General features: G+C 44.8%; 6 protein-coding genes, 1 non-coding gene and 1 pseudogene across 8 annotated transcripts in view; 4 read left to right on the top strand and 4 right to left on the bottom strand.

Annotated features, from left to right (window-relative positions):
• The window catches only part of LOC140217242 (acid-sensing ion channel 3-like), a 25,983-nt gene extending 17,630 nt beyond the window's left edge, over window positions 1-8,353 (bottom strand). The window contains exons 1-2 of the mRNA XM_072287633.1: window positions 8,331-8,353; window positions 3,304-3,652 (exon numbers count right to left, since the gene is read on the bottom strand). Of these exons, the coding sequence (XP_072143734.1) occupies window positions 3,304-3,652; window positions 8,331-8,353 (372 nt within the window). The remainder of the gene's footprint in view (window positions 1-3,303; window positions 3,653-8,330) is intronic.
• Window positions 8,354-15,731: 7,378 nt separating this feature from the next.
• On the bottom strand, window positions 15,732-22,559 carry LOC126536582 (calcineurin-binding protein cabin-1-like). Its single transcript, XM_050183604.3, has one exon. It carries the CDS (start codon window positions 22,246-22,248, stop codon window positions 16,762-16,764), a length of 5,487 nt encoding a protein of 1,828 aa, XP_050039561.2. The 5' UTR covers window positions 22,249-22,559; the 3' UTR covers window positions 15,732-16,761.
• Window positions 22,560-22,715: 156 nt separating this feature from the next.
• On the top strand, window positions 22,716-25,901 carry LOC126536586 (uncharacterized). Its single transcript, XM_050183609.3, has 4 exons — window positions 22,716-22,947; window positions 23,071-23,141; window positions 23,727-23,799; window positions 24,044-25,901. The coding sequence occupies exons 1-4, from the start codon at window positions 22,807-22,809 to the stop codon at window positions 24,155-24,157; spliced, it is 399 nt and encodes a 132-aa protein (XP_050039566.1). The 5' UTR covers window positions 22,716-22,806; the 3' UTR covers window positions 24,158-25,901.
• A 502-nt stretch (window positions 25,902-26,403) lies between these two features.
• Tango11 (transport and golgi organization 11) lies at window positions 26,404-47,683 on the top strand. Of its 2 annotated transcripts, none has more exons than XM_050183602.3 (4): window positions 26,404-26,511; window positions 31,507-31,734; window positions 36,046-36,295; window positions 41,941-47,683. In XM_050183602.3, the coding sequence occupies exons 2-4, from the start codon at window positions 31,509-31,511 to the stop codon at window positions 42,143-42,145; spliced, it is 681 nt and encodes a 226-aa protein (XP_050039559.2). In that variant the 5' UTR covers window positions 26,404-26,511; window positions 31,507-31,508; the 3' UTR covers window positions 42,146-47,683. The 2 variants fall into 2 exon arrangements, with proteins under 2 accessions (XP_050039559.2, XP_054930081.2); XM_055074106.2 differs by lacking the exon at window positions 26,404-26,511 and adding an exon at window positions 27,061-27,225.
• Window positions 47,684-59,219: 11,536 nt separating this feature from the next.
• TRNAT-GGU (transfer RNA threonine (anticodon GGU)) lies at window positions 59,220-59,294 on the top strand. Its single transcript has one exon. It is a non-coding gene; the product is annotated as a tRNA-Thr (tRNA).
• Window positions 59,295-59,382: 88 nt separating this feature from the next.
• Window positions 59,383-64,406, bottom strand: LOC126536580 (retinoic acid receptor RXR-alpha-B pseudogene; annotated as a pseudogene).
• Window positions 64,407-64,497: 91 nt separating this feature from the next.
• On the bottom strand, window positions 64,498-94,542 carry bys (Bystin). The gene is made up of 10 exons (XM_050183600.3): window positions 94,337-94,542; window positions 90,287-90,375; window positions 88,999-89,122; window positions 88,215-88,347; window positions 83,883-84,025; window positions 77,342-77,439; window positions 77,148-77,226; window positions 73,670-73,735; window positions 70,796-71,004; window positions 64,498-64,859 (listed from the first exon to the last, which is right to left on the bottom strand). The coding sequence occupies exons 1-10, from the start codon at window positions 94,466-94,468 to the stop codon at window positions 64,574-64,576; spliced, it is 1,359 nt and encodes a 452-aa protein (XP_050039557.2). The 5' UTR covers window positions 94,469-94,542; the 3' UTR covers window positions 64,498-64,573.
• Window positions 94,543-95,191: 649 nt separating this feature from the next.
• On the top strand, window positions 95,192-122,450 carry LOC126536577 (short-chain dehydrogenase/reductase family 16C member 6-like). Its single transcript, XM_050183599.3, has 6 exons — window positions 95,192-96,107; window positions 102,212-102,451; window positions 104,217-104,323; window positions 106,766-106,918; window positions 111,760-111,885; window positions 114,960-122,450. Exons 1-6 carry the CDS (start codon window positions 95,796-95,798, stop codon window positions 115,045-115,047), a joined length of 1,026 nt encoding a protein of 341 aa, XP_050039556.2. The 5' UTR covers window positions 95,192-95,795; the 3' UTR covers window positions 115,048-122,450.
• Window positions 122,451-137,259: the final 14,809 nt, after the last annotated feature.

Raw genomic sequence — 137,259 nt, 5'->3', positions numbered from 1 at the left:
CGACGTGAGTTCCCCAGGCAGCTTTGAACAAGAAGGTTAGTAATGAAGCAGAATCTCTTCCACTCCGCCTTTTGGCATCTCAGGCCTCGCTGACGCAGCTATTAAGGCTGCGCCAGACTCCGCAGGCACGGCGCTTCTCCGGCGGCCAAGAGCAAGAACTCGCTCCCATTTCCATGCGGCGCTGAAGACTTTCTGATTTTTAAGATCGGAAGGGCCTAAACGGAGCAGCCTCGACCAGCTATGGTCCTCTTCGGACGTCACCTGAAGCCTCAGTGTACCCCACCTACCGGCGAAACGCACCATTTCAACTGCCGAAGCAAAGTTTCTTGTGCTGGGCCATTTGAGTACAGCGTTTCAAAGCCACCTACTAATGTACACATACGGGTCGGTGTGCGTACAAACCGACAGCCAGGCAGCGGCGTTCTGCAAATCCTCCCTCGATGTGTCATGGTCTGGCCGGCTGGATCGCGTAGTTTCGTCTTAAGCAGTAGAAAGCACCGCAATTACAGCGGCTTTGCAATAACCGCGCGCCTATTCTGCACGAGACGTCGTGGTGCTGACGGACTCAAAGTCAGCGTTACAACGATTACACCGTGGTCTACCTCGAGAGAAGGTTACAAGGCAATCTCTGGCACTGATTAAAAATCTAATGAGCAAGGGATTTAACGTAAACTTTTAGTAAATCCCGTCCCGCATGGGAATTGAAGGAAATGAGAAAGTTTACGCTCTTGCACGCCTTAGCGCTTACATGCGTCCCAAAAGTGAGAGCGCCAAACATCTTTCAGAACCCTAAGGATGCAATCCGCATTCACTTTAGGGCAATCCACAAGACTTCACTCTAAGCCTGTGTGACCCATGACCTTGCTCGCGAAGAAGCAACGCTGTTGCAACGCATCAGAACTGACACCCCGGCTTGGTTATTCAAGCCGGGGTTATTCAGAACTGTTATTCAGAACTGACACCCCGACAACGTACACCCCGGCTTGGTTATTCAAGACTGAACGATGTGCTTCCCCGCTCTGTTCCTTCTGTGGTGCTATCGGCGACATCGAATGTTTCATTTGGCCAAGCCCGCAGTTCGACACAGAAAGAAACGCGATGGTCGACAGCCTGCAAAATAATGGTCCTTCGCACAGGACTTCTGATGGCGTCGTTTTCTCCAGAGGGCCCACTGCAATCGGGAAAAGAGAAAAGTACTTTGTAGGACACTTGCTTTATACGGTACTCACCTGCACGCGCCTGCAAGCCCAATCTCAGCATACAAGCTCAGTATACATGTCTAGGTGTGGCACGCCAGGGTTTCAAGTATAGAAGCACTGTTATACTGAGGCTCGCGTCTTGTACAATATTCATTTCTCGCTCATGCGATCATTCACGAGTGGACCTCAATCAGTCCAGGGAAATCATTCGCGCTCGCTTCGACCGTCGGCCACGATGATGGCGGTGATGTCCATCGACCACAATAGGACAACAAAACGACGAATATGTGACAGCCGGACGTCAATTCCGAACACGGCACATGGATCACACGTCGCAGACTAAATATCTTAACGTGGGTGAGGATAAAGGAAACATGTTTCCTTGATAGACGCCACGAAATTCGGTTGAAGTACCCTCTAACCGAAGGAAGTTGTGAAATGAACGGAGTTGTAGCGCACAAAGTGTGCGACAGTAATTATGGCGCACCCTTTAACAATAACACCTAACTACTTTCGTAGTTCATGTCTGTGTGCTGTACATAGAAAATAAAAATGAATAGCAAAAGGATGCAACTGAGCTCCTTTCATTTCCCTATTGGGCTGTTCGCTGTGGTTTCATCGGCGCTATTTTGGAGGTGCGTTGATGTTTCATTAGCGTACGCCAAGCCACTTGCGTTCTTTACGTGGCTCAGTGAATATATTATGTTCTCCTGCTGAAAACGAAGTACCGGGTTCGATTCCCAGCCGCGATGGCCGTATTCTGGTTGAGAAGGAATAAATAATAATAATAATAATAAGTCGCAATTTCGCCCGAGAGGTACAGCATTGATAGCGATATCGAAATATTACACTACACGAAGTAAGCCTAGTAGTTTTATTTACAGCATAAATTGTAGCAAGCAATTGCTTACTAACTAGGTTAACAAGCGTGGTACGTCTCACGCGCGCAGAAGCCAACAGGAGCAGATATCACCGGACGTCCGCGAACACTCGTCGTCACAAAGCTGGCGCGATGAGAGAGCGCAGGCAAGACGGGAGCGACCGCTTCGTGCTGCCTCTCGCTTCCACGCGCGTCTCCGAAATTCGGGACTACGCGATCTCCAAACACTAGCCGCGCCGGACAACAGAGCACGTGAGGCCACCAGCCACCTCAGCTAGCCCTCGTCTTTGCACTGGCCGCAGATTATCCCCAATGTAAGGCGCGCGGGCCGCGTATGTGCTCAGCCGCCGAGCGGACAGCCTGTGCAGAATTATACCGCCAGGCTGCGGTAGGATGCAACTTAAGAAAAACAGCAGTTGGCAACCAAGGCACATGGACCGCGCGGGGTTGTGTTACTCCGCCTGCCAGTCACTGAAGCAAACAACATCGTCGTCATGCATGTCTTCATGCGACGTTTTCAAAATGGCGTCGTACTTGACCTCTCCGGAGCGTCTGCTGTTCTTGAAGGGTCTTTTCATCGGCGGAAGCGATGAGGTGTGCAGCAGACATGGACAAAGCGTATGGAGTCCGACCATTTCACTCTTCAAACGTCCGCGGTACAGTTCATTTCACTGCTGACCCCGTTTTACTCGTGACACTCAAAAGCCAACTGAAGTGAAACTTGGCAATAAATGGTTGCAGCGAAGCAAGCGTTTTATTTCAGTTTAACAAAGAATCAGGCTTTTACCGTTCTGCTGGAAAAGATTAGTGAAGAGGTACAAAATTACGCGCTTATAATTTTATTTTTCTGGTTACCGCCTTATTTAGGTAACAGGGAAAGTTTGAATTACGAACTATTTGCAGCCTCGGGGAGGAAGTGTCTGGCGGTTATGAGGGCGTGGGCGGGGCTTCACTGCAGACTTGAGTAGTATCCGACTGTAGAAAAGATGCGCCCCCCACCTTTCGTTCGAAATTGATCATATGACCTCGGCGCGCCACCATCCTTCTTGGCTCGCCTTCGCGTGCCTTCCCTCTCACCCACAGGATACGGCGCGTGGGACGCGATAAGATCTTATCGCACGTGGATTTTATACAGAACTTCACAACGACGGCAAAAAAAACCACCCGGAGTACACAGGCGTTTTGCGCGTTTCGCCACCACGAATTAAATTCCTGCCCACTCACGTCGTCGTAAGTGCTGTTGTCAGCGCAGTTTCGTTCCAAGACCTTAACGGGCGCGCCCTTGCTTCCGCGAAGCGAGGCCTGCGCCGCGCAGAGACGGGACCTCCGCAGCGGGTTGGCGTTGCAGACGGTGACGGCCGGGAAGGCCACGGCGAGGCCCTGCTCGGAGCTGTAGCTCGTGGCCACGGGGAAGCCGGCGTACTCGCTGAACACCATCAGGCACTCGTGGGCGCACTGACCCACCAGCAGGGTGACGACCACCAGCCAGCACAGCTTGCGCAGCAGGCCGCCTCGCCTGCCGCACAGCACGTCACAGCCGGGGCCTCCGGATTCGGCCACCAGGTCGCGAAACCTAGGACGAAGGGCGCAACGCGAGAGGGACAGGCGGTCTATATACCAGACGAACGCTCAGGCTTATCAGTGGATTCACTGTAAAAGATATTTGCGCCCTTTGGAGTGATCAACAGTGCAGTGATGTGGGTAAATAAATAAATAAATAAATAAATAAATAAATATTCTGCAGAGACGCCCAAGACTGCTTACGTGTGGAAATGCGAAAGCATTATAGTCCCTTTGGTCAAATGTTTCTTTTCACAAGTCCTTTGTTCGCGCGAGCTCTCGCCTACGTTCTAACTGCGCCTCGATAAGGACGAATCAAAACGCGCTTGCTTGCCCGGGAGGAGTTCATAACCGGAAGGACCGCTCAGCGACGTTCAATCGGACATCACTGCTTTTATTTTACACACCCATTTTATACACTCATGACGTGGCGCCACCTCCTCCCCATTGGCTGCATGCGCTGTCACGTGCCCAATGTCGCACGAACTAGGCCGCACCTTTAGTCAGCCAGATGGCTGCGGCGTGACTTCTGCAATGACGCACGCACTATAGGCTCACCGTTGGTCGACCACAATTGGAACCGCCGTGGCGTCGGGGAAGCCTGCACTCGTAACCCGGAGGTCCGGGTTCGATTGCCACCCAGATCGAAATTTACCAAATTTTCTTTTCAAAGCCATTAATTTACTTTGTTGGCAGGAACCTCCCTGAGAAATTTGATGTCAATCCGAGCATCTATTGGCCTGTTTTTACTGTTTGCACCGTCGGCCATTTTTGGTACCATAATTCGCTCATACCACCGACTACGACGGATTTTCGCGTAATATACAGTGCTAACTATGCAGGGTTTCAACTAACTTGGGTCAAGTATTTAAAAAAGAAACATAGGTGCTACGCATGTCGAATTGCCGCACAATTGTTCAGAGCCATATGTAGCACTTCATGGTATTTTTTTTTTTGATCGGCCAAGCTGGATAATTAACAAAGATTGCTTAACTAACTTTTAAATTTTTTTCGCCTGGGGAAGAAGAGCGGCGGGCCTGCAGAGAACGAGACCGACGACTTAGAGAAACAGACGTCGGTCGTTTACACAAGCCAAGTCCCACGGCAGGCGCTAACTGGGCGGCACGAGAAGATGGAAAGCCAACATGTGCCTACGTTTGCTGTCGTACTGTACATGTGGGCGCAGCGTTTCTGACCCCCCTCCTCCATCCCCCTTCGTGTTCTCTATGACGCCGAAACAAAACCCAGATAAGACGTGCCTCCGTCGCACACCTGAAAGGGATTACACTTACATTGTTTCTCGAAAGCCGTTATCGGGACTCGTCTGCAACGGCCATGAGCATCACGTGAAGGATGCTAAGCGCGTGAGAAACAGACGCCAGTCGTTTGCACGAGCCAAGTCACACAGCAGGCGATAACTGCGCCGCACGAGAAGATGGAAAGCTAACAAGCGCCGGGCACAAGTTTCCCGTGTTTTTACAGACCACCGCACGCATCTCTGGGAAAGGGGGCCGCTTCGACTCGCGCACACTCAGGTTTTCCCAAGCTCCCCTTTCTGCGCGTCTAAACATTCAGAGCTGTCGACCACGCCTGGACAGAAGGGCGTCGGTGTCACTGTGCTCTAGCGATATGTGAAAAAAGAAACTGCAGAATGGCTCGACGAGGGGCAGCTATAAGTATACAAACAAGGACTAGAGCTTTTGTTCGCGCCGGATATAAATGTTTTATGAAAGATTTCAAAACTACCGTGCAGGAGACCGCAGTCAGCCGGCAGCTTAAATTCGGGAGCAGATTTTTGTATTTATGCTTTTTAGTTTGCATAATTAATTCGGTCGATCCAAACTGCTTGGGTCCGCCTCCAAAAGGCAGCTAGTTCGCCCACGCCCACGTCGACACGTCTAAGTAAAGCGACATTCCTTTTTCTACTTATTTCCATCGTTCAAACTTCGAGACTGTGAGACAAATACCGAAAGTTCCAAACTTGGAGGAAGGCGCGCATTACAGGCACTGTTTTTGCAACTATCGACATCACGTACGTCGTGAAGCCGACAAATAAAATTAATATGAAAGACTGGAAATGCACGTCGGGTGAACATATTGACGCTATACAGAGCATGAAAACTTTAGAGGATTTCACCCTCCCGGCGAAGGCATGTTTAACGCTTGAATTAAGGCTCCAGGAGCACAGTATAGGTGTTTGTAGGGTAGTCAAGTTCCGCTCATTCCGACGATTAGCGATACTTAAACGCCTAGCGGCTCTTCGTGTAAAACTTCGACTAAAAGGATTTCCGATAGCAAACTCAAGTGAGTCTCTTGCACACCGTGCCGTTGACTTTCGTTCATAGATTGCAGCGGCAAAAGCACGTTGAGAAACTCGCGCTAGCAATGCGCAAATACTGCGGCATGCGTTGGTGAATCATCTGTATTTGCTGCTATGTGGTAATGCGGCGTCACCTAGGATGTACTCGGCGAAAGACTCCTACAACCTCTAAGATCTTGGTGCACACATTAGTGTATTTGTTGGTCTTTCTTTGCATGATTACATACAATATACTTCTGAAAAGATGACACGAACCAGTACAAAAAATACGTATACAATTCTCTCTCTCAAGAAAGATGTTTGCGTGATCGCGAATTTTGGAGGCACATATGAGACACAAGAGGCTTCAGATACGAGGCTTAATGAGGCAGTGCAATCACTATAGCGTGCCATCGCAAGTAAGATATACGTGGCCACCTGAAGGCATTGCTCACTTTTGCTCTGTCCGGGCAACGAGTTCCCGTATTGCCGCGGGAAGAACAAGCAGTAAAAGGGAGACGAAGAACAACCTATGTACCGGCTTGCGTGCCGGCTTCCTTGTCGAGTTTTAGTGGAAGTTTGCGGCGTCGTATATCAGTTTTAGCCTGTCTGTAAGCATAAAACACTTTGAACACCGGACAAACACGTGCGCTGCAGCGGTGGTACCACCACCTTGGGACGCTGACGTAACCTAGAGCACGTGTTAAGAAGATCATCTGTTCTGCCTTTGCTGATGCAAAAGCAATACTGATTAGCACATGGTGGACTTTCACTGCCCCTTCTATGATAACAATTTGTAACTCAGCATAGAATAGTTTCTAAGTTCCAGTGTTGCCATTTTTTGGCACATGTCGCTACACTGAAACAGACAAGTCGCTAAATTTCCGCTAAATCTTGTATCAAGGTCGCATAATCTGTTGAATGAATTTTAAATAAAGTAAGCATTTTGGAAAACAATAACTTAGGCTGACGGGGCGTAAATCATCGACCGAAGCGTTTCATATTTGTCTAATGTCCATGCATGTGATATATAAACAGTATATATAACGTCAGGGTGTATAACACTTTTAATTTACCATTATCTGCATAACAACGCATGAAGCGAGCTGAAATATCGCTTTTACCTTCAGATTGTAAGGTTAGAAATCCGGGACAATTAAATAAACATGAATAACCTGATTTTATTAGCACGAAAATTAAGGCACTTGGGCTACTTCCCTGCAAATGTTATAATTCTCGGCGTTTGTGAAAGGAGAACATTCTTTAACACGCGCCTGGTTGCATGCCGTTAACGTGGCGATGACAACTGCGTGATCTTTATGGAGCTCAACGGTATATAGGTCCGGCGCGCATATCTCCTGTTCCAAACAACCCCACGTGCTCCAGACCGGCCATGTGAGGTCAAATTACTTTTCTGCCCCTTAATTCACCTGGAAGCTTCATGGTGTGTTGATTTGTCCGAAAGGAGTGAGAAACGAGAGCGACACGTTCAGAACCACAGGAACGAGCCCAGCCACTTCAAATTTAATCTTTATTAGAGTCTGATTCGGCGCCTACAACCTCCTAAATCTCAACATACACTCTGCTGCAATTAGTTCATACTGTTAAACTTACCAACGTTCACCAGTTGAACTTATACAGTGAAGTTGCAGAACATGCAGCGTTAAGCTCCATTAAAATCGGTTCTTTTTTCTGAAAAAGAAAACATGCGTTTCCGACCGCTCATTCGACAGCTTAATACAAGTTGTTTATTTTTTTAATTATGACATGCGTCCTAGAACGTCATTTCTAAAGTAACTTTTCTAACTTGGGTTCTAAGTCATTAAAATGTCGCCAATTGTTCTGTCATGTCGTTAACGTATCACCGGTCGCTAAACATAAAATTTTGTCGCTAGGTCTAGCGACAAGATCGCTAAAATGGCAGCACTGCTTATAACAAGTCGTTAAAGTCTCATAACGTAGCGCTACCAGCGCTGTTGCTGCGTCAATGGCTCTGGTATTCCGGTACGCCGTAAACTGTAGCAGATTTGCGGTCAGACTAATACTCTCGTATAATGCACTCCATAAGTTCGGACCCGCAAATTGCCCGTTATTCGAGTTCTCCGTACGTTGAGGCACGACCGTATGAGTACCTTATGGCGGGTAGAAGCGTGCAAAAGTTTTACCCACCGAGCTGTCGTTTGATTGCAATGCAGAGTATAATATTTTTGTTGTTGTTGTTCTTACGATCATTAGCGTTTTAGCGTGTCCGGTATACTGGGCCTAGGAGGGCCCACGAAGGTGCCGTGAAGGAACCCATCCTCCTATCAAGAACTGACGCAGCAGCAAAGCTTCGCATACTAGCGCGTGATGCCACGCGATTCATGTGGAACACGCTAGCTTTCTGACACACTCGACTGCACCGCCTGGAACCATCCCTCCAACTACGCATTCCATCTGGGCTATCCCGAATCGAGACCACTGTTCTCTACAGCCTACTATGGCTAGGAGTGTCTTTCACAAATGCGCCTGCTTGCCACATCGGAATGACTGACAGTGCTAACTGTGGTAGTTGCGGCTGCAAGGAAACAATCGAACATATCCTCTGTCGTTGTCCTCGCTACAGCTCCCAGAGACAGTCGCTCGTGACGGCGTTGGCACGCCTCGATGACCGGCCGTTTTCTGAGCACACAATCTTGGAGTGCCGGCTGAAGCGACCTTCATACCAGAAGGCGGTGAAGGCGCTACTGAGGTTTCTACGGTCAAGCGACCTGCTTGAATGACTGTGACGCTCCTGCGTTCCTGCGTTCCTATGTGCGCGCGCGCGCGCGTGTGTGTGTGTGTGTGTGTGTGTGTGTGTGTGTGTGTGTGTGTGTGTGTGTGTGTGTGTGTGTGTGCGCGCGCGCGTGTGTGCGTGTGTGTGTGTGCGTGTGTGTGTGTGTGTGTGTGTGTGCGTGTGTGTGTGTGCGTGCGTGCGTGTTTGTGTGTGTGTGTTCATGAATGATTTCTTAAAAAGATGTTTCTGTCTCTCCTTCCCCCTTCCCCAGTGCAGGGTAGCAAACTGGATACTGCATTTCTCATCTCTTTTCTCTCTCTCTCTCTCTCTCTCTCTCTCTCTCTCTCTCTCTCTCTCTCTCTCTCTCTCTCTCTCTCCGATATTCTGGCAAACACGTGACCACTCCCGTCGCTTGCACTCCATCAGCCGATCTGCCGGTCGGTACCGATCCGCCGGGTGATCGGGCGGATACCAGGCGCGCGATGAGTTAGGACCGGGGGCACCTTCATGCGGCGGCGCCACGAATTTAATGACATGTGAGAGCTGGGCCGGGCTCAGCAGGCGCTACCGCCAGCTACGTTGATTTAATACGTTCCGTCGTTTTCTCTATTTTACATTGCCTAAGTACCACGGGGACTGCAGCGATGGCGTAAAGGTAGAGCATCCGCCTCGCATGCAAGAAAGGACCGTGGTTCATATCCCGGTGCTGCGCAATTTTCCATCGGATTAAAAAAAAACACGTGTTGATAAAATTGTATAAACAGGCTTCGAGTGCGGCCTGACCCCGGTAAAAAGAACCGGTAACACACTCCCACACCAGAGCAGGATTGGCCACTCTGGTGCAGTACTTGGCCACGACCTCCTATATGAATACAACAATCGAACCCCGGCCCTTAGTCCCCAGCCGCTGCGAAGCAACTTACCACGGCAGCGGTCAGACCTGTGACGCAGCAGAGGGTGCTAAGAATACCTGGCTCCGGACAGGCCGCCATTGGAATCTGAACCTGGCAACGTTTAACGCTAGAACGTTACCTAGTGAGGCAAGTCTAGCAGTGCTATTGGAGGAATTACCGGGCATTAAATGGGATATAATAGGGCTCAGTGATGTTAGGAGAACAAATGAAGCATATACAGTGCTAAAAAGCGGTCACGTCCTGTGCTACTGGGGCTTAGCGGAGAGACAACTAGGAGTCGGATTCCTGATTAATAAGGATATAGCTGGTAACATACAGGAACTATATAGCATTAACGAGAGGGTGGCAGGTCTTGTTTTGAAACTTAATAAGAGGTACAAATTGAAGGTCGTACAGGTCTACGCGCCTACATCCAGTCATGATGACCAGCAAGTCGAAAGCTTCTATGAAGACGTGGAATCGGCGATAGGTAAAGTTAAAACAAAATACACTATGCTGATGGGCGACTTCAATGCCAGGGTAGGCAAGAAGCAGGCTGCAGACAAGTCACTGAGTGAATATGGGATAGGTTCTAGGAATAGCAGGGGAGAGTTGCTAGTAGAGTTCGCAGATCAGAATAATTTGCGGATAATGAATACCTTCTTCCGCAAGCGGGAAAACCGAAAGTGGACGTGGAGGAGCCCGAATGGCGAGACTAAAAATGAAATAGACCTCATACTCTGCGCTAACCCTGGCATCACACAATATGTGGACGTGCTCGGCAAGGTGCGTTGCAGTGACCATAGGATGATAAGATGTCGAATTAGCCTAGACTTGAGGAGGGAACCGGAGAAACTGGTACATAAGAAGCCGATCAATGAGTTAGCGGTAAGAGAGAAAATAGAGGAATTCCGGATCAAGCTACAGAACAGGTATTCGGCTTTAACTCAGCAAGAGGACTTTAGCGTTGAAGCTATGAACGACAATCTTATGGGCATCATTAAGGAGTGTGCAACAGAAGTTGGTGGTAACTTCGTTATACACAATACCGGTAAGCTATCGCAGGAGACGATAGACCTGATTAAGAAACGCCAATGTATGAAAGAATCTAACTCTACAGCTAGAACAGAACTGGCAGAACTTTCCAAGTTAATCAACAAGTCCAAGATAGCTGACATAAGGAGGTATAATATGGATAGAATTGAGCATGCTCTCAGGAACGGAGGAAGCCTAAAAGCAGTGAAGAAGAAACTAGGAATTAGCAAGAATCAGATGTATGCTTTAAGAGACAAAGCCGGCAATGTCATTACTAATATGGATAGATAGTTCAAGTGGCTGAGGAGTTCTATAGAGATTTATACAGTACCAGTGGCACCCACGACGATAATGGAAGAGGGAACAGTCTAGAGGAATTTGACATCCCAGAAGTAACGCTGGAAGAAGTAAAGAAAGCCTTGGGAGCTATGCAAAGGGGGAAGGCAGCTGGGGAGGATCAGGTAACAGCAGATTTGTTGAAGGATGGTGTGCAGATTGTTCTAGAAAAACTGGCCACCCTGTGTACGCAATACCTCATGACCTCAAGCGTACCGGAATCTTGGAAGAACGCCAACATAATCTTTATCCATAAGAAAGGGGATGGTATAGACTTGAAAAATTATAGACCGATCAGCTTACTGTCCGTTGCCTACAAAGTATTTACTAAGGTAATCGCAAATAGAATCGGGAACACCTTAGACTTCTGTCAACCAAAGGACCAGGCAGGATTTCGTAAAGGCTACTCAACAATAGACCATATTCACACTATCAGTCAGGTGATAGAGAAATGTGCGGAATATAACCAACCCTTATATATAGCTTTCATTGATTACGAGAAAGCGTTTGATTCAGTCGAAACCTCAGCAGCCAAGCAGGCATTACGGAATCAGGGTGTAGACGAGCCGTATGTAAAACTACTGAAAGATATCTGTAGCGGCTCCACAGCCACCGTAGTCCACCATAAAGAAAGCGACAAAATCCCCAATAAAGAAGGGCTTCAGGCAGGGAGATACAATCTCTCCAATGCTATTCACAGCGTGTTTACAGGTGGTATTCGGAGTCCTGGATTGGAAAGAATTGGGGACAAATGTTAATGGAAAGTACCCTTAGTTACTTGCGATTCGCTGATGATATTGCCTTGCTTAGTAACTCAGGGGACAAATTGCAATGTATGCTCACTGACCTGGACAGGCAAAGCAGAAGGCTGGGTCTAAAAATTAATTTGCAGAAAACTAATGTTTAACAGTCTCAGAAGAGAACAGCAGTTTACCATAGGTAGCGAGGCACTGGAAGTGGTAAGGGAATACATCTACTTAGGGCAGATAGTGACCGCGGATCCCGATCATGAGACTGAAATAATCAGAAGAATAAGAATGGGCTGGGGTGCGTTTGGCAGGCATTCTTAGATCATGAACAGCAGGTTGCCATTATCCCTCAAGAGAAAAGTGTATGACAGTTGTGTCTTACCAGTACTCACCTACGAGGCAGAAACATGGAGGCTTACGAAAAGGGTTCTACTTAAATTGAGGGCGACACAACAAGCTATGGAAAGAATGATGGGTGTAACGTTAAGGGGATAACAAGAGAGCAGATTGGGTGAGGGAACAAACGCGAGTTAATGACATCTTAGTTCAAATCAAGAAAAAGAAATGGGCATGGGCAGGGCATGTAATGACGAGGCAAGATAATCGATGGTTATTAATGGTTACGGACTGGATTCCAAGAGAAAGGAAGCGTAGCAGAGGGCGGCAGAAAGTTAGGTAGGCGGATGAGATAAAGAAGTTTGCAGGGACAACATGGCCACAATTAGCACATGACCGGGGTAGTTGGAGAAGTATGGGAGAGGCCTTTGCCCTGCAGTGGGCGTAGCCAGGCTGATTATTATTATTATTATTATTATTATTATTATTATTATTATTATTATTATTATTATTATTATTATTATTATTATTATTATTATTATTATTATTATTATTATTGAGTACTACGTGACATGTTGCGTTTTTGGGTGCATGAACAGTTACTGAAACATGACTGTAGCTACTTAGGCCATTCACTTCAATCCTTTTTCATCGCGGCCTCACCAGATGGAACGGATGAAGCACTGGATACGCGCGTTCTGTAGGCAACAGTACGTACAGCGCTCAGCAATTGAAACGCGATACTCGAAGGGCACGGTCGCCGGCTCTTTTTGTACCGACTGTAAGCGCTGGGGAAACCGAGCTGATGCGTCGTCGTATACAGCGAAGCGAAGTCACATTGTGACGCATTGTGATTGTATTTGGTCCCACGGCGATCATGTAGAGCTCACCTGTGGAGCAAAAAGAAAGAAAACGGCGGTGGCATCCACGCGTTCCGAGTATTGCATTTTAATCGCTGAGCACTGTACATTTCTGACGCTGCTTTGCTATGGTCTAGTAGTTCTAACATTAATAATAAAGGAGCCGTTCATGCGGAAGAGCTTCGTGTCTCATAGGAATTACCTGTCTTCGTCTACGCTGCTGCAACGGCTCCGAGGCTCGGGCTACGAAGCGAAAACTCAGATTTGTATTCGCCATTTTGCCGTCCTAGCAGTTCATCAGTCTTCCTTTTAGGGTATATTTTCCTTCCTCGCGCTTCCCGCTCTGGTTGCGTCCGCCACATGACTGTTTGTTGTGCATCGATGGCGAACGCAAACGCACCGACATATTCACATTTGCCCCCGCCGACGGCTCTCGTCACACTAAGCTGTGTGAAATGGACTATGACTGAATATTTGGCTAGTTTCTAGAACATTAAGAATGACGAGGCATTGAAAATATAACAGTAATTACGACGAACACAGAACGGGAACTTACCGACACATGTGCGATCGCCGAAACAGCTTAAGAAAGAAAAGAAAGGGAGACGTGCGTCTCGTTTCTTTGTCCATACCTTCAATGCGCAGCTCTTATAGGCGCCCGTTCCTGCGTTGAGCGTCGGCGTAACCGAGCGAACGAGCACAGCGAAAGATGAAAGAGCAAACGCGAAGAGCAGCGGATAATGAAGGACGGCGATAGCGCAGAGAGAGCGAGGAGGAAAGCGGAGGAGGAGGGTATGGCGAAAGCGTGAGAAGAAAGGCGTAGTGCCGCACAAGACGGGCTCTGCGGCGACGACCGCTACGAGATGGCGCCAGAGTAGCTCGCCGTCGTATGTTCACCAATGGCATGCGTAGAGCGCGTCCAACGATACCATATATGGAAACAAAGCGCTGCATGAGCGGAGGCCTGTCTGCGGCTGCTGCTGTGAATCGCGCCTACGCGTCACCCACGCGCTACCTCTCGCGATCTCACGATTACCGAGGTAGTCGCGCTAATCGCCAGTCTCGCCTCGTGACAGCTAACGCGTTAGCTACCACGAGGCGAGAATGGGACAACCTGACATGCTCCCGCTCGTGACACAAGGAAGGAAGTGAATCATTATAGTGGCCGAATGGAAGCTAGAGCGCACACAAGTGCTCTAGCTCGTGCTATGTGGGACGAGACGTATACGTACCAGTCAGGTCAAAGTGTAATGCAGTAGAACGCTTTTATAACGGAGCGCTCGGAGCCTCCGGAATGATTCGTCATACAGGTCACTTCACTGCAAAGTCGGGGAGTGCACAGCTCACAGAAGAGGGACAGAGTTACTCTTTCGTTATACAGGCCATTCGTTATACAGCTCAACTGTAGTTAGCGTCGGCATAAGAGAAGCATGCGTACGGTTAACAAGAAAATCAGAACATTCTAAACCGCTTCGGTGGCAGCGAAAGCCTCTTAGCTCAATATCTCCTACGCAAAGCCCTTAAAGAGCACAAACGCGATGTTGAAGGTCATATTTGGCAAGAACGCGCTTTTTGAGAGCCGGAAAAAAAGAAACGCTCAACGTCAAGACTGACCCTCATTTGGAAGAAAAATCGCATTACGTGAATGTCACTGTGTAGGTGTTATGATGTTGTGATACTTGCAGCGACCCAAGTTGACGTCAAAAAAGGTTTATTGAAGAGTGCCAGATGCCCGTTGGCCCCTGGGGTACACACCCAGTGGCACACACCCAGCGGCCCCGTGGATACATACCGAGTGGAATGTGGTATAAAGGTTATAAACAGGGATAAGGTGCCTCAGAAAGGCTGGCCAACGTTTCGATAGGAGGACCTATATTCGTTAAAGGCGGCCTCGTCATCCTCGGCATGTTAGTTTTAAAGGGTTAGTAGAGTGACGTCACGTGCGGTTGTCGGTGGCGGCTGGACCGGAAACGCCCAAATTCTATTGCGGCCTGGCGCTGGATCAATGACATTTTGGGAGGCTGGTGCAGCAATGTCAATGCAACCTCACCACCCTCTTCAAACTTTAGTGCTCCCTTTATTCACTGTACCTATCTTGCGTTGTTAGCAGACATCAGCGATTTAGTAGAATTGAGATAGCTTGACCATCTTCTTACACGTCATTTCATTAAACACCGCAACTCTTCTCTTTCTGCACTGTCCGGCCAGAGACAGCAAAAGAAGTGCAGCGCGATTGGCAACACTTGCTTGGCCTGAACGTCGCGTAACATGGCTGTGAAGATAGGAGCGATCACTGCAGCATCAGAATTTTTCTCAATTCCGACAAGACGGTGGGACAATCTCACCGTGTTCGCATCTAATTAAAACTACGCGCCATGTTGTAGTACTACAGTTAGCATCTACCAATCCAGCACATTACGTGCATTACATACTGCACCTGGGGGTCATTACTTTTATTTTAATGGTGTGCCAGATGCGATCATATGTCAGTTCATTTACAAGCTCCTCAGATGACCGGACGTCGAGTTTTGAAAGCCGTTATTTGTTTGAAACGATGTGAACAACCTCCCCGATTAATTTTCAAGCAGAACGGCTGCGCAAAAGCCTTTATATTTCGCTTATTTAGAAACTGAAAAATACTCGATATTCGATTCGACATCCTAAGGTCGCTATTCTCGAATGTTCGTATTCGATAAGGGCCGGAAATATTGCTATTCGAACACCCCTAACAAAACACTTATAAAATTCTACCACGATTATACCGTACATGTCATACGAACAGGTAGCTAAAGCAGCAGCGGCATCACAGAAAAAAGAGAAACTATAGAATCAGCTGTGTAAAATATTGTACTTTATTGCGACCTAGGCATAAAACAGAGGCGTATATATACACAGAAATAAAAAAGAAACTGCCTCCGAAGAAATTATGTCGCGCACAATTTCGACGATCACGACTTGCGTCACGCAATCAAGACAAAGCAGAGCATAGCCGCTTAGCCGATACGCCATATAGCTGAGCGATGCAGGCTAAATGGCGATGCCCTGCTTGCTTCAAATTCTTTATACACTATTTACATTTTTGTGCCTTGTGCACGAGCACTGTACTAGCCGTCACACACGCCGAAACGCGCACTCCTCCAAGACCGCGGTACAACGCAAGCGAGACGCAAAGCGCAAGCGCGACTCGCGCGAACACTCCACAGCGCACAGATAGCGTTCCAAAGGAAGTCCTTCTGCCATTCTTTTAAAAAAAAAAAAAAAAAAAACGGGGGCCCATGTACTCGTCAAGTCACACTGATACGTGCACGATATTCAACTCTAAGCCATTAGTTTATATACCACAAGAATGGAACGAACGCCTTCAGCCGGCCTAACGCGCGCCTCTGCGAATTAAACGCTGGTAAATTACTGCACTACTGCGTTGTTCTGACTCGCCAAACGTTTTAAAAGTAAATGCAGAGCCTGCAGAACAGAATCAGTAAGAATGGCGGTTATTCTTGCGCGTGCGAAACTAAATTAGAACGTTATCTACATAGATGCGGATGCTGTATTCAGCATTGCGTTGTGCCTCGCAGAGAACTAACGGGGGAAGCGTTGGCATGTGCGAGTCGTATGCCTCAATAACGCGCCTCAGCCTACCCAGACTACTCAGAGCGACACATTAAAGACTACTTCCAGGTTATAGCGCTTCTTCGTGCATCCCACAAGCTGCAAGGAAACGCCGAGAAACGTGACACTCGACGCGTGATGTCGGACTTCTGGGCACTGCTCGGCTTCGGCAATTTGCGCGACGACCTAGGAGCACAGCACGTGAAATACACCAAGCGTCACCGCCACACATGCACGCATCACCCACGTCTCAGAGCGAGTCCGAATAGCTCCCGGCAGTTCCGTCCACTTCGTAGAGCGGTTGCTGATCGAAGCCGTGTGCCGCCGCCTCTAAGGCGCGCAGGGATTCCCTGTGCTGCCGCCGAGCGCAGAACATGACGGCTTGCTCGGCAATGGGCGGCGACGAGTCGACCTCGCCCAGCTTGTAGAGGCGGTACGACTCGGCCAGCGCCGAGCCGGCCTCGTCAACGAACACGCCCTGCTTCTGGAACACCAGGAACACTCGGTAGACGTCCAGCAGGGCCGACACCAGCACGTCGTCTTCCGGAGGCGGTTCCTCGTTCATCAGCACGTCGAGCCGCCGGCTGGCCAGGATCACGGCGGTCTCGAACGCCTTCCGGGCCAAATACGTGCGGTCCACGTCGCGCAGGTATTTCTTCTCCGGCTCCGGCTCGCGGTTCAGCTGGACCGCCAGCTGCGCCAGCATGTCCACGTCGCCGCACCGCTCGAGTATCTCCAGCAGCAGCACGATGGAGCGGTGCATGTGCGTCGCGAAGCTGCCCGCGCGGTCTATCTCGTCACCCGGCGTGTGCCAGATGCCCGTGAAGAAGTTGGTGGTCTTCCGTTCGGCGAACAGGCCGGGCACGGCTGGCGCCGAATCCGGCCCCGTTGCAGTCGGTCGGCTCATCCCCGAGTCCAGCAAGTACTCGCGCGCCAGCTGCAGATTGCATGAGCGCTTGGAGTGGCAGTAGAAGCGCGCCAGGTAGTAGACGCTCTTGAAGTGCTGCGGGAAGCGACTCACGCACTCCTTCATGGCGTGCACGCACGTCTTCAGCAGGACCTGCTTCATTTCGGCCTCTTCGAGTTTCAAGAACGGGTCGCTGTTCGGCGCCGAGGTGACCTGCTTGGACGCTTTCGCTGCTTCTGACGCATCAGAGGACTGACCAGGCGCGGTCTTTTTCTTGACGCTGTCGGCGTCTTTCTTGAGTTGTTCGTCTCGTTGAGCTACTGCGCTCTGCTCCTTTGCAAGACTTTGGCATGGGGCATCGGCACGCTTGTCTTGTTTCACTTCCACAGGGTCTTTTGCGGGACACGAGTCAGTAGCAGAGGCGACGCCTTGACCGTCCGTTCTAGCCTTCGCCGTGGATTCATCGGCTCCCGCCGTGGACACAGATGCACGGTTCGACGGAGCCTGTCTTTCTTCGGCCGCCAGCTTGTCGCTGACAACAGACAAAAGACAGTCTAGAATGTCCTTTACAGCCGACAATTCCTGCTCATCTGCTCGAGAAAGAGAGTCGCCAGTTGAAGGCTTCGCACCTTCGCGTTTCTGCTCCAGATGCGGCTTCTTAGCATGGTAGTAGTCGTGGTCAGTCTCCAGGCTCCTCTTCTTGGCCTGCCTGCTCGTCTCGCCGGCTTTTCCTTCTCCGCCAGTTTCGTCGCTTTCGTCTTCCTCGTCCTCCGACGACGAGTAATACTCCATGAGATCAGCCTTCTCCTGGAACTTTGCAAACGGGCTGCTTCCTGCCTTCTGAATAAACTTCCAGATTGCACGCAGCTCGTCCTTGGGTGCCGGTGTATCCTCGTACGTGAGCAGGTATTTCATGGAAAGCGCGTGTATCTTGTAGTACAGCTCTAGCGATTCTATCGAAAGCGGAGGTGGTGAGTGGTACAAGATCCGCCGCGGATACTTGGCGTTCATTTCGTACAGATGCTGTAGCGACTGGTACAAGTGGTCGAGGTATACGGCCGGCGAGTAACCCAGCTTGTGCGTGATCTTTCCCAACAGGTAGTGGTTGAGCCACATCTCATCAGCGCCCCTGCAGTCCTCCTCGCAGCGGCTCGCCGACTCGTAGCAGTTCTTGGCTGTATCCAAAAGTTCCTTCTTCCGCTTAGCAAGAGCCTCGACGGCTTCATCGCTCAATGCAAATTGGCTGCTTTGCTTCAGTTGTCGAGAGACGTTCGACTGCAACATGTAGACACATGATCCGTATTCGATCCACAACGCCGAGTTACTGGCATCAATCTGAAGTGCGCGCTTAAAGCACCTAAGTGATGATGCTGCCCTCTTCTGAATGGTCACTTCATTCTTTGGCTCGCAGGAGTTAATCCGCTGCTCTATCTGGGTGCTTCGTGAAAGCGCAAGGCCTGCCCATGAGTCAAGTCGGTTAGGGTTCAGGCAGACATCAAGTGTGTAGTAACGTATGGCCTTGGCAAATTCCTTGTTCTTGAAGTAGTAGTCACCAAGCAGATAGTACAGTTCAAGCACCACAGGGCTAAAATTACTTGTATCAGGAAGGGTTGGAAAAGCAGTAACACTACCATCAATGTACGCAGCTATTGTCGTTTCCATATTGCTAGGATCCTGCTCTGGAGGAACCAGTGCTGTGATGCGCTTCAGCAGTACTTCAAGCTCCGATGAAACAGTGCTAGCTTTATAGCTATCGAAGCCAGGCAGATACTGTGGCTTGAAGAAGTCAAAGACATGTTTGCAGCCATCCCAGGTGAGACTCACTGGCTTTGCATTGTGCTCTTGAAGGTGTTTAACCTTCCCACGACGATTTGGGTGCCCATAAAGACAGTAGAAGCACTGTTCAATGCCGTTGTTAAGATCTTCATGGAAAGCATTTGCAGCTGCGGACTTCTTAGAAAGCTCTTGAGTCACAACATCCACAAACAGGAACAAAAGAACACCATCAGATATCGTACACCATGACCGCCTACCCAAGTGCTCATGGGCTGTGAAGAAGAGCATCAAAGATGAAGGCATGGCACCAGTCAACCCAGCATTCTTTCCAGTCGCGCCAAAGCTAGGTACACCTGACTGACCCTCAGATCGTGCTGCCAAAAGTTGTATCTTGTCTTCCTCGTATTTGAGTATATAGTACAGTATGTTCCATGATATAACAGTGGGCACTGCCATCTCATTACTAGACTCACTGACATCCATCTGGACATTGATCAGCTTAATGATGTTATGTGCCATTCTAGTGAGTTTTGGACTCTCAAGACAACCAAGTAGTCCCATGTCTTGCTTGATGCAACGATGAATATCTGAGAGAACTATGACAATTGTGTTCGACCAGTCACACTTGAGTGCTGCACTTGCCACTGAAAGATACTGGTTCAGAGCTTCATTTAGTGAAGCCTCACCCCAAATCAGACAGCCTGAGTAGTCCTTTAAATTCCACAGTGATTCTTGCAAAAGTATGAGTTGAGCATGCCGTTCAGGGATGTTTGCTTTAGCATGTAGTTTGCGACCTCTAGATGCTGGCTTTTTAAACGTCTGAATCAACAGGTCAGCCACCACTTTATACCTACCAAGCTCATAAAGACGATGCACCTCTTCAAGAGACTGGCATCTCTGCAACGATTCAAGCTGCTCCTGAACAACCTCTCGCGAAATAACATCATTCATTTTACAATTTGTTATCCGCACTTTCACAGGTTGCGTGTCAGGGGGACTTTCATAATCTATTCGACAAAGAACATTTTCTAGCACCTGCACAGCAGATTCCATTTCACCGCTAAGCATCAAAAACCGTGCCTCTGCCCAGAATGAACGAAGAACAAATGGGATCCATTTCTCTTCAAATACACCTTCCCTCACCGACATCTGAGCAAGAAACTCTAAGTCACTCCCAAATTGGCTGCTAGGAAACTCTGGTCCTAACTGGTTGCCAGGACTTCTTGGCGATACTGACACGGATGGCTGAGCTTGTGCTTTTGCCACAACAACCTTGTCCATCATAAACTCACAGTACAGCAAAGTTGACATAGCATGTCGCAAAATGTTTGAGGCTTCATCATGCCCTGCAAAGATAGATGGTCTTTCTATATGAGGTCTTAAGCTCTTGTACACATCAACAAAGATATCACACAAACGAGGAGGCCAAAGAAGATCTTCTCGACTGCTCAGCTCCCACAGGTAGTCTTCCATAAGGTCCATCAGGGTGTGCCTGTCCCTATGGTCATTAATAAACTTCTGCACATCTTCTGATTCAGTTTTTTCTATGCCTTCAATGTCAGAGACTACCTTGTCAACATCTTCCTGCAGACTGCTGTTTGGGGTCAAGCCATAGGTGTGGTCGCTGTTCAGGTCAGAGAAGTTTGGGATGCTGTCTTCCCTATCGTCCTTGCCCTCGTATGCGAGACTGGATGGTAGGAATTGTGTCAAGAGCTCCTGGTAGTTGATGCTCTCCTGTGTCTTACGCAGTGTGTTTCGAACCCTTGCTGACCGCCTCTTCAATGAGGGATCCAAGTGCTCTAGTGACAGCCGCTTACGCTTCCCGCCCCTCCTGCCTCCACCAAGTGTTGTCCTCGATGCCCCGTTTTCATCAGGCGTAGCTAATTCTTGAGTCACAACAGTCAGCTGCTCGGCCAGTGATCCCAAGTCCGCAGGCTGTGCTAACTGCGGTTCCCCAGGTTCTACCTGTGGCTGAGCCTCAGGTAACTCGGCCTGCGACGTCGGATCGCTCGGAGGGTTGATGCAAATGACGAGGTCGCCCGACGAGTTCCCGCTGCCTTGCTGCAGGCTGTCTGAAGGGGATTCTTTCTTCAAGTCGGTGGCTTCGGCGACGGGCTTGTCATCGGTCTCGCTCCTCAGCAGGTCCACTTTACAAGCAAGCGACACGTCACTGTCGTGCTTTGCTGTGGCTATGAACTCGTACAGTTCCAACATTGCCTGACCGAGGGCGACCCAGGACACCTCGCCGAGTTTCTTGCGCAGCGGTAGCCTGGGCAACTTTCCGGGCGTGTACAACTCGCGGCGCTTCTCCCTCAGCTGCCTCGCTTCGGAGAGCACAGCTTCCGTGTCTTCCTTGCTCACGGTTCGCGTGAATACCGACGGGTCGCAGCCCCTGAACACGCCGTCTTGACAGCTCTTCAGAGCCGGATTCTCTCGGTACACGGCCTCTCTCAATGCCAGTGCCTTCACGTAACCGGGGTCGAGCCGCAACGCCCGAGCCGCGCATTCGAGGCAGCCTAAATGGTCGTTGAGGACGTACAGAACCGTCATCAGGCTGCTGAGGCAGGGCCAGTGTTGCGCGCTGCAACGCAGCCCTTCCTCGAAGGCGATCCTCGCGAGCGGATACAGGTACAGCCCGAGAGCGAGTCGACCGATCTTGTACCAGAGCGTGACATCTGTAGAGTCGATCTCTGCAGCGTCCAGGTAGGCGGCGACCGCGCCGCGAGTGTCTCCCAGCCGCACGTGGATAGCGCCGAGGTTTTTGAGAGCCACGTACTTGAGCATAAGCGCCGGAGGCAGCGTTCCACCTCCGCTTCTTGGGTCGCTGTTGTCATCTTGAGGCGGCGCGCTGCACCGGCTGATGAACGGCAGCGCAAGCAGCTCGCGGAACGAAGCTAGGGCCTCGTCGTGGCTCTCCTGCTGCAGTTGACCAAGCGCCTTGCGGTACAATCCAAAGGCCTCTTCCTCTTGGGCCTCCCTGGTAACCACCGGCGAGCCGTTGTCATCCTGAGGTGACGATGTGTCGTTCGAGTTGAGCGCGGAGAACTTGATCATCGCCGCGGCTGCCACGGATTAGAGATCGCGACGCCGTCGGTAGCCGATGCCGGAGCATGCCACGGACCAGCCAAGAGCCACCCAGTCAGTGCACAGTATCCTCGCTTCTTCCAGCACTCAAGCAGGCAAACGTTCACGATTGAATGATTTACACGATAGCGCTGCAGGCACCTTACAGAAACTTTTGCGGCCAATACCCGTGGAAAACGTCGCTCGAAAACAAAACAAAAGATCCGCCTGCTTGAAAGCGCTCAGGCTTGCTCGTCGCAACAAACGCGGTTGCGGCAAGTGGCCGCAAGAAAGCGCGACAAACGTAATAACACAAAATACCAAAGCTTTAACTTAAACTGGCGTAAAATAAAAATACGTATAAAAACAATCTTAGAGTGTCTTTATAGTTTTTTAGATGCCCGTAGAATTTTACAGCAAATTATCTAAACTAAGCGAACAGCAGACGACAAACTTTGCACGATACGAACCAGCCTGACGACATGGCGGCTTGTCGTCAATCGGCGACAGCGCGCAGCTAGATATTTGGGATGTGACATTCGCAGTGCGATGGATAACGGGGAATCGACGTCGACGTCAAATGGAAATGCGAGCGAAGCTAGCACGGCTACACCGAAGACAAATGCGAACGCCGAACCATACTGCGAAAAGTATTACTCCCTGCTCAAGCGATACAACGCCATCCAAAAGGTATGTAGTACGTCTGTTGCTGCCTAGTGAAGCGCGACGTCGCAGCTGGAATGCGTATTTAATTTTGTGAAGGAAGTACTGCGTTTACTTATTGCTTGCATATTATGCTTTGTTTGAACTTAGCAAAACTACCATCTCATGTATCGGATACAGCGGGTCAAGAAGCTTACGACAAGACTGACAAAGGAAAAAAGGTGAGGTCGATTGTCGATCGATCAAACGTAGATGTTTTGTTTTATCGCAGCTTGTGCGATGAAACAGGAATGCTAAATCTATTTGCGGCTATGTATACGAGCTTTGATTTGACTGGCCTGCGTTTTTGGTGGTTTCCACATTATTGGGCAGGCTCTAGACAGGAGCGAGCACTATTGTAGCTGCAGCGTTTACTTGGTCATACTTCATTATTTTAGCGTCGCGCGTGGAATTTTCATGCAGCAATGATTCGCTGATGTTTATATATGCCCTAGCGGATGAGTGTAAGCAAACTCTCGCGCTTGTGTTGCCTAATGTGTCGAACAGTCTTAAAACAAGCTTTGTCTTCTGTGAAGTCTCCCGGCAAAATTACACACGTTCACGCTCATGCATGAGAATTAATGTCCTGCTCGTGACGTGGCATAATGTTTTATTACTTAGTTTAGGGGATAAACACATTTGCATGATTTGTTTATTAAATAAATAATTTTACAGTGACCATGCACCCCCTTGCAGTTGGGTTTTTATTGTATGTTAATTTGGTATACATGCTGACTGTCATTTTCCCTTGTGTTCAACTGCTCCAGGTTTCTTACACAACGTCTCAACAACTACAAACAAGAAAAACAAGCAGCCATGTCCATGACGCAGTATGCTATGGTAAGCTTATGGGCCCTTTGCAAGTTTGACGACGGTGCATTGTGTTCTTTTCATGTGCGCACTCATGTACTCGCTGTTTCAAAGTGTATCTAAGTGAGCTAGCTATTAGAAAGTACCTTCACAGCTTGCTCGTTCTTGTCGCACTGTGAATTTGAAACCATAACCACAGTCTAAGAGAAATGAGCAAGCTGTGATTACAAGTTTCTGGCTGACCTCGACGACTGACGCGGTGTGTGCATTGCAGGATGACCGGCAGTTCAGAAGGATCAAGCAAGAGCCCATGGATCCACAGGCACACCACGTGGTTAACGAATACCTGTGCCGAAAACGAAAGGAGAAGTGCATCAAGACCAGTTGACACCAGCATCTGAAGAGTTCTTTCCCTGCCTGCAGCATTACCACTCCAAACATTTTGTGCACTTGAACTGCCTGCTGTGCATCCAATTCTCGACACCCGCCCTGTGCTTCGACATCTTCAGGGAATGGTGGAAAGATGTGTGCTTGTGACATTCTGTTTGTTGACGGCTCGTGTGACATTTTCGACCATCATTCACCCCTTTCTTCTTCTTAGTCATATTTTTTTTTCCTGACAAGGAGACATCGCTGTTGTGCAGTGCTCAAGAATACTGTGTGTTACGCTAATGATCTACTGAGTTGGATCAGGATTGTGATTTCATTTATCTGCTGCACTGAAGAACTTTTCTGGCCTGTTCAGTGTTCTCTTAATGCTTTGTCATTACGCTTGTGCAAATGTGGCACAAGTTAAAACAAATTGTGATTTAAAATATGTATGTCAATGTGTCAATGTGTGTTCAGTTTCTGTGCGCTGGTGTAATATAATTTTGTGTTCATCTGATGCGCAGAGAGCACTACTGTGCGTGTTAGATTGTATTATACATAGAAATTCTAGTTCTTGTGTTGTCATCTGAAGTGCTTGTACTGTGGTCACTGCAACGTGGTTCACACCAGCACGCATACTGGTGCTGATGTAACATCACAAAGTACGTATTATGCGACTACAAAGTCCATGAACTCATTAATTCCTCCAAAAGCATTGCAGTCCTCTGCATAAGTAGACAAGGCATTAGCACATCAACTGTTATTGTCTCTCTGCAGTTACATTCTTTTGCTCATTATCAATGTCAGCGTTTGTTTCAATCAGCTTGCCACACCCCTACCAAACAAGGTGTAGTTTGAGCATGTTATGTCACATGGACTGGTTTCATGTGATTGCATTTCAAGATTACGCAATACCATCCTGGCACTATGGCAGCTTAATGAGAATGGCAATACCACTAGCATACACATGAAATGTATAATGTAATTGTTTTTTAGTAAGGAGTCTAGATATTTAAAACCATCATGCAACCACAATATAGCCATGTGGGGCATAGGCATCTGTTACCAAGCATCGTTCTGCACTGTATTATTTTTGAAGCTTAAATAGCTGAGGACTGAAGAAAATCACTGTCAGCTTTCCTCTATGGTCATTATCACAGTAACCTTTATAAAATGCACATTTTCACATTTAAATGTGACAGCCACACAGTTGATTTGAATAATAGTATTAACAGTGCTGTTTTTAGTGTCCTGGTTGTATTTTTTGTCAGGTTTAAAGGCAACATTCAACAGTGTAAAATCCACTGAAGCAATTTGTAGGTATAACTTCAGTGTAGGATATCATCCTATAGCATGTGTAACACAACACTTGGCGTTGTAGTTATGTGTTAATAACTTCTGTAAAATATTATTATATAAATGTGAATTTCAAGCCTGATGAAAAACCAGGACATCAAATCCAACCTGGCTGTTACTTCTGAATGTCAGAATGTACACCTTTCATGAAGATCACCGGGATAAGCCGAAACAAGCATTAACATTAATGCTTGTGCATTTTGAATTCGTGTGTTAACCTATAATTAGTTTTTCTTTTGCTGCGACTGCTGCGTGCGATGACAAGGTACTACGTGCGTTCTAGTACCTGCAGTACAACGTAAACGTGTCATTCAGTGTATGTCAAATAAAATTACTGCGATGTTAGTCTCGTTTGACCAATGCTAACTGTGATCGCTCTCGGCAAATAAAATCAAGCGTCTGCTTCAGTTGTGCTATTATTCTTGGTAATTACATTAATCGGAGCTCGCTACCTTTTTTTTCTCTTTTTTTTCCTCTTTTTTTTTTTTTTTTGCCTCTTGTCTAATTAACGACCTCGAAAAAACGAACTGAACCTAATGTTCACGCATACATGAAACAGTGCGCACAACTTTCGTAAACGTAAAATTAGTACAACACAACGCCAGCTCTGAGCTCATAAAGTCCCTTCTGCAGAATAATAATCATCCAGGCTGATAACATTTCAAGCAGCGAATATTATAATCGATGAAAGAGTTGCGCTTTGCATCTGACGCTTGTGCATTACTCGTTGATTCTCCAAGAATAAACCAAATAGGACTCCTATCATACCAATCATAACCTACAAATTGCTCACGTAAATGTGGGAGTCATTCTGCAGATTTTGACCGCACTGTTCTTTATGTCATGTATATTTCACGGACGAAGGAGGAAAAAAAGAAACTGTGACTAGGGCTTATGTTGGCTGTAAATCATAGAAGCCATACCAAAGCCAATCCAGTGAACTTTTTTCTTGCTTTTTGCCGTATTTTTTTTTCCTTTTTATCGTGTGCGGATGTGATCAAACGCACCGGCCACAAGGTGAGGCACTCTTTACGTTAAAATGAGTTCCTTACAGATAATTAAAATGCTGTGCATTCTTTGAGGGCGACTACGCGTCAGATCGTGCTGTCTAAGCAGTCGCATCGTAGCGAGGCCCGTTTGCAGGCGTCTCACCCTTTCGAACTTGAAACCCGTCTCCCAGTGCTTTTCATTGATTACGCGCGAAATCTTTTACCTGTTGTGAAAGGCTGTCTAGCCGTCGTATTTTAAAAATTATTTTGTTGATGTGGTCTTGAAGTAAGAGCGTATTAAGGAACATGGTAAATTCTACTAGTTTGGCCCATTCATCTGCATTTCGATGCCCGCCTGCCGAGCAAGAGCTCTGCACCGACGTTCCGACATCAACAAAAATGATCAACTTCAACTTTGGTTTCATGCCGCGTGTGCTGTTTCCTTAGAAAGTACAATTCTTCAGCACCAATTCACTGAGAAACTACTCGCGTATTTCCTTTTAGCAAGCAATAGCGTGCAGTCTTATCGGTCGCTATGCGTCAGCTGAGAGCAAGGAACGGCATGACCTTTGATGCTTCATTGTGAACAGCGCGCAAAAGCTTCCTGTATGTCGGCTTAGTAGCTTTCCAGGCTTAAGCTGCATGCCTTTTCCGAACTAACAGTGGAGTGCATATAAAAATATAGAAAGGAAAACATTTTTGTTGCCAAGAAAGCTGGCAGCGCAGCACCAACATCGACTTTGTGAGTAACCGAATAGTGAATAACACGTTTTGCATGCACATGTTCAAGCCAGGGGCATGCGTAACGCGCGGGATAATTAATCTGAATAAGTTTAGCATTTGCTATGTGTGTTTCATTATCAGCAGCTAAGTGAAACAGTTGTCACGTTTACTTCCACATATTCATTCGGATAAGGGCTGAGGCGATATAACGAGACATCGTGCGTGACGTACCAAAGCAAACTGAGCACCTTGTGGCGACGTCCATTTTTGTGTTCTTCAAAGACACTGATTATCTAAGACTTTATAGCTTCCTCGGCGGCTTTTATGTTGCAGAAGTACTGTATGTCATCATATGTCACTTTGCAGGTGTCTTCTAATGTTTGTTGGCTGATAGTAACACAAGTAACTGCTGCAGCCATTGAGGCACTGTGCAGCAGTGATTCATAATCATCCTGATCACTGCATAGAAAAACAGCAGAGTGCTTGCTTTCACATTTTGCGTTGATATCACATGTTGCGTGAGATCAGTGGTCTACAATGAATTATAGCTGTAGTCTACACCAATCCTACAGCCGTAATTAACGCATGTGCTTTTTAGGAAGGGCGAAACCACATAGCAGTCAGTAGCAAAATACATATGTATATTATTCAATCTGTATGTGGAAGTGTCGCTTCCACAATAATTCTTTAAGTTATTTGATGCAAAGCACGAAGTAGTGTAAGTACTGCTGTCATTCTGGGTTGCCAAGAAAATTAATATTTAAAGAGAGTTATACTTTCCGAGTGAAATTTGCAGTGTTGAGCATATGTTTGATGTTAAGTGATACTAAATGGACCTCACCCTTCCATCCTGTGAAAATTAAATTCCTTTTTGTTGGACTATTGAGCTCAACTAAATTGGCGAAGCAACCACAAAACAGCACAGCTGCAATAGCAGCTGCACATTTGTAACGTGGAGGGAAGGGGGGATGTGCAACAATGTCTGTCAGCACTCCAGTTTCACTGCCTGCCCGGCAGGCATAGTCTTTAGTGTTGCTCTCCCAAGTCCTCGTGCGACACGCTAGACACACGTAGTTGCTGCCCGCCTCAATTTTTATAAATGCTTGAGTGGCCAGACAATGTTGGTGGCCATATGGCACCATTATAAATGCTATTTTACTGTAAGCCTTTCTCTGCAACTGCCTTCACAGTACACTTGTGTTCCTTCCCGCTTTTTGTTCCCAAAGACAGCAAATGTGGTGACATTTGATTTATCAGTCATTCTTTATCACTGTGTTGCTTTACCACCTGCTTGACTCTGCCACCACTTCTAGAGGCGAGTTCTGCATAGTCTCTTACATTTGGTGTCCTTTGTACTTTATTAAAACTTCTTTCTGGACGAGTTGGTGCATACTTGATTTGAAAATTATAACAGCGCTAACACACACAAACACAAATGAACAAGGACGAGACACAAGCGCTGTGTCTCGTTCTTGCTCCTTTGTGGTTGCATGTGTTAGCGCTGTTATAATTTTCAAATCAAGTCCTTTGTACAATAGAACAAATCAGGTAGGATTCAGGCTTTTCTTCTTTCCCCCCCCCCTCATAAATGTGTCTGAAGCTCAGGTCGGCATCATGGGTGATTCCAGCTACATTATTTTTCCTAGGCAAGAAGTACATAGCAGAAATAGTGCAGTACAAGAATTCTGCTTTAGTTTATCAACAATCTTTATCACATTTCTGCCAAATTATCCATGGGAGGCTTGCAGAATAAATAAACTGCCAGTTGGACAAATACACTGCCAACTGACTTTTGGTGCCTTAATATTTTGATGCATTAATATAGTATTGAATAACATATTTCGTCAAATTTATCTAGGCATGCCTTCGCTCCTGCACAGAGCTAAACAAGCATGAGCATGCTAAAAGTAAAATTGTTCTGCAAATATCAGTGACCTAAATCAGTTTCAGAATAACTCTGTACTCCTTCTCAGCTAGGAAGCATTCAAAACAATGTTATGCCTGCATAGCAAGCAAAGTTCCAGGGTATGTGTCTATCTGTCTGTGTGTTTATGTGCCTGCAAGTTTTAGGGTGCTTGTTCATTGCAAAGCTACAGTTTGTCCTATACTCTGTTTAGTTTTGCCAGCATTGCCATTGTAATGAGTTTGTCATTAGTAGAGACCGAAATTTTTAAGCACTAAATGTGTATGTTTTAGGCACATAAATCATGCACCTAGCTTGATAGGGGCAAAATAGCTACTATAATTTGCTTGCCAACCCCCATCTGTTTTATCTATTGAATGTGTGTAACCCATTTTCATGGTAAGGAAGCTGTCTTGGCATTCACTTGTGAGGTATGTAAGGCAGCAACTAATTATGCTAGCCATCACTTCACAGGGCATTGAACACAAAAATACGCCAGGAAAGCTGTTACGTGGTTCACCGAAGCTGAAAGCCGTGCCTAACGGATTAAATTCAGCAAAGTTCCCAATGGGAAAAGAAGCGTGCTACAATGTATGTTTACAAATCTTTGTAAAATTTGAAAACAGTGATCTAGGGTTTGGAGTTCAATATTGTGCCTCTTCGCACACAGAATAAGCTTGTAGGCTGAACACAAGCGCTCAACATTGGCTGAGGTGAATGGGGCATTTTTGTATTTCCATATATTTCACGGCTTCATGCACTCTGGGATCTTTCAGTGTTCTCCTGTAAGAACCTCCTAGATTTCTTTGAGCGGAAAAGAAATCCATGTCTCGTGTCTAAGACAGACTGTACCTTTGCACAAATTTTTTTCGACAGCTGCTGCCACACACGAGATACATTAAACTTGTGTGTTATGGTGCAATAGCTGTGTCACAACTCATGAACTATTCATAGAAACTCTTCCTTAAGCGCTTTTTGTATATCTCTATGGCTTGGTGCTTCACAAAGTGTTTTGCTTTTGATCACATGTTGGAGCAAATGAGTATGTATCCTCTACGTACACTTAATTAAGTAAAAAGAGCAGGGGAGGGGGTAGTGATGGAAGCACTTAATGCAGATGGGCATAGTTGGTTGCTCATTTATTTCGGAGTTTAGATGAGACACCGTCGGCTGCAGTGTCTGCACAACCTCAAAAGGAGCAAAGCCTGCGAAAAAGCGGACCGCATAACTGCAATCGAGGGTACCTCCAGCAGACCTTGCCCTGCTTCTGCCTAACACATGCAACGCAATAATCTTCAGTCAGCAGTCTTTCCAAGCTACGGTCTATAGTACACCATTCTCAAAGCGTTGCGCCTTTCTCTCTCTTGAATTCCTGCCTCCATTGAGTTTCCATTGCCAAGGAGGGAAACTTTTGGTGGCCTTTTCCTCTGGCATCGCTAAACAGTGTCAGGCAGATTGTTCTGATGTTGAACGTGAACAGTGCTAAATTACAAACTGTTGTTAACATGTAGTTGTGCAATTGATGTGATCACACAAGTTCAGCACGTAGGCTTGCTGGTTGTGTGCCAGCCAAGCCAAACCAACCAAATTTTAGATTTATTTCCCTATATTTCATTATTTGTTATATCCATGTTCATTATATAGAGGTGCAACTGTACTGATCATATGTGTTTCTTTATTGTGATCTCAGTGCATAGGCATTCTTTACATTCCCTTCCCCATTGTAACGCCTCTAAAATTAGGCGCACAACATCATGGCAGCCAAAATTTGTAGTCCTAGCAAGCTATATGTTTGGGCAAGTTAATAACGCATGGCATTTTGTAACCGAATAGGGTTAGATTAAGCTGGTGATTCATGGCACTGCATACTGCTGCAGTCCTGAGCCACTACAGTGAGTAGTTCCCCGTTTAGGAACATTTGAAGGACACGTTTGTCTACTGAGTACTTTGAGCATTTTTCGCACCTACCATGCACAGATATTTAAGGGGACACTGAAGAGAAAGAAAAGCTCAGTTGAGCTGTAATGATAAATTGCCCTTTAATATAAGCCACTCTTACTGCGACAGGGTGCTTGATAAGCCATAAAAGACGGAAATGTGAAATACTGGTGGCAACAGCTGCCTTGAAGATCCCGCACCAGCTTGCTGTGACATCATGGGTTTTGACAGCATCTGCTCTGGCCTAATTAATTCCTAATCGCTAAAAATGAACTCCATTGTATTCCGAAGGAGCCATAGGCTGAACTTAGCTCCTTCATTTTCACTTCTAATAATCTACCTGTTACCATGAAATTAATGGAAAGCATATCTTTAAAGAATGCTTTGTCAGTCTAAATTGGCGTAGCTTTACATTGTGGTTCGTAGTTTAACATTTTGTCATCACTCTTGCCTTGACAGTCATGTCGAGCAACCCGAGCCCAGCCCACCATCGGTTCTCAGGGGACTATGACGCCTTCTATGATCCGGACTTTACAGCAGAAATTAGTAACAAGATGCGTGTTCCACATCACATTAGTGTCGTCGACCGGGATGACTACGAGAAGGACATCGACACGCTGCTCGGCAGGGACAAGATAAACGAGCAGGCACTGGCCATGCATGTGCCCGACCGGATCCTTGTGCGAGGTGGGTGGTGTTAACTCCACGGACAGTTTCACACAGAGGGCGCTGGAGGTTTATGTTAGCTTAGGCTTTGCTGCTAGATTACGCTTATGAAATCGCAAGTGCTTGCATTTACTGAACGAGGTTCATGGTGTTGACAAGCAAGGAAAAATAACTGGTTGAAAATGCAATTTTTTTTCGCAATGGAGAACTCAAATTTTGGAAAGCTGGGAATGCATTGGGGTCACAGGTTCTGTGGCTTTGTGAAAAAGAAACGGAAAAATAAATTTAGCCTCTACTAATGGGTTCTTCTTCTTGTGGCAGTTTACTTTCTAAAATGGAAGTACCAAAAGAAAAATACCCATAAGGAAAAACTTGCATGTGAGTTTTAGCACACATACCACCTGGTGTTCGAATGTGAGAAAATTAGAATTGATATCGTAGCAAAGTTCTTAAAGGGGCGATGACCTAGTCACCCAACTACTATTCTCAGTTTATTGTTCTAACTGAGACTAGAGGAGCCGGTATAGTTATACACACACAAAAAAACTGCTCTGAATGCATATTTTAGCCCAAAATTTTAATTTGAAATCACTGCCTCTAAGTCTCTCCCACCAACAGTGACTGCCATTTTGGCATGGCTTGTGTAATGTTGAGATGTGGGGTGCCCCTGTTGTGTTGTCTGCTCTGTAACATCCCGAAAATATGTGTGCATCTTGCCGTACTCTCCTTGTTGCACATGCTCTGGCACCCAACAGCGTAGCAAGAGCATTGCTGTTGCCATGGAGGACAGAAGAACCTGGGATGGAGAGTCACTAGAAGATCTTGGGAGCCTAGTTGCAAAAGAAAAAAAAAAGAAACAGAGATCATGGAAGAAGCTCCGAAGCATGTGATGGCAAGCAGTAATTTCTAGTCGCCTTGATGGATGGATGGAAAAACTTTATTTTCGTCAGAACGCATGTGCGGACGATTCCGTGCTAGATGGCCATCAGCTCATGGCTGACGGCGACCTGGGTGGCCCACTCTACGGCCCTGGTCTGGACGACCGGGTCTGAGCTGGCCAACACGGCCTCCCACTGCTCGAGAGAAGGATCACGCATAATATCCGCCGGTGGCGGCGCTATGCTACAGCTCCATAATATGTGGTCTTGAGTGGCTGCGCTATATCTGTTGTATGCTTGTCTTCTGCATCTCACAGAAGTTGTCTGACATGGCTAGTCGTGTGAATGCTCTGGAACTATTATTGCTGTTGTCGGCTCATACTGGTAGACCTTGCAGGTTCACATGGGTAGAATGCATGTCCACTGCTCCTAAAGTGCGGACAGCACTGCAAGATGGCACATAACTGCTGCAACACTTCAATCACCCTGTTTATTTTAATGCATTAGCATTGTTAAGGTATTTCGGGCACTTTCTGGGGCTATCTGTCCGTCTGCCCATCTGTCCATCCGTCTATCTTTATTTGTTTGTTTGTTTCAAAACATTCTCCCATCACCTGGGTCACTGGGTAGCCCATGATCAAATGGGTAGTGCATCAGGCTGCTGTGCTGAGCGAACGGAGTTCAAAACCAACCAGTGGACCAACTTGGGTCATTGAATATGTGGCAATGTGTGCATACATGGCTCTCTTCAACGAAGCTCTTTAACGCTGACATGGGTCACTGTAGATGTGGGACTAGGTAGGCACTGCTGTTCGAAGAAACTCTTTGACGGCGACATGAAGCACTGGGTATTTGCCACTTGGTCTGTACTTGCCTTCAATGGGCCTCTCTGATACCAGCTTGGGCCAGTAGGTGTAAACCACTCTTCAATGAACGTCTTTGATGCCTACTTGGGTAACTAGGTATGCGCCACTCCACAATGATGGAACAGATCCCTTAAGTTTATGCAATACTGAGCAGAATCAAACCCACATCAAAAATGTCCCTCAAGGACACTAACCTGACGCATTAGCAGGCTGCTTAACAAATAGGGTATGTGCGACTTTTCAATGAACGTCTTTCATGCCGACCCTTTAGTGAGCTGCGCCATAAATGCACTGGGTTTGTGCTCCTCTTCAATGTACGTCTTGCCAACTGGGGTCACTAAGTATGCACCACTAAGTGTGCGGCAAGCAAGGCAATAGTTCTCAGCATTTGCAGGCACCTCTGCACCCCACTTCTAGTCTCAGAGGCATTGCATGAACTTCTCGGCAGTGCTACTATAGTCGGGTGCAACTTTAGAAAAAAAGGGGTGTTTACTCCTCCACGGCGGTTGCACATGAGCCTTCACCAATGGGCGCACACTCTAGACTGATGTCACGAGCCGGACGGCCGGTGACCCCGCCGATGGAGAAGATGGCCGCCCATGCTCCAAACTGGGCAAGAGTGCGCGAGTCACGTGCGTCTGCCCCTCATCACAGTTAATTCCCAAACTGTTTGCGGTCATGTATCATGCTGGAAATATTATTGCGAGCTTACGATGCACCATTTGTGCCACATGCATTTATTCTGAGCCGTGGTCCGTTAATGAAAGATTGCAGCGAGCATCGCTGACGCTACGCAAACTGGCGAGACTGCAGGCTTGAAAAAAAAATAGAAGAAAGGAAAAAAAAAAAACACCTACTACATTCTTGAAAATAAGTTTTTGAAAACACTAAGATAAAAGAGATATGTTACTCTTATGCTATTTAAAACGAAGACTATTTATTTAATATAATGAGTGAAGAATTTTTGTACTTTTTCTGCCTCTATCGTCTTTTTGCCCCAGGTTTGCAATGGTTTCAATAAATGCATTTTTTTTTTCAAGTACTTTGCAAATAGCAACCAATTCATTTTGAGCTCGGAAAAGGAGCATTAAAGGTTCCGTGTACATGTAAACCAGCGCAAAAGTCATTATTCAAAGCTGCTTTCTTTTTTTTGTCCCTTGCAATGAAGCTAAAAAGCAGACAACACACAGCATTGTAGAAGGCACGGCAGTTTTCTTTCGCAATCCGGCATGTGCTGTAGCATTCCAATCACCAAGAGCTGTCAAAATACAAACGTCTTTATTTATACCAAGAATTATGCATTTTAGAAGCATGGTCTTTTGAGTGGGACTCTTTTAGTCGCGGAGGCAATGAGCTGTCACGCTTCAGCCGTTTGGGTGGGGCCTCCCTATTTTTCTAAAGTTGTACCCGACTATAGGTAGATGGCACAGTGTGTCGAGAAAGAAGCGCTAGAGAGGAAGCCAGTTGCTGTATAATTTGTTTCTCGGCGTTCACATGCACCGGCGCACCATGCATTTTGGAGGCCATGCGCAGGCTTTGTGGCAGCGGCACTAGATGGCGCTGAGTGTTCGTAGAGAAGCGCAAAAGAGCAATTCCACTGCAGTACGCACCTCATACATAACTTGTTTCAATGGTGGCAATACGTTGGTTTGCTAACTGGTTCAGTGTTAATGCATTACTATCGACTGTCATCATGCGATGGGTTCTGCCGCAATATCTTTAAACTTCAAAAAGTTTACAGCAGGCTCCTATGAATAACTGGATACAATCAATTAGGCCAGGGCTGTATGGTCAGTTGACATAAATATAAACGCTGCTTTGAGGGGTTTTGCTCAATGCATGCTGGAAATAAGATGGCAAAGTTGCATGGCGTGCAAGCAATATACGTAAGTAAAAAATCGGCTTACGGCGAGAAAATCAGCATCCTGTATAATATAAATTTTGAGGCATCTATAAGCATTTATTCTTTAACAGCAGATTACAAATGCGGCATTACTCCAGTACAAATTTGAGCTGTATAGTTAAGGCCACTTATAAAGTTGTGGTAGTTGGTATGGGACCTTATAAAGTTCTGGTAGTTGGTATGGGACCCTTTGAACATACAGTAGTAGCAAAACAGAATGCAGCATGCAGAGGAGAGAACACTCATCCTATGTGTTTTCTCTTCTGCCTGTTGCATCGCGTTACACTGTTAAGTTACAATGGTTCTTATAAGGTACCTGTTTCCATGCAGGCCTTCTTCTCTTAAATGTTTGTTATACACACTATGTAGCCAATTTTCGGTTCAGCAATTTCATGCCAATTTGAAGGGAAAGATGAAAAAGTGCTTCTTTGTCAAGAATCAGTTTTGGTACCAGCTTGGAACTTTCAGAGCATCAGAATATGATATACCAAACTGCGAAGACCTGGGGTCGTCCTCAGTGTTACAGCGAATATTTGTGTTGAGCTGAGTACATCCACAGCATGTGAGACATTTACTGCACTACAGTGCAAGCACACATTGTCCCTTGCAGAAATCACGAATGACATTATGTCAAAACACGATACCATGTGTATTAATTGGTCAACCACTCTTGCTGTCCCACCAGGCGGCAACCAGCACATTGAGGGCAGGGACCCGGTGCCAGAGATGCGGCTTGAGAAGTCAATGGAGCCAGAACCGGAGCCCATTCTGATGTCAACACCGCCGCGCACCCTGACCCTCGATATGCACGCCTACCCAGCTGTCGACGCAGAGGATGAGGCAGGGGACAACGCCAAGTCCTCGCTCAGGGTTCGCCGCAAGACGACCCTGAGCAAGCTGCACAATGGTGACGTCAGTCTCTTCAACAACAGTGGGTAAGCAAGCACAACACAAACAACTGTCACATCTGTGCCACTACATTCAATTGCCATGCACAGGAGTTCCCAAGATTGTACACTAAGAATAATATTCAAAGCATAGTGGAGGTGCTGTGCCCAGTAAAGGATGCAACACATGCACTGACCCACAGCTGAAAGTCTTATTTATTAAAGATACGTGAATAGCTTTTTGTTACATACTGGTTGTTTTGCTGGCAACTGTCTGCTGTTATTAAAAAGGGAGTATTCGAGGCAAAATAACCATTCTTAGTGCCTTTCAAGATTTATAGCAGTGGCAGGCGTCAGAGACTGCAATAATTGCCAATAATTAATTAACTTATCCCAAATTGCCTTTCTATTTACGAACTTTAGCACATATGTTGCATAAAAGTTGGTTAGTGCTCAAGGCATGTCCTGTTACCAAGTGGGTATCCCGAGACTAGCTCGAGCTTCAGGATAATTATTATCCTCATCAGCCTGTCTTATGTCTACTGTAGGGCAAAGGCCTCTCCCAGAGATTTCTGTGTACCCCAGTGTTGTGCCAGCCAACTCCATCCACTGCCTGACAAATTCTCTAATCTCGTCACGTTACATAATTCTCTGCCATTTTTTACTATGCTTCCCTTCTCTCGGCACTCCTTTTGTTATTCTAATTGACCACTGAGTATGTGCTATATGCATTGCATGATCTGCTAAGCACCACTTCATCACAACCACAGGTCGACAGAATAAGTGAACATTCACTCATACTCATTCACCAATATTTCTAATGGCTCCGTGCTCACTCACGTACACTCACACTCGTGAGCCCATCACACTCATGAGCCTTTCTCACTGCGGGTCAGGAAACTTTGCGAAGAAATGGGTGTCCCAATCTTCGAACATTGTCCAGTGGCTCCGGCGAAGCTGTTACCACCATGGCAGTTGCAACTTGTATAATGTGACACGTCCTTTGCAGAAGTCGCAATGCATGCTCCTGAGATGCACATTCATATACACTTCCGAAGACTTCAGGCAAAATACTATTGTCTTAAATATGATACCGATTCATCAGAGTCGCGTATCCATGTTTCTTATGCTGCACTCAGTCCACTGATGTTTTGCACCAAGAAACAAGCACCTTCACGGCTGTGGCCTATGCCCTGTTGTCGGCTCCAAAACACATTAAGCAATCAAAACTAAAAAATCTGATCTCTGCTCAGTTTGTGTAGTATGTATGCATCTCATCAATGCATCATAACATGTTGGGTGCCTGACCATAAAAGCATCAAGGGTAAAATTCTTGCTGAACATATCGCCACATCTACAACAACAAAACCTAGCAATTGTTCTGTGCCAGACCCTGCCATAGATTTGAAGTCTTTCGTATGCTAGAAACTGGGGTGCTATTGTCAGTGCATATGGGACAATGAAACTCCTAATAAGCTCCACGTTGCCAAGCTGCAGTTAGCATTTTATCCCTCCACAACAAAAACACAATGAACTGATCTCCTATTATGTCAACTCGCGATAGGGCATACATATGGAACACATGATTTTTTGCTGACTGGTGGTGAACCTCCAACATTTGGCACATGTGGTGAAAGACTGACAGTCCTCCATGTTTTGGTCGAATTTCAGGAAGCAGAACCTCTGTGTAAAATACTTAAAGTACGTTGCTTTAACCTACAGAAATCACATTCCTCTTCAACTAGCGGTGTTCCATAGTACAGACCTGTTAGGGCGAAGCTCTTAGGCGCTCGTTCCTGCATTGAGCGTCGGCGTGCCTCGTCCTCCCTTGACATAACCGAGCAAATGAGCACAGTGAACAATGAAAGAGCGACCATGGAGCGCGGAAGCGGATGAAAGATGGCGAGAACAAATAAGTGCGAGGACGAAAGCAGAGGAGGAAACTGCAGCAGAAGCGTGAGGAGGAAAGTGGAGGAAGCTACCTTGAATTGGGACCAGATGGCACTCACGTTCACGCATCCGTGGCAGTGGCAGTACTGGTTGTGTGGGAGGGGGAAAAAAAGAACCAGAAAGCTCAGCTTCGCACATAGCGTTCGCTGCAAGCATATCCCGGTAAATATTGCTGTTGCATAATCCGCAGTTGCTGGGAAACAGTAACTGTGTGGCCGGTCTATATATATAGCAACATTCATCGCGGCTCTGCCAGTCAGTGCAGTGATTGGTGCAATGCCCCAAACACGCGTAGAGCTGCGCTCAAATTTTGCATTAGGGAGTATCGTAATCGTCTGTGATTTCTTTTAGATGAGTTGTAAGCTTTTTACATATTAATACATTGCAGGTCATCAGCCCAGGAGATCGTAGCACGTGCCTCCCAGCCCTTGCAGTTAAGGGTTGTGGTTAGGCAGTAATTTTACTAGCACCAACATCTTTTAGTGTATCACCCTCCATAGCTTATCCTTTATGTTCATAGCACACCTCGCGTGTCATTGTCATAGCTTTAATACATATACAGTATATTTTACGCATTTCATAGCTAATATTTTTTTAGGCCACTATACAGCCATTTTGTGTCTACCATTTGTCATAGAGCCCACCTTCAACTACATTATACGATTTCTTGGTGCTCTTTGGCCGTCATTAGCCTTTGCGCCACAAAACCACATAACATCACTGCCTTCAGCGAAGTGGTCATCTGTAGCATTGCAGAGCACATTGGAAGTTAAATCAGCACACATTGAGCATGCAGGGAATTAAATTTACCTGAAGCGCAGTGTCTGCTGCTTTTTCTTAGCCACCACGCGGCAGAACGAGCAAAAGCATGTTACGTCCACAAGTGTGGATGCATAGCCTTGAAGGAATAATATACTTGGTTTTGTGAACTAGTTTCGGTTTTAGTATGAGGAGTTGGAAGCTTCATGACTAGATATTGGAACTCCAGGCAAAATGCCTATATTGTGCTTACATCCTTGTGGCTATTTAATATATAAGCACATACTATGGGTTTAGAAACATTTCAGTGGCACTTTTATTCTGCCTATAAAAGAGGCCTATAAATGTCTATTTCAATGTTAGTGCTTATATCGGATTTTCAGAGCATAAAAGTTTATTTTTCCCTGTTTTGTCCTCACTTTGTTTTGTTTATAATGTTCTTTGGAACTTGGCTGAAGGCAGCTGATTATTACCACTAGCACTTTGCTAGTGTAAAGGCTGTTATTGAAAGCTTTGCAGCAGATGAAAGCATCACTGTAAGAAGGGCTCAAACGGTGCTTTGCTACACTACACTTGAAGGTGACTTGGCGTACTTGTGCGTTCACGTCACGTTTTCAGCCGACATCGTCGAGAAAGTTTATTACTTGGGTGCCACTGTGACCAGGAATGTGGGGCTCATTTTGTATGTTCATGAGACGTTTGCCATCATCCCCGATGGACCTGTTAGGTACTCATAGAATTAGTTTGAAACTTCAATCTATCTCAGACAAAAATCCCAGGTTTTCGGTACTCAAAGAACTCTCAAAGGTGCTGACTGGAGAAGATTCAGCAATTCCAGAGGGCATCGAATCATCAAACATTCCCAAGTACAGATATGTGCCGCTAACTTTGGTGTATGTTGAGCATTTCTTTTCTGCATACAAGCATTTCTTTTCTGCATACAGAAAAGAAAAAGTTAGGAAATTGGAGCACGTTTTAAACATACAGCCGGCGCCATAAATATACGGCATCGACCATTTTTGCACTTGTTTGCGGCGCCATATATTTACGTCATTGACCCTCAAAGGGTTAAGAAAATAAAATTAATTTTACAAGCAGGGGTATAGTGGGCAGTGTTCCTTAGAAAATCGTAATTTCTCCTCGGATGCACAGTGGAAGTTATTAATTGAGCCTACACATGCCTAAAGGACTGTATTTTCCGTCTGTTATATGCGTCTATTATATGCGTGGTATATAGGTGTGGCATTTTAGGAATCAACCTTCACACTTGCTAAGTGTCATCCTTCTACGTGCGGGAAGCATGTGGCAAAGTTTCTGCAACTTTGAATATATGTGTCAGTACTCCTTTTACGACGAGCAAAATGAGAACAAGGTGAAAGCAGGGGCTAACGTTTCAACAAGTGGACTTGTCTTTTTCAGTACGCTGAAAAAAACAAGTGCACTTGTCGAAATGCTGGCTCCTGCTTTCACCTTGTTCTCGTTTTACTCGTCATCTTGAATTTCCATCTCTCACACTCCCGTGTTTTCATAGTACTCCTCTTAATAACATTTCCTGTATATCTTCTAAAGGGTTATTTCAAAAGCTCTTGAACTGTTCCTAAAAGACGGAGAAATAGAAATTTTTCTTTCTTATGGATAAAAAGTGACCAAAATATGACCGTATCACTAAGGGCGACTCGCAGAGATTGCACGACTGAGTTGGTCGCAAAGCCACCGCTTGCAAGTGGTTGAAAAGCAGCTGTTTGGGGTCAATCACTCGCTGCTCGATTTTTCAGTCACACAACTCAAGCTGCAAAGCTACTGAACCAATTGGCAGTGAAGGAGCAGGACATCTGTATACGTGGCAGTGGCGGTGCGAGCAGACGTGAGCGGCACCAGTTGAGAGATTTCGGTGCAGCGACAGGCAGGTCCGCACGAAATCTGTCAATCGCCCGTGTGAATGAGCCCCAGCAGTCGTGACCCGCCACTTAAGCGCAGGAAGGGGAAACAATTCAGTATTGATTTAGTTGAACAAGCAAACCCTGCAATGAAGTAGAATTTTGGCATCTTTGATTTTGCATCTTGATTGGGCATTTTGGCATCTTGATCAGTGAAAACCTAAGAATATAGGGTCATATACACTATTGCTTAACTTGATGAGAATTTTTTATATTTGCACCAGTAAATTAAGTTCACTCATCTTCCCAACTTCGGGGCAATGCAAGCAGCTTTCAATATCGTGGGAACTAGAGAACAGTTTCAGTTGGGTTTTATGGGAGGAGCTTGTAGTGAATTCTTTTGACACTGAGTATAGTGCATCATATGCACATAACTGAAAAACTAAATGAAATCTGCCATTTTCAAGTCTGCGAATGTTTCAGGTGAGGCGCAATGACGATAACAGTCGTTTTCATTTACCTTGGTTCGTTGCACAGCCTAATGTGTAAGGAAGAAGCATACAATGTTTCATTGACAAACATTGATTCATAATGAGATTATCGGGCTTTGCATAACAGGTCATTGCAGAAAATTGAGGTTCGAGGAAAACAAAATAAATAAAGCGTTGAGATACCATGCAGAAATGTTCAGTTCGAACATTCTGTTCTGATGAGCAATACACAGCTGGCAGTTCAAAAATTGCCATAGCGGTTGAACAAAAGCAGGTAGTAGTTCCGTTGTTTTTGGTACATGTTTTTTTTTTTAACTCTAAAGAAAAAAATAAGTTTGTGAGATGTCAGAGGCATCAAATGAACTTTTAAAGAAACAGACTTCCAGAATTGATGATATGCCTTAATGGTGTTGACAGCTTTGACATCAGGTCCTGTTACATTTGCAAGCTCTCAGCTGTATTCTTAACATGCTTAGGCCTCCCTGGACAGTGTTCTCTCCATGCCTCGCACATCATGTCAGGATTCGCATTGTCATGTCATGTCATGCATTTCGCATGTGCGGCAGCCACAGTGTTTTTCGTGAAGGGCTGCATTTGAAATGGTGTATGTCCGCAGGTCGGTGCCAACGACCCCACCGGGCCCGCTGTGCGTGGAAGATGAGATGTTGATGTTGAAGAAGCAGATTCGCAACGTAAGCCGGCGTCTCATCATCATCGAGCAGGAGAACCAACAACGACAGCAGCGCGAGATTGTCCTCTATTCAGTCGGCGTTCTCTACTTCCTCCTCAAGGGACTCATGTGGCTGGGTCGGCATTGGTGAAGAATGTACGCCAGCCATGACTGACAGCATGGAGCTGTGCACCCAGTGCCAGCTCTCCAGTGCAAAATGCAAAAAAATTCATTTTGAGCCAAGACCAGTGGCGAAATCTTCGAGCAAGACAGTAGCTTGAGGCACACTCTCCACAGCACGAAAAATTAGCTGCTGCCACAGGTTCTGCGAACCACCATGTGGAACTTTCAATGGAAAGAGTGCAGCCATGTTGCCCTTCACCAACCTCTTTACCACAGGGTGGTGTGAAAATCTAAGCTACTGCGTATGGCACACCACGTTCTCTTGATGGAAAGTTTGTCAAGCAATGAAATTCTAATATACGCTTCTTCCCGAACTTAAGAAGTGAGAAACTGGCTTCGTACGCTGTTGGATGTCTTGCTTTGAATGTTAGCTTTGTTGGTTACTGCGTTGCCGTGGACCTTTTGCTGGTACATGCTATCCTTTTGTTCTCATTACACACCATGTTTCTAGTAGGAAAGATGTTAATGTGACTTCAGAGACCGAAAGTAGCAGTGGCATGTTACCTAGTCAGCTTCCGTTATTTGCTGTTTGTTTTGTTGCACTCCCCTTCGGATTCTTGATTCCACGCCCTAATGCATTGATATGACACATTTTGATTTAAAGCGGGCAAGAAAGAAATATTACAACAGTCTTTTTATTGTTTTGTTAGTTACTCTGTTAAAAACTTCTTTTACTTGTTTGTAGATTGTAGCCGAGATTGTAGCTCAGTACTTTTGGTCTCACTGTTATTTGCTGACCGTTACAGGTCAACACGACAGCTGCACATGTTGAGCAGTATTTTCTGTTTAGTCATGAATTTGTCACTATTGTTGAAATTCTTTTAAATCATGCTCAAGGAATGGGGAAGCCACTTATGGCTTTCACTTTACATGCATTCTGCACAATCCAATGGTTAGGCTTGGTGGCGGTGCATAACAGGTGCGCTACAAGCCAGACATTCAGGTACCTGTATAGCTCTGCCATGCCACTAGCTGTGCTATACATTTGTCAGGTCAGGCTGGCACGATGGGGTCCTTGTATATAACACACATTTAACTGTTTCCCATCAGATAGCTTGGCAAGCATTATGGTATGCAATAGAGTGTTTACACCACGAGAAGAACACAATTGTTTCTATGTTTTCTTAGCCTCCTTCGCACATTGGATGTCTTGCAACATGCTAGTGGCAAGCCACTCCATCAAGCATGAGCATTTTGTCTCTAGAAGTGACCACACATTTCACAGCTGTTGTCTGAGCAAATTTACTAAGCTGTGTGCCTCTAGAGCTTGAACGAAGCTCATAATTTTGATTAAGGAGCCAGTTTCGGAGTTGTAACTGGCCATAATGTGACGTATTAAACAGTCAGCCAAATATCCTTGGACCCATAGTGTAAGAATTGACTATGATGTGCAGAGAATGGTTTGTTAAAAATGACTTTGTTTCAAGCCCATGACTTACCATTGTGTGGTATTGCCCAGGGCCTGTGCATATGTCGTCCACACTGTTGTGGCTCACATTCATATTGAGAAAATGTCGACTGCACGCCCTCTTTTCTTCTGCTCTCTCTCTCCTATCCTAAAGCTGAAAGCTGTGCTAGCTGTCTTTAAGGGAAACAGCAAATGGCCTTCAAATCCACCTTCTATATGCAGTAGCTACTTGAATCGTCACACAAGGACTTTGAAGCTGAAAATTATTGTATTAAAAGGACAGTGGTGAAGGCACGTTAAAATGGTGCACGAGTTGCCGACAGCTTCATTTCATTTTGCTGCATGCCTGGCTTCATTGCAGCTTTCATACTTCATTATGATGAGCACATTGACCATGAATGAACTCACTCAGCCTCCTTGATTGCCTAACTAGCTTCAGCCAGTGTTAGTAGTGTGTTATCATTGAGAGGTGCTGGTTCTGATTTAGTGCAAGATGTGCACTTTCCCTTTCCCCCTCCCCCAACCGCTTGTGACCTTCCAGAAACAAAAGTGTGGGTCATTGCAACGCGCCCATGAATTTTTGTTAGTGCATAATGGTTGAGTACTGTTGTACATTACTTCCCTCCCCACACACGAAGCCTGCTGGACAGATGCATTTGTCTCTTGTTTAAGAAGGTGTGGTGACCAATAAAGCTAGTGTATATTGCTGCACTGAATTTGGTGCTTCATCTCTTAAAATACTTTTGTTACTGCCTTTATTAACAGCAGTAGCTGTTGTGGATTCTTCCAGCTTTTGTATCCTCATGCTACTCACAGGCTGTGCCACCTCACATAATCTCCAATGTTGCTTCAGGTACCTGCATGGAGGTTGTCCAAATGTTTCCTCAACTCTCGCAACAGTCACGATGCACTAATAGTAGCGGTAAAAAAGTCTAGTGCAAGCAGCATGCATTTTAGCCTAATAATGTTGTCACAGCATAGCCTGATTCTACATTTAATTCCTTAAGCAGTATCATGGCAGTAGTATTAACCCTTTGGGGTCCCACAGTCACCCAATTTGTGCTCATTTCGGTTGGCAGTCATTTCGCGCATTCGGATGCCACACAGACAAAGTGCTCAGGTAAACAAACACAGGCTAAGTGATGTTTTCCAGAAAATTTACTTATTCCTGAGGCTCTCAACAGTACTTGCGCATTGTGTGGTAGCGTTGGAAGCACTTCCCTGGGTGGAGACCAGGATTTGCACTGCAGGTCTGTAGGGTCCTCATAGCTTCCGTCTTCTAAAGTGCTCTCATTCAAAGACGTTTGCTGACCACCTGAAGGCAATATATATTCATCCACAGCACTAAATCATTTTCTGATTCGCTCAACTTACTTGAATTTCATCCATAAACGCACACGCAGAAAACGCCATCACCATGTCCGCGTTACATGCCACAAATCGTGCGAAAATCCTTTCAAGCATAAAGGAAGAAAGAAGTGCTGCCCGCATAGGGAGACATTGCAAAGTGCAGTTATTACTTGAAACAAAGTTTCCAAAAGCTGGTGCTTCCAACCAAAAAATTACTGGCAAATGCAAGCATGCACGTGTCAGGCGCTCCTCAACAACTGACCGGAACGAATATTATTGCGTGTCGGTTGGAGCTCAACGCACGACAACGGAGGGTTAATTCTAGAGGGGCACCAACGGGTGACATAGCTAATGGTATGCAAAAGTAATTGTAACGGAATGTCCACCTTGTAAACGGTGATTATCCTGCAGGGAACCAGAAGAGCATACCAACTATAAGGCACGTGACATCACAGATGCAGATTCTCACTATGCTAGTACCCAAGCATGGCAGCCGCAATGCCATCAGTGAAGCATATCATTAAGCATACATCATTTCACTTTTTGACAGTAACCGTGTTTCAGTGAACTATCACTGTTACCGATTTGTTGCATGTTGTGCTGTGGTGCTGTCACATTTTCTTGTTTATGCAGCTTCTCGACATGCTAGTGCACTAGGATGACGGCATAATAATGTCACTGCAAATCATCTATGCTGCATATGCACACTGTTTCAAGTCTGCTCAGAAAAGAAGTCGCAGACTTCTCGCAATACCAACTCGAATGCTGCACCATACAACCCACCTCTCAGGGCTGCACTTCAAGCACTTACTTTTGCACTCACAAGTTTCCCTGAAACAAAATGCCTCACTTCAGTGTTGTTTAGCACTGGTAAGTCTAGAAATAGTCTCAGCTTCATCGCGCCCCGCCAAGTTCCACCTCTTAAACAGTGGCACCACTGTTGTTACTACGCTAGTGCACAAGCTGGACAAGTAGAGCCGAAATTTAATGCGAACGCGCGTTCAGTAAGAGTTTTACTACATCCCATTTGGCACCGACGTCAGTCAGCACTGCCATCTGCAAACGCCTTCGTGCTAGCGCTCCCTTCTAGCCTGGCTTCTTCTCTGCCGTCATGACGTGAACACCTATGAGCATAAAAGGCTTACCAAATAAGAGACGGTGACCCTATTTTCTGCCTCACAACTGCTGGACACAGTAAGGAATAATAGCCATTGAAGCCGAAGCTTGGGCTCCCACCCCTTCTCGGTGCACCATCGGCATACATTGAACGGTGGACTGGAAATAACTCATCAGAATGGCTGTGACATGTAAATAAGCAAAAATGTGGTGTCAATCGTTCTGTAGCCTGCTTCTAAGCGTCGAGTGGTCCCAAGTATACTATTTCAGGTGGACATGGAACAGAACACATTTGAGTAGACTCAGAATTGTTTGCATTTTGATTTGTGCTGATGGTACCTGCGCTTATGTATGATATTGTGTATTTGAGGCAGCGTGATTGGCCCAGTACTTATTTATTTTAACAACATAGTTCACGTAATAGATGCCCCCATTAAAATTCACCTTTTTGCCAACGATTGTATCATTTTAAAGGACATTAATATGACTAATGATCAACTAGCACTTAATTTAGCCTTGAGCAATATTCTTTGAGTGGAGCAACAAATGGGTATCAAACTCGACTCTGAAGAAAAAATACCTCTCAAGTTTCCTTACTTCACTAGTCCGGACCCCTTGGCTGAAGTAAAGGAATACAGGTATCTCGGAATTACACACTAACAACCTGAACTGTTATAGCCATTCATTATGAAACCGCAGCACAACTGTGTCCTCGTTTGTTGCGTGTGTTCTGCAGTTTCATAATGAACAGCTACCAACTTGCCCAACTTTTAGTACTTTTACAGTGTAATAGCCAGTTACCAACACCGCCTCTTCTGCTTTTAGAAAACTATGTCTACTATACCGTAAGCTTAAAGATGCATCCCTTGAAGTCATTAGCCTATACCACCTTTATTCGGTACAAACTGGAACATTCTTGCGTTATCTGGGATCCATTCAAACTAATACAAATGACCTTGAGAGAATACAGAGACAAACTGTTCGTTTTATTTTTCAAAATATGGCCGTGAAGTGTCTGTAACCCGAGTTATTGTGCACTAATAGATTTCACATGCTTAAAACAAGGTAAAAAATACTGCAACTGAAATTCCTTCACTCATGAATAAGCCGTAAACTTTCTCTAGGTCCTAGCCCATACCTCACTGTTCCTGCATCCAGAAAAACCCATCATTCTTACCATCTTACTTTCTCTCCTTGCCGTGCAAGGTAAGTTTGCTTCATTTACTTTTCTTTTTTTCCCAGAATGTTAATATAATGGAATGCCATACCCTTTCATAATCACTTTGTAGAATCGCTTGAAACTTGTGTTCTCAATAGTTCATTCTAGGTAAAATTGTTGCTTTGTGCTGCTTTTGTTTTCTTAAGGTATCGTTTTCTTTCTTGCAATGTTATATTAGTGTTCCAGCCTTTTCTATTGCATATTTATCAGTGTGCCTTACCCCCTCCTGCTTGGACCACAAGGCCTGCAGTATGATATGAATGAATAAATTATTACTTGGGGCAATTGTCTGCATAAAAATTAACTTCAGTCTGTGTGCAACAAAATCACTTTGTTCAAACTTGTCATCTAATGTTGCTGCGGCTATTTGTAACATTCCTGCTTTTATAATAAACTTGCCACTTGTCTCGAAAGTGTTCAACTTATTGCACTTGCTTTCTTGTAGCAGCAGCTCATTTCATGGCGCCAGAGCAAGCAAAGTCAGCCATGCTTTCGACCAGTTTATTGGCAGCCACTTGAACAGTCCACAATCGCTACCGTCAGCAACACACTACAGCTGCTTGGAACACGCAATCCAACAGTTTTACAAACAGTATTTCATGTATATCCACATTTCACAGCACTTGCTAAAATAGAAGTGTCAGTCCTCAAAACAGGCTTACTTCTAGAGACAAAAAATGGTGGCTGAAAGATCCAAAAAGAATCTTGCTCTCGCCAACAACGAACAAAGCACTTTTGTAACTCTTCTGAAGAAAGCTCAGCATCACTATTTTAGATGACAGTTATGGTAAGAACAGTCAGCAGCAGGGTAAAAATTCAAGTGAGCTTCCTCTTGCAAACATCTACTTCCCCTACTCTTTGACCCTTTATGATCCCAAAAATCAGTTACCTTAGGGATCGTTCAGGCATGAAAAGAACCCCGGCAGCTCAACAACATAGCTAATTTAGACAGTGTGAACATACAAGAACAAAGAAGGACAGAACCGATAGGACATGCTCATTGGAGGCAGCACATTATTCTGTCTGTCCTCCCCTCCTCTGTCCTTGTTGTGTCGTACTACTTAAATTAGCCATGAATCCACAACTCTCTCATGCATCTGTCCTTTAATTAACAGAGTTACTGCTGTCACGCTCCGCACACATGAACAGTAACAATCCGCAGGTGTGCAGATGGAAAAGGCAGCCCACAACACAGACGCACACACAGGGGACATTAAAAAGGGATTAGGAGAAGGATTACGCTGACCTTGCATCAATCCTCATTGAACCTCTCCCTCTGAAAGCAAGTACATCAAGGTGTGCACTGAAGCAAACGCATAAGCATAGAGATGCACCATGAAAGACAGAGTTAATCACTCCACAGACATGGGTATCCTTCATATGTCAAGAACAGACAGTCTCCGCTTCTCTATTCCCAGTACGAGAAAGCGCAGATAACTGCAGTACTTGAGCAAGACGGGGAGAGGGACAGAAAGGAGCAGGAGAATCGGCCAGTTGAGTAAAGCCTATAATGTTTCCTGGAAAGTTTCCAATGTGTGCTGCATAAATATTTCAGACAGCTTTTATGTAGGGTGTCTCAGCTAATGTTAGCCAAGCTCTTCAACGAAAATGTTTTAAAAACATGATGCAAGATACAATCTTAAGACCCGCGGTGTTCGGTCATCAGAGGCCTGACAACCGAACACATTAGGTTTTATGATTTTATCTTCAACCACCCTTTTTTTTCTTCTTTTTTCGTTGGAATGGCTTGGTTAACGTTAGCTGGGACACACGGTATGTATGCAACTAGGTATTAGCTGGCACGATCAATGTTGTGCTGCCCAGCAAAGATGCAGCATACATCTCAATACTCATCGACTGTGAAATTGTGAGTACAGGAAATGCTTATACAAGTTTCCTGGCTGCCTCAGCTTGATGGCCTCATAGCAGCAACAGCAGCAGCAACCATGTTTCACAGTGGCGAACTTGTGAACAGCATTGATTTTCGCAAGGCTCTTTCCAAGCAAAAACAATGGTTTTGTGGTAACACCGTTAGCACCATGCACGTGCTAAGAGTTCGCTTTCTCACCTGAAATTCACTTCTAAGCAGAAAGTGCAGTCTCTAGTAACTAAACAAGAGCAGAACATCATCGCTGACAGCACATCTGTCTACACAATTCCATGAGCGAACAGTTCAATTTATGCAAATACCTCACATTGACAATAAGTTCAATAAGTCACTGCTTAGTTTATCCAGCAGAAGGGACTTAACTCATGTTTTTACTTAAACAACCTCATGTGTTGCAAGGCAAAATGCTTGAATTAAAAAGAATGGATGTTGAGAACCTGCAGTCTTTCTCTTCGGCTGCTGGAAAAGAAACGGGCAGGATATTCACCTGGGGCGCGATCGGGGATAGTTGCTTGAAGCGCGCATTCGGTTAGGCCACAAGCAATTCGCTTAGGCCGCGCCGAATTCGGCAGCCAAAGTCGGCATGGCCTAGACCAATTGCGTGAAGTTGGCGCAGCTTAGGCCAATTGCACACAGTGCAACCAAACACGTGCTCCGAACAACAGTCCCCAATCGCACCCCTGCTTACACAGTTTCAAGCTCGGCATTGCAAAATAGTGTTTCAATACAGACTGACATAACGTCTCACACACTACATCAGCACAAACAGTTACAAGAATATAATGCAAGAAACATATGGCAAGAAAAAAAATGAGAATTTTAACATTAGGCTATATCTGTGGCACAAACTAAGCAGGAAAATAAGTAACAATGTTTTAGGCATATTTCCAAGAGACTGAAACATCCATCACAAGCCAGGACTACTGGCAGCATGGAATGCTTTGAGGCACAGCCAGAAATTGTGCTTGCTAACCAGTTCAGATCTCGTAGATTTCTTGAGCTGATGCAATGCTTTTACTAGAAACTCTTGTAAACCAGTGCCTTCCTTTGTTCTCTTCTTCCTCTTTCTTATTCTATTGATTACTCTGACCTAAGGAGGTGTTGTACAAGGACTAGGTCCAACCACGAGTTAGCATCAAAGAGTTGCTTAGTTCAATACAGAGCTTCGCATGTGAAGCTTTGCCATCATTTAAATATATTATTCCGTGTCCCTTTCTCTTTTCTCTGCCATTTTAATAGCCTACCTTTCAACAATGGTGGGCACCTGTAGGCAGTTGAAAGCCTGTCTGACTTGTACATTTTTTGCTTTAAATAATAAAGATGATTAAACTAGGCACATATGACAAAAGCGGACTGATGCCTGTCCCTTACTTCAGATCCCACTCATAAGGCAGGGGCTCCAGAAGACAGAGGTGGGGGGGTCAAGCGCCCTTGTAGGTTTCATTGCAGGGGGGCACTGCCCCCAAGACCTAAGGGCCGATCCCCCTCTAATACAGTAAATTAGGCTTTGGTTTCACAATAACAAAAAAATAGTTTGTGTAGGTTAAATGAGCCTCGGCTCCTGCCCCCACATTCAAGATGCAGTTCCTGGGCCCAATGTCATAAGGTAACTATGATTTGCCTATTGATCATCTACTCTCCTTTCCTAAATATTTGCTGCATGTGAAAGTAGGGAACTGTGCTTGCTTCTGTAACGTACGTGATGGCTAAAAAGAATTTTATGGAGACAAAATCCAATTTACACACAATCGAACAACTGGGCATTGTTTCTTGGTCCAGCACCACAGAAGAATAGAAAACCTTCTATAAGAATTTGCGGAATTTTTTTTCAAGGTTATGCACAGGGAGGCAAGAAATACCGTAATGGAAGCCTCGTTGTCTAATTTAACCGCGCTATGTTCTTTTGCATGCCCCTAAAGCTACGTATGCAAGCATTTTTGTATTCCACCCTCTCTGGAATGCAGCCACCATGGCAGGGAATCAAACCCACAACCTTGTACTCGGCAGCAGAATGCCATAACTGCCATAATCCTGAGGCCACTCATAGCAGCAAATTTGTGCAATGCTAAGGTGAAAAAGCAGACCATTAAACTGCAGCACTATGAAAAGCCGGCCACCGTTTCCCCCCCTTCTTTTTGTGTTTGTTTTCTGGCTATCAATGCATGTCTGCTGTAAGACTGGTGTGCCTAATCACACAACTTGGGGGCATCTCAAACAAGCACAGTGCTAGCCAGCCACATTGCAATAGGCAACATCATGCTATCCAGTGCACTGAAACGCGAGCAGTTGCATCAGCTCCGCACACTTCCAGTGCTGCTCCGGCCCCTTGACGATGGGTGACCTTTCTCTACAGAAAGGTCATGGCACAATCGATCATCGCAGTCTACTGTAACATTGCCTGGAGACTGCCCATCAGAGCAAGGGCCACTCAGCTGTTTCTTTCTTCAAGCTACGTCACTACCGACAGGCGCATCTACAATGTGCCACAGCTTAAGCAGTCCTGCCTGACGGCAAGGCCATCAAAATGACAAAAGGGAGGCTTGCAAAAGTACACCTGGCGTTTGACTCAAATGTCAATGAAGACGGAAGTAAAGCTCACAATAAAAACAGCTGACATTCAGCCTCAAATGCTAATCAGCCACAGGCATAAGTGCACCAAGGAAAGCCGATGAACCACAGCTGTCAGCAGATGTCACGGCTTGTGTAGGCGAGCAAGTAGGGAATTTCAAATGATAAGCACACACACAAGGGAAGCAGCAATTCTGCAGTGGATAGCTGTAGCTGAGCAGGTGAAGCGCAGAACAATAGGAATGCGTGGGTCACGTTTGAAGAGGGTGCTGGTTCGAGCAAGTTGGTGAAACACGCTAAATAAAGATTTGCCAGACAAATTAGGAAAAACAGGTGTATAGCCACGACACAACAAGCCCAATTTTATGGACAACATTATGTCTGAAAATAGCCCGCGACAGGCAGAATATTTTGTCTTAACAGTTTGCTTTTAAAATACTGCTTGATTGAAGTAAGCTGGTCTGCTCTACCTGGAATACCCCTGTATATTTAAAGAACACTATAATAAATAGTCAGAAAATGGGTGGCATTATCGATTAGAACACCACCTTGTATGAAGCAACAATAGTTATAGCCTTTAGTTCTCTCTTTTGCGTACTAAATAAAGTTAGTAAGTGATGGCTGATGCCTGTGCTAATGCTGGTCATGTGGGTATTCTAAGAAGCAATAAAGCTTCTGAAGCAGGAATAAGCATCCAATTAATACACTTTATAAATGAAAGAGCACAACGAAGAACAAACATGAAATTGAGACAAGCTGCCAAAAAATTCTACAGTTGACTTGCCAAAAATGACAAGTTCAATATAGCAAGTGGGAATAGTCTCCCTGCTTGTACAGCAACGACAAACGCAAGACACGAAAAGCATGTACAAGGTCTAACCTCCAAATTTTACTTTTGAAGTAAGATTTTGAAAACAAGAATAAGTGAATGCGACAATAAAAACAGTTGGAAGTTGGAACACGCTTGTGTATATCTCAGCTGTTACCACATTGTAAATTTGTCCACATCTCAAAGCTTCACTTGTCACATATTATCTCAAGTTATGTTGACGGTGTTTCTTTTTTTAATGTTGTAAACAAAGCATTCATTTGATATTCTCATTTAAATCTTGATCCGCTATGATGAAGGATTACGCATATGTTTCATGCAACCACAGAATTTGATTGCATAAGCTCACGTGAGCAATCTGAACAAACTGGCACACAATATTTCTCACTTCTAACTTTAAAAACAAAAAAAACTAAATGCGCACCATTTTATAGGTCTACATTCATATCCTGCATACAGAGTCACATCGACCTCCAAACTGAAAACCAACTGCAATGTTTCACATCAAAAAGAAGAGATGCAACACAAACTGTCGACAGCCTGTTATGTCCCAGGCGACTGTGAATGGTGGGAGCAGAAGGCACCCACCATTGCACAAGAACTGAGTTGACTAAAATGCAACAGCTACAGCCTAGCAGCCATGCATTCACATCACCATACCTACCAACTCTCCCAAATTTTTTGTAATGCTTACGAATCTGGGCTGCTCCAACAACTTTGCGAATGTTGTGTCAAGCCATGCAAAAAAAAATTGGAGGAAGCTTAAGCTTCACCTTTACCAGTGGAATGTGAGTGTTCAAAGACCATTACTGCTTTTAATGCTTTCCGGCAACTGCAGCTTATGTAACTGTAACGTTTACCGGGAAATGCTGGCTGCGAACACTGTGCATGAAGGTGAGCTTTCTGGTAGAAACAAGGCCTCTTGCGTGGGTTGATCCCCTGCTATTGTTTCGCACTTTTAATATTTCAGTCTGTGAAGAGCTAACATAAAGGTCATGCGCTGTCGGTGTTTTTTTCCACTACATCTGTTTGTGGGCTGCCGTTCTCAAAATTCTGAGGAATAACACTGTAAAGAATGAAAGACGAGTTATGAGCAACTTTGGTGGTAGAGAAGTGGTTGGGTATGCGTAGTTCGGAATTGGGTTCGAAATTCTTTTTGCCGAGGCAACGTCCGACGCGGGACACCGGATTTTCTGGCACACGGGCTCCTTAACGCTCTCGCATTAAAAGTTTCACTTGTCAATATCTGACAATACCCTAAATAGGCAGTGAAATGACATTAGAGGGATACTTGCTTTAAAGCAAGTTTGTTCAGACAGGTTCCTGAACCAGGTAAAACCAGCAAAAGCAAAGACAGTGAAAAAGACACCGTAGTCTAGGAACAATGTGTTGTTCTTCAGTCGCTGCTTTTTGAATTTTTCTACTGCTTGTGTGCTGTGTCTAAAAGTAAATCATTGTTAATGAAGTGCATATGTATCCCAGATAAGGTGTGTGAGTGTTCAGGGCAAAGTCAGGCCGACCTTTCTGCATTTCGTATCATTAAACCTTTCCCTCTCTCAGGGCAAACATTTAAAAAATTTATTATTCCCTCCTTCCGCCTCCCTTTAGTGTTGTGTCTATCGGATTTTAGCAAATTGGCAGGTATGCATCCTGCACTATTGGGGCCAAAAGGTTGTGGACCATGAAAACCTATCCATAGTGCCTAAAATTAGGAACAGCAATCTGCTCCCGTGTGTGCTTGTCACAATAGGGGCGGCCCCATCGCAATGTGCAATTCCATGCTAAATGCAATGGCACTTGTGATGTCCGAATTCCTGCAGTGACGTAGCAACCCCAGGCTGCACGCTTAGCCACAAGACGACTTTGAGTGTATTTTTCTTCCTCATTTCCTGCTGTTTGTAAACTTCACTCTTGAAACTTGCAGAGCAAGCTTTCTTAGCTACCAATAAATGAAATTTTTCATCCTGTACACGAAGGTCTACAAAATAATTTTTGGACTGTGGTAACTGCAAAGGGTGCTCAAATGCTTTGCGCCCGAGCACAAGTCTAGACGTGAGAAGCACATTCTGCATTTGCGTGCAGGGCCTATGCAGTGCACCTAGCTTCCTAAACACAGGCTGCACCTAAGCCTCCTTAGCACTTAGGTGACAAAGCGTTTGAGCTTTTTCATAGTCTCAGCATTCCAAAGACCTTTATGGACATGTTTGCGTACACTTTATAGAATGAAGAGCAATTCATGAGCCTAATTTGTAAAATTGTTCTCCATCGATCTTATTCTTTTCAATGCGAATGAATGAATTCTGGGGTTTTACATGCCAGAACCATAATTTGATTACGAGGCAAGCTGTAGTGAGGGACTCTGGATTAATTTTGACCAGCAGGGGATCTTTAATGGACCCCAAACATGCAGGACACCGGCGTCTTTACATTTTGCCCCCACCAAAATGCGGCTGCCACGGCCGGGTATATTCAATGTGTTGTGTTGAGAAGCTGACTTCAGTGATAACATCCACATGGTCAAGTAGGAGCCGGTGACAAAGTCAGAAAAGAATTAAACAAGGAAAAAATGCTACAAAATACAAGCCTAGACAGTCAATGTACTCTGCAGCCCCAAGCTAGAAACAGCATTTCCTATGCACAGACGCCAACAATGTCGACTAATAAATGCTGTAGACTATAGCACAATCATCATGGAGGACACCAGAGAGGAGAGAACTTGCATGAACTTTCACCACGCACTAGATTTCCAAAGCAGACCGCAATTCCTCCATCAGAGCACTTTTGCATTTCAAACTCATGAAAGACAGGCCACCTTTATCTAAGTAGCACACGTACTGGACTAAAAGCACAGTTGTAGCCAAATTTATATCTGTTGGGCAGGGCGGGAGGGGTGCTACAGTTGCATCTAACTCTTAAAGGAGTACCAATACACAAACTTCATCCCGCATTTTCTTGCTTTTTTAGCTAGCTGTCAACGCCATAATTAGGGTACAAAACCTCAATTCCTCAAGAGTGCCACATATAATTAATGACAGGACCGTTTATACAACCCGTTCAAGATGTGCACCAAGCACAGTGCAGCTTTGGATGGAAAAGGAGACTCATCACATCCCAAAAAAGCACAAGTGGTGGTTACCTGGTATCAGAAATTTAAGAGCCTGCCAGTCAACCTAGTGCAGTGGTTGAAAGTGATACAATGACCGTGTTGCTGAAAGCTGTCAAATTGGCCTGTCTAATTGTTCACTTCTCTTAGAAACACATGGTGAAATGCCCTCCCTTCCCAGTTGTCCCATCGAGTGGTGAGTGAACTCGCTTATTGGCAGCATGGACTTGGTTCGTGTGTGTGTACATGTCACTTGTATCTGGTACAATAAGACCACCACGACAAGTTTTGATAATGTTACAAGTCTCTCTTTTTCATGTCCGAGGCATTGCACTTGGCGCACGTATTGAGCTGGTCATATCTGTGGCGTTAGCCGGCAAATGAGCGAGATGGGCCACAAATAATGTGCACGTCGGCCAAGAAATGGCCAATGTCTGGCTTCAGCAGTCTGCACTGCATCTCTAGAGAGCTCAGCCACGACGGTGGCACGTCCTCGGCCCTGGTTCCTTGCCTTGAACCGGGGTGTGCAACCCGTGGCGCATGGCCACGAGAAGAGGAGGCACTTTGTCTTTATCGAAAGCTTGCGTCATATTCTGCATGTTTGGCAGCTGCTAGACATTAAAAGGCAGCGTAATTATTTGTCGAGCTCTCGGGAAATTCAGGCTCCATAGCCTAATTACTGCATTGGCAGCTATGCAACAAAGCAATGAAAACGAGACAAAATATTTCTGTCAGTACTCCGCTAAAAGAGAGGCAGCAAGAGGAAAGAGGAGGCTGGGCCTGCTACATTAGTTCAGCCACATTTAAAGTCAAGGACGGAGACAAAGCATTAGACCGACCTAGCACAGCCTATATACTAAACATGGTCTATACATACTCAATAAACACCTACATTCATGCCAGCAGTATCTCCACTTATTCCAACCGAAAAGCCTTTTTGAGCTTACCGAAGAAAGTAAGAGGCACAGCCACAGTAAATTACCAAATGCCTAAAGAAACTCTACCAAAAGTACACAACTTCTTATTGTCACAGCAATACAGTCGTGTTGCGAGACACCTTCAATGGAAAAGGGCCCTACCCATCATCACTCCAATGCTAATAGGTGCGGGCCCCATACGAAATGCAGTTATACCTGCATATCAACAAACTGTTAGCTGATGACCACTAGTCAACGCCTGGCAGGCATCGTATTATGGCTGTGAACACTGGCAGTAAATTGGGTATACAGAGGGGAGAGAAAAGATAACATGGTGGATGAGATGTTGTTCATTCTCATACACATTTTATTAGCATATCAGCCTCCTTTATTTCCATTAGATTCACGTGACTGGGACTTGAGTGTGCTGAAATTGTGGTGCTTTGGGACAACATAAAAACATTTAAAATTTTCCTCACCTGCACAATATTGCCATACAAGGGAGAACGTGAAGCGCACTAAATAGTGTGATGGCTCACCATCACAATAACACTAAACAGTTCTTTTTAATGTACAGCAAGTAAAGGAAATCTTGTGATGCTCTACGATCACTACAACAATGAATGATGCAGTGCTGCTCAAATGTGAAGTGTTGTCAATGAAGTGCATCTCCACATCTCCACCACTTCTTTTAGGCTACACACTGATTCATCCCAAAAGAGCAAAACCAAGAATGCAAACAAAGATGCCATAAGCACACATGCTTGGTGATCATTTAGGGGGAAGCAGAAAATTTGCTTACAGAAGACAACTGTGTTGCCAAACCGCACACTGCTCATAATTTTTAAATAATATCTCTGTCTACTTTTACATGTCCTATTAAAATAAAACACAGGAAACAACATACCTCCTTAAGGTACACTACTGGTGCTCTCAAATTGGTGACATTTCATAAGTACAGCCTCATGAAAGGGAAAAATTGCCATCCACCCAGCAGTAGAACAAAGTTACAAAGCAAACCACAGAACTGCTTTGCCATTACTGGCCCTGTGCTTCGAGCTGTCAATGAATTCAGCCTCGCTCTGCAATCTACTAGCCTCCTTATCACCCCAGAGGAGCACTGGTCGTGGGCTCCATCACAATTCCAGGATGAATTATTCAACTGCAAAACTTTCTTTCTTGAGAAAACAATGTCGGTTTCCTATGCAGCTTCATGCTACCCTCGCATGGATGACACTTTTTCCATTTCATGAAACTTCGTCCACGTTGCCAATTTTTACAGAACTGAATTGTCAAACTCAGCTTTAGCGTTGAACAGACAAGATGTGGTGACACCGATGCATACAAAATTATTGTGGTCACAATTTTTTTTTGCTTCAACCACCTATTACAAGAGCTGTAGCATATATAAGTGCACAGCTCTCATGCAAATCCATCTTCAACGATTATAAAAACAACGGCAAAACCTGTACCTAATAGGGTGCCATGTCAGCACGGCAAAAATATGCGTTCATAACTATCAGACCGCTAGACACAGCCCAAGTACAATTGCTAAAACTTCCGCAAACATTATAAAACAGTGTTTTGTACACAAACAAAGCATGAACATGTTTACACTGTTCACTGCAAGGAATCTTATACTTCTTATTACAACTGTTTTTCGTACCTCACATACGTATACTTGACTCATCTGCAGTTTGAAAGTGTACCATTAATGCAAATACTGCACGAATGCCAATGAGTCCCATCTAAATCACAGGATATGAAATTTACATCTACAGAACACTTCATTGGTGAAACACACACTTTGCATTTGACAGAATGAAATGCCGAGTTAAAAATCACAAAACGGGCAAAACAATATTTTTCTTCACCACTAATATGCTTTCCTAAAGCTAAAGCAACTTTTTTTAAAGAAATGGGCCAGCTAAAAGTACACAGGTCTATTACGAAAGCTATCATGCAGTGCAGGATTAACGCTTGATGTGTGGCATGCCAATGATAAAAGTTCTCAAGTGTCAAAGCTTAAATGATAAGAGCCAAATACAACTTTGAAATCAGCAGCTTAAATGAAACAAAGCTATCTGTCCTTAGGCCACTCAACATTCGAAAGTGATTAAGCTAGTTATATCACCATAAAATGTTGTGTGCTTTTAGCAGCACTTGGCTGTGGATGATGCCACTTAGGATTCTGCAGCAGCAGCAGCCTGCCATTTTTGTGCATGCACTAGCACAAACACACAAGTGAAGTTTCAGCACCAAAAATGTGTGTTAATGTGATTCTTTACTGTGTTCTGAAAGTCAGCTAGCCACTCTTGTGTTTGGCTATAGTAAGGAATAAATTTAGTGTTTTTGTTTCAGCAAGAAGCAAACACCCATAGGTTTTCAAAGTATCAGAATCACTATATGGCACATTGGTTCAAGTACACTGCAATGCTGAAAGACCATAGACACCTGGCTATTCTGCAAGCACAATTCTGTTAATCAAGCTAATTAGAACAGGATGCGCAACAATAAATTTTTTCAACATGGCAAATTGTAGGGCTATGGAGAAGGAAGGCACCACAAATGTCAAACTATGTCAAACTCTTGCCTTTGCTTCGTGTTGTCGACAAATTCGACTTCGCCCTGCCATCTGCTAGCCGCCTGGTTAGCTCAGATGGTAGAGCGGCTGCCCCGGTAAGGCGGTGGTCCCGGGTTCGAGTCCCGGACCAGGACGAATTTTTCTTCAACTATGAGGCTTTTCTTTCGAGGAACCCGTATGGGTTTCCTTTGTAGCAATTGCTACGAACGGGTGGATGTCTGACTTTCCCTTTATTCAAATCTTAGCAACATTCAATATCCTACTCTCACACATTATCATGAAACATACAAGTGCTCCGTAATGAACCAGCACATTAAATATGTTCAAACAGTAACCACCAACATGGAACAAACAATAATGGCAAAGGATCCGGAACACAGTTCTTGGCAAGATGGCAAAAAATCCTTCCTCCTCAGTGAGGGTGGTGAAAGGTATGTGGCAGAGGTACCGGGAAACGTTTCCAAGGTGCTGCTGTCATAAGCTTATAGTACAGTAACTGCCACGTCACTTAGCTCAGAAAACAGCAAAAGAGGCGCTTCGCCATGCAAGCTTCCACTCAGATGTGCCTCACGTATTTAAAAGAAACCTTGAACAAACTACAGTACGAGCTAAAGCATGGATACACAATGATTGTTGTCCACTCGCCTCCCAGAACGGCATTCAAAATCACACGGCATCTATTTACCAGCACAATGCTGTGCGCGGAGCAACAAATGTATCCTGGCGCACTGAGGTCGAAAGCATCACACAAAACATTTCCCAGTGACTCGAGTCTGCAAGCATGACAACTGCAACAGCCGTGGCACTGCAGACATTACGGGTACGTTCGATTTGCCTGCACCACTTGAACCAGTTCGCGAGGTGCTGCACCCTGCCATTCATTTCAGCGGTGCAGCAATGGTGCCCGCAGAACCAAGTCGTTCGTTTCAAAAGGTGCAGGAAAGGTGCAAGGCTGGTTCATCATTTTGCTGCACCCGCTCCACTGTCGGTGCCGACTTGGTGCAGGCGTACAGGTGCAAAGCAGCGGCGCAGCAGACGACGCAGCACACGGGAGCGAACACCGTTGAAACCCCGCTTACACGCATCTGATGTGTCGCAACTGTGGTGGGTATTTACGCCCCAAAAACCGATCACACCTGCAGTTCAGGACCTCTCAAACTTACGCACTCCGTGCACATTAGTCTGACATAGCATAATGCCTACACCGCGTCTGCACCTTTACATTCGTTTTGAGTGTTTCGCTGCGCCTGCACCTCCGGAATCGAGCTGCAGTTTCTGAACTTCTCGTGAACCTCTGTGAACTGGTTCACAGTGGTGCAGGCGAATCGAACAGACCCTATGTATTCTATTGATGGCGATGTTGCAGTCGCGAACCATGTGACGGCAACAACCCTTTCGGCTAGGGATCGGCCGGTGCCTCGAGCATGTTGAGCAGAAAGCTGTCGATGGGAGTGTCTCCGATGAGCTTGAAGAAAAAGAGGTGCTCGAGGCACTTGAGGCCGATGCTGCGCAGCGCGGGCAGCCGCAGGAGCAGCTTACCAAAGCGGCCCGGCTGGTCCGGATGGTGGCGCCGGCAGTGTTCCTCGAGGGCAGCGTACACCTTCTCGCGGAGCGCCTCGACTCTGGCGATGTTGCGGAGTCCCTTGGCGTCTGGATTGAAGAGCACAACGGCGCGCAGGCAGCCGAGTTCAGTCTTGTCCATCTTCATATCGCGCATCTTGGCCACCAGCTCGGCCAGCACGCGGTCGAAGATGTCGCCGACGCCTGCGCTGTGCGCACTGTGCCGCTGCACCACCAGGCCCGTGGCAAGAACGATGCCGTCTCGCGCGCCCACTGAGCGGTGAGAGAAGGCGGCGATAAGCAGCTCGTTCCAGCCGGCTTTTAGCAGAGCCGTGCGATCCTCGATGGGTAGTTCTTCGAAGTGCGGAATCCGCCGGGCCCACTGCACGAGCTCGTGAAGCTGCCGGTCGGCGGCCTGACACATGCTGTTGACGGGATCGCGGCCCGACGCGGCCGCGTCCGCGGCCAGCACGGACGGCGCCGGCTGCTCGACGCGCATCTCAGCTTCGAGGATACGGTCCAGCGGCATATCCGGGGAGCCGGGTCCTCCGACGCCGACGCAAACGCCGCCGCTTGTGCTCTCTACCTCGTTGTCGTTGCGGTCCTTGGCCCGCTGGCGCTCCTCCTGGACGGCCTCGCGCTTCATGCCGCACGCAAGGCATTTCTGGTAGCGGCAGTACTGGCAGCGGTTCCGCTGCCGCTTGTCGACCACGCAGCGCCGTTCCTCTCGACAAGCGTACGTAAGGTCCTTGCGCACGGTGCGCTTGAAGAAGCCCTTGCAGCCTTCACAGCTGTAGACGCCGTAGTGTTTGCCAGACGCTCGATCGCCGCAGATGGAGCAGAGGTGCTTGGAGCCGCTCAGCGGATGGGTGGCTGGGAAGCGCGAATCTCCTGCCACAGGCGCCGCGGACGACGGCCCGTTGCTGAGCGGCGGCGGCTGACTATCGACGGGAGTGCGGTTCACTGACAGCGTTCCCCCGCCGCCGTAGCCGCCCGACAGGTAGGACGACGGCTGCGGGAGCAGGCTACTCGACACACCGTTGGACGCACCGCCATTGAGGTTCCGCGTCGTCGGTTCTTGGTAGGCCATGGTCTCCGGCGGGCTTCAGGCCCCGCGCATGCGGCCCGACCTTGCGTGTGGCAGATCGGACGCGCGATCACAAACAGGCTGTCCTCGAGCGGCAGGTGAACGTTCAGTGGGGCAACGGCACCCAAGCTAAGCCAGGGCAAGCGACCTGACGCGCTGCCGACGCTTGCCAAGGCGGCAACGCAGCCAGTGTTGCTGGACGCGCTGCACAGGCAGCTGGTGCAGCCGTGCGGCGGCGCGATCCCGCAACCGATGAGCGCGGCGGATCAGCGACGCGCAGCAGCTCTGATGGGGGCGCTATGCGGGCGGGACTGCGCCACTTACTATTCGAGAGCAACGTCGCGGTGCGTTGTTTACTCGGCAAGGTGCACGGCGCAATATAAATCTTCCCATGTTTGTTTGTTGAGTCCATTTCTATGTTGTTCGCTTGACCTTGAAAACAAATCAAGCGGGCTTGCGCCGAAAAGGCTATTCTGCGACATGCGACTGCCATTTCATGTAAATTAAAGCGCTGTTTATTTGCCGTGGCTTATATCTTTACATTCTTTCACCCGATTTACACGTTACATGCGACTATTGTGGGTTACTGTCAAGATAAATATGCTTCGCGGGCTGTATTCTGTGAGCATTACAAAATCGCACTTCTGTGTTGTCAGTGTATCAATATCCTATGTTTGTGTGTTGTGTATACAAACCTGCATGCAGATTTGTTGCCATAAATATAAACTTCATCAACAACACCATTGCATTCTGTTGTCACAAGGCCATCTGCTTCGTATACATTGTGTGCAAAAATCAATAGCAAACATGCAAAGAGAGAGAATTAACCCAGAATAGGCATATGTTGACTAGAGCTAGTCAACATATTTATTCTGAGTTGCAAGCTATGGAAAACGAAAGTTACACATGACGAGCTACTATGTTTGGACAAAACTGCAGCAAGTATACGAGGTAAGCAATAATATAAACAAAATATAGAAAAATACATGAAATGTTTCTGTCCAAGCTTGTAGCAGATTCTGTCATGTGTTACAAAAATTTCGGGAATGCAATTTCTTTGCATCTACCAAATGCAGGGCTTTGTCTGAGCAAGATACACATGACCTACACCACTGCTCCTTTTTGAAGAATTGTCAGGCCATGGTTATTACACGTACAGTGCTCATGGAATGAAGTGCATCAGTTTAGGGCTAACTAATGCACACACTTTAGTTTCCACCGACTGCGGTTGGTGTCACGTCAACGTAATTTTGCCGCGTACATTTAGATCAGAGTCCGCGTAACCTCTGGTGACCAGGCTCCTAGCGACATGGTACTCCCAAGTACACTGCACATATGTAGGGTTCTACTCTACTAAATGCTCGCCGTCGCATTTCATTCCGTGAGCACTGTACCTATACTATGCAAGATTGGTCAAGAATCAGGAAGTAGAAATAAATATTATTTAAAAATAAAATTATTAAATGAAATTAAAATTTTAATTTCTGAAGAGAAATAAGCACCCGAGTAGACACAGCAGGAATATGCAAGGCGTTTCACTTATCTTGAGCCAAGGTCTAAAAATATGCAGATGTTTCGTAGCTGGACAGAACCAAGGTAATGTTGTTCACAGTCTCTTGGAGATAAGATTTTTTTTTTTTGCATTCTGCTTAATTACATACTTGGTCTTAATTAGTCAACTTCTCAAATATTATTAGATGAAAGGTGTCAATGAGAAAATTGTAGAGTAACATGAGAAACTCCTGATACAGCTTTCTGTTGCTCAATACGTGCTACAAAGAAGTGTTTTTCAGAGCATGAAGGAAGCTCGCAAACACACGCAAAGTGCCTCGAGCGACCAGTCGCACAGAAATTTTACATGTATTCGCAGGCTTCTTTCACGCTCGGCACAGGTACCAGAAATATTAAACTGGGACACTAGAAATATATTCCGCGTGGTGGTTCTGGATAAGTTTACTGCTTACCTTCATGGAGAGGTGCAATCAAAACTACACTCAGTCTCAATCGAGAGCTTTAATGGAATAGGCATATTACTATTAGCATAGGCTTGTACAATACCAAAAAGTATATATGTAGGCAGCGGCATTAACAGTAGCATTTAGTGACACTGCATTCAACGGAAGCATGATGAACAGTTATTGCAATGACCAAGATACCTTATTTCAGCAGCAACATTGCCATCGCAAGCATACTTAAAATTTTCTTTTGGCCGAAGATTAGAGCAGCACAAGAACATTATCAGCATACTGTATGTTGCCACCAGTGCTCCTATGTTTCTTGTCATTATTGTACAGTCGAACGTCAGTACCACATTGATATTTTCATATTCATAGGGCTCAAAGGCATTAAAGAACAGTGTAACTACAAAATCACAAACAGCATTTAAAAAATGCTGTTTGTGAAACTATTTGAATTATCCGTTACTGATATTTCAATACGTATTAATATTTGTTACCACACAGCAAATTATCAGATATAACAGTAAATATGAAAATTTTCTCACCAATATAGGCACGTAATAAATATATTCTTATATTGGATATTGGATATAATGAATGTACTTTTGTGTCAGATGCGACTTGGTCATAATGGGATTCAACTGTAGGATACATCGCCACTGACATGGCTAACACTACGCAAATGCTCTTTTTTTTTTACAGTTTTTGCATACAGGACTAATACAGTCATAACTTGCGTCAAACAAGCTTTATTGTACACCACATCATGGGCAGGCTATCTTAGATTATCCTAAACCCACTGCCCCGTATCACGTGACCATGTCGGATGCAGGTTCTTCTTCTGGGCCTCCCTCTCCGCTGGCCATGGTGGTAGCAGAATCCCCCTCCTGCGGCATGGGCACCTCGACGTCCCTGCAGGTGGCATGCTGCAGTTCCCAGCGTATCTCGGGCGTGATGGTGTGGTGGGGCTGGGCACGCAGCAGCGCCAACAGGGCCTCTCTCTGCTCCGATGAGATGTCGCCCTTGTAGCGCTGGCAGAAGTTCAGCAGGCACTGATGCCACAGCACTGGCAGCTCCCGCTGCTCCCGCTCGAACCTGGTGACGACCAATTTAGTTGACTGTTTATTAATGCAGACAAAAAAAGAGGCAAGAAAGAAGAAAGACACAGTAGAAGTGAAGAAGAGAAAAGTGTGTAGCCCACAGCCCTCGTAACTGCCTCACTGCCTTGCAGGCGTCTGAACTATTTCGAGGCCGAAGTATGGCAATAAATGTACACTGTGAATAAGAGGTAGGAACTGCAAGTGGAGGGCATTAGGTATGAAATAATTAAAGGAGCTTGGAAGATGGACAGGAAAAACGGAGGGTTTTCTGGGGACTTGGTGGCCCCGTTTCCTTCGCAGACATCCTGCGCTGTCACACAATCATGCAATGCAGAACGTTATGATGGTCGACAGCAGAAACGTGAAAATGAGCAGAGGCACTACGAAAGGGAAGCTGCACTTAAGGGTTCCCTAAAAGGGCTGTTGTCATATGCCTAGACACAAGCCATGTTGATATGGATACGGTAGAAGCGTATTGTATTAGTAGTTTATCACACTGCACATATACTAATAAGCCTCCATTTACATGAATGCGCATTTTCCTGTCCAGCAAGCTAACGCCACCTAGTCTCATATCTGAGGGTTAGCACTCTCACTTCCGATAAGTCTGCTTTTGCTGCCTCATTGTGAAATGCACCGAAAGTACTTGCAGGGTGTCGGCTACGTTCTGCCAAGTTGCCCTTTATTTGTCTGCATGGACAGATTTTCACGTCGTTTATTCTGCAGAAATGTACCACACAGCACCAGGATATTAAAATTTCCCAGCACGTCTGCAACTGTTGCCATGTCTAGTGGTAGCCGAGTGTGGAAGTCCCAGCTCATAACTCACAAATGTTAATGTCATTTATTAATGACAAAGAAGACACTGTTTCCAGGCGCGTAATGCACTCACAAGTTAAAAGAAATCACATGCGGCCTGCTTCGTAAGCCGCCATCGTTGTTTTGATGTCCCCGCAGGGCGGCAGACGTGGCTGCCGGTCGATTGGCTGGTTGTCATACCGCAGCAAATATGTACCCATATAGTAAAGCAATGAAGGGGGCTAGTTGGTGAACGTTCATGGTTATATTGCGCTCAGTTTTACAAACACGATATTAAGGCAGGACAGGACGTGGACGGACGTAGCGCAACGTAGTGTTGCGCTACGTCCGTCCACGTCCTGTCCTGCCTTAATATCGTGTTTGTAAAACTGAGCGCAATATAACCATGAATGTACCCATAATTCCCGATACGATACACAGCTAACAGGGGCCGCTGAAATGCACATTCTTTATCTCAAACTAGCTCTGCTTAGCACATTTGATGTGATACACCTTTCCTAGCGAATCACTGCACTTACATCAGATGCGATGCACTTGAAAGTTAACACAGTATGCTCCCGTCATTCACGTAGTAATTCGTCTAAACGTAGCTACAAAGGGCGTCTCTCAATGGATGCTTTCTCACAAGAATTTCATGCCAGCACACTATAATAATGCACACGTGATTGGTTAAACATTACCCTCCTCTCAAGCCAAAATTTTTTTTTTAGCCAATCACATTACTCACCCGAGTGACCTCACTCAGCCATGCTATGTAGAGTGGGAAGGGGCGCCTGAAAACTCGAGGGAGCAGCGCCGCTGTGATCGGTAGCAATGTACATTTTTAGATCCTTATAATAAATTACACGATTTACGCAGAGCGCTTAAATCTGTCTCTCAATGATCAGAAAGCTCTATCCTACCAAATCAGTACATTTGTGCACAATCATCAAAATCATTTCAGGGTCCCTTTGAAGGCCAGAAATTGGACCAAAAAATCATAATTCAGTTTTGTCATTTTTGCATTTCCCAGACCCTTCATAATTATAAGATTCATCCCACTAGATTCTGAGACCCTTCATTTCAATAAGGTTTTTACAAGTCATGTCCCAGTATGTTATTCCTTGATTTCTAAAAACAACAATTTTGACATACTTGCAATTTTGAAGGGAAAATAGCTTCTGTGCTATTTTAGCTATTGGAACAATTTTTTTTACCTAAAAGACAAATGAATGGCATGTGTGCAAGGTCCAATTTTAGAGTAATATTTTTCACATTCTCTTTTAATGAGTCATACATTGCACATATTAAGATGGAAATTTTTTCAAGCAACATTGATGGGCTCTGACAAGTTCAAATGGACCTAGGACATTGATTTATACCTTAGTGCACACCCTGGACATTGTAGATTAGTATGTCTATATCCTAACCACTGTGCTCGTCTTTTCTTTTTTTGTCTAGATCATGTTTCTCCAAAAAGAAGACCCAGTGTTTACAATAGTATATCATCCTAGGGCAATTTTTAGTATCAGCACACCAGGGCAAAAAGAAATCATGTAGGCAGATCCAACGCACATGTTGGTTTCTTTGCGAGGTAAAGCTTTCATAAAACTGTTAATGAAGCGCAATAAATTTACTCATTACATTGCTTGATCTTTGCCACAAAGAAAACTGGCACACGCATGTGCTCTTGCACACTTGTGCTATGCAATGTGACAAATCTTATATTGCATGTATTTCTTTGTTTCTGCTCATTATATGTACAAGCAAATTCTTGGCAGATTGCCCGTTGTGGATGCGTGCCTTTGTCATCATCATCATCAGCCCAGCTACGCCCACTGCAGGGCAAAGGCCTCTCCCATACTTCTCCAACTACCCCGGTCATGTACTAATTGTGGCCATGTTGTCCCTGCAAACGTCTTAATGTCATCCGCCCACCTAACTTTCTGCCGCCCCCTACTACGCTTCCCTTCCCTTGGAATCCAGTCCGTAACCCTTAATGACCATCGGTTATCTTCCCTCCTCATTACATGTCCGGCCCATGCCCATTTCTTTTTCTTGATTTCAACTAAGATGTCATTTACCCGCGTTTGTTCCCTCACCCAATCTGCTCTTTTCTTATCCCTTAACGTTACACCTATCATTCTTCTTTCCATAGCTCGTTGCGTCGTCCTCAATTTCAGCAGAACCCTTTTCGTAAGCCTCCAGGTTTCTGCGCCATACGTGAGTACTCGTAACACACAGCTGTTATACACTTTCCTCTTGAGGGATGGTGGCAACCTGCTGTTCATGATTTGAGAATGCCTGCCAAACGCACCCCAGCCCATTCTTATTCTTCTGGTTATTTCAGTCTCATGATCCGGATCTGTGGTCACTACCTGCCCTAAGTAGATGTATTCCCTTACCACTTCCAGTGCCTCGCTACCTATCGTAAACTGCTGTTCTCTTCCGAGACTGTTAAACATTACTTTAGTTTTCTGTAGATTAATTTTCAGACCCACCCTTCTGCTTTGCCTCTCCAGGTCAGTGAGCATGCATTGCAATTGGTCTCCTGAGTTACTAAGCAAGGCAATCTCATCAGCGAATAGCAAGTTGCTAAGGTATTCTCCATCAACTTTTATCTCCAATTCTTCCCACTCCAGGTCTCTGAATACCTCCTATAAACATGCTGTGAATAGCATTGGAGAGATTGTATCTCCCTGTCTGACGCCTTTTTTTATTGGGATTTTGTTGCTTTCTTTATGGAGGACTACGGTGGCTGTGGAACCGCTATAGATATCTTCCAGTATCTTTACATATGGCTCATCTACACCCTGATTCCGTAGTGCCTTCATGACTGCTGAGGTTTCGACTGAATCAAATGCTTTTTCGTAATCAATGAAGGCTATATATAAGGGTTGGTTATATTCTGCACATTTCTCTATCACCTGATTGATAGTGTGAATATGGTCTATTGTTGAGTAGCCTTTACGGAATCCTGCCTGGTCCTTTGGTTGACAGAAGTCTAAGGTATTCCTGATTCTATTTGCGATTACCTTAGTAAATACTTTGTAGGCAACGGACAGTAAGCTGATCGGTCTATAATTTTTCAAGTCTTTGGCGTCCCCTTTCTTATGGATTAGGATTATGTTGGCGTTCTTCCAAGATTCCGGTACGTTCGAGGTCATGAGGCATTGTGTATATAGGGCGGCCAATCTTTCTAGGACAGTGTTCCCACCATCCTTCAACAAATCTGCTGTTACCTGATCCTCCCCAGCTGCCTTCCCCCTTTGCATAGCTCCCAAGGCGTTCTTTACCTCTTCCGGCGTTACTTGTGGGATTTCAAGTTCCTCTGGACTATTCTCTCTCACCTTATCGTCGTGGGTGTTACTGGTACTGTATAAATCTCTAAAACTCTTCAGCCACTTGAACTATCTCATCCATATTAGTAACGATATTGCCGGCTTTGTCTCTTAACGCACACATCTGATTCTTGCCTATTCCTAGTTTCTTCTTCACTGCTTTTAGGCTTCCTCCATTCCCGAGAGCCTGTTCAATTCTATCCATATTATAGTTTCTTATGTCCGCTGTCTTACGCTTGTTGATTAACTTGGAAAGTTCTGCCAGTTCTATTCTAGCTGTAGGGTTAGAGGCTTTCATACATTGGTGTTTCTCGATCAGATCTTTCGTCTCCTGCGATAGCTTACTGGTTTCCTGTTTAACGGCGTTACCACCGACTTCTATTGCGCACTCCTTAATGATGCCCATAAGATTGTCGTTCATTGCTTCAACACTATGGTCCTCTTCCTGGGTTAATGCCGAATACCTGTTCTGTAGCTTGATCCGGAATTCCTCTAGTTTCCCTCTTACCCCTAACTCATTGATTGGCTTCTTATGTACCAGTTTCTTCCGTTCCCTCCTCAAGTCAAGGCTAATTCGAGTTCTTACCATCCTATGGTCACTGCAGCGCACCTTGCCGAGCACGTCTACATCTTGTATGATGCCAGGGTTCGCGCAGAGTATGAAGTCGATTTCATTTCTAGTCTCACCATTCGGGCTCCTCCACGTCCACTTTCGGCTAACCCGCTTGCGGAAAAAGGTATTCATTATCCGCATATTATTCTGTTCTGCAAACTCTACTAATAACTCTCCTCTGCTATTCCTAGAGCCTATGCCATATTCCCCCACTGACTTGTCTCCAGCCTGCTTCTTGCCTACCCTGGCATTGAAGTCGCCCATCAGTATAGTGTATTTTGTTTTGACTTAACCCATCGCCGATTCCACGTCTTCATAAAAGCTTTCGACTTCCTGGTCACCATGACTGGATGTAGGGGCGTAGACTTGTACTACCTTCAATTTGTACCTCTTATTAAGTTTCACAACAAGACCTGCCACCCTCTCGTTAATGCTATAGAATTCCTGTATGTTACCAGCTATTTCCTTATTAATCAGGAATCCGACTCCTAGTTCTCGTCTCTCCGCTAAGCCCCGGTAGCACAGTACGTGCCCGCTTTTTAGCACTGTATATGCTTCTGTTGTCCTCCTAACCTCACTGAGCCCTATTATATCCCATTTACTACCCTCTAATTCCTCCAATAACACTGCTAGACTCGCCTCACTAGACAACGTTCCAACGTTAAACGTTGCCAGGTTCAGATTCCAATGGCGGCCTGTCCGTCATTGGAATCTTTGTATGGAAATCTTAATGATTAATGGCCTCATGGTTAGAGTACCGAGCTGCTGTGCAGGCAGGCCGAAGTTCGAATCCTGCCGCCGGACGAGCTTTTATGTTTTTTATAAGATCGAGGTGGAATCTTCTCGGCAAGAACCCGACCAACGACCGACTGACCCAGCCAAAACCACGGGATGGTAGCCAAAGAAAGCTTCGCTTTAATACACAAGGTATGCAAGCATGATTAAGATCTATCTACAAATAAGAAAGTTTGCTTTCAAGTGCTGCAGTAAGTACAATGTTTACGGTCTCTGTTCCCTAGCTTAGACACATGCAAGTGAAACTGTGGGTTTATTTTCAGGAGCAGTGTCAGGTGCGTACACTTTGTAGCTTTTCCATTCATTGCTACAGAAACATGTCTGCGAGTAAAGTGTCGGGAACTCGTGCCGCAGTGCCACGACACAGCAACAAACGGGGCTCACTTGAGGAAGTGATGCACGACTGCATCGATGACCCGATAGGGCAGGGTGTACTTCTTGTCGATGAGGAGCCGCAGGAAGATCGAGTTGGCACCCGTGTAGGGCATCTCCGCAATCTTCAGCATGGCCGCGCAAGCGTGCAGCATGGGCACCGAGTTCTTACTCAACACGCTGCCCACGATGATGGCCTCGCGTAAAGTGCAAGTCCCCGTCTGCAACGAGAAAAGTCGAAAAGAAAAAGTGAGCGAAATGTTGCCTACATGCAACATTCTGCAGTGAGCAGAAGCATGGCCCCCCGATTCTCAAAAAACATGCACGTTTGTTTCCTAACAGCCACACATATGACCTTGCCAAGCTTTTGCACATGTTCTTTTCTCTTCATGTTACCCATTGCTATTTTGTACATCTTATGTTTGTGCATGTACTCAGAAGAGCTTTCTCTACAATGTAGCCTTTTGGGACCTCTTTATGTGTACTTATGCTGTATTCACACGACATTGTACGGTAGACTTGTCAATTCGACTCTGGTTAATTCAAATTTTTTGGTTAGTGACCTCTTCACCTCTTTCTGAATACCTATGCTGTATTTGCATGTCTTTGTACAGTAAACTTCCATTAATTTGACTTGGGTTAATTCGATCCTAAGCATAGGGCCCGGCCAGCGCCCACACATTTCCATGGGCCCCAACTTTCATTATATCAATCGTAAAGTTGGCCTTTGCCAGATAATATAATCTTGACTGGTTAGCATGCACTCGCCTAACCTCAATGGTTATCCCAACAGGTTTAGTAGCGTCTGTCTTAGCAGAGCTCAGAATGCGGTTAATGCATTAAACACATCTTATCTCCCTCCAAAACAGCTATTCCCGACCTGCCCTGAGATTTTCACATGCTTACAATAGCTCACAATAAATGATTACAGTACTTAACCGATTCTCACCAGAGTTTTCCTTTCTCCCAGGGAAATTGGTTCAAAAAATTGTCAGCTTGGTGCCATCAGATACGAAACCAAAAGCCTGTTTGCGGTATTCGAAACAATCCACTGCAGAGCCAGCCTAGCCAGCACACTCATCACTGCCATCTTAAGATGACAAGAGAAGTAGTATTCGCTAGCCACCCTATTTTCGCATTGCGTGAGATGACAACACACCACTTTCGGTAGTCTGTTATGAAAGCTCACTCAAAACATGTTATTTTGCCTGCTAAGCTAGCAGCAACAAGTCACGCCACATGTTTTTATCATTTCAGAGTTGCATTCGTCACACGACAAGCTAGTGATGTGGTTAGTATATGTGTAGTGCGCACCAACGAACACGTCGCTGGTGGTAGGCTTGGGAAGTGCACTCGGGAAAGGAGGCAGCCATCCACTGTAGTTTTCAGCATGTTTGCTTGTGCCTCTCTGTTTTATTGACGTTTTCGGAGCAAAATAAGCAACACCCTTTGCATGTGTGTGGTGGCCAAAGCTTCAAAGCATGTCGAAGAACAATAGTCACGTAGTGGGGTTGTCAAATACCTGCAAACCACTGTAATCATTCCCCGCAAGGCCGCATGAGCAGCAACGGCAGCAATGGATCATCGCCATTCGGTGGAAAATTTCTTGTCCTCATTCTGGGCCGTCCGGCAAGCCGAAGATGCCGCTCGAGTCCAAGGACTTCGAGCTGTCACCTGAGGCCACCACAGCAAGAACTGCCAGACTATTCTTTAATAAAGTTTCTTCTTCTCATGCTTTCTTTTGTGATTTTGTTTTTTGCACCTAATCATGTTTGCATGGGTAAGCGACGAAGTTAATCACTGCCTACCCATATCTTGTTTGGTTTGTCCACAATGCAGAATGCGGGTTAAAGGCATTTCGCTTATGTTCTGGATGCCATTTGCCTGCTTCTAGTGTTTCCCACTTCTTCGCCGTTTTGCTCTAGCTAAGGTGCACAGTGCATCATGTTGTATGTTAAAGCTGCCGAGGCTTGCAGGTACTGAATTTGATTGTTGTTTGCTTTACTTTTTTTGACACAGATGGAGTCACTCGCAAAGGTATCTGAATTATTCGGCAGGCCGGAAAAATTAATTTCAATGGTAAAATGCGTTATGTTTTACAACTCTAGCACCATGGGAAAATCGGTCCAGGCCGTGAGTGCATTTCACATTAGTCTGTCGCAATGCGCATCGTCATGGAGTGCACATATTGTGCATGCGACCATGACTTCGTGGCACTGTTAGTTTAAACTGTTTTCCGCAAATTCATCATTTCAGAGCATTGTTTGCATGTGAGCTTTTGCCATTCCCTATACCAGTTCGCGCACCTACAAAAAGCTTATGCAATACGAGTTCCGGGTAGTTGCTGGCTGATCGTGCGCAAAGTTGCCCACTTCACGCATGCCACAGTCAGTGCAGCCTGTGCACCTGATGTTGCACCAGATCAATGTGTATTCATCTATGGATACAAGCATTTATCAAAATATCTTTGGGAACCTTTTCTTGACGACATGCCACCAGACTAGCCCGATGGCTAGGCCTAACCAGAGTTGTCCCAGTCAGCCACCAAAGTTGTTGCGATTAAGTGCAGTGTCAATGAAATGTTTTGCAGTGGCTGTACGGTACTTGGAAAATGGAGGAGTCACCTTGCCAATGAAAGTGAGGGCACATCCTGGTCGTAAGCTTCAATTCCCGGAGACATGCAGCTGCTTGGTCTACATGCATAGCCTTTGAAGAATGTTTCGGTTGCAGCATGGTACCACTTATATAGTGCGGAAGTCCGCAACTACGATGACTTACGTTATAAGTGGTCTATGCCATTGTATTAAACATAGCAAGCTGCAGGAACTACATGGATAAAATGCCAAGAAAGCTTGCATATAGCAGGAGATACTCAGATGAACGAACCTCGCACAAAGGAAGTATGATCCCCTTAAAGAAGGCACCTGGTTTGAACAAGGCTTTGCGCAGGGCCTGGAAGAACAGCAAGAGAGAATACAGTCAAAATCAATGCACAAATGAACTTGGTTAGCAAGATAATTACACTCTGTTAAGAGGTGGTGACGCACATGCAAGCAGGAAAGCAAGACCCAATGAGCCTGCAGAAAAGAATTGACTACTGGGCTAATGTGCGCTTTTGAAAACTAGCAAGGAACTCTGAGGTGGCAGCAGCAAATAATACAGTCAATTAATTCACCCTGAAATGTACTCTTATTCATGGGCATCATTCTGCAATCTTGATTAACCAGTAGTCATCACGACAATTAAAGGATCCCTCACCAGGTCTGGCCATTTCGAGCTGACAAGCACCATGCATACAATGCGTGCTAACGATTGCGTCTGCTCAGTATACACGCTACGCGCCGCGGAAAGAGCTGAAATTTCAAACTATACATCATTTTCCCTTTTCCTTGTGGGTGCCGCGCTCCCAGCCGGAGAGTCGATGTATATCGCACAAGTGCACCTACGTACATCGCACTGCTGTGACAATGCTCACGGTGACGTGTACTTCGAGAATTGAATGCAACAGCTGGTATTTGCATAATCTGTTGCTTCAATAGACAAATTAAAGTTTAGAGAAATGATAAAACCCACAAACCGAATGTCTGCGTGATCTTGTTTTACTTTGCACCGCAGCAAGAGAGAGGTACAGTAAGAACCTCGTTCATACATTTTGGAAAAAGCAGAAAGAAAAAAACATACAAAGCGGGAAAACGTACAATCCGAAGTAACTAAAATGATTTTACAGACTCAACTATTGTTGACATCTACATAATGCGAAGCGTCGCGTGGATTGTTGCGGCACGAGATGCCGATGCGCGTTAAGCTGGTGGTGCTCCGGCAGTCCAAGACATGTTTTGCTGTTTTCCTGTTGTGTATTGTTTTAAGAGGGGCAATCAAGCTGCTGGGCAATGCCAGATGCCACCGAAGCGAAACGTGATGCCCACATCGCGCTGCCTGCAGCAGGGAACGGCAGCACGTCCGGATTATTGCCTACTAAAAGTGTGCAGTGCGCTACCAATGGTACTATGCACCACACGCTGTTGAACAGATAGGTGAAAATGCTTAAATTAATGCAATAGGTTTGGCTATGAAATAGCTATGAATGCGACGTGCGACAACCCTGGTGGAGGTTTGCTGGTACCAGAATAAGAAACTGTACACGGCGTCATTTTCATGTGAGATGGGCTGCTATATACTGATCTCAATCATGCCTTTTCTTGTTCACATGAGATCTAGCGGCTGGAAAACGTACACGATCACAGTGTGCAGCAAAGAACGGCGGTGTGTTTATCGCATATTAACCCTTTGAGGGTCGAATTATTTTGAAAAAAACTTTCCCAGGTGGTCAAATTACTTTTTTGCGGATCTTGAATCTCCAAAATGTATTAAGTCGGGAATAAATAGTCAAAAATAATTAGGAACAGTATTTTGGTGTCGGCATCACTCAGAACTGCAAAATGTTCAATAGTATTTCCGAGCGTGGTACTCCTTGTAACACGGATCTACGCACAGCGCCTTATCGCAGTCTGCACACCTAAAATGCGTGTCTGTTCTCTTGAAGCGAGGAGTTGTGTTGGCGCACACATGCCATCTCTGCGTGCGGCTGCCTTGGGCAGAGGTCTGAGGCACCCTCTCGCGTAAGCGCGTTGCCGCGGAGAGCGAGAATACCTCGCAAACGGCGCTGATAAGCAAGTGGTGATAACCAAGATAAGAGAAGTGCCGATCAAGATAGAAATCAACTTTCGCTGTTCCTGCGAGAGCGTGCCGACAAAGAGAAAAACAACGTTTCGCGCGCCTCCGTTGCGATCACGCGGCGGAACTGAAACCGCGAAAGCGCGTTGCCACTGAGAGCGGGAATACCTCGCGAACGGCGCTATAAGCAAGCTAAGAGCAGCGCCAATCAAGATAGAAATCAACTTCCACCGCCCTGAGTGCCGACAAAGAAAAAAATGACGTTTCGCGCGCCTCTGTTGCGATCACGCGGCGAAACCGAAACCGCCAAAGGGGCGTTGCCGCAGTCTGAGCAACGCGCTGAAGCTAGCAATGAGCTCTGTTTATCTCCCCAAGAAGGTAGCACCAATCTCAAACGCATCTTGTAAGTGCTAAGAGGTGGCAGCACCTCCCGATGAGCGCTCATCGTCATTATGGCGCGAAATTTCAAACGGAGGGTCGGAACCGTACCCGTACGGCGAAGACCTTGCGGGACAGAAAACCACCGCCGTACATGTACGGCGAAAACCTTCAAAGGGTTAAATGCATGTGCTACGCTTCCGACGACACCACGCGCTGTGAAACAGATACGCAAAGATGTTTATCGCAACAAGATTGGTGGTGATAGCTGTGAATGCCGCTTGCGATGACCCCGAAGGAGATTTGCTGGTACCTAAATGAGAAATTGAGTGCGCACCAGCGTTTTCACGTGAGATGGGTGGGCGAGTATACCAGTGAAGCTGTCGTGGCAAGCAGTTATATAATGTTTTCGATCGCGCCTGCCTCACGCATTTCCCTGTTTACATGGGATCTAGCGGCTGGAAAACGTACCATGCGATTGCTGTTTGGCGACATACAATAGATTGGTGCCGAAAAATCATGTTTTCTGGGAACGTATGAACCGGTAAAAAATGAGGATAGCTCTATTGGGCCATTTTTGGTTCTCGACTGCGAACGTTGGCACCGGGAAAATGTATGTAGTGGGAACATATCAACAAAGTTCTACTGTCCTTCCGTTTTGTCTGCTTGTTCCTACATCGTGTAGTCGGGCACGCAGACAACGAAAGTATGTCATTTTCTACCGTGTTCCAGCGCGAGATAATGCTCTATGAACTGCTTGTGTCTGCCTCAGTACTCGCATAGCACCAACTTATACTACTAGTCAGGTGTACTTGTAATTGCATTTTGAGTGCCACTTGTTTTGCTGGGCACAGGTTCCCACAACAGAGTTAACCTTTCGAAGTCAGCCTTTTGACAGTGTTACCCTACGCAGTCATGACAACGTGACAATATTCAGATGCACCAAGTGTGTACATAGTGGCAGCACCGCTAGATGACGCAGCGTGTCCAGAGGAATGCACGAGAGAAACCCAGCTGCATACATGCGTCATACACGTCTCGTTTCAGCAATGGCAATACGGTGCATTGCTGCATTGCTTCTATGCTAATTTCATCCATGTCGACGTTCGTCGCGAGATGGGTTCCATCAGAATATTTTGATGACTTCGAGTTGCCTACTTGTTCTTACATTTACCCTGCACTCGGTAACCAGCTCTTCTGCCCTCTTTCTCCATTCCGCGTGTACACTTTTGAGGTGTAGATAGTATTTGTGCACTTCAGCTGTGCCCACTAGCGCCACCCTACAATGTAACAGCAACAGCTCATGTAATACCTGGTACAGGTGGTAGTTGAGCTTCTTATACTCGGCTATGTCATCTCGCACACGTGGCAGCAGGACAAGGTTATAAAACCTACAAACAAGAAAACTTGTTTAGAAAGCATCGTCATAGCACAAACTTGCTTCTAAAGAAGTAGGGGTACAAAAGGCCTAGGCACAGGCAATGGCGCACAGGCAAAGGGACTCACCTCTGAGCCATCTTTTCCTTGAGGTTTGAAGCGAAAATACGAGTTGCCTGGTACATCGCAGCTGATGACCATGAGTCAGGGTCAGTTAGGTACAGCACCTGCCATAGAACACACAGAGCAACATCAACACAATGACCAATACGTTGCTGGACCATTACAAACTATGGGAGAGCAGATGGTAATTTTTGAGAGCGAATGAGATATGAATATAATGGTGCCAGAAACTAATCGAATCCTTTTCTAATAGCTTTTAATAAAGAACAGTCATTTTCCCAATAATATAAAATTAAGCTCACATTGTAGTATTCACATTGTTGGCAAATTTCTGTCTTAACATTACATGTGTTGAAGCACTGCTTATTAAATGTCTGAGTGACACATACGAAACAGATAGGCACTTTGTTTAGACACCCAGACTTCCTCAGGGAGTGTGAATGATTACTGTTTAAAAGCAAAAGTCTGGCACTCTGAGTGATGTACAGCTTGCTCTACTACATAACTTCTGGTGTTTAATGTCTACTATAGCCATTGGGATTAAAATTTATAGCACTTTAGCTCCAATTTTATGTTTGACTACACACAATAGAGGATTTAGTTTATTTAAACACTTATGAAAAAGAAATTCATATTTACGAATACCAACTAGCATGTGATTCAAACATCAACTAAAAAAGGGCATTATTAAATTCATTATTAGTCATTTTGGAACATTCGCACATAAGTGCAGAAGCACAGTAAACGACAGCAACTGTAGCATGCAGGGCCTGCTGTAGCAGCAGCCGTCCTTGGCCAGCTGCTCTTTCTTGGAAGTCGTGTCAGCGTAGCAGGTGCATGCGCCATGCTTCTTTGAGCAACAGAAACTAAAGTTTCAACTAAGTAGATTCTATGTTCTTACATGCCAAAAGCATGATATGATTATGAGGCACACCATAGTGGAGGGACTCCAGGTTGGTTTTGACTACCTGGACTTCATTAACGTGCACTTGAATCTAAGCACACGACTACTGCTTTTGCATTTGGCACGCCATCAAAATATGTCTCCTGCGGCCAGGATCAAACCCTCAACCAAGAGCTTAGCGGCTCAACGCCATAGCCACCATGCTATCACAGCGCTTCGACAGAAGAAACATTCGCCCCAGCCGTAGAATGCATCATGCAGTACAGAAGTGCTGCTGCCGCCTTGTGCGAGAACTCTGGCACTGCGGTCATTCAGCTACTGTGGCAGTGGTAGGTAGGATATGGATCTGTCTAATCATCATGCCTCTGGCTTCAGGCGTTCCTGTATCATTATTTATTATGCTTTGTCTTTCTACATTTCCAAGAAACTCTTCTTTTTTTTTTCTAAATGTATGAAGGCAGTAAATGTCTGTGCACATGCATACTCATTGAAAATTGCTGCACTTACATTGCAATATATTGATCAAAATGACCAATTTGCCAAGTCACTACAACGTTTAAAGCAAGAAGGCCAAAGTTTAGGAGAATCCATGTAGTACTATTCCATCATTCCTGTGCTGGCCGAACAGCCATGCTGGCAGATTCCATAGACACTAGAGCCATAATTGCTCTGGCAATTTCTGCTGGAAACTCTTATTTGTTTAAAATACTAGGCCAAAGACTACATGGAATGATTGTCCGTGCATCTGCCCCTTGCACATAAGCCCTTATTGTGAGAAGTGAAAGATCTGAACCAAATAAGCGCACACTATTGATGTTGCGTTCTGAATACGACTCTTAAACGCAACAGTAGTAGCTTTGTTTTCCCGCACAACTTTAGATATTTTGGAGAGCAAATCGGCACAGACTGCAGTACAACTGTGCTCTCAGAGAGAGCATATGCAGTAAATCCAGCAAGGCTTTGCCGAAGTGGGACATTTTGTTTTTTCTACATTTCCTGATTTTAGTCGCGCTGATGATGTTTCAATAACAGACACTCTATCAGGTGGTTTTGAAAAATTTGTTGCACTAAGTTTTATTTGTGATGTTAACGCATTGGTCAGTTGTTTTGAATGCTTGGTTAAAAAATGTGTTCAGTGTTTCATTTCATTCAAAACAAAAACAAAATATGAAAATCTGCTGGATGACGTGTGATATATTACACCTAACACGGCATGTTAATAGGCTAAGGTGTAAGAGGCGCTCAAACAATTATGCAGCCATGTTAAATTTCATTAAAGCCAAAGAAGAGCTTAGACTGAAAATTAACTCGGCTAAGGATTTCTTCCTCCGTGTGCAGCTGCAGGACCTACTAAAAACTAATCCTAAAATTCTGGTCATCTGTTTCACCACATGATCCAATAGCTACTTCTATGGTGATTAACTATGTTTCTACTAATCATCCATTTCATATATTGTGGGGATGCGCAACTCTCACGCGTCCCCTGATATGTTGTTTTCTCGCATAGCTCCCGTCTCCTGTAATCCGGCTTCACCGCATGGCTTTACTGCGACGGTCGGTATGCTAGAAGGGTAGTACGAGAGATGGCGTGCGTGTTGCTCTGCTAATGCCACCTAATGGCAGGGTTACTTGGGCGCAAAAAGGAGAAGGCTCTTCCTCTTTGGCTCAGGATCGGCAAGCGGCGCGAACGTTTTGTGCATGCGCCAATCCATGCTTCTGCGAGACCGTCTCGCGAGGCCTACCCCAGAATGGACAAACAGGATCGTTTGAACACGCCACCGTTTGTGTGACCGTATGCACGAACAACCAGGCGTTGGTGTCCAGCATGAGGCGAACATATTCGCTCGTTATCGGGTTGCGGTGAGGCAGACTTCCACAATTTGTCGCGTGCCCATCGGCATATTTTGTGGATAGCAACTCGGCTAGCAGGCATTAGTCGATGAAAGGTGCAATAAATGCCCTTATGATTGTTTGCACTACTGTGTCGTCGTTCCTTTGTCCGAAGAGCACGGGTGAGAACCCCACAATATCAAACACATTTAATCATCATCATCATTTATTTATCCTTAAGGGCCCCTGATGGGGCATTACATAAGTGGGGGGGGGTCACAAAGATAAAACACATTAAGACAGATTGCAAGAACAGGTAAACACAGGAAACACATGAAAATGAAAAAGCCGATAAAAGGGCTTACTACTGGCACTGTGGACAGCACTGGTGTAATAATAACAGTTTAAATTCTACAGTATTTGTTTCATTGACGATACCGTCAGGAAGTACATTCCAATCCGATATGGCGGTCGGCAGAAATTATTTATTGAAAGCGTTACTTGAACCATGAATGCACTGAACACTGCGACAATTAAACAGACGTCATCATGATCTCATGGACGGCAGAATTCGGCTCTCACATAAATGAGGAAAATGATAATATAGCTTATGAAAAAGGCAGAGACTTGCTATCTTACGACAGGATGCCAGGGGGTTAGACCAATCGAAGCTTTGATTTTAGTAACGCTCAACCGAGAATCATATTTGGATGTTATAAAACGAGAAGCACGATTTTGTATTGCCTCTAACGCCTGGATTAGGTGCTCTTGACGGCGGTTCCAGATAGGGGATGCGCATTCAAGTTTGGTACGGATGAAGGTTTCGTATGCGATTGGTCTAACCGTGGGCGGAGCAAACGTGAGTGATCATCTGATGAAACCTAGTGATTTGGAAACGCTTGCAGAAAGCAACTTGATGTGCTTTGACCAGCTTAGATTACTTGTTATTTCTATGCCTAGATACCTATAAGATTCCACTTGTGATAACACGGTAGTGTTTAGCGTGTATGAGAAGCGTAGGTTAGATCTTTTACGAGACACATGCATAAACTTACATTTAGATACATTTAATTGCATTAGCCAGGTCGAACACCAATTTTGGATTAAGGATAAATCATCCTGCAGCAATGACTGATCGTTCATAGTAGAGATACGTCGGTAGAGAATGCAATCATCCACAAATAGACGAATGGATGATGAAATTTCAGCAGGAAGGTCATTGATAAAGATTGATAAAGATACAAATGAGTATTTCCAGTCCATTTTCACTTGTGACAACAACGTCATCCAACCAGACACCATTTCTCGTAGTGGCATGTCTATCAATGACATTAACGTTACCGAAGAATGTGTCTTAAACTTCATTTTGAAACTTGATATTAAAAAATCTGCTGGGCCAGACGGCATTCCAAACTTGTTTTTGGTACGGTAGTTATTACGAACCTGTCGTTACTTTACTGTCATATTACACAAGTCCCTGGCATCCTCTACAGTACCCTCCCCTTGGAAAATGGCTCAAGTTCTGCCTTTATTCAAGACCAGTGACAAACACATTATATCTAATTATAGACCTATTTCTTTAACTTCACATTTGTGTAAAATGTTAGAGCACATTATTTACAAACACATTATGGAATACCTTGAGTCAGATAAATTACTAACTGGATTCAGCACATTAGCACACCTAAGCGAAATTACATATGACATTTGTATTAACCTTGATGCAGGTAACCAAATTGACGCAATCTTCACTGACTTTTCAAAGGCATTTGATAATGTCATTCATACGAAACTGGTGTATAAACTTGACGCCATCCTTAATAATCCCCACCTTTTTAGCTGGATTTCTAGTTTTCTTTCCCATCGATCTCAATTTGTATCTTTTAACCGAGCTAATTCTATGGTAGCAGAGGTACCCTCGAAAGTGCCACAAGGTTCCGTGCTGGGTCCACTGCTTTTCTCGATCTTTATAAATGATTTGCCCCGTCACATAACCTCAAATTTAGGTTTGTATGCTGATGACTGCATATTATATCATAAAATTTCTTGCCTTTATGACCATTTACAGCTTCAAAAATCACTTTCTAATTTTAGCTCTTGGTGTGCTACCCGGAAAATGACAATTAACGTCTGTAAAACCATCGTTATGACTTTCACTGATCAAACCACGCCTTTCATCTTTTTTCTTACAAAATTGGTAATAGCCCCATTCAGAACGTTAATGAATACAAATACCTTGGTCTTGTTTTCACACCCAGTATGTCTTGGTCCAAACACATAGATTTAATAACCTCAAAGGCACTGAGAAAGTTAGGCTATCTACGCCGGACATTGACCACGGCCCCAAGGGATACTAAACTACTAATGTATAAACCTCTAAACCGGTGTTTACTAGAATATGCTTCTCCTGCCTGGAATCCGCACAAGCAATGTGACATTAATCAAATTGACGCTATCCAAAAGAAAGCGATTTGCTTCATGTGCTGTAGGTTCTATAGAGGTTTTTCACCTTCCGCAGCGCTTCCATCCCCAGGCTTGCAACCGCTCCCAGATTGCTGACGCACGGAATCGCTAAAGTTTCTTCATTTCATTATTAACTCCTCTTGCCGGATTTCATCAGATAACTATCTAACTTCTGCTATACCATCCAATACTAGAAGTCACCGCCACCTAAACATTGCGCCTTATTTTGCCCGTACAGACACTTTTAAATACAGTTTCTTTCCCCATGTTATTTAATATTGGAATTCTTTGCCTGGTAATACTTGTTCTCTGCCTTTAAACTTATTTTTAGCGACCTTTGAATAGGCAGTTATCTTCATTGCTTCTGTATTGTTCATACTGCCTTTTATTGTTTGTCATTGTTCTGCCCAATAGGGCTGCAGTGTGTACAAATAAATAATAATAAATAAATTAGTGACAGCTTTAAATTGAGTTACTGCGCTTGTTTAATACACCTGGTCACAGTACTATCTTATGCAAACTCATGAACATGTTTAAATGTACTACTAATTACCACCAGTCATACGGCTTGTCCATATAAACCATTGTAATCCAATATAAACCATTAAATTTTTTTCTATTGCCATATAGCCATCAATGCGAAACTTCACTCACTATTACATGTTGTAATACCAGAGCAAAGATACCTGTAAAGTGAGAAACATCTGCATAACTGCTTTGAAATTTACAAATAGGTCAAAGCCATATTCATAGCTCGCTACAAATTGCCAGCGCTGACGGTCACAACGGCAGAAGCCCAACACTTTCACATATTCGACAGTACATCAGTAGCTCAAACGTTTCTGTGGCTAAAAAGAAATCACCATCTTGAAACCCAGGCACAGCAGCTGCACTTTTCCAAGAGCAGAATGCAAGAATGCGTGCCTGCAGAGGTTCCAGTATATATGCGAGAACCTGCTGGGTTGCTCAAAATAAGTGAAATAACAAAATTGCGATGTGTGCCAGTGCATGCAAATTCACGCTGCTGAACCATGAAAAAAATTGAAGAAAAAAAAAGAGATAAAGGAGACAAGCAAGTCGACAAAAACTAAGCGGGAGCCCTCCATTCAACTTTCCTCAAGGGCCATAATGTACGCTTTAATATGTGCATTTCAATTCAATTTATTTTTCTTATTTTTTTTTTCACATTACAGAAAATACGAAAAATATGTTTGCATACAAATGGCATTGTCAAGGCACAAAGTTCGATCATCATTGTTGCTTTAAAAAATGCTGTGAAAGGACATTGGGCCATTCACACTGTGTGGACAATCTGTCGTAGCCATGCAGCAGTATGAAAGAGCCACTCACCTGTTCCCAGTTGGAGAGCGCAGGGATGATCTTGAATGCCTTGGGAAGCTTGCCAGAGCGGTACCGACTCAGCACTTTTTTTACCCCACGGTACATCTCCACAACCTTGGGGTCCAAGTCAGCCATCTGCACACTGCCCGCATCTGCAGTGATTTACGAGGCCATCTGCTTAGGCACAACAGTAGCAAGCAAGAGTCTATAACAAGCAGCTGAATGTTGTGGAAGCCAAAAGCCAGATGACTCAGCTGTTGCGGGGGGGACAAGCAAGCATTGTAAACACGGCCTGTGGAAAGCCGCGGACAAGGGTGGTACCTTCGGTGGAAAACTGAATAACTGACACATAGTATTGATTCACTCTTACGCAGCAAAAGAAAGGCAAGTCAAAAGTGGTCGACACAAAGAAAGACAAGGTCCTCTTGGGCAAATTACTGTACTCCATGGTTTGTTGTTTAGACTGCACTACATTTGCCATCAATTCACATTCTTTTACTGCCCTATCTCCGGGATCGGCCTATATTTTTTTACTGAGTAAAGCCAGACTTCCAGTTCAAAGTGCACAAACTTTTAACAAACGCACCTGGGTTTCATTTCGGCCCTTTGTACGCTAACTGCGCGTTTTTACTGCTCCGTGCATAGCTTAACTTTGTGCACCTTTTTCATTACAAGCTCAATTTTGACGCCTTTTTTTGTGCACTAGAAGACCTGAAATCGTCTAATTTAATGAGACGAATGTGGCCAGATACCCCAACCTTGCAAACCCCAAATTGACTTCAAGTCTCCAAAGAAGACCTTGTCTTCAACAACATCTAAAGGATTGGGAATACTTCAGCAGAGTGCTCTGCAATAATGTTAAACAAGCTCCTCCTCCCCTAAATAAAATTGGTACTTTTTCTTTCCATTCTTGCACCACTGTTCTTTCCAGATCATACAAGTCCTCTAAAGTTAAAGCATCGACAGTTCTTTCTAGACAAATGCTATCTGCACAAACAGTTGCTTGCATATATGTAGTTTATTTGCTTTGGCAGACACAGTTCTTTGTGAACAAGCAGAGCCAGAAAAAAAAAATTATTTCACAAGTTAGGCATATGTTTACATATTAAAAATGGAGTGGTAAATTTGAAGATTTCATTTTGTTCGATTCTTCAAAAATGCTTTCATTCCGAGATATTCATCATTAAGTTTGACACTCAGTAGGATAATTTTGCATTTATAGGCAAGAGACTAGACACAGACTCTGCACCCACAAATGTCGCATGCATAGCTTAGTGAGAGGAAATGTTGGCTGAGAAAGGGCAGTAGCGCAGCTGCAATAAGCTTCGCAGGCTTCTAGGCTGGCGTGCTACTTACTCAAAAATGTCACAAGGTGGAATTGTCATTGTGTCAGGACAATTGCCTCTTAATGTGAAATTAGCATACTGAGAGTCAAACTTGATGGTGAAAATGGTTGCTGACCGATTTCTCAAATTTCTTGCAAGAATATCCGAATAAATGCGTGGGCAGTCCAAGAATGCCAACTTTAGCAGTAAAATTATTTCATTACGTTTTACAACACCAGCGTTATGAAAAATTGACTTAATTTTGTCTTGTGCTATGTCTCACTGATACACCGTGTAATTGAAATGCCGCAATGGTCGACACTGTGGGGGCGGCACACTTTCGCTCGTCACACGGCTCGATGTGCCTGCATGCTGCAACGGCCATACAATACAGCAATTTTTGTAAAGGCCAGTATCCAGCGGCAAAAGTCACTGTTTGGTGCAGAGTCAACCAAAATCTTAGTAGCGGCCATACGCCATTGGGCTTCTTCGATTTTGCCAATTCTGGCTACCCGCGGGCTGCCAGAGCCAGCCAGAGCGTCTTTGTTTTTCTCGGGTTGCTCCGCCCACCGCGCTACGCACTTCCGCCGGGCGTTCGTTTTGCTCGCGCTGGACAGTTCTGGCTACCCGCGAGCTGCCAGAACCTGCCAGGACGATTTTGGTCTGGCTGATCTCTGGAAGTTCTCTGGCTAGCAGACGACCAAAAGAGGCGATGGGCGCTCGCCGCCATCTTTACGGGGACTTCACGGATTGCAACGCAGGCGCTTGAGGACTTAAATTTACCTCGCTCAGCCAACTGTTTACGGTCATCTTCGGATTTCCTTACTTCAGCGTTATCTTTTTAGGTGCTAACGTTCCGTACCGCATCGCAAAGCGGCGTGATACGAGCCGTGGTGAACTGTTTGAAGCTTTTGTGTGTGTGTGTCCTCTGATTGCTTCTTCGCGGCGGTGAACAGCACGTCGCGCTCTCATGCGTGCATGTTATCTGCATCGTGTTCCACGCAAGTTGTAGACGCTCATTCACACATTGCGGTACATTTTGGGTTCGTATTTGTCTGGTGGCGTTCCTTTTCACATATTTCGCGTATGTATATCTCTCCTTTCTCTGCAGTTAGCGAAGGCTTTGCAGTTAGCCTGTGTTCGCTCCGTCTCTCCGTCGTATGCTTATATATATATATATCAAAACGTTTATTTAAAAGAAAAAAAAAATGCAGAAAGCGAGTGGGTGGAGCCCACTCGTATGCTTAGGTGGCAGCTCGAAACCGATATGTGTTCGAACTGCAGGCCGTTGATCTAAGAATACACTGATTGCACTCGGTACATTGGCTCATTGCTCTCATGATTGCGACCAATGTTGTTCTTCGTGTGAAACGTTTCGCTGGTCCCAGGCGACGTGCATTTTCACGCGCCAGCCGCGTCCCCAGCTCCTTAAATGAGAAGCATCATCAGCCACAACAAACTTTCTGAAATCGAAGCCCAAGCAGGTCGGCGCGAAATTTTATGCGCATGAGACATACCCGATAACCTGCTTTTTCATGTCTTGTGATGACACAACGCCAACTCATCAATGTCGCCGGTGGTCGACGTGATCGCTGCGAGCAAGGATCCTCCAGCTATCGCTTTCGAGTATACAATACGATTTCGTGTCTTGTCATCCGCCTCGTCGGAGGCCATCTGTTGCGCTGCGCAAGGAGAGGTTGGCCGAGTACGCGTCCTGCGCCGAGTCGCGCGAAAGTGATCGTATTCCTGAATGCAACTATATATTTTCAAACTGGCAACGCATAAATGGGCTGACTACGCCGAGCGCACATCGGCCTCGACGGGCGCTGCCATGCTAGTAGCATGTTTACATTTGGCCAGCTGCACCGGCGTTCGATTTTGCAAACTTCGGGCAGGTTCGGGTTGTCTTGGGATCCCAGCCCACGTGACTTCCTGTCAGAACTGGAACTACATGTAGCTGGCTGCCGTCCGGCTCCCAGTGGGCTGCCAGAACTCCGACAATCGAAGAGGCCCATTCTTAGACCTTTAAATCGCCAGGCCAACAAAAGTGGGGGATAGGCAACAAATTGAACAGCAGAAAAATTCTTCACCACCGCCATGTCTGTGCTTATTTAATAAGCACACTAAATTTGAAAAATCAAGCAAGACACCATACACTGTCCGAAACTTCAGTCACCATTTTACATTGGTCACACAGGAGAGGAGCGTGGCATCTGGCTCGGCACCAGTGCGATCGCTTACTGTCGCCCAAAAAGCAATGCTGTCCCGTTGCCTAAGGATCCCACAAGCGTTGGGGTGGAAGGTATTGAATGTTGACAACAGCACACTGAAGAAACAGCAGTACGACCCAGGCTTAACTTGGTCCACTACAGAGCTAATGGAGCTGCTGGTCCACGCTATGCCACTTTCGATGGTGCGGTAAAACGGTGCTTGGGGACTTACCCCCGTATTCAGAAATGCATCTTAGCTTGAAGCCCACGTTCGACTTGATCTAAATGATGCCTGTTGTGGACGCGCCTAAAGAAATGCATTGAGCGTACCGGGCACGTTCGCACCAGGCAACATTTAAGCCATGTCAAGCATGAGCTTCAAGTTAGGATGCGTTTTTAAATACAGCGGTTATTAGTTCCATTTTTAAAAGCCCAAGCAACTTTGTCGGCACAGAGTGGACACAGATTTCTCATATTTTGCTCAAATGTAGCAGAGTTTGCCTCTCGGTGCAGTTCGGCGAATTCGGCGCAGCAGTAGCATCACTGGACAGTATGTGTGAAAGCCTAAGGTGCTGAGCAAACGTGCATGAGAGAGTTGTACACGTGTTTTCTTTGTTTCGTACACTGTTAATAGTTGTTTTCATAATTAAATGTAATGTGTGTTCATATCAGCAATGGGCAACAGGGTGGTAATTTTGGCCAATGCTAATTATCCCAGTGACAATGCAATGTCATTTGACAGTGACTTCAATTACTAGATGCGACGAAGTAAGGGCAGATAATCCTCAAAATGCACGGACACTCACCCGAAAATAGCGTGGCCACCTCTGTCTCATGCTCCTTGAGCTTCTCCATGATAATGTCGGCCAATGTGCGCCGAGACTTGCTGTTCTCGTTCATGAATAACTCGAGTGCCTTCTCATCCGCCTCATCAACTTCCTGTGAGAGTTTTTGGAAAATGATGATTCAAACAGTCACTCCACATCCTCAAGCAATTTTCAGCACAATAAAAACATCATTCCACATAAATTTTAAAAGGTACAGACACAAATTTTCAAACTCTCATTCTTTCTCTTTCGAGCTTAAAATGGTGGAATTGCTACAAACAAAACTAATCACAAATTGTAGTGCAGAATTTTCAAACAAGTGCCATTTATTAGTCTTATTATACAAACAATGAAATATGCAAACCAAATATAGAATCAAATACAGAATGTACCTCCACCCCACCCCTCATCGGGTGGCTCCTTTTTGTGTGTGTGTGTCAGTTGCTATACATATCTATATTGAATTTCACAGCAGACACACTGAATAACCTGAAAGTTTCATGCCTTTACGTCTCTACTTTCTTGGTTGACCCTGAGCCGGGAACTGTTCATCATCCCTGCGCCTCTCTTACAATTTAAAAATAAGGAACAATTAGACACTGTATTAAATATTTTGGGTGGTTCTTTTTTTTATATATGTTGACATTGATTTGATCAGAAAATATCACTATTTTGACATCCCTGTTATTATTTATCTGACAGAAAAAACCTTTCGCTCTTGACAACCTTGTGCAAAGATCAATATGCTAACAGCCCCACTCACAATCGTCTCATAAAATGTGTCATCTTCAGGAGGCTCCTCATAGTCATCTTCGTCATCACTTGACGCACCCTTGTTGAGCAGTCGAGGCTTGGCATCAGGCACCTTGAACTTGACTCCAGCCGAGCTGCAAAGATGACACAGCTTAGTCATTTTTAAGCCAGCATGACAATGCACTGCATGAAGTAAATATTTCCCAAATCAAAGATTTAGTTTGAACGGTTTTTTTCATTTTCAGAATTAATAAAATAAAATGCACAGTGGCAGGGCCGATCAAGAATTGGAATTGTTAAGTGAGTTTTGCTGCATTGGCAAATGTTGACTCCCGAAGTTTGCTCTAAAATATACTTCAGATACAGCAGCACAATTGACTAGTAAACATGCAGTGTATTGGGAAAACATAGAGCCATTTGAGAAATTTGCCTGAAAGAGAATAAAACACACACACACACACACGACTACATACTGGCACTGCAAACAGATATACTGTTTTCTTTAGCCTACATTACATATATTAATCAATTTAACATCATACCTTCAAAAACATGCATGCGGTATGTTTTTCTTGCAACATGTCCGTTTTCTCTATGTGGTTATAATCTTCATTAGTGATTCCAATCTTGAGGCATTCTCTTGGCACAAACAATAGTACATGCTTTGGCAAGAAGGAGACATGCATGACAACATAGTTTAATGTAAATGCACCCCCTTATATGGACGCAATGCCATCTGATGCACTTGTGACATCTTTCTCTACTGAGCAAATAGTGAAATATATAATCAATTCTTGCGAGTAATGAAAGCGAATTTCTTTTTATACATTTAAGCCCGCATTGTGATTTTCGAACTATCATTAGGTGTAGGCAGTAGATCGTAGCTGATTAACACACATTAAGTTGACGGGGCCCAAGAACACACTGTTCACAGGCTAAAGGGAAAAACAGGTAGCAAGTGTGAATATGGGGGGTACAGACTTCGGTTTCAGTGTCAACAGCATTTAAATATGCTAGCAAAGAAAAGAATGTTTACACGCTTTTCCAACAACAACAAAGGTATGGCACACTCGCAATAGTTCGTGCCAAAGACCACGGTGATGAAACCATCATTCCCTGCCACTGCAGCTAATGAGGCAACAGCGGCAGCTAAATAAGTTAAATTTCATGATTTACCAACACGTCTTCAGACAACAAGTTACAGGAGCACGGATAAAATGGTCGTGCCAAGACAATAGCTATGAGCATAGATTTCGGCTATGAGCTGACTACCTAAGCAGCGAGCTCCCTAGGGTTACCTGGATTGGAGTCCATGCTCTTCTTCCAGGTCCTCCTGCTGTTTGCGAGCCTGGTCTAGAATCTTCTTCGTGAGCTTGTCATCTACAAACTGCAACAGAAGACGGCGTGGTCAGCGATCTATGCTGAGGCACCAAAATCTGCGCGAGTTTGAGAAGACGTAAATGTTGATTTTTGTAAGCTACTGGCATGTACCCACTCTGGGGGATTGGCCAAGAATCAGGTAAGTTATAGTAAAGTGCAAAATAAGTCAAAATGTTATAATGGATAAGCTACAATCGGAAGATAGAGATTGAAGAGCCTGCATGATTTTATGAAACCGAAAATTCTACCATGACCATAAAGTAAAACAATTCAAGTTCAATTTTGGTGAAAGAAAAGGAGGCTAAAAATATTGTATGCAAAGTTTAAATCTCATTGATCCTAAAAGGAAATCCCGGATGGCAGTGCTGACCTTCCCACCGCTATGCCCAAATGTAGAGGCAACTAAGGATAGTACATTTCGAACAGCTAAATCTAATCCAAGAAGGCGGAGTGGTGTTTCTAGGGTCTGTTCTTTTAAGCTAATAAATCGTCGACAAGAAAGTAAAAAATTTTCTATGGTCTCATCTTTACACATATGACAAATTGGTGAGGGTGCCAGACCAGCCCTGTAGAAATAAAAATTTAAAGACAGTATGCGACAGTGAAGCCTATTAACAGTTGCTTCAATTGGCATAGTGCTTTTTCAAGGGTACAACAAGTGTTTAAATCCAAGGAATTTGTTATAGATGGTACAGAGAATTCTAGCAACATCATTTGTTTCCAAAATTTTGCAGCTATGATCAAGGCAGATGCAGGGAGAAATTGAATGGCTGGGCCAGCTATCGAAGCTTTCGCCAATGAATCAGCTGTTTCATTTAGAACTAGGCCTGTATGCCCAGGTACCCAGCTAAAAGGATATTAGCTAAGTGTTGCGGTACTAAGGATTTAAACACTTGAAGAACCTGAGATTCATTAGGTGCTGTGAGTTAAGTGCACAAGGACAAAGAATCAGTAACAATGACTACATTAGCTATTCTTGGGCTTAATTTACAAAGGGCCAGTACTACTGCTAAAAATTCTGCAATAAATATTGGTACAAAGTCTGGAAGCCGCAGGGAAAATGACCAATTGAGAATAGGGCTGAATATACCAACACCACTTTTTTTACTGGTTCTGCGTGGCATCAGTCGCTGTGACTACATTTGTTTGTGATTTCATTAAATAATCCTGTAGAATAGCACTTAACATTCATTAGGGCCGCTCAGTGTTTTGCATTGCTTGGAAAAATATTGTCAAACTGTATGCTAACAGAATTTTCCTCACCACAAATGGGCTTTACCTCTCTCATCCTAACGTTCAAAGGATCAAGAAGAGTTTGTACAAATTAACTTGAGGCGTATGGAATCAAGGCCAATGTCAATCAAAAAACATACTAGGCTGAGAAATAAACACTGTTTGGCAGTGCCTTATTGGTGATTTGTACACCCTTAAAAATGGTCATACCGCAAGTACACGAAACCAAGTTACAAAAGAATGAATTCTTGTTGCTAGACACAAAATAGTATTTGCTACAAATTTTGGCAGCCCTTAACATAGTCTCAATGCCGGCTTTTCTAGAAGAACAATGGGGCGAAGCTTATAGGCAGGCACCCCAGAGTATAGCACACAGCCAAATTCCAGGACAGGGCATATACACATAGATTGATAACAAGGTGGCCTGCACATCCCCGATCGACTGTGGCTCAGTCTACTTAACAAACCCACTGCTCGAACGCCCTTAGCTGCAATGTAATCTATGTGCCCACACCATCAAAGAGAGCTGTCGTATATAACACAAAGATACTTAACAGCATCTATATGTAGAATGAAATCGAGCTGGTACAACAGAGGTATATGTACTGGGTTCTTCAGAGGAAATATGGGCAAAAAAATGCGCACTTGTTCATGTTTAGAGCCAGAATAACAGAATTTGGGGAAGCTTCTAGAACGGATAAATACCACTGCAGGTTTTCATAAGCTGCGCGAATGTCCTTTGCTGATGAGAAGAATGCAATGTCATCCGTATACACGTAAGTATGCACGTCCTCTTGGGATGGGATGGAAGAACTCAGCAAAATATTAAATAAAACCAGAGATAGCACTGACACATGTGGAACTCCTTTTTCCTGTCTATATGTACTCGATGAAAAGCTGTTCCGAAAGCAATAAAATTCTTTGCCACTTACAAATTGCATAATCCATGCTTGTAAATATTTGGGGAACTTAGGTTCTCGCAGCTGACTTACCAATATTCCATATTCGACGCTATCATATGCCTTGATGATATCAAGTGTAACCAATGCCGCATACTGACCTTGGCACCGTGCAAGTTGTATACCACTTTCCAGGTCAATATGCGGCTGCCATATGCAGCACAATGGCCTGAATCCAATTTCACATAGACTAAGAAGCATTCTCGTATTAATAATATTCATAATGGGAACATGCAAGGTTCCTTCCATCAACTTTACAAAATTTGATGTTAGAGCGATTGGTCTAACATTGTCTAGGCCCACTCCAATTTTTGGGGGGTAACAGTATAATCTTTGCAATCTTCCATTCTGGTGGAATCCAAGCTGCTCTGACAGAATAATTTATGATATTTAATAGATCTTCTTGCGACTCTTTAGATAAGATTTTTAACATGGCCAAAGTAACTCCATCAAGGCCTGGAGCCACAGTCAGACTTTTGACATTTGAATATGACAATTCATCCACAGATATCTTTGTAAAATCCTCATCAATACAGGAAATCAATGCAAGCGGAGGAACATTAGAAGAAAAGCGGTGCTCCAGCCCTTTAGCAATAACTTCCAATGACACTATCATGTCTTGTGGGGATTTGACATTTGCCAGCAACGGAATCTTTTTCTTGTATCTGAGAAAGCCGAATAGCCAGGTGGCTTTTCCTTTTCTATAATCCTCGCAAGCAGTCATCATTCCATCAGCGCAAAGAGGACTTATCTTTAACTAAGTGAACCTCAAGTTCAGCTTTTCTACGGGAATCCTCTAAGAGTGAGGAAATACTTAATACTTCTTGCTTAGAATTCGCTTCAGATAAGGTAGCCAATAATGATCGCAAATTACTTCGGAATTTACTGTAATTTATGTATGTTCGCGCCCGAGACACTGAGAATGTTACCGGGCATACAATTTCAAAAATCACCGGAATGTGGTGACTATTTGTGGCTTAGTCAACAATCGACCAAAAGGATACGCAACGGCCTGAACCCGAGAAAGACAAATCTAGAGCCGAAGTAGCTAAACCTCTAACAAGAGTAGGACGACCTGAATTTTGACATAAAAGATTATTGTCCCGAGACCAATGCCACGGTCGAGTATCGCACAGATCTGTACTTAAGCCCCATGTCAGATGATGGGAGTTGAAATCACCCGCCAATATGACATCATTTCCGCTAATATAAATTACACTATCCAGAGCCGTGTGTCCTGAACCCCTGACTGATAGTATATATTGGCGATGAAAACTGAACGACATAATGCTAGACTTAAGGTTATTACTAGAATTTCCAATTCAAGGGGCAGAAGTTTCAGTGCTATCTTTGCTTTGTGGCAAATTCTGGTTGAAACTAATGTAATCCACCACCTCTTGTGGACCGACCTAAACGAAAAGAGCGATAATTTCTGAGACGATTTTTTTTTTCTGTGGGGCAAGCCAAGTTTCTCGTAAAGTGATTATATCTTGATTTAATCGAACAGTGAGGCACGACAAATCTGTAGAAGCTGCAATAATTGAACGACAGTTAAAGATGCCATGGCGGATATAGTATTGCACTAGCAACAACCTACTCCAAAATACCCGCTTTAAAGACCTTATTATGTGTCGGCTTTCTGTTCTTATCCTGGTGCGACAAGGAAGATGGTGACCGGCTACGTTTTTGAGCTCGAGAATCGAGTTCAACATCAGAAGACGACGGTTGTTGTTGTCCTGAGTGGCCGTGGCACATACCCACAGTGGGTCCTCTCACCTGATCATCTTCATCCTTTCTGTTCCTCGACTTCACTCTGGCTTTTCTGGCCGACACCTCCTCCTTAAGCTGCTCGTCTAAAGGTACATTACGGCGCTGTTTTCCGATTTTGATTTTACTAGCCTTGCCCATTTTATGGCTAAATAAAGACGTTCACAGCACGACTGAGCACATGGAAAACACTTTCCATGCCGTGCAGAAAAGGAGAGACAATCTCGGATTGACTTGGATGGTACTTTCGCTGGCTGACACATGTTACGCACAAAACAATACAATTTATTTATTTATTTTTGTTATTCTAAATGTATTTAAGTTTGTTAGTTTAAAGATTGCAATTAATTGCGAGAAATAAGACTTTCTGGTTCATTGTACTATCTTCGAATGCAAGCAAAAGTAGCAGACGCCTGCAGACGCAACGTTTATAGATACTTTGTGCAGACGCTCATACTCCTTCGAAGGCATATGACGAGGTGGTTAAGTAACTTAAATAGCCTACCACTTGGTTCGGTTCTGCCTCTGCGTATGGAAGCGCAATTTGCCATCAGTAACAATGGCAATAAATGACGAGTTTCGCTTTTCAATTCTTTTTTGCAACATATTATAATAACCGTACTCACAGAAAAAGAAGAAAGAAAGAAAACAAAAAACGCGTGAATTATGTTATCTACAAAAATTGTTCGCACCTGCGAAAGCTGTTCGCCGATTCGCATGGCATTCCTCGAACAATTGTTATTATACAATAACTCGTAGTCCCAGAATATCGACCGGCGTTTCATCACGACGGCTACAAGAGACAAATCTTTGCAAAGAGGCAGAGATGGCCTCTCTCCGCGTCTTCTACATGACGATAGCTGCACGGCGTCGTGTGTATATCAGGCACACTGCATGAACTACGTGCAGAGTGTTTTTATCTTGCGCGCATGGTACGAGAAAGCTGGGAGCTTGTCAGCAGGGCCGAGAGGCGCTACAGCTGTTGCCAACTCTATGCTGTTGACTGAGGATCTTTGGGCACGCTTCATGCCTCCACGTTCTATCTTTCTCTCCCTCCATCCCTGAGCATACGGCGGCCTGACCAGCCTCCCCACTCCACTTGTGTTAAAAGCTAAAACACCACTAGAACGAGCACTCTCTCCCACTCTCCTCATTCCCCGCCGTCTCTTTTTCCTGCCGCTTCTGCAAGTGGAGTGGCGAAAGGGGCGAGGAGTCCTCAAGGCTTCGATCGCATAACAACACAACCTTCTTTTTCTCTTTGTGCGACAGGACAATCTGCGCGGAGTTTTCATCCGGGCGCGCGCGTTTTCCGAACTGGCAGAACGTGTTCGCTCTATCTTCCGTCGGTGCGAACAACATCGGCGCCGGCATCGAAAGGAGGCGTGAGCTGCCGGAGCGTCCGCGACGGTGCGACATCGTCGATCCGAAACATCAGTATCGGCGCGGCATCCGGAGCGCCAGCTTCTTCATGATACACACGCGCAACGGGCGACCAAACCACGACTTCGGAAGTGGCGACTGCAGCAGCAGCAACAGCACTAGCGACATGATACTGTGCCTCTTCAACTGGCTGCTCTTCTGCATCGAGCTCGGACGGTTGTTCGTCCGACTCGCGCTGGCGTCGGCCGAGACGCTGTACCGCGCCCTCGTGCCGAAGTCGAGGAAGGACGTGTCAAGCAGTGTAGTCGTCGTAACGGGAGCCGCACGAGGTCTGGGACGCGAGATCGCCCGCAGCTTCGCCAACCTCGGCGCCAAAGTAGTGCTGCTCGACATCGATCAGGTGAGCGCGGTGCGCGCAACCGCGGACTTTGTGCGCGGCGGTTAGCGTAGTACTACTACTACAATGCATCCGTAACGCAGGCAAATTTTTTTCAGACGAAGTGTCAACTGTGGCTTTCCTACTCTGTTTAACAACGTTTCTCCGTTGCATTATAAAATTGAAATGAAAGTCCGACGTGCTCTGTCAACACTGCATGCATCGGTGCGACGGACTCCTAGCTCGACTATGGTGCTGCCATCACTTGCTGCAGTCCTTTTTTGTTCTTGTAAAAAAGCTTATCGCACAGCGACACGAACGAGCGGTGGTGCGGCGTGTTATAATCTTTCATCTGTTGTTTCTTGTCGTTTGCTTTGTTTTTCTGTATTGCGTTAAGCGGAGGTACAGCGCTAATCAATACGCGGCTGGTGCGGAGGCTAACCTTTCTCTGAACAAAATTAGTTGCCTATTTCATTTCTATGCTTGTTCTTGGCTGGTTGGATCGTGTAGCTCGTGATCCCACATTGATAGCTTTTTTGTACGCTGCTACCCGCGCGAAAACTTCCCCGTCGATATATAGCACGCCGCATTCGCCACCCGTCTACCGAATGCATGCAGCTGGTACCGACTTTGTCACTTTTATTTTTCACTCTCTCGCGCTGTCGATTGCACCTCTTGCCGTTTTCGGCTCGCTTTTCCGATTCTTCATTCTTTCCTGGTCACACGCGCGTGGCCTTGAGTGGACAAGGAAGAAATCCGCAAGGCAGCTCGTTCGATGAGACGGTTTTGCGGCGATTCTTTCTCCTCGTTTTGTTTGTTTGTTTAGTTGGGCCCCTACAACTCTTGCGTCATAAAGATCCCTATTTATACTTGGCAAGTTTGTATGTTCACGACGTTATCCAATCATTTGGCCTACGGGCATATATATATCGTTCCTGGGAGCAGGTGCCCTTATTTTCTTAGATGTATTTGTTCTTTCTTGTACAGCCGTAAAATGCATTGAAGATGTGCAATACAATATTCGTGTTTAGGTGTCATATGAAGTTCGCACCTTGAGAGAATTCTCTTTTATTTATTTATTGTACCTTCAAGGCCCGAAGACGTTGCAGAAGGGAGTGGAATGAAATACAGCACATGTACAGACGACAGGTTATAATAACAATAAAAAATAAGAATGCAGATTAACAGAAGTTTTGACCATCGCAGCAGTAAATAGCACCATCGTGCCACAATCCATAACAAGCGTTACTTTCCAGTAAAATATGCAGCATAATGACATTGTGTAGATGTCTCACCCAAAGGGAGCTCATTGCTCTCTGTATCGCTCTGTCAGACCTCTCTTCAGCAATGGGCCATGCCTCATTCACCACATCATTTTGCTGTCATGATCTTTATCCTCTCGACATATGTTGCTTATTTGGGACCATGCATGGTGTGCACTGTCGCATGCATGCAAATAGGAGCAAAGCATTTGCTGCAACAGTGACGTGCAACCTTGTGCAGTAAGCTGTAGTTGTACATTATACATTTAAATATTTGTTGCAACTACTGTTCAAATGAGGCGCACGTTTTTTCCCACCTTCTCTTTACTTTATAGGAACAATCATGCAGAACAATAAAGCTTTTTTTTCTTCATAAAGCATTCAATGAGCACTGCTATGTCAAAAACTGGGATGTTGCAGAACACTGATAGTTGAACAGAAAGGGTTTGAAAAGGCATGAGTACATGTTGCTCCCGCATGTAGTGCTCACAGTTCAGAAAATTCATATTTCCTAACTTCAATGTAAGAACATGTGCAGGTAATTCACCTCCCAGAAACAGGCATGTGGGTGAGTTTCATATGCCATTGTGAGTCGATGGTTCTTTTCATTTCCTTGAAGGAGTTGTCTTCCAATTGTGCAGTTAGAACAGCCACTTTACCTCTGTGTTTGCCTTTACAGTGTGTTCTGCTTTGCTATTAGAAGGAGCCATTGTATGAGACTATTGTTGTTTCAAGTACAAATACAAATAAGTATGCAAATATTTTAGCACATTAGGAGGTCCCAGAGTAAAATTTGTCAAGGGGACGTCCTCTTATTAGTGGCACATAAAGGCAGTGGGTTACACCAGTATATATAAAATAAAACAAAAATTTCACAAAAAAAGACATGAAATACATGTCGCACATGAGATCTATGAAGTATGTATGAAAAAACACGAAATAAACTATCAGCAGTAATAGTTAAAAAACAGACAGTGTAAAATTAGTAATTACTAAGATACAAAAGTACTAATAATATTTCTAAATTAACCGGAACAAGGAAAATATGTATAAACAAACAAAAACAAGGGAATATTACGACACAGGTAAAGTGAATGTAGACTAATAAATTATTTAAGTTGTTTTTTAAAGGACTGAACAGAAATAGATGACTTAATGTTTGTTGGGATAGAATAGAAGTTCAATACCATGAAAACTGACTAAATTTACCATAATTAGATTTGACCTTTGCTTATAGAAGGTTATTACTTCCAGAAAATCTAGTGTTATTTTCTATTAAGATTAACGGGCACACACTGTCAGTAAATATGTTGTGATGAGTTGGACGAAGCAGAGTGATTGATAGCTTATGCTCAGATAACTGGGTAAGAGGTAGAATACAGAGCTGTTGGAAAATGGGTGCAGTGGGTGCAGTGGAAGGAGCTGAAGGTCATAAGCTTTAGTGCTTGATTTTGAAGGCGTTCAAGATGATTTGGATGTATACTGTGAGTGCTGCCCCACGATTATAAGCAGTATGATAAATGATAATGAATCTAAGAACAATACAACGAACAAAGAATATGATGTTGAAAATACTTGCATATTTTGATGATAATGTGAATAATACTGAATGTTATTTTTTTCAGAAGTTAGTCTGACAGTTGTTTGTCTAAAATGACACTTAGAAACTGAAAACTATCAGATATTGGTATGATATGATTTTAATGATATACCTGAAGAAGCTGGAATTGTGGTCCTGAGGGTTAGGAAACAAAACAAAAGTTGTTTTTGAAGAATTCAAAGATTACTTAGTGAGCAAAATATGTTGATATTGTCAAGTTCGGTGTTAAGGTGATCTTGCAATGCTGTCAGTGACTTAACGAGATGAATAAATGGTTGTGTCGTCAGCATAGAAGAGGCACCTGGAACTGGTAAGTGCATTGGTTAGATTATTTATAAATAGCAGGACCAAAAAGGGACCCCAATATGTAACCTTGAGGAGCACCACAGTTGATTAACTTAGCCAATGAAAGCTCATCATTAACATGCACAATTTAAGACCGATTAGTTGGGTAGCTATGGAGAAGTTTTAAAGGAGGATCAGTAATGCCTTAGGACTCTGGTTTATGCAGAAGAATTTGACGGTTTAGAGTACCAAATGCTTTAGTTAAATCACTCAAGAAAGGGGCTGACAGATGGAATAGCACACTATGGTATAAAGTTTGTAAACAGGGATAAGGTGCTTCAGAAAGGCTGGCCAACGTTTTGATAGGAGGACCTATCTTCGCCGAAGGCGGCCTCGTCATCCTCAGCATGTTAGTTTTAAAGGGTTAGGGCAGTGACGTCACGTGTGGGTGTTGTCACTGGCGGCGGGTTTTAAGGGGAGAGACTTCAGAGGTAACGAGCGCTGTCGTCCGACGTCTGTGAGCTTCGGTCCCAAGACAAGGGGACAAGAGGGGCTTTGGAATGTGTAAAACTCCAGAAATATTTTTTTTATTTAACTACATGTTTAACACGGGTATAAAAGAGAGATTACACAGACTTGGACACCTTCAGGAATCCATAAGTCATTTAATGCACAAAGGGGTCATTGAACTCCTCTTCGCTCATTTTATTCAAAGGATGAAAAGAATAAAAGTTACAGTGATGTTTCACTTGATGAACACAGGTTTGTATGACTGCCGAAAACATGCACAGTGAGCTCCATGGTGTCGAAGCACAAAAGGAAAGGGCGTGAACGCAATCGCTACATCGATCTCGGCAATGCGACACTTGCTATGCTGCAGGGAAAGCGTATATTGCTACACATGCTGAGAAGAGACGCCGCGAACATGCACATCGTGTATGGTGGCGTCAAAGCACCAATGGAAAGGGCGCGAGCACAGTGATTTTGTTCTCCCCCTTCAGGCACCTTGTTCCTCTGGCGCTCGCTTCCCTCGTGATTTCAACTATAATCTCACCGATTTCAGAGACAGGCCATCTACACTTACGCATTAAAAAAAAATTACCTTCTCCCCACCACTGTGAGTGTTCTATCCTCACTTTACCTTGAAATATACCGTAATTTAACATTTATTTATGGCTGCGCCAATTACCCCATGACGTTGAAAATTCGCAAATCTCATATTTGGTTTTCGACTGTCTATGACAAATTGTGAAAATATTCACAATTGTGTATATGGAGCAGTGATATTAAATCAGTTTGTAGGAGCCTGCAAGATGGAGGAGTGAGTGAGTGAGTGAAACAACATTATTTGGTCCACAATAGACGCGAGCAAACTCGAACGTCACCTGGCTGTGCCCACTCGGGGACCATCAGGTGAAACCTGACGGCCCTCTCGCGAGCCCTCTGGACTGCCAGGATCTGAGAGGTCTGGTCCTGGGCCGTAATAAGCTTCATCATTTCCTCTTGGGTGAAAGGGGACCGGCAGAGGCGCAGCCCCACAGGACATGCTCGAAGTCCGCATAATCACCACACAGAGGGCAGTCCGGGCTTGGGAACCATTCGGGGTACATTGTGTGCAGCGCCGCGGGGCTCGGGTAAGTGCTTGTTTGCAGAAGTCTGAGAGTGGCTGCCTGGGCCCTGCACAGCGAGGAGTGTGGCAAAGGCAGGAGTCTTCTTGACAGATAATTATGTTTGCAAATCTCGTTGTACGAGCAGAGAGGCTTGGGTCGCCCAGGAGAGGACGCGTTACCCGGCGCACGGTCAGTCAAACCTCGTGCAGCCAAGTGCAGTTAATCAAAAGGAAAATTGTCCTCCACCTGACTTGCAGCTCAATGCTACTAAGGAAAGCCACATGGGGTTCTCAGAATGAAAGTGTTGCAGTTGAAAAAAAAATTAATCCAAAGCTACAAACGAAGCCCATGCATGTTGCTCAGAAAGAAAGTTTCTCCCTTTAAGAAAAATTCGTCCAAAGCTACAAAGGAAACCCGTAATGGTTGCCCAGAAAGATTGCTTCTCAGCTGAAAAGAAGTTTATCTGAAGCTACAAAGGAAACTGATAAGGCTTGCTCAGAAAGAAAGCTTCTCACTTGCAGAAAAATTTGTCCAGAGCTAAAAAGGAAACCCATATAGGTAGCTCAGAAAGAAAGCTTCTCAATGTAAGAAAAATCCCCTGACCAGGATGAAGTTTTCGTTTTAACTGTGAAGCTTTCTTTCCCAGGTCAGTTTCCTCTCTAGCTGTGTGCTGCAAGTCGAGAGGATGACAATTTTCCCTTTCTTAGAGCACATTAGAGCTTAGAACTGGTGGGGAGCACACGCGCCCATTTTCCCCGCGTCGTCGCGTAGAGAGCAGGCATAGACACGGGAGAGGCGCACTATGCCCTCTCCCGATTCTCCCTCGCTCTTGCGACGTGCGCGCACCCTTCCTCCCCGACTCGCGGGTAGGTAGCTGACGGGCGAGGAGGACATTTCCCTCGTCCAGGTAAAAAGGTACAAAACAGCGCGACCGGGGGAGACCCTCTCTCTCTGACGCCGGACCCCTAACCTGCCGGGCTGGAGTACCTGCCACAACCCGTGAGTGACCTCGTTTGCCTGACTATCCCGGGCAACGAGGCCAGCCTATTTATTACTATTACAGAGCGGACGTCCCTCTGCCAGTGTTCTTTATTGCCGGTAGCAATAAACGTTCTTACAGTTGACGCTGCTGGTTGCCTTATTCGTTCGAAGCCGACATAGCCACGATTCCCGCGCTACAGGTTGTGGAGTAACACAAAGCGACTCCATGGGGCTAGATCCGGAGCTCGCCTTCAGCCCTAGCCGCATGCAGAGTGGAACCTCCACAAACTACAGCATGACATTACAGATTGTCAAACTCAGTTTCTTATGCCATAACTGCTTTGCTGAGTGAAAGTTAAATGATGTACAAACCTGTTCTTTGATGTGCAGGCTCGCAACAATGAGCTGGCCAAGACAATCCGGGCATTAGGCGGAAAGGGCTTCTCTTTCACATGTGATGTCACAGACGAGGACCAAGTGAAGAACATAGCTCAAAAGATAGGACGGCTCATCGGAGATGTGGACATTCTGGTGAACAATGCGGGCATTGCCCAGGCCATGCCCATCCTCAACATGAACCCAAGCCAAGTTCGACGCACCATGGAGGTCAACACCCTGTCCCACTTCTGGGTAAGTCCTACGTTCATGTCATATAAAGCAAAGATGCTTATGTGCCTGTGTACTCAGATATCTTGTAACGCATGTAAAACAACATCAGGCAGAATAAATTAGACCAATTCCCTCATCTTTCAGTGGCCATTATGATTTGGGCATCACAGAATTTCACATTAAATTATCAGAGGGGAAAACGGGGCTGCAATCGTTCTGCCGCCATGAGAAACATGGGCAGTATGTAGATCTTTCTGATTTGGCATTAATTTGTCAACAAAAGCATACTGCCGTGTCTTTTATTCTTCTTTTGTTTCATTCGTGTAGTGTGTTACACAATTTTGGTGCGTAGTAGTGCACAGATGTAGTCTGCCTCAATTCACTGCATGATTGTGGCGATTTTAACTAAGCGTGCTAAATGTTGATGATGTTTACCAAGAATTATTTTTAATATTATAAATGATTATTTCTGTTTGTGATGTTGAGAAAACAATCAAATGGTGGAAATTAGAAGCTAGATGACTCTTACCATACAAAGACATTGTGGTGAGCATTTGCTTTAGAAACATTAATGTAAGAATCCACAAGGTCTCTAAAGCCAGAAGGACAACATTTAGGCAAATCCACCATTCCCCCGATGCAGGATGATTGGCCATATTTGTGGTGCGCACAGACACTAGAATCAAATTTTTCTCTGGTATTCTTGGAATTTAACTGTGTGCCAGGTGTGTATTGTGTAATGAAAAATTATATTGGTTGACCAATTAGACACCATTTAGGCACCATACCAAAGCACCGAAGAATCACCTCCCTCTCCCCTGTACTACTGCAGCACTCAACTTATATTGCGCGGACACTTCTTAAAAGACAAAGTGTTGGGCCAGTTATTGATCTGCGTAATGGAACATGTTTAATGCTGCTGAAACAACCCAAAGAAGGACAGACATAACAGATCGCTACTGTTATGTTGTTTATGTAGTTGAAAGTATCGCTTTGTTTTGTCTGTCCTTCGTGTTGACCCGCATTAAGATATTGTGAGCATTATATTACCCCTTCATCTTCTTTAGTATATATTCATCATCATGGCCAGTGTCATCGTCTTCAGCGTGCGACCTGCGAAATAAACCGTTGAGGCTTAACAGCTGTCTCGCAAGTGGTGGAGGTGCGGAGGTGGTGTCTTGCGAGACAGCTGTTAAGCCTCAACGGTTTATTTCGGAGGTTGCACGCTGAAGACGATGATGCTGGCCATGATGATGAATATATACAGATGAAGAAGATGAAGAGGTAATATAATACTCACAATATTTTCTATTATGTGGCATTGTAGCGGCTGACCAAAGGATTTTCCATAGAAATAGTGAAATCTTATAATCAAGTCAAATCCAAATATTAGAGATGGTACTTGAATATTGAATTGAATACCAAATATGTTTTTGCTTCTGAAATTATGAGAATGAAATGTGGAAAGTGGGGTGCAGCAAAAAGATCACATTTATTTCTTTCAATACACATAATACTATGTGGAAGTTTTGACTAAGCAACTTGTAAAGTGAGCAAGAAGGGAATAGTACTCACAATTCCTGGCTGACTTAACAAGCAGAACTTCTAGTGGCCAATGAAACATACGCGTGGACCTTATTCTACTGCAGGCAATCATTGTAGCAAACCAGTATGTTCAGTTATAATCAAATCTTCAATGAAACTGGCTATTGCAATTCTATAACTGAATACTTTCTATCTGAAGCGTAAGTATTTGATTTGTTTTTGAAACTTTGGAAATTCGCAGATGATCCAGGAGTTTCTTCCCAAGATGCTCGAACGCAAACAGGGCCACATCGTGGCAGTCTCGTCTGTTGCTGGGCTGGTGGGAGCAGCCAACTACACTGAATACTGGTGAGTGTGGGAACCAGCCTTGGTTTTCCACTTGAGTCTGGCTTCTTGAAGGCACTCTGCACTTTTGGCAATTCAGCTGCTTCAAATTTAGCTAATACCCACCCATCGTCATGGCCCAGTGGCTATGCTGCTGTATCAGCTATGCATGAGGTAGTGAGCTAGGTTCCCACCAATGGTGGCATCATTTCATTGGGCATGAAACGCAGTTGCACTTGTGTGCTGCACACTGATCTGGCGCGCTCCACATTGTTGCCCCTCATAGCTTCTGGGTGCTCCCCTTCAAGCGCTACCTCTTTAGGTGCTACATGCGCAATTGTGCACACAAAAATGATGCATCGAAATCAAAAGCACTGCTTAAAGTTGCAATATTTAAAATATGCCACAAATGTCTTGAATCACTCCTGATTGGACCTGTGCTGCAGTTTTGAATAGTAAGTCTAAAATGTATTTAGTAAAATTAGTTGGAAAGTAGATGGCGAGCTATCTTCCCTTGCAGTGTTAGTGTCCTCATGTAGCAGATTCACTTCTGTCGTGTTCACAATGTTTTATGTCAGGCATGTAATATTTTAAGTGTCTGGATAGGTGCTGTCCAAGTGTGCTAGACATGACACAGTGAAGATACTCATATCTGACATTCCTATGAAGAGTTGTCGCATGGAGTCCACATTTTAAGCTTGAGAAAACTCAATGAGAAATTGAAAACTCCTGATTTCTTGTGAAGCTCAATGGTTTTCAATATTCTAAAGGTGCAGAAAATGTAAGGAAATTAAATTTTTGATGCACAGAAATAATTTATACCTGAAGGCAATAGCCAAGCAACTGTACAGTTGCGAGCAAAAGTTTCAGGACCAAAGGTGGCAATTTTCTTTTTTCTTTTTTTTTCCCAACCTGGGTATCCCGGCTGAAATCAAGAGCACACGCCTATGTGTGCATGTTTGATTAATACAATGTATTAAACCAATTCCAGGTCATGGAGCTGCTATAGAAGAGATTTTAATTTTTTGCTGATACTGTGGTCCTAAAACTTTTGCTCATGACTGTACATCCAGTCACTCAGTTAGTCAGTCAAAATAGGGAATTCATTTACTTTACATGTCTAAGGAAATAGCTTCTTCATATTTCCATCACACCTTGCACAAACTTATTTTTGGTTTTGAGCGTGCATTCAACCCAAATGCGTGAATACAGAAGCAACGTGCCAGCCCTTTCGAAGCTTTTTGTAGCCTTTAGAAACGTCGTAACATGCTTACATGCATAGATCACTTAATCTGTTATGAATCCCTTTTTGTTCTCATTGTGCTATACACTTAGAATGGTGCAAAAGGCCCATCCAGGCCACTTTAGTAAACACTAAGATATAATTGCTTCTCCAAAATATTTAAAACTCCCTGTTGGATGTACAGGGATGAACAAACAGGCAGAAAAAGATGCACACATCCATGCACACACACATACACACAAACAAACAAACAGAGAGCATCACGTCATCATTTTTCTGTTTTTGGCAAGTCATAACCAACACCAACCTGTTATCAGTCTTGTTCTTTCACTGGAGCCATTAAGATTGTCTTGTTCATAAAATCTCTGTCATTTCTTGAATTTGCAAAATTTCTGGACACTCTCAGTCAGATTGTTGACAGTGTATGCAATGTTATTTGGCTGCTCGAGGAAAGTTCAGACGTCATAGAAACTGAACTAGGACATCACTGCAGTTAGATCGCAAATTTAAGGTGAAATTTAATTGCTGCACTAAAATAAAGATATGTTTGGATTAATATTCGTAATAGAAGAGGGGCGTGTCGCAACTAACAGCACTGGTAACAGTTGTTATGAGGTCCTTCATAGGGCCCAGCAGTGCGAGTAGCACGTGCTGATTTTCGCGAAATAATAATACAACTGAATGCGGATATATTTATGGATGCAAAGGGAAGGAAAACACAGTTGTGGGCAGCAGAGGGATGAGATTGAAGTACATAGAATGGCATGTTTTGTCACTGGCGTCCATTGAAGCCTGGTTGCTTCACACTGTGCACAATCATATTCTCTTATTTATTTATTTTTTTCTCAAATACGTAACGCTTTTCGACCCACTCTGGAATTGTAGCTTTTACTGACAGTCATATACAAGTGCGCACCGCCTTGCAAGCCACATCTAATGTCACAGCACATGAGCCAAGCCATTTACTGAGAAGCATTATACCCTAGCAACAAAGCAAGTTACGGAATTTTTAGTGATTAATTGGTGCATCTATTTTTTTTTTAATGCATGAAAGCAGGCGTGCTTTTGAAGTGTTGGTATATCTCTGTTAAGGCTAGGTGCTTTTTGAAGTGCCTGCATGCAGAAATTGCGATGCCACCATTGTTAATACCAACTTTATTGGAACACCCATAACTTAGGAAATCACAGGCACACAACACTCACTTCCAATGTTCTTTGCACAGCGCATCGAAATTTGCGGTGATGGGTTTGATGCTGTCGCTGGAGCGGGAGCTGTCACAGACGGAGGCGGGGCGTACCATCCGCCTGACGACCGTCTGCCCTGCCATGCTGTCTCGTGGTTTCTCCAACATGGGGCTGCCTTACCTGAGTGCATGGTGGGTTCAGCAAGTGTCCACATAATTGCGTGTAAAGTGACTGTGCCTCTGGCCTTATGTGGCATAACATGTCGTTTCTGTATTACACACCTTGTACGCTAAGTGAAACATCGTTATTTCAACAGCAGCATACATGAAACTTCCACAATTTTAAATAATGTTATTGTTTGCCCTTTTGTTTGCGCGCCTGAGATCGCGAGAGCTTCATGAGGAGAAGCGCACTTGCGGGGGTGGGATGCGATGGGAGAAGCGCACTTGCAGGGCGGTATATGGTGGGAGAAGCGCACTTGCCGGGGCGCAGCGCGGCACGGAGTTCGATACATCGACATGCCGGTGCACGGGAGTTTTATATACGCGAACAATAGCGCTATACTTTTGCATGGGATTCCTAAGGGGATTTTTCAACTGTTCGATATGGGCAATGATTTGATATATCCGGGATCGACTGTGTATATATATATATACACACGCACTTACAAACACAGTAAAACCGATCATTAATACGTTTTGGAAAAACTGCGAAAAAAGACTTGCCAACCGGGAAAACGTATGATCCAAACTAACTAAAAAGTTTTGACAGACTCGGCTATTGTTGACGTCTACGTAATGCGAAGCGTCGCGCGGATCATTGCGGGCCCGGGACGCGGACGCGCGTCGAGCTAGTGGTGCCGCGGCGACCCGAGGCGCGTTTTCTTTCCTTTTTATTTCTTTTTTTTCCGTTTTCATGGCATATTAAGAGGGCGACGGGAAACCGAAATGAAATCAAGCTGGTGGTGCGACGCTGCAGGGAACAGCGGTAAGTTTTGGTTATAGCCTATTAAAAGCGTGCGCTACGCTTCCAACGGCACCACACAAACAAGCGAAGATGCTTATCGCAATAGGATTGGTGGTAATAGCTGTGAATACCGCTTGCGACAACCCTGGTGAAGCTTGGCTAGCGCCAAAATGAGAAACTGAGTGTGCGCCGGCGTTTTCACATGAGACGGTTGTTCAAGTATTGCGGTGAAGCTGCCGTAGCGGGCAGCTATATACTGTTTTCGATCACGCGTGCCTCGCGCATTTTCTTGTTTATCTAGGATCTAGCGCCCATAAAATGTATCATACGATCGCAGTTTGGTGCCGTACTGAACATTGGTGCCGAAATTTTTTTTTTTCCGGGAACCTATGAACCACTAAAAATGAGCGTAACTCTATTGGGTCATTTTGCATGTTCTCGATTGCCAACGTTGGCGCCGGGAAAACATATGTAACAGGACTGTATCAACAAGGCTCTACTGTGTGTATATATCACTGAGGCTGGAAAATGCCTCAGTGAGAGTTATTTTTGTCATTGAAAGTCCTGATTATCAGTCACACATAATGAACCATTACAATCCCGTGTCACAAAAGCTTTTTGAAGCGTGTCGCTAAAGTCAGACAGAAGGGTCGCTAAAATTCCCATAAGTTTTAGTGAACTTTGTTAAATTTTAAATATGGCAGGCATTTTGGAACACTATATTATAAGCTAATGTGAAATAAATAAGTTACCTAGATGTTTCATGTATGTGTAATGTCAGTGCATGTGACTGATAAGGAGTGAATATATCAACAGAGTATACAGTTCTCGGAGTTTGAAACGCGATACTCTGATAACATGGCGGCTGGCACTTTATTACGCCACCATTGGACGCTGGGGACATTGAGCTGATGCACTTTTATGTCACATGAAAGCGAGAGTAATTTCGATGCATCGTGATGCAATTGGGTCCCCTCAGCAATCACCCAGCAGTGGCGCAAGAATCACTGGCTGCCATACTGTCCGAGTATAATGTTTAAATCGTTGAGCACTGTACGTGGCCTTTATTTATATATGTTTGTTTGTTTATTTGTTTGTTTGTTTGTTGATACTGCAATGCCCATAGGGAATCTTGGCAGAGTGGATTATGAAAAAAGACTAATTACAAAATTAGTAAAACGGTAACAAATACCAGACTTACCAACCTTAAAGTGCAAGGAAGTGCTACCACCGAAGCCAAGAAATACCAAAATTTTGGGAACTATACTAGTTGGTTCATTAGTCAAGGCGCACAGAGCTTATTCTTTAAATTATCTTTGGGGATGCTTCAGAAGTGCATCAGAACATTCACATCAAAAGTTATTTGCATCGCAGAAAAATGGAAATGCTAAGAATGTTTATTCGTGAAATATCCATGGAATGGCAGCCAAAATTTGCCATTTTAGTGGTGACACTGCCGCCGGTAGGTCAGAATAGTCTAGTGGGCCCAAAAAGTAATGCTCTAAAACATGACTCGATGACTATATATTTGCATCTTGTTGAGATCAGTTCAACGCAAATGACAAGTCATAAAATTATTGGCGTCTATATGATGATTGTAACCAAGCTCTCGAAATCGAGCATCTTATGATAAAATCCTAATTGTCTTTTCATAATTCGATCATAATTCAATTGCACCTTTTTTATGATAAAAACGTAAAAGCTGATAGATATGAAATACAGACACAAATCACAGCATATGAAAGAAGGAAGAATGCGATTTCAGCACACAACTTCTTAAACAATAGAGTCAACACTTGGTTGAAGAACTGTATCATTAGTTAGGCTGTTCCAACTGTTAACAATTGTAACAACATAGTCACAATTACAAACAAATTATTACAATTGTTGTTGCAACAAATTGTTACAACAGCAAATTGTTAACAACGCTGTTATTCATCCGATGTCCTAAATATTTAAAGTGAGTTCTTTTGTCAAGAAGCAGATTATTTGCACAAAACATAAATTTTAAAGGTTTTCATTTCTGAGTAATAGTCATAACAATCTTTTTGAAATTGGTTTCCATTTGCCAGAATTGACATCATTCAGTAATCTTCAGGAAGTCCTGATTCAGCTTTTCTCGGTCAGAAGAACTTTTGATCTCCGAGCAACAACACAATTGTCAGAGTACAATACAATTTTAACTGAAATATCTGTTATTTGTCATTAATGAATATGAGAAATAAAAGCGGCCCAAGTACTGATCCCTGTTAAATGCCAGTGCCTACTGAAAGTCGTTCTGAACAGTGGCCTTCGTAAAAAAACATATTGCTGCCAGTTTCTTAGTTAGGCTGACATCCAGGTTATCACTTGTGTGTTTTTGAGGACTTCATTTAATTTATAAAGTAATTCTTTCTGAGAAACTTTGTCAAATGCTTTGTTGAAATCCATAAAAAGTTGTGTCAGTTTGGTTACCATTATTCATTGCTACTGCGAAATCATAAACTATATCAGTTAGTAGCTAAGTAGATGTATAAAAACATTTCATAAGCCTGCATTGATATCGTACTAATATATTTACGTGATGGATGATGACAGTTTAGATTCTGTGTTTACTTTCAGATTGAAAGATTGCAAACAGAGCACAATTCAAAGGAACACAAATAACCTGCATTTCCTAGCACGAATAAGCACTTAGTCGACATTGTCCCTAAATATTTCTGGTTCTTGATATTAGTGATAGGAGAATTAAATTCTTCACCACATGTTGTTAACACCACGATGACAATTACCCAAGCTTTGTACAAGGTAAATACTACACTTCTGCCCTTGAGCTACCTGAAAACCGCCATGAAGTATTCGTTGGTTGGAAAGCATTGAGAAACAGAAGCAAATTGTTCAGACTTATTCCAATTGATATTGGGAGATCATTTACTGTTATGCTTGCGAATGTGCCCCAATCAAGTGCATGTAGTGATGCCTCAGAACCGGCAGCATTTCAACCCGCTCAAATCGGTCTTGTAAAAAATAAGAAAACAATCTTGTGAACACAATATGAAGCCTGTGATTGACCACTATGCTGTGAAGCACAATTACAATGTGAAGACTGCCAATATGAAGGCAACCATTGCTTCATCATGGTCATGGAGCCTTTGCATCATACAGCGATTTGTGGCTGCCCACATGTAACTTTTGAATAGTGAGCTGCATTCTTGAAGGCCATTTTTGAAGTGGCTTTCCTAGTTTCTATGTCCCTAAAATGTTGTCACTTGTTTATTCAAGTTGCCAGAAAAGTCACCGGTCGCTGAGTAGAAAAGCTTATCACTAAACGTGTAAGAAAGTAACTAAATCTAGTGACAGAATAGCTTAAATGGCAACATTACAGACCATTAAACTATTAAAAAAATAGCGCATTTTGTGTTTTCATAGGTGGTTAGCTTAGACAACCCCAACAAACATGGGACAATTTAAGCAGTGGAAGATGAAATTTGTTTTGGAACTATAGACGACAGGTTTCCTCAGCAATCTAGGAGTGCAAGGCGCGCCGCACAGACGGCTCGCACCGCGCAGACGGCTCGCACCGCGCAGAATCGGAACTCTGCCTAATGCAGTCAGCCGAGGGCCATCTGCATGGCCCAAAAGACAGTCTCTCTGACCAAGCATGGAATATGTTGTAAAAAAAGTATATACTTTTGGGGTTGCTATTCTGAAAGACAACTTGGCCTCTGTGGTTGTTTTGTTGAATTTTTCAGTGTGCAGCTGACAGTCACCATTTTTGAAGCTGGCAGGGGAGGGTGTCAAATGGCATACTTTGCCCCCCACTTCTGACGGTGGGGGTAGGTGCCCCCCCTGGTAGCTATTCCTATGGCCCCAGGGTGTCAGAATGAATCTGTAGCCCTGCATGCTGAAGTGGACAGCTCTGTATTCATTCTGACCACGTGGGATTCTTTAATGTGGTTAATGTGGAACTAAATCTAAGTACCCAAGCATCTTTGCATTCCAACCCCATGAAAATGTGTTTTGTTGCTTTAGTAGCAAAAGAAAAATGGCAGGGGCACCACTGAACCCAGCCCTCATTCGTGCCCAGGTTCCCCAGGATATTTCCCCCAGTGGATGCCAAGGTAGCAGCACGGGAGGTGGTGAGCCGGGTGCTCCGGGACGAGGAGCTGATCGTGCTGCCAGCCAGCTTCAACCTCATCCTCAAGTTGTCTGTGTGAGTGCTGCTTCTGGAGTAGTCAGGGTTGTAAAGGACAGCAGATGTACTTACACATTTCTGGGATTAGTTTCGCTGACCATCTGAATCTTGCCGACAGTCGGGTAACTATGTGCGACTAGACGGGGACATGAGCTGTGCTGCTGAGGAGTGCAGGTTTCAAGTGGGAAGTTAGGTGACTGACCAAGTTGAAGTGTATAGTACAGTCTACTTCTGTTATTTCGACCCTCACAGGGCCGACGAAATTGATACAGTTGTCCGGCGAGTCAAATTAAACGAGGTGCAGAAAGAAACCACAAAAACACACCGCTGATCCATTTGGAAATATTTGCTCAATTTCAACAAACACATGCCTCCTTTCTATGTGTCTAACATAGCAATGACATTAAAATGCCTAAACGAAGTAGAAATCTAACGCGCACCCGATTTTTCAATAAGCAAAATTGTTGCCCTATGGAGTGAGTGAGTGAGTGAAAACTTTTATTGAGTCTTTCAAGAGTTTCGCGGTTACGAGGTCTCCGTCGTCTTCATCTTCTTGGCGCTGGCGACTTGAGACTTCTCTTCAGCAAAGGTGGGCCCCTATTCCAAGGCTCCACTGAGTCGTGCTGCATCACTCGCGTGCTGCACTAGGGCCCTTTGGGCCGTGAGCTCGCTGCTGGTGAGCCGACTCTCCCATTGCTCCGCACTCGGGTGTTCGTGTTTGTGGAATGCTTTGTTGCATTCGCACTCCCAGGTGATGTGGTAGAGTGTAGGTTTGGCACCGCACCAAGGGCAGGTGGCCCTGTATTGTGTCGGAAACATCTTATTGAGCACGTGTAAGTTGGGGAAGGAGTTTGTTTGTAGTCTGCGCCAGCTGGTCGCTTCCTCCTTTGTGAGGTCTTTGTGTGGTGGCGGATATCTAAATCTATGGAAGCCGGTTTCATAGTCAGCTTGGCCACACCGATTTTTTTTTTCAGGTCAGCTTCGCTGCAATGCATTCGCGTTATGCGGTAAAGCATATGAAAGTTGCAAAGGCAGTTTTGGTTTCTTATCCAATTGCACTGCGCAGGCAATTGTTGGCCCAGTTTACTTTTACAAAGGAGGCGCATGTTAAATCGGGTAAATACCGTAATCAGGCATTGTGAGCCACATTTATTGCTTGAAAATATTCCTAGGGCGGGTCAAAAATGGGCATTTTCGACAGGAGATGACTTGTGTTCAATGCATTCACTGTCCCCTGAGCTCCACTGAGACAGACGCTGCCACTAAAGGAATCGCTGTTACAATCACCATAAGCGTCAGGTGCGTCTGTGCTGACTGACCAATTTTAGGATTGAAATAACGAAAGTTTAGGCCCATAGAAATGCATGGGCGCTGACCGGGACTCTATTCCAGGATCAAATTAGCCAAAAAATCACATGAACGGGAGTCGCATTAACAAAAGTTTTCTGTACTGACATTTCGGATCCACACAGAACCCATTTTATCACAATGCAAACAGCTTCAGTAAGTGCTATAGTCAGTGACAGGTCAAGAGCACGCTGGCAAGTGTCCCTCAAAGGGAAGATTGCCGCATTCACACCTGTGCTTTCACTTTCCTCGAGCACTGCCTTGCCACGAAACCCCTTACTTTGCTGGGGGAGCCGTTGGTACTTAATGTGCAAGTGATGAGTCTGTGAAGGGAGCAATTGGGGATAGGTTTGAGACGAGATCAGTCAGCTGAATCCTGCTCCTAGTCCCATTTTCAAGTGGCCCATCTGTTCGGTAAGCTGTCTTCTTTGTCTCAGCATTCGGACATTTTGGCCATTCTTGTGCAGTGTGCTCATTGTTTTCGGACAGTCAGGGCTTCTCGTCTTTGTGCCAGGGGCATTTGTAAGGGAACATTTCCTAGAATGCCGAGGGACAAATGGCAGGTGCGTCACGCTTTGTCGGGAGGAGCCTCTCCTGCATTCTTGACTTGCCACCGGCTACAGCAGCACAACGCAGTTGAGAAAATGCATCTACAGTAAAAACTAATATAATTCATATAATTAGGAAAATTGGGTTATTCAGACTTGCTACATGTTACCGGAGAGTGAAAGCATTGCTGTGGAGACCCAAGCACTCATTAAATTGTAGTCCCGTGGCACGAAGGCAGCGAAATGCAACCAGAGACGCACGCAAAACGAGCAATAGAAGCAAACGACCTATTCGAAACGTGGGAGGCCAAGCTAACCCTCGGGGACCTGGAAGACCAACGACAACTCGTCGCCAGGGCCAAGAGGGCAGTCGAAGCCAGAGGGTTCCTGGACTAAGGAGCCTTCCCACCTTAGGGTGATACCCGTCCTCGCTCGGGACACTGTTTCGTACAATAAACGTTTATTTCTCTCTCTCTCTCTCTTAGTCACACACAACCTACTTCAGACAGGCAAAGACACCATCCTCTTGCTGCTTTTTATGCCCTTGTTAGACCCAGATTGTTATTTCTGCGCACATTTCATTCTAGAATTAAGCCTCTGTGAGAGATTCAAACGTAAAGGGGTGTGCCGGTAGGCAAGCAAAGCCACTAACTTAGTTGCAATCGGCAACAGAGTAAGCAAAAGTCTCACACCATTAGTGGAAACATGTAACTGGTATCTGTGCCTATATACAACAGTATTTTGTGTATTGCAATGGCTACAGCAGTAGCAGCAGCAGCAACTCACAAGTTTGTCCACTGTAGCTTCATTAAGCCCTCCTGAATTCTTGGGAGTGAGTGAGTAGCTTCTGTGAAGCCCTCCTGAATTCTTGTGAGTGAATTAGGGAGTGAGTGAGCGAGTGAGTGAGTGAGTGAGTGAGTGAGTGAGTGAGTGAGTGAGTGAGTGAGTGAGTGAGTGAGAGTGAGTGAGTGAGTGAGAGAGAGAGAGAGAGAGAGAGAGAGAGAGAGAGAGAGAGAGCTCTAGTAGTTATATTCTTCTGCAGCTGGGGCGGATTCTTCCGGGGAGGCTTCCTCCTTGAAATATTTTGGCACTCAGTCCGATATTTAAAGCCAAGTTTTCTTCACGGACTACTCGATATGATCAGATAATTCCACTATCTGAATGCCTCTAACATTCACCATGCTTGGTCTTTTCCAGGGTGCTTCCCCACAGTGTAGGCAAGATAGTGCAGGAGTACCTCGACTACATGGTGAACCCCATGACCGAGGGTGGCACAGTCCTCTGAGGAGCTTCACCCCTTACCATTCTCGTCGCCTTCATGGCTCAGGCCAAGTCTTAAGGCAGCTTGACTGTGCAAGCTGCAAGCTCATTCTGCACATCAGCAATCCCCAGGTCTTCCTTTTGTTGTGCCTTACTTCAGTCACACTGTGCACCGATTTTGCACGTTGTGGGCTGTTGGTCACTTACAGTGCCGATGTTTGGAGTTTCTAGCTGAAAACATAGGTCTATTGCAGACAGGTGCGATAAATACAGCTGTACACGTGATCATATGCAGACTCACCTAATTGTTGGAGTCTCCTGCTGATATTTTTTTTTTTTTTAATGAGGCTGTCAGTATTTGCAACTGCTGCATTAAAAAATGTGGCACATTTGGTCTCATCGGAAACTGAAGTCAACATTTTGACCTGTGTGTGCATATTCGTTCGGAAATGTTTTATGTTTAGATGCCGGACATTTCCTTTCTGTCCTGTAGAAACAGCTTTGGAGTGTTCGTTTTGTTGTTAGCAGTTTATTGGCATCCAAAATTTCTTTAATCCAATCCATTCCACACGTTGCTGCATTTGTATGAGCTAGGTTCGGGCCCATACCGTAACTTGATTAGGCTATAGCATGCTCTGGACAATATAGTTAGGCTGCCATGGTCTGCAAGGCATTTAATGAATGCAATACGTCAAATGTCATAGATGGCACTGAATATGAGATGCACTGGGCAGTTGATACTGATAAGAAGGCATTCGCCAGCAGCAATGGTCCTTGCATACTGTAAATTTTATTTTTTCTAGGTGAGCACAAATCACTACTGCTTTCTCTCTCTCTTACCATGAAAATCTGGTAGCTGAACAATCAAGGGCAATGCGTTCATAATTTCCTGAAGTATGAAGATTGGGGCGCATGTTGAGATAGAGGGCATTGCACGACTAATTTCTGGCCATCTAAAGTCTTAAGCATTACAATCGATATCGCATTAGAATCAAGTTAAATACGATATCAAAGCTTCCGAAACTAAGAACCAACTTGCAGAGGGCAGTATGACTGCGACAGGCGTCACAAGGTATGGAGAGGGTTATGTGGTGTTGTACCAAGTAATTAGTTAACTCTGTTGTTCACGGGTTGCTTTTACTGTCATTGTTTGTGTGTTTAAGTTTGTGCAAATATGTTAGTATTATATGCGCATCTTGTGTTACGTTACACAGAGAACCATTTTCTCCTTGTCAGTCTTAGTGGTTCATTGTAATGGTTCTAGCCTACGTTAAATGTGGTGCACAAAGCATTGTTTGTGTTTTGTTTTGCATATTGTAGAATGGATTCTTGGCTACCACTTCATTACTCCATGCTTTCTTCTGTTTGTTGCGATTAATTATAATTGATCAACCGATCCATCCGCCTTCTCTTCAAAAGTTAAACACATGTTGGTAGGAGCTGCACAAAATTGCCTTTCCTTTTTCAATATTCATATGATAGGCTGGCTCAAAAAGAAATCTGTGGCGCAGTGCATTTTCATGGAAAAAAAAGAAGACAGGCACTAGCTCAGAGATAATGTTTAAAGTGCCAACATATTGTTCATGGTTCATTGAGCACAGTGCAAGCTTACGAGAAACGTGTTTCATACATACGAAACATGTTGTGTTGTGAAACATGTTCTGCTGTGTTGTCGTTCATTGTTAGTCTGAAAGAAAGAGCGAAATTGAAGTGAGGACATTTCTTATCCCCTCTATCTTTCATTTTTTTATGCTAATGCAGTTGCTACTGTCACTCGTTACATACAGGTGCTTAAATTGACAACTGTGCTTAAGTGCTAAAAAATTTTTTGCTTAAGAGCAGGCTTGTGCAACACATTGGAGAAAGTATAAAGTGCAGTTGAAATATTTATCTGACTAGTCTGCTCCTGACAGGCTGGTATTACGCCTCTTGCTATATTGAGACTAAATGACAGCTTGTATCATCGTGTTTCTTCGAAAACATTCAGTATTTTTTGTTTCTTTGTATTGCTTACCACAACACCATTCCCAAGCAGTGCTATGAGTTTTCAATGTGACGCTACTATGTGGGAATTTAGAATCCTTGTTTGCTATAGACAAACTTACGCAAAGTATGCGAATGTCACCTCTATAGCACCTTTTAGAAATTTTGAAAACACTGCCAGAATGTGCTGCTGATATATGTATACGCAATGTGGTTATGCTGTCCACACTCCCTGTATTTAGCTTGTTTGCAAACTGTAGTAGTGTCATTCAGATGTGTTTTAGCACTGAAAGGGTGCATGAATTGATACCACCACATGTCATCTCAATGAGTTTGCAATTTTCAAAATGGTAAAGGCACATGTGCTGAAGCTAAGACAGCCCATAGTTAAGACGACCTATGGGCCTTGTCCTGCGTGACATATACATTGCTAAATTGTTTAATTCATTCTGAGAAGTCTACTCTCCCCACACACGATTAGGGGGTGGCACAATTTGTCCCTGCTGGTAAAGTGTTTGTAATGTGGCCCACGATTACACAGCCTTGTGATTGGCCAATTTCCTGTACAGCTGCCGTAACCGACAGAGTGCTTCGGCATCCCGATTGCTTTTGAATTCTCGGACTTGTTTTATTGCTTTTCCATGTCAGCGCAATATGCACTATTCAGAATTTTAGGCACTTCAATGCATAGTGACTGAAATACAGCATGCAGAAACAGGGATGTACTGAAGAAAGACACACGCAGAGCACTTCATAGGTGTCTGTTCATTCTGCACGCCATTTTTGCCCCTAATAAGCAGTCAAATTGTGTGTTTGCTGCTTGCATTTGGTTGCAGAGTATGTGAAACGTTAACCATCATTCATGGTACCTAGGCTTGTACACTGATCTTTGCCTTGTGCTTCTCGCTAGGTGTGAGGCCTGTGCACTCATAAGGTGAACCTTTCTTTGCTAGCCCTCCCGGACTTTCCTGACTGTGGCTGCTAGCTGAATGCTGCTGCTGTCTTATCGAATAGTTTGCACGCAGTTACAGCGCTGCCGCCTTTACTACCCTTATAGGTGTTCAGGCTGCTGGCCTTGTTTTCTACGGCATGGCTCAGTGATAAAAGAAATGATACCTAAATAGCTTCATTGGAACAAGTATATGTAATCAAGAGCACAATTCCTTTAGCGATGCAAACCTTTCTATGCCTACTTTTCTAACCATTAGGCCACAATCGCACCTATACTTCTGCTGTGCCAATGCCAACTACCTCTTTGAGATGATTGTCGCGTGTTGATGATGAAGATGTTTTTCATACTTTGGCACATACACGCAACAGGCAATTTGCCCTGAAGAGGGGGCTACATTTAAAATAAATACAAGGAAATGAAGATGAAATGAAATGAAAATATTGGTGGCAGTGGCAGGTGGCTGCTCCAAGTGAACCACTGTTTGTGCTAAAATTTTACACAGACATGGCATATTATGGCGATCTTTGTTGAGTGCCATGCTCAGACGCAGTAGTTGCCTGTTTGGTCCAGAAAATGTAGGAACTACATGTCTCCAGCAATACAGGATGCAGGACCAAAAAAATGAAAATAGTGCTAATATTGAGAGGAACAGTGGAGCCATCTGCCACTGTTTCGATGAAGCACAATGCCGCTGTAACAATCACAGATGGAACCACCGTTTCGTTGTTGAGAGAACCTCTGGTTTTCAGCCGGGACAGGCCACAGAAAACACATGGTCATTGTTTATTCTTAAAAAAATTGGCAACTAGTGTGTCTAAACACAGTATCAAACAACATGCACCGACAAATGTCAACCCTATGCTAAATTTATGTGCGGATCAGCCAGCAGTTTCGTTGAAAGACATTTTATGCCTGGCTCCCTGATTCATGCAACATGCAGTGTTATCAGTGAGATTGCACAGCAAGGTTGTCTTGTGAGCATCTGTTAGAACTACTATATTTGAGCATGAATTAGCTCCCTCGAAGTAACACACTGTGCATAAAATGCTCAGGTTGCAAAGTTCCTCCTCGAAGTTGTCGTCCTGCAGTATTCAGGCATATGTACTTAATTTTTCCTATCTCAGTGTGCAGTGAGGCTTAAAGACTTTGTCTCAAATTGATGGAAGAAAATTGGTGACATTCCATAAATGGATGAGCGTGCACCAGGAACGAAGTTCGTGTGATGTATTATTTCTTGTCTAGTTTGAGTGGGCTTGACTGCACAGCACCTGAGTCGCTATAAGCTTACCTGGTCAGAAATTAGCGGCTAGTGCGTGGACACCCACGTTGCTGCTTTTAATGCTGTGATGCAGGGTGTTAGGACCGTGTAGCGCTTTCTGTAAACAAGTACATGGGTACCAGATCAGTTGCTATGCAGAGAGAACATGAAAACAGGGCATTGAAGCTTGTCAAACTGGGTGATAATGTTTACAGTACAAAATTGCATAACATGTTATTATAAAATGTTTTGTTATATTTTTGTAGAGGGAAAAAAATGTAAGTGTCAACAATAATCCCAGGGCTAGTAAGAGCTCCTTGTTTCTAGTTTTGTTTCTTTATTGCTTACCCCTACATTTTATATTTTTGTTATATCATTGTTATTTAGCATTGCTGGTGCAGCTTCACTGGAAGGTGTGGCTTTTCTTTCTATCTCTCTCTCTTTAAAGTTTTGATCAAGTCGAAGAAATTGTCTGTCAGTTAATTGTCCAACTTGTCTTGTTTTTTTCTGCAGGGATAAATTTTTGTCCCTTTGCTTTCAACTCTCTGCAGAGATTTGTAGGCATTTTGTGTGTGTACAAATGTGTTCGTGCGTAGTACTTCAACTAGGGCCAGAGGCACGTAGTGACCTGTTGTTAAAATGCCTTATATAATGGTACTCGGGTGGAACAATTAGTACTCACTTTCATAGCTTAAGACCTTTAATGTGTACAGAATACAGGTGGACACTCTTGATGTTCTCTGTAACAGTTCTTATTCTTATATAAGGATAAACACGCAGCTGTCACCTGATGGTGCTCAGACTGTGTCTGCATTGGTTTGTGGAAGCAGTGTTTGCTGGTGTCAGACATATTATGCATACATGTTATGGTAAAAGTGCCACTCTTCTATGCATCTTAAGTATGCTACAAGTGATGTACATGGTTTTGTCATGTGTGTGTGATACAAAGCCAACAAACTGTGTTCAATTAGGTTTCATTTCCCCCCAGAAATGCCCCCCCCCCCTTTATTTAACATGATATTGCCAACAGCATATGCCACGAAAGCAGGAGAATGTGCTAGAGGAAATATTGTAGTTATGAAAGGCTTTTACTCTAAATAATAATCTCGACAACACATGAAAGATGGTGGCGCTGCAAGTGTCATTTACCAGTGTACTTAAAGAGCGCCTTACCAGGTCTGGCCATCTTGAGTTGACATGTGTAGTGCATACAACGTGCGCTGACGGTCATGTGTGCAAAGTATTACATTGCTACATGCCGCAGAAAGAGCTGAAATGTCAAACCAAACGCCTTTTGCCTTTCTCCTCACGGGCGCCGCACTCCCTGCCAGAGAGGTTACATGTATGCGCAGGTGTGCCTATGTACAGGTATATGCTGATGTCACTCATAGTTACACGTGACTTCAAGAATTATTCAAGGCAGCATATGGTATATGTGTAATGTGTTGCTTCAATAGACAAAGTAAAGTTTAGGGAAATAATAAAGCACACAAACCTAATGTCTGCTTGTTCCCATGTCGTACACTCGCATGCGCAGACAACGAAACTATTTCATTTTTTACCGTGTTCCAACAAGCGATCATGCTCTGTGATCCGCTTGCATCTGCCTCAGTGTTCGTGTAGCACTGATTTATACTGCACGCAATATTGTGCACTGCGCAAAACGAGACAAACGCAACAGCTCGCGCGCTATACCGTCAGCTAATGTGCGCTGCGCAGCAAGAAAGGGAGGGGAAAGAAAGACGGGGCCTGTGACGTATGCGTCACGCGATCCTCGAGCACTGGTAAGGGAGAACGCAGGGAAGGAATTTCACTTGCAGAGGCTAGACGGGGCAAGTGGAGAGAGCGTTATGTTGGCGGTGATGCTTGCCTCCCGAAATCATGGGTTCGCGGCACTGAAATATTTCTATCTTGGCTATTAATGAATCAGTTTGAAAAATTCTTGTGGCAAAACGCTCCCTAAGGGCACGTAGCAACTTTCAGTGTATAACCGAAATGCTCTATGTGGCCTGGTGAGGGGCCCTTTAAACCATTAAAACAACCGTACACATGTATGCAACATGTAAATAGTGCATCTTTACTGTTACTCCTGAATAATTTGGGGCTGCACTAGATTTTTCTTTACTTGGAAGTGAACTTCCAATATAGCCAGAATGAATGTCTTTCTTTTGGTGCTTCCTTACGGTATCGCATGCTTTGTTCAGAGCATTGTGCAGAGGCTACAGAGGAGTCATCTTTTGTAGCGTGTGTTGTAAGAGATTAGATCCAGTGCTGCGCATGTACTGTAGATGAGTTCTTTTTCACAGTTTAATTTCTTTGCATTTACAGTTACGAAAAATTCAAATAATGTGTGTACGGTAAATTCTGTGAGACAGTGCAGCACTATAGAAACAGGCACCAGAAATGTTCCAGCATGAACTATTTTTGACAAAACTACAGTCAATTATGAGAATCTCAAAAAAATTTTGTCACCACAAAAATTAAGTTCTTTGCAGTATAATGTCAGTAGAAACATGCATTTACTGTGGCTAAGGTTGTCATTTAAGCTGGCTGCGATGCGTTAATTCTTTTTTTTTTTAGGGGCTGGGTCATTGAGAATTGAAGTGCCAATAAAACTGAAAAAGAAATGTAGTTAAAAAGATTTTAAAAAGGAATTTTAGTTTTCGGAAAGAATACCCCTGCTTTCTTCTTTTTTTCATGAAATCTTGAGGCAAGAGCGCATGCCTGCATGTGGTTAGGCACATTTTTTCATTAAGATTTGTCCTATACAAAAATGTTCTTTTTGTTTGTTTGTATGTTGGTATCTTTACAAAAAAAAGAAAAGACTAATAATTTACCCAATAAGGGCAACCTTTTTCCATTTCGAAACGTTGTAGCTGTATTTGTGAATGACTATGGCAAAATAATCACTGTAATGGAGAATATGGTGCCATGCTCCAGTCTTTTTTTTTTTTTAACTTTTCACATTTTCACTGCAACCTTGAGGCATCACTTGTCATTTGATCTCATTGTGTTTTGTGTTTTCGTACGACATGGCCTTGTGCTTGCGACTGCCTCTGGAAACAGCAACTGCTTCACAGACAACAAACTTCACACTGTTGTCACCTGTCTTCCAAACTGTGAATAGATATTGCGAACTTAGGTACTTAATTTTGCCTTTCTTGAGCATACTAAATGTAGTACATTGCGCATACTGAATGAATGTATGTTGATAATAAAGTTGTTCCTGGTTGTACATGTGTGCTTGTTCATTTCTACAGCTTGTGCACCTAACTCTTGGGCTAAGGTCTTCTTTAGCATTGTGTAACCCTTCAATGTAACTAAGTTGATGTAATGGTAAAGAGTATTGGTACTCCAGCATCCTACTCGTAAAGCCAGTAGTATAAGACTTTTATTCAAAGTATCCTTACCATTCCCAGAAAAATGTGGGCTCTCACTGGATCCAAACTTGATGGTGTCCTAACCATCATTAACAGTAATGCATTAACAGTAAACCTGTGTTGCCATCTCAATATTACAAATTTGTGCTGATGTCGTGAGTCTTTACCATGTAATCACTCTATTTATCTGCTGCATATCATTACTTCATTTGTGCAGAGTTCAGTGTAGTGACCTCAACAAGACCAGTTAGCTCGTTTGATGTTCATTATGACCTTTTCCAGTTACCGTATATTGATTGCTGATCTTTGATTTGAGGCACACCATAGCGGAGGGCTGCGAACTAAGTTTGACCACCCAGGGCTCTTTAACGTGCACCCAATGCACGGCACACTGGCGTTTTTCCATTCTGTCCCCGTCGGCATACTGGGATCGAACGCGCGACCTCAAGCTCAGCAGCGCAACCCAGCCATCAAGCTGGGTAAAGCTAAGGTAGCAGTAACAAAGTTGCTTAGATGGGGGGGGGGGGCGCATGCGCCCCCCCCCCCCCGATAAAAAAACATTGTGTTAGCATGCGGCCTGCTCAGGCTACCCTCCCCCCCCTTCCTCCAACTTTCCCGCCCCCGGTAAAGCGCAAGACCCCCCCCCCCCCCCCCCACGCAAACACACCAAGGAGAAAGAGGAGGAAAAAACATTTAAAAAAACATCTGGCTGCGCTACTGGAGGCAGCTAATCAGTAACGGGGTTTTCCTTCGAACCGAAAACTACTATTGGTGCTGTCTTTAAAAATTAAGGGTTTTTTACGTGCCAAAACCACGATCTAATTGGGATGCACGCCATAGTAGTGGACTCCGGAACTGTTTTCATCACCTGTGGTTCTTGAACGTGCACCTAATGTAAGTACACGAGCGTTTTTTTTTTTTTTTTTTCCTTTGTTCACGCCCTGCGCACACCTCGGTGCTTTTTCACAACAGCAGTTGTATGCATTGTTAGCAATCTTGAGCACGCATACAAGCGGCGTAGCCAGGGGAAGGCCTCCCCACCCCCTGAATCTTCTGTGGCATGCGGCCTACCCAGCATACCCTCCCGGGCCTGTCCCCGGTCAAGGGCGTGCTCCTTCCCTTCAAAACGCGATTTCTGGCTGTGCCAATGCTACACATATGCTTACTGCTGCTCGCTGCCAGTGCATGTCATTCTAGAGAAATCATTTCGTTTAACCGTTTGTCTAACACTGGGACATGTACATCCCGCTTTATGATGCGCTAAACACTGTTTCTCAGCAGCAACTAGACGAATTTATCTAATTTTGTAAGGCGTTCCATGGCCTTGGTGGAGGAAACAAAAAAAAACGTTATTTTAAAGGGACACTAAAGTGAAAAATGATCTCTCCTGCATCAGTAAATTACCGTTCTACAACACCAAAAAACACCACTCTTACAACGGTAAGACGTTTGGTAAGCCAGAAAAAGCGCAAGAACGAAATACGGGTGGCGACGCCTACTTAAGTTCCCGCACCTGGGGGCTGTGACGTCTTGAATTTTGATGCCACCTTCTAGGGCCTACTAATAATATTTAGCGGTACAGATCTACATTGTGTTCTAAAGGAACCAAATATTACACGGGGCAAGCTTCGGGAACCTTTATTCAGCCAACGCGGCCCAAATGCGAAAACATACTCTGGAATCCCTGACATCACGCTGACGTATTAGCGCTGGGGTTTCGGCGCGAAATTCAAATACGGATACTCGGACCTTCATTTTCTCATCTAATAATCAAACTATTTTTTTTTTAGATGACTACCTGCAGGGTTCTCAAACAATGCTTCATTAGTCTAAACTGATTTATTGTTTCGCTTTAATGTCCCTTTAAGGTCTCAACACCTCGTGCTAGCAGTGGCTACTATGTGACAGGCGTGCATGAGCTGGAAGAAATGTTATCGTTGTTGTAACGGGCTTCCTGGATTTGGCCCACATTTGCTCGCGAGTGGGAACGTCTGAATACTTCCAGTAAATCGCATCCTGTTTCCAGCATTTAGATTTATCCATTTAGCTCGCAGTAAGCACCCATTTTTTGTATCTCGAGGCTTCTGTCCGTCACGTAAGACGATCGCTTTCAAGATAGGGCCTGCAGCAGCGATCGAATTCGCCTTCGCACTGCCTCCTGCTTCGCCGCGAACTAATCTGCGAGAACACAACGCGCGCTATCAGTGTTCGGCACAATACATATACATGTCATACATGTCTCCATCGCACATTGCTTAATTTCAAGGCCCGTGCGGCCGCGCCATACGCCGCCGGAGTACGGTTGATAATCGTTCGCCGCGGATGGATAAAGCGCCAAAGAGCGATGACGGCATACAATGATCGGAATGTCATCAGCGCACCTGGCGCCGCCACCTGCAGCAGTGGTTTGCTTGCGTCATCAATTCACCTTGCGCCGCCGTCCGCAGCGCTGTCGTTTATACTGGTACGATCAAGCTTCATAATATTGATAATGACACCGGGCTGTGTGGAAATGCAAGTGGCACAATGCTTACGCATACTTAGACAACTCCCGGAGGAGTTAGTGTTGGATTTTTGTTTTAATTGGCGTCCATTTTAGGGCAAAATTGATTTCAAAATTAAAGTGCACGAATACAGTCCCCGACAATTTTCAGAACCGGATTTTTCGGACCCATTGGGTCATTCGACCTGCCCTGCAGCACAGCCGCCAACTCCACAGAGCCGTTGTATGACGGCAACCGAATTTGTGGCCGCCGTTTTGTTAATATTTCTGGAATATTTCCATTTGTTGTACAGATCATTATAACTGCGACGATAGAGCAGAATGCATCTTTATGGCGCGCGTACGGAGCAAAGCCCTTCAATTATTTTAACAAATAACATTAAACATTTTAAGAAAAAAAAAAACAAAAAAAAATGATTGACTCGCCGTCCTGGCCCTGCGATAGTGGATGTCCAGCGAAGCTGCTGAAAACCACCACAACTGCTGAGCGGGGTGTGAATGCTTTGCTGCTTTAGACTAATATGGTAGTTATGGTAATTTAATGTAATGGTAGTAGAGGGTGTAATGGTAATTTTGACAGCATGCCGCCGCCCATAGCGGTGCTGCAACAACATTGAAATCATTGGCTAGGCTGGTTATTTGATATCCGAAAGGCTATAGGCACATAAATAGCCACGTCGCAAGCTGCCGTAGGACGGCAGCTTGCGCAACAGAGCGCTACGTGCTTCGCATTGTTATCTTAAGCGCCTGATCATCAATTACGTGGTTTCGATGTTTGCTTCGTGCTTGTTCTTTAATGAAACGTATGCTGTTCTGTATGTTGTATGCGTGATTCTGAAGAATACACGCAAAATTGCCGCGCGACTGGCCGTTCGAGGCACTTTACGTATATTCGCCGGCTTCTTTCAGGCTCGGAAAAACTTTCATGTAGTACGTATCGAGCAACAGCAAGCTGTATCCGGAGTTTTTCGTGTTGCTCTACAATTTTCTCATTGACACTTTTTATCTAAATATAATACTTGAGAAGTTGGTTAATTAATTAAGGCTAATGAGCTAATTTAGCGGAATGAAAAAGATTATCTGGGTATCTCCAAGAGACGGCAAGCAACATTACCTTGGTTATGTCCAGCTACGTAGCATTTGCATATTGTTACTGTTTGGCTCAAGTTACGTGGGGCACCCTGTATACAAGGTGATCATGCTTAAGTATTACGGAATTTTTAAATATCGCCTTTGCAGACAACATAATTCTTGTCCTTGAGCTTAGTTGCGGACGTTACTAGCACGAAAAATCAAAACACATATTTTACCAATTAGCACAAACTCGCTAATTAAGTTCTTAATTGATTACGGCACATGTTGCAATTTATGAATTGTAACCGGTGAGCTTGCAAGACGTATCCATTTGAAATGAATTTCCTGGAACATAGTCGATTTCACTACGTTGCTCCAATACAGTGAACAGACCTTAATTTGTATGTTAGAATTCGTTTGTTGTCGGAAGGTAGCAGTAACAATACCTTGTCTTCGGCGTAGAGCTGATGTGGCTTTGCTCTGCGATCGTAATATTTCTTATGCGTCAACTTGGCTTTCTGCAGTTCCTCGTGAGCAATTCAGCACGCCTCCTGCAAACGCTCGCTAAGTTCCATAACGTACCCATATGTCATCTTTGTTTCTGCATCAAGAGGCTCTCGTGTCCATAATTCCTTTAGTATGCCCATCGGTCCTCTAATGTGCCGACCACACAGTATAGTCAAAAGGAGAAAAGCCGACACTCGACTGAGGCACTTCTCTATAAGCAAATAATAAAAGCGCCAAGTATCTGTCGCAATCCTTTGTACTTTCCTGGCACATATGTGCCGTATCCCTCGCTTTAAGCTGCCATTGAAGCGCTCAACAAGGCCATTCGTCATAAGGTCACATATGGTGCTGTTGGAAAATGTCGTAAGTATAGTAGCCTGCTCACTTCTTGCATTAAACTTGAAGTGAATGATCGACCTCGGTCGCTCACGCTTTCCCGTTGTACTCCCACTCGCGAGAACATTTCCACCAAAACGTCTGCTATCCTCTTCGTTTCAATACTTGGCAATGCAACACAGCGTCAGGATAATGCGTTGCGCAGTACACCATCGTTAGGATAAAACGATTTCTTTTTGCCGATGGCGGTGAGGGCGGCCCGATTATATCAATCGCCGCACGTTGGAACGCCATCTCCGACCATGCAGTTGTGTCGGAAAAGTACGCTGACAGAGGTCACAAGAGCGCACAAATCGGGTCACCTCAGCCTGCACGCCTGACCAATAGAATTCTTCTAGATATATCCTATCGGTGGTTCGTTTGATACCTTGGTGGCCTGCCAAGACTCATTCGTGCGCCATCTTAAAGACGAACTGGCGGAGGCATTGGCGAACAACCAGTTGGTCGACATCCTTCCTCGTCAGCTATCTGTAGTGTCGGTAAAGTATGCCCTTGATCAAAACAAATTCTACGTTTGCTTATCGCTTCCGGAATATCACAGCACCGTCACAGGATGTCCATCGAGATATCCGGTTGTCGCGGGCGTCTCTTAAGCCTTCTCCATCGGTTTTGCAGATGGCCTTGTTTTCTCTTCTGATTTAGTGATAGAAGCCAGATTTTCTTCATTCCGGACGGCAGGCATCCGGTCGCAGCCAGCAATAGCTCTTGACGCCTTCTTCTTGCTGCACTTTACGTTCAGGCACTCGTCATCTTTATTGCCATGTTTCCTGCATTCCCAGCAAGACGAGGACTTCGGTCCTTTTGACCGCGTCCAACAATCTGCAGCACGGTGTCTTTGCTTGTCACATCGAAAGCACTGAGCTTTTCCTTTCCCGGCCTCTAATTCGCAGTTCTTGCTCTGCAAGAGTGCTTTACTAGTACTTTTTCCTTTCTTCATCTGGCGAGATTTGTCAGGCCTTGCGCTTCCAAATAATGGTCAGCCGGTTCGGCTAGCTTGTCGAAGTCATGGCATATAAGTTCTGCCATGAAAATGGCGACCCTCTCATCGGAACGTAGCAAAAATTGTTCTGCTTCAATCTTCTCTCTTAACGCCTCATACGTTTTCTCTGTTTTCGCCATCTGCTGTCAATGGTCAAAATACCCGAGCAGTCGACCAGCAACCTACCGCCCTGTCTCGGCATTCTCTGTCTTAGCTTCGCGAAAAAAAAAAAAATGCCACGTGACATGCGCGCTTGCGCGCCGTGATTGCAGTGCTACGCGCTCACGTACTTAGTGCACGTTAAAGAAATCCAGGTGGTCGAAATTAACCCCGAGTCCCCCACTATACGGCTTCTCTTGTGGGCTCATTGTTGCTTTGGGACGTTAAACTCAATCAATCAATCAATCAATCAGTCAATCAATCAATCAGTGATGAATGTCATTCAACGTGCACCCAAAACACGGCACACAGAAAGGCTATTGCATTCCGCCCCCATCGAAACGCGGCCGGGATTGAACCCGCGACCTCGTGCTTAGCAGCGCAATAGCATAGAAGAAAAAAAGCAGCAGTATAGCAACAGCACATAGCAGAAGTTCCTAAATCTAAGTTGATTGCAGGCTTCCTAAATCAACGTGTCAATGTAGAATGTTGAGTATATATGGCGATTTATGGGCTGATCAAAAGAACGTCAGCCAACTTATCTAATCAAAAACAAAACGCAGAAAGCAATTCTAGGTCGGCGACTGTCCTCTGTGCATTCTTTCTTTGTCCTTTCCTCAAAACGTGCCGTTATAGCCATGTTCAAGCCAGCAACATACCCCATCTAAGTCTCTTAATCAATTTGTTCGACATCTCGTCAACGCTTATAGGATTTACCTTGGTTTTTCGCTGAACACGTGTTAAGTGCCTAACAACAACAACAAAAAACACTTTGGTAATTCGAAATACCAACTGAGGGGGACCGCTCGAGGCGCGATCCCGCCGTCGGCGCCGTCGTGCTGTCATGGTATCGACGGCGTATGCGCGGTTCGCGCGTGGAAGGTTGGAATGCTTTCAGAGACGCGCAGTGCGATTGGCTGCAAAAAAAAATGAAAAAAAGAAGAACGACGAAGCCAAGTGTACGCACAGTATATGCACACACGCTCCGTTCAATAGTCTCTGCCGAAGCCTTGGCGGCGTTCATGGCATATTCCGACATATAGCTTTATTCCGCCCCTTTCGTAAGCATTGTATGCAAGCATTTTAGCATTCCTGAGTAGTTGTGAGCGTAGCACGCCGTGGTGCATGCACTGGTCTGGGCGGCACGGACAGTGAACACCAAGACAAATTAATCTGTCTAGACTTTCCATTGGGTGCCGGCAAACGCTGGCGGTTTCCCGTCGGTCTCACCGCACTTGGTTGCTGAGTGTAGCAGAATATATATATATATATATATTTAAAGCACGCGCAAACAAACAAAGGTTGTCGAATATCACAACTTTACTAATACGCGGATATCCGTGATGCTGCCTCAATGTTTTCTTTCTTTTTTGCTAGTGTGTGTTTATAAAAAATAAAAAACAAAAGCTTATTCCAGCCTTCAGAAATGGGGAAGAAAAGTGCAGACAGACGGGATGCTCACGCTTAACATATGCATGCAGTTAGTGGAAACATCCGCAAGCTCCCTCGTCGCTCGTAGAATCTTGAGAACTGTTTATTTCCAAAACCTACCTCTCTTTGACAGGCAAACGATTTGAAATAGCATTTCGTCAACATCACATGCCTTTTAACGAAAAAAAAACATCAGTGAAAGTAGTGAAAGAAAATAATAGATAAATATGTCCGCACAAATGTGCTAAGCTGCTGCTATAAAATTGCGTTCTTAAAACCAACCTTTAGGTTACTGCATGCACACAAGTCCTTGTTAGTCGTTGAGCTATTCTCACACGAAACGCCCGTATACATCTTCCAGCCTTGCTTTATTGGCTTCAGCAACTACATATATCGACACTCGAGGCGCGTCTCTGCAGCGGAGCCGCAGGACAGCCTTCTGCACCCAATTCCTGGCGTGCGCGTTGCGCGAAAAATGGCGTTCCCGCTGAGCAGTTCTGCGCCTATACCACACAGTGGTGCATACAGCGGTCCGAGCAGAGCGGACACTTCAAGCTACAAACGCTGACAGGTTGTCGGCCGGTTACGTCTCGTGTACCATATGGAGGTGCTACGCCTGCAACGCTACTGCCCGTGGTCCTCATCATGCCAGCATTGTGAGACGCCTGCTAGCTGCCAGGGCGCTGTTTCTCCTACGCAGCAGTGGTTGCCTCGCGTGCTGTGTCACACCAACGTGTCGCCTCCGCGAACCTTTAAAAAACTGTCTGAGGAGCTTCAGCGCAAAGATAAACTTTACTATCGCTCTCATTACTTTGCCCTTCGGGCGGAACTGCACGGTTTTTATTCGTTTTTGCAGGATAAGTTAAGCTTCTAAGAAAACTAAAGTTATTGCTCAATATTGACTCCGGATTGAAATTAAGACTCTGTGATGAAGCACGGGAGCAAGAAAGAGCCGCGCCCGCGACAAAGAAAACTCAGTGCCCTTCCACGCTGTGATGAAGAACGACCAGCAAAGCTGTGTATGTGGGCCCCTTAATGGCGAACTGCACCTCCGCCGCGGGTCGGCCCGGCATTGCAATATATCTTCGGGATTTTGTATCTACACACGGACACGATCCTGGGGGAACGAGCCCTTAACAGCTTCGCTGTAAAACTGTTCTTGCAAAGATAGAATTTGCTTGTTTTCACTGAAAAGAAGAAACAGAAACTTGCTTGATTGATGGACGCAATTTTGTCATTTGTGTTGTTTTGGCTACAGGCGCCAGTGTTCTGTTTCACTGCATTGCTCTGGCATTTTAACGTGTGCATCGAAAAAAATCGACGGATCCCGCGCACTGTGGGAATCGATGTAAGCGAAGCTTTGTATGCTGTTTGCTTTGATTGACGATAATTAGCGGTGATGTTGACGGCGAATATGTAATTTCTTCAGCATTTGGTCCAATACGAGGGCGGTGAGCTGACGTTACACGTTACCTTGCGCACACCACTGCTGTTACTCTGTGTAGTCCATAGAATAGACAAGGAGACGTGCTTACTTTTAGGCGTTGTAGTACGTCATTGTTCATGATGTATGAGAGAGTTGATCATTATCATTGCCTCACATGGCGCATCGCATCGTGTAAGCAGCAGTCTGCACCACGTTTCGCTGCGTAACGAAGACAATTCCTGTTCTGCGCGCCGCTTCTTTCGGGCCTGGGTGTTCTCGACGCTGAGTGCGCGCTTTGGAGCCATTTTGCTGGCGCGTGTTTGCGTGCTCCTACTGCATACGTGGCCAGCACGCTGTTGAGACGACAGCTACAAGCCCTCTCTTCAGACTGTGAACGATTGTAATGCTTGCGCTATCGCAGCCCAGAAAGCGACCTCCACAGCCCAGCATCTGCATTTTTGTCGCATAGGAAAGCAAGCACAACACATGACATACGCAAAAACTAGGAAACGTTGCCGCGGCGGTACTGGCCAGGATACGCGGAGGCCAACGCCATCTGGTGGTGTTGCAGGAAACCCAGCGGCACGCGCGGCAAGACCTTCGCAGCAGCAGCGCCCGGAAAGTCGGGAGAAGAGGCAAACAAAGCTTTGCTTTAAAAGCAAGTGGCCGAATGAGCAACGTTTAAATGAAATGTTGCTGTCATGAACTGAAATTATCTTTCGCGAAGCCAATCAGACAGCTAGGCGCGGCGCAGCAATGCCACACGCTGGCGCCATCTTCCGGCAGCACGCCGCTGACGTAGTATGAGGAACAGGGCGCGCTCCTCAAAGTCTGGCTTGCTGCCGGTCGCTCGAACGAAGCACTGCGCTGTCGCTCTTCTGGGCATTTCTGCACGCTATCTGTAGAAAAGCAGCCAATGTCGTCGCAACGCAGCGGTCGGGGGCATTGGCAACGAACGGTTGCACGCAAGCGCGGATCGAAGTTTTTTTTCTTGGGGGGAGGGGGGGATCTGACTATGGGATGGTGATTGATAGCGTTGACGATGTTTTTTACGTGCTGACGGGTTCTCTTCAATAATCACTAAACCTATCTTGACTCTCCAGAGCAAAATAACAATGACAGCTGGGAAGAAGTACTTAACGAGTTTGTCATGTGCCGTACGCTGGCGACGCGCACACAAATGTTAACAGAAGATCCGGGCATCCCCCCCTGGATCCGCGTGTGGTTGCTCGCGCGCATATTTATGTACGTTATAACACAACATTCACTTAATATAATGTAAGGTTTAATGTAAGGTTTAACAAAACCCAGCATGAATTCCGAGATAAACGTCCGGAAAGTGTGCTAAAATATACGCTGGCGTTGCAGTTGTTATCGTTCCAATCTCTCAAAGGGAGGCTCTTGTGAAACTGTTAACAGGAACGCCGGTATATTTCGCGCCACAATGTGGAGGCGCAGATGTCAGAATTGGTGCTAGCCTTAGTATTTCCGCTGAGCAGGCATAACTTCAGGACCGCTGCAGTTTCACAAGTTCAACATGTATACCTTAAAATGAAAACTTAAGTGAATTCGGGCATCTTTTCAATGTCTCTGGCCCTGAAGGTACTATAAATAAATTAATTGATTAAGAAATGAAAATAAATACATAAATGAATAAATTATATGGCTGCATGGAGATTGTGATTTACCGTGTACTAATGGCCACCTGTTCATATCCCATCTTAACAGGTCGGTGGAATCGCGCTCTTAAGGGGATATTTAAAAAGAAATCTTCAGTAACTAAAACCAAATAAATAAAAGACGTTATATTGCAACGGCGGCCCTGAATTTAATCTCGGTGTATACGGCTTCGTGTCCGCAAATCGACGAAAACTTCGGGACAATAAATATGTGGACAGGGGTCCCAAGGCAATGTTCTCTATACTCTTGCCCCGTTCTCCCCCATAGCTTTTATTATTATTATTATTATTATTATTATTATTATTATTATTATTATTATTATTATTATTATTATTATTGGTATAGCCATTATGTACGGACGCCCGAGGAGGCGCCGTCGTTGAAATCGCCTCGGCGCCAGGGCAAGGACAGCGTCCTTCTGCCTTCCGGTGCTGGCACGGGTGATGTTGTGCGCACCCGCATTAACATATGCACGCGTTCCCGCTGAGGCGCTTGCTGCACGTATGCGCTCTGGTCTGAGCGGTGAACGTCAAGTTGTCTAAATGCTTCGATGAGCACCGACCAAGGCGGTTTCTTCCTTTTTTTTTGTAATTTTTAAACCTCCTTGGCACTGTCAAGGCAACCCTCCTATGGTGTCACACCATGAACACGCGAACGGCGGCGCTCGTTATATATCGGCGGCGTATAGGGTCACTGGCTTCCATGCGGTGATTCGCCGGCTGGGCGGTGAGTCGCCGGCTGGGCGCTGTCCCTGGCCAGCAAGCGACTTGCCTTGCGTGCCGCGTAGCGCAAAGACGTTGCACCCACGCGTAGTTATATAGAACACCGTATTACACGAGTCCCAGCGCAACGTTAAACTGTGCTACCGCTGTCAACAATGCTTCGCCATTCGGGGGAAAATTCCTCGCTTATCTTTTTTCAGTGTGTTAGCGTTATGATTGTCAAAGTGGAAAAGCATTTGTCAAAAAAAAAAGTATCGGTACATGAACCGTCTAGAATTTGTTTCGCCAAGCAATTGTTGCATGTGCCGCAAGAGCTGACTAGCAGTACGGTCACCGAGGTCCGTGCCGCGAAGCAATTGCTGCAGTCGCTGTGGTTCGGCGGGCTTAACTTGGACGAGGGTTTCTTTCCAATTTGCATGTGCATTTTCTGCAGGCGGTGCAAGCAAGAGGTCCCTCATTTCACTGGCTACGGCCGGCGGGATACTTCTTACAACGCAGTGGTATTTTGTAAGGTCAGACATGATGCGTCGTGCTGCGAACTGCGATTCGACTGCTATGAATCAGAGTACGGGTTCCGCAGTCGAAAAGGGGGGCAGCGTACCGTCGACTGAGGAGACTGTCGGGGCGGCGGCTGTTGTGGACGTCGAAGTCACAGTGACATTGGTGAACCACCGCGATGCTTCGGCACGATTCCGGGTCGCGAATGTTGGAAAGCGCTTCTCGGCAGAGCAAGGCGAGGGAGCATCACGCGTGCCAAACAAGTGAACTCTTATTGCCTGCTGTCCTCTTGAATATATATATATATATATATATATATATATATATAGTGCTATTAACGGTGGTCTCATCCGAACGAACCACCGTCAGTTGCACTTCGTTGCTCCAAGAGGCAGGACGTACGTCGAGTGAGCTACTGCACAACACTTTGCGATGTGGTTAACACGGTTCAAATCACGGATCCGTGACCTCAAAGAGGTGCGACGTATAATATGCGAGCGTATTTCTCCGACATTCATCGCTAAATCGCCGTTGATCTTTTTTTTTTTTTTTTGTCACCTACGCGGTATAGCTACGCGTACTGACGCACGTATATTTCCACCTTACCGTGGACTTCACGTCGTTGCATGCAAGCATCTGACAGGGCAAAAGCAAACGCCCTTGTTCGAACGCTTCCAGAGATTAACGTTATAGAAATATATACCTTCCTCTGCAGTTCGTCACACACGGGGACCTATCAATGCGGACGGGCCCTTGGCAACGATTCTATACAAATATATATATATATATATATATATATATATATATATATATATATATATATATATATATATATATATATATATATATATATATATATATATATATATATATATATATATATATATAAAATCCTCCTACATGTCTTATTATTTGTCATAGCGTAGCTGCCAACTCCAGCGCGGCTCTGGCACTGCCAAAGCTTTCGTTCTCAGCCCGCTCCCCTGCTTCTGACCTTCTGACGCGTCCGACGCGGAAGCTCGTGATCCCTCACTCGACGTCACGCCGACTGCAGGGAGGGGGGGGGGGGAATATTCTGTAAGAGTCCACCTAGTGGACTGTCCATTTCGGCCGCTGCTGATTGGGTGCAACTGTACTAGCGAGGAGTATACGAACGGCCCTAGCCAATCAGGAACGGCCGAAATGGACAGTCCACTAGGTGGACTCTTGCAGAATGACTCCCCAGCACGTCTTTTCTGAGTTGGCGCTCACACAGTGGCCCATTAGCAGGAGCTTCAAGCCGCAAATACAACATCCATTCTATGGGAATCTGGATCTCTTTATTCGTGCTCTCGATTAGTACAGTCTCCCTGTGTAGGACTGTGTAATGGGCCCTCGATTAATAAATTACATGAAAGTATACACCCTACAGAGCGATCGATGGAGAACACGGCCCCGGCAACACCCACCTTTTGCCTATGTGTACTTCAGGCTCCGGCTCTTGCCTGCAGTTATGCGTCCAGCCATAATCGCTATCAAATTGGGGCCCGCAAAGGAAGGCTCATTAGCTCACCTGCCCGCTCTTCCCCCAGGCTGCTGCTAAATATCCTTTATCCGGCCCTGCGCCATATACTTCACGGTAACTTTCCTTCTAACTTAAAACAGGCTTGACTGGAACCGCTTTTTCGAGCTTCCACCGCCACTATTCAACATCGTGAACTTCAACACAGCAGTGCATAACGCAATTTTGCAGCCCATTATAGATGCACAGCTGCTATAGGCATTTTGTGCAGCTGTTGAAACCTTGAAACGACCCATTTCTCTAACTCGTTTTATTTATTTATTTATTTATTTATTTATTTATTTAAGCAGGTTGAGACGTCTGCATTATTCGTAAGTAAATTGACAGCTTCACAGATCGATATTGTTTTTAAAAAAAATCTGAAAGCTGGCAAGTATTTTGTATAGGCGACAATAAAAATGGGACTAATATATGTCTAGCTGTCCACATAGGCCATTTTTCATCACTCATAGAGCGCATTACAGAGCGCATTACACAGCCTCGTTGCCTGCTGCTTCTTGATCCTCTCGACTGCCTGTGCAGAACGATCGGAAACAGTCTGTATGTATACTGCGTAGTACACTCTACGAGTAGCATGCGCACGTTTTGTATGTTTTCGTTGCGTTTTCCGAGCATCCTTTGCAGCAGCAGCAGCATCTTTCAGGGCCGGCCGTTTTCACAACAGTTCTCAGAAGAGAGGTGAATTATGGGGTTTTACGTGCCAAAACCACTTCCTGATTGTGAGGCACGACGTAGAGGAGGACTCCGGAAATTTCGACCAGCTGGGGTTCTTTAACGTGCACCTAAATCTAAGTACCACGGGTGTTTTCGCATTTCCCTATCGAAATGCGGCCGCCGTGGCCGGGATTCGAGCCCGCGACCTCGTGCTCAGCAGCCTAACGCCATAGCCACTGAGCAACCACGGCGGGTCTCAGAAAAGAGATGCTTTGCGGAAAGCCTCAAAGGCTACGCATTTCTCGTGTATACTATAGCGCTGTACTACGTATGCGTTTAACCAGGGTCCTTCAAGGACCCTGGTTTGACTAACAAAGTTAGTTAGTTAGTTAGTTAGTTAGTTAGTTAGTTAGCTAGTTAGTTAGTTAGTTAGTTAGTTAGTTAGTTAGTTAGTTAGTTAGTTAGTTAGTTAGTTAGTTAGTTAGTTAGTTAGTTAGTTAGTTAGTTAGTTAGTTATAACAAATAGATAATATGTTATTGGTAGTGGTGGGTATGGCAAATTATGGGAGGCGAAATGGAGCTGAGCTTTCCCCGGGTTTTTACTTCAAGAAATGAAAGTTGCTCAGAACAGTGCACCTTTTGTCGTCGCGTTGCGGTTCGAAGAAAATAGACGAAAGGAATAACGAAACATATGGGGATATAAAGGAAGAGAAAGTCAGCAATCGATAGCACCTGCGTTGTCGATTAATACGGGATCGAAACCGGTAAAAAGAACGTTCTGACGCGGTTCAGAAACCTACATACAACTGCGCAAAAAGTTTGAATCGTATCGCCGTCAGCCGCGCATGCCACATTTACGTAAAATCGTGGGACCGATATTTCCCCCCGTCCATCATTCCATTAGGCGTAATAAGGCGGTGAGTGTACACAGCCATCTCCGTTCTCTGCGTTCCCGACGCGGCAGTGGGATCCCCGCGGCCACCTTCGCAGGCGTCCGCGATCGAGGCGTGTGAAAGGCTGGCCGCGTATCGATCTCGCCCCGGGCGCCACGCTCGCCTGACGACGCGCAAGCCG

This window comes from Dermacentor andersoni, chromosome 4 (genome assembly GCF_023375885.2).
Source record: "Dermacentor andersoni chromosome 4, qqDerAnde1_hic_scaffold, whole genome shotgun sequence".
Classification (NCBI taxonomy): Eukaryota; Metazoa; Arthropoda; class Arachnida; order Ixodida; family Ixodidae; genus Dermacentor; species Dermacentor andersoni.
This window is presented reverse-complemented; position numbering and strand designations above follow the sequence as displayed.

Bases quoted from the DNA above. Each gene is read 5' to 3' on its own strand.
- LOC126536586 (XM_050183609.3), top strand. From the start codon at position 22,807: ATGGATAACGGGGAATCGACGTCGACGTCAAATGGAAATGCGAGCGAA. The intron at 23,142-23,726 runs GTGAGGTCGATT...CAACTGCTCCAG, and splicing joins AGACTGACAAAGGAAAAAAG to GTTTCTTACACAACGTCTCA. The intron at 23,800-24,043 runs GTAAGCTTATGG...TGTGCATTGCAG, and splicing joins CCATGACGCAGTATGCTATG to GATGACCGGCAGTTCAGAAG.
- Tango11 (XM_050183602.3), top strand. From the start codon at position 31,509: ATGTCGAGCAACCCGAGCCCAGCCCACCATCGGTTCTCAGGGGACTAT. The intron at 31,735-36,045 runs GTGGGTGGTGTT...CTGTCCCACCAG, and splicing joins CGACCGGATCCTTGTGCGAG to GCGGCAACCAGCACATTGAG. The intron at 36,296-41,940 runs GTAAGCAAGCAC...GTATGTCCGCAG, and splicing joins AGTCTCTTCAACAACAGTGG to GTCGGTGCCAACGACCCCAC.
- LOC126536582 (XM_050183604.3), bottom strand. From the start codon at position 22,248: ATGATCAAGTTCTCCGCGCTCAACTCGAACGACACATCGTCACCTCAG.
- bys (XM_050183600.3), bottom strand. From the start codon at position 94,468: ATGGGCAAGGCTAGTAAAATCAAAATCGGAAAACAGCGCCGTAATGTA. The intron at 84,026-88,214 runs GTGAGTGTCCGT...AAATCACTGCAG, and splicing joins GGTGGCCACGCTATTTTCGG to ATGCGGGCAGTGTGCAGATG. The intron at 64,860-70,795 runs GTGAGCCCCGTT...GGTCGTCACCAG, and splicing joins GTCGTGCATCACTTCCTCAA to GTTCGAGCGGGAGCAGCGGG.
- LOC126536577 (XM_050183599.3), top strand. From the start codon at position 95,796: ATGATACACACGCGCAACGGGCGACCAAACCACGACTTCGGAAGTGGC. The intron at 96,108-102,211 runs GTGAGCGCGGTG...TTTGATGTGCAG, and splicing joins TGCTGCTCGACATCGATCAG to GCTCGCAACAATGAGCTGGC. The intron at 111,886-114,959 runs GTGAGTGCTGCT...GGTCTTTTCCAG, and splicing joins CTCATCCTCAAGTTGTCTGT to GGTGCTTCCCCACAGTGTAG.